The sequence below is a fragment of the Cupressus sempervirens genome, chromosome 7 (genome assembly GCF_028749045.1).
Source record: "Cupressus sempervirens isolate cs-2001-9-10 chromosome 7, ASM2874904v1, whole genome shotgun sequence".
Taxonomy (NCBI): Eukaryota; Viridiplantae; Streptophyta; class Pinopsida; order Cupressales; family Cupressaceae; genus Cupressus; species Cupressus sempervirens.
The window spans coordinates 735,715,548-735,859,726 of NC_143124.1; the positions used below are offsets into that span (position 1 = coordinate 735,715,548).

General features: G+C 35.3%; 2 protein-coding genes and 1 pseudogene across 3 annotated transcripts; all 3 read right to left on the minus strand.

Moving 5' to 3' along the window:
- Nucleotides 1-21,215: 21,215 nt before the first annotated feature.
- Nucleotides 21,216-114,001, minus strand: LOC149549327 (succinate dehydrogenase subunit 5, mitochondrial-like; annotated as a pseudogene). The gene is made up of 3 exons (XR_016354077.1): nucleotides 113,740-114,001; nucleotides 22,508-22,821; nucleotides 21,216-22,209 (listed from the first exon to the last, which is right to left on the minus strand). The product of XR_016354077.1 is annotated as a succinate dehydrogenase subunit 5, mitochondrial-like (transcript).
- Nucleotides 28,990-30,900, minus strand: LOC149549328 (enoyl-CoA delta isomerase 2, peroxisomal-like). The gene has a single exon (XM_089794896.1). The coding sequence runs from the start codon at nucleotides 30,236-30,238 to the stop codon at nucleotides 29,567-29,569; it is 672 nt and encodes a 223-aa protein (XP_089651022.1). The 5' UTR covers nucleotides 30,239-30,900; the 3' UTR covers nucleotides 28,990-29,566.
- On the minus strand, nucleotides 34,209-37,662 carry LOC149549329 (uncharacterized). The gene is made up of 6 exons (XM_089792780.1): nucleotides 36,847-37,662; nucleotides 36,475-36,707; nucleotides 36,207-36,359; nucleotides 35,658-36,058; nucleotides 35,115-35,520; nucleotides 34,209-34,980 (listed from the first exon to the last, which is right to left on the minus strand). The coding sequence occupies exons 1-6, from the start codon at nucleotides 37,518-37,520 to the stop codon at nucleotides 34,400-34,402; spliced, it is 2,448 nt and encodes an 815-aa protein (XP_089648906.1). The 5' UTR covers nucleotides 37,521-37,662; the 3' UTR covers nucleotides 34,209-34,399.
- Nucleotides 114,002-144,179: the final 30,178 nt, after the last annotated feature.

The following is a 144,179-nucleotide window of genomic DNA, read 5'->3' on the forward strand; positions in this document are numbered from 1 at the left end:
TGCTCCTCCCTTACTGTTGTTAGTGGGTCTTAGGTGGTTCTTTATTCTTTTTTCAAAGTTATTCATTTTGAAGACCTCTTATTGACTACTCCTTTACTTGTTTGGGTGCTATTGAATCTTTTAGATTAGGATTGTGGGTGTCAAGTCTTTGAATGATAATGCTAAATAGGTAGCCTTGTAAGCTCTAACTCCCCCAAATAATGTATTTTGAAGAGGAATTTTAGATAATGAGAAGTTTATATTGCAAAAAGGATTGATTTATATAATTGATAAGATATAACATCAACTTCCAACTCTTAATCAGTGGATTTTAGGTTTGTATAATTCCCTAATTATTGGGAAAACTAAAATGTACTCTTGTGTGAGGGGTTTATTTGTGGTTAATTTTCTATTATTTTTTATACTAGGATGTTATGGTGGTGATGCCTTCCTTTTTTTGGTAGAATTGTCCCCTCTTACTAAATCCTTTGAAGCCTTCCTGTGATTCATTCACCTCTAGGATTGGTTGGATACATTCAAAAAAATCCCTCAACTTGTGGTATTATTCATGCTATGAGGTTATCAATGATTTTATGATTAATTTTATTAAAGCAAATGTAGACATAATCACTTCTCATTTATCTCATATATTACCTTTGTCCATGTTTCAATGGACTTGGATCTATCCAAATCCTTCTTTTTGATATTGATCTTTAGGAGGAAGATCAATCTTAGAACTAGACTCTAGACTATAACTTGGTATCTTCTTTTGATACTTTGAGTATTTCACTATAAGATATTTTGCATCAAAAATTTCATGCCACAAGGTCTTAGGATCTTGACTTGGTGAAAAAATACTCGACCTAAACGCCTTGCTATGGATATTATACTTGAATTTTTTGCTTCATATTCTGGTCTATATTTGGACCATATTGGGGTGAGGCCCCTTGAGCTTAATTTTGTATCTTACCTTCCAATAAAATATTGATTTATTTCCCTTCCTATCCTACCACTTCTTATGGGTGATGTTGATGATATTGTTCTTGTTCTTGTGGTAACTGTTAGGATTAACCACAAACAGAAATAACAATTACATGAAAACATAACCAATATTAGAAAATAATAAATCACACAAAAGAGAACACAAGACACAAAGATTTAGCATGGTTCACCTAATCCCTAGGCTACATCCACCAACAACAAGTCCAATACTATTATTATCCAGTGATTACAATCTACAATCCCTTATAGCTCAATATCATTGCAAGAAGCTACAATCTCATCATACATTATGAAGTTCCTGACCCTAAGTCATTTTATACAAGCTTTTGTCACTTATAAAATTAGGGCTAGAATAAGTCGTCCAATAGAAAAATAGCAATTGACACCTTTTACAATAGTAGAATCATTTTTGGCATTGTCCCTTGACCCCATCTTGGGGGCATTTCCCCCAAACCCCCATAGAATTAATCTAGGGGGAAACCACACTGAATAAACCTCTGAGTCTGATTAGGCTCCACATTAAAACAATCTCCCACTTGGAGGCTAATCAAACTCCACGACAATAACCTCCCACTTGGAGACTAATCATAGCACCACTAAAACTATAGTTCCTACTGGAATATCAAACCACCCTAGACTTTGCTATTCCTTTATTCTATTCAATCTAGAAGACCAACCAAAGTTGAAGAGGAGTTCATCTTCTCCCTTGTTATGGCCTTGGTAAACATATCTATTAGATTATCATTTGCATGTATCTTCTCTATCTTTAATTGTCCATCATCCAAAATTGACCAAATGAAATGGTACCACAACTGTATGTGTTTTGTCTTTGAATGTCGAGTAGAATTATTTGCAAGAAGAATGACACTCTCGCTATTTGTGAAAAATAATTATCCCTCTATGGGTGTTACAATTCTTCCATGAAGAATTTAAGCCATATTATCTCCTTGGTTGCCTCTGTAGAAGCAACATACTCTTCCACTATAGTGGATAAAGTATTCACCTTCTCTAACTGAGAAACCCAACTCATTGTTGCCTCACCAACAGTAAATACATAACTTGTACTACTTCACCTGGTATCAATATCCCCTATCAAATCTAAGTCAACATAACCCTATAAATAATTAGTAGAGCCTGGTTCCTCTCAAATATATGAGAATCCATTTGACTACATTTCAATGCTAAATTCTAGGATGACTCATAGACCTGCTAACAACTCCCACTACATGCGCAATATTTGGTCTAGTACATACCATGGCATACATCAAACTTCCTACACCTGAAGCATAGGGTACCTTCGACATTTTTTCCTCCTCTTCCTATGTCTTAGGACAAATCTCCCTAGTCAATTTTAAATGACCAGGTAAAGGTGTGCTGGTAGATTTAGCATTCTCCATAGATAAATGTTGCAACACCTTCGCAATATAATCAGCTTGAGATAAATTTCAATTTTCTATTTTTCCTATCTACAAATCTTCATACCAAGGATTTGTTAGGCTGCCCACAAAACCTTCATAGAACATGAATGTGCTAAGTGTCATTTCAACCCCTTAATGCGATCCATGTTAGACCCAGCTACAAGCATATCATCAACATATAAACATAAAATAATGTAGTTGTCACCATCTAACCTCTTAAAATAAACATAATGGTCAGAGTAACACTGACTGTAACCATGCTCATGCATAAAACTGTCAAATTTAAGATACCATTATCAGGGTGCTTGCTTCAGGCCATATAAACATTTCTTCAATCTACACACTAAGTTCTCCTTACCTTTGACCTCAAATCCTGGTGGTTGTGCCATATATATCTCTTCATCCAAATCACCATGAAGAAAGGTTGTTTTAACATCAAGCTGCTCAAAATGCAAATCTTCGGTAGCCACAATACTTAAAACACCACGAGTAGAAGTCATTTTAATAACAGGAGAAAATATCTCATCAAAATCAATGCCCCTTTTCTGTGCAAATCCTTTTATAACTAACTTGGCTTGAAACATTTTCTTACCTTCATCCTCTTCTTTCAACATGTAAACCCATTTATTTTGTAAAGCCTTAGCCCTTTTATCTGTAGGCAACTTGCATTAATCCCAAGTCTAATTTTTCAGCAAGGATTCCATTTCTTCTGTCATCACTGACTCCCACTGAATCTTAGTATCCACCTACACAACTTCATCATAACATTTAGGTTCACCAACATTAGTTAGTAAAATAGAGTACAAAGAGGGAGAAAATCTTTCTGGAAGTCTACTTAGCCTTGTTGATTGTTTAACATTCATAGGGGTGTGTGGTATTTATTGTTGTAGTTGTTGTAGAGCACAAGCTCTAATTTTTCTTTTTTTTTCCTTCCCACTCTTCATAAAACTCACTCTCTTTTATTTTCCATACACACAACTTTCACAGAAGTCCATATTGACACATTTCAAACATAGTAAAACTTAATTTGAATGAATTATTTTCATACCTTTCTCACTCATGTACCCAAGTCTGTTGTGTCATAACAATGTATCAAAATCTACAACAATTATTTGTCCTTCCTGCTCAACTGTAGCAATTATTCCTGAATATTCATTTTTCTCTAAAATAATTAAAGTATAAGGAACAGTATGACCTATACAAATATATAAGGTGCCTACTTTCACGCCTTTTTCTATTACAAGGGAACCTTTTGAAACCTTCTAAATTTTTTCATTAAAAGTAACTACGCAGCCCTCATCACCCAATTGCCCTACTAAAATTAAATTCCTAATCAGCCTTGGAACATGTCTTACCTCTTGCAATAGCCAATGATTCCCATCCTACAACTTAATCTTAATTTTTCCCTTTCCAACAATCTGACGGAGTTCATTATCCCCCAAATAAACAAGCCCAAAATCCCCTTGGACTCAATCTAGGAAATAACCTCTATGGGGAGTAGCATGAAATGAAGCCCCCGAATCTAAAACCCATGAATCGTCAACACTTTCTAAAGAAAGAAGCAAATCATCCTCTTCAAAAAATTTACTTACCGCATTTGCCTCCTTGTTCCCTTCTGGTTTATCTCCTTCATTGTTCTTTCGAGTCCAATAATCTTTCTTCTTATGCCCTAGTTTCCCACATTACCAGCAATCTCTTGGTCCTCTGGATTGAGACCTCTTCCCCTTTGATTTTCATCTTGATTTCCACGATTTCCAAAATTATTTCCTCTCTCTGTCATTTCATCTCTACTTTGTGTGTTCAAAGAACTTCCTAATGTAGATCCAAGTGAGGTTTTCCTATGAGTTTCCTCACTCGAAATAACACTAATCACATTATCAAATTTTAGGGTATTAGATTCAAAAATAGAATTACTTGTAGCCATGACCAAGCTATTCCAACTTTTCGACAAAGAACACAAAACCAATAGAGGCCTAATTTCTTCATCAAAATTAACATTCATAGATGATAACTAACTAATAATAGTATTAATCTCATTTAAATGAGCTACAATAGATCCACCTTTTGCCTTCTTCATATTAAATAAATGCTTCATGAGAAATACCTTGTTTGAATCAGAGAGCTTTTCATACAGTTTTGCTAGGATTTGCATCAACTCTTTCGTTGTCTTCACTTTTGTAATGTTAATTGTCACCGATTATCCCATGCATAATTGAATACTTCCAAGTTCCTTATCAAAAATTTCTCATTCCTCATATGTCAAAGTTTCTTATTTCTTGGCTTTTCCTTCTAGTGGCCGCCATAAATCCTTCTGATAAAGATAGTCCTCCATTTGCATTTTCCATAACTAAAAGTTCCGCCCATTAAACATCTCAACCTTCAGCTTACCCTCATCTATCATTGCACCCACTCAATTGTGAGACTCTCACTCAACCATGAGACCTTCCTATAGAGTATAGCTAAAAACAAATTATGATAGTTTATCTTTGATACCACTTGTTAGGATTAACCACAGACAGAAATAACAATTACATACAAATATAACCAATATCAAAAAAAAAAATGCACAGAAGAGAACACAAGACACAAAGATTCAACATGGTTCACCCAATCCTTGGGCTACGTCCACCAAGTCCAATATTATTATTATCCAGTGATTACAATTTGCAATCCTTTTCAGCTCAATACTATCGCAAGAAGCTATAATCTCATCATAAATTATGAAATCCCTAACCCTAATCTATTTTATACAAGCTTTTTTCTTTTACAAAATTAGGGATAGAATAAGTTGTCCAATAGAAAAATAGTAGTCGATGCCTTTTACAATAGTAGAGTCATTTTTGGCTTCGGGGGCACTGCTTGTGAAAATCCTTGCGAGGGTGTTCCCCCTCGACCCCACCCTGTATTGCAATAGGGACCACACCCGGGGAACTACCCCTTGTCCCTACTTGGGGGCACTACCCCCAAACCCCCATAGAGATAATCTAGGGGGGAATTGTACCTAATAAACCTCTGAGTTTGATTAGACTCCACATCACAACATTAACCCCATTTAGAAGTCATTTTTTAATCCAAACATGCTAACATGATTCGTTTAATTAAGGTTATAGAGGTGAATTCCCCTAGCCTCTCTTCTCAATTTATAAATCTTGATAATGATGCATTTTGAATCTTATCTAACAAAAGAAGAAGATTCCTCCTAGATCAATTTCTTTCAAGCACTTACATTAGTAAAGCATTCATTATTTTTTAGAACTATGTTTCACATTGCCTCGAGGAGTTTATCCTATCATGGAGCACATTTATATTAAAATTCTTTAAGAACTATTTTTTTTGAGTTATAATAATCATCTTGGTTGTAGCTATATTAGTTATGTTCCTCTTTTTTTTCTATTTATGTTTTCTATCCTACTATGGTTGTGTTATTTATTCGTTGGCATCTACTTGTATTAGATTTCTCTCTCTATTGTCTGGAGGTGTGGATTCAAAGTATAGCTTCAAGCACATATCCAATGACTATTTTTGAAGCACTTTCTAGATCTATATTTTATTTTGAGTTTTGACATTTCAGGGTTGAAGATGAGGTCATCCCTGACCATGTAGTTTTAGTGACAGATCAGTTGCAGATTTGACAATCTACAATATGGATATGGGGATTTCAGCACTAGTTTTTTGTCTAGGTCTAGGGCAAGTTCATTCCTACTCTGGGTCAAGGTTGAGGTCATCCCTAACCTCTCAGGTCATCTCTATCCAATACAGAAACATATTCCAACCCTTTTCTGATTTCATAGTTTTGGGGGGATCAATATCTAGAAATCGAGTCATTATAGGCTTCTAATTAGCAGAAAATTAATCATTTGAATTATTCCCCCTTTGATCAATATGTGTGTTCCTATCTCTACTTCTTTCTTTTCTTTTCTTAGATTAGATTCACACATTTCATCATACTTATCTTCATACTTGGGGCAACGCCAAGGAATTCACCAAACTTGCAAGGTTGATGTCATGTGCTTTAGCCCTTTTTCCTTAGTCTCTCTTTTCAGATCTACTTTATGGGCTTTGTTTCTTCCTTTTGATTCCCAATTATAATGGTGGATTTCCTACTATTTCTCCATTACATTTTGGTGAGCAAGTCACTCTTACATTATATACCTTTTGATTGAGTAGTTATATACTCCTTGTGTGATTTTCCATCTTTTATGCATTCTTGCACATCATTTCTACATATTCTTGATTTGGTAGAAAGATTTCATTTTGATGTTAGATCTCCTTTGCAATGTTTGCACCTAGATCTATGATTTTTTATTTTGATTTGGTGTCTATATGTCATTAATGCCATCACTTCTTTTTTATATACTTGTATTGTCAAAAAATGGAAAAAAAAAGTGCATACATCTACTTCATTCTTCGATTGCATTGCATTTTCTTTAAAATAATAGAAAAATACAAGAATATTCCCTTCATAGTCATTGAATTTCATTTTCAATGGGGTTGTTATCTTTATTTTCAAATTTTCTTCAAGATATCCAAAATGTTCCATTTCATGCATATGATGAAAGTTTAGTTTTTCGGTTCATTGATTCCCATGAAAAAAAAATAGAAGGGTAAAATCATAAACAATGGTCAAGCTTTAGTAAATCATGGTGGTCCTAACCTTGATAATTCGCCTAGTTGGAATAAGCCCTTAGATAGGGATATTGATCACTCTCTCACTCATGAAAATTTTTAGTCACAATTATTCCTCTCCTAATGTGTGTCATCTCTCATTCTTGGATGGCTCTCCTATTTGGGGTGAACTCTTGGATAAGGACATAGATTACTCTCTTTCTCATGAAGCCATCTTTATACTATTGGATGATAACACAATTATTGCTCCTAATGATCAACCACTTCTTATGCATTTCATTGATATTTATTCTATAGATGAGGCCTTGATGAGTTATGGTTGTCATACTCCTTAGAGTACATTAAGAATGGAGGGTGACACCCTTGATGTTTTTTCTTGTTCCTTTCAAGGTAAATCTCAAATCAAATTAGCGCCCATTAAAAGAGATGATAATGATAATTTTATTTTCACAAATGCAACCTTAGAGGATAAGGCTCCTTATCAAATTTGACTCTATTCCATTTCATATGGTTGGCCTATCAACTCTTCAAGATGATTGGAGAGCCTTACTTTTCACACAAGTATTCTATAGCAAGACCAAGATCCTTAAAAGTAAAACACATTTATTGATGAGTGTATGCATATTGAATGGTTCTCTTTACATTTCAATCTAATTTTACCTAAAAGATCTTCTTTTCTTCCTAGACAAAAAATTCTTCCATTTGTATGTTTCATCAAATTCATAGCCATAAGACTAGTACATTATTACTAAGCCTTACAAAGACTTCATTGTTTATGGTATGTTTCAAATGAACTGCAACTATGAATGCTATACTTTTCATGATCATTGTACTTAATACATCTACATTCCTATTATCTTTCTCCTTATCGTGTGACATTGGTAGCCTATTCCTTGTGGGCTCATTGTCCTACTTTGGGAGCAACATAATAATAATTTCCCTTGTCTCCTCACTTGGGGGGGGAAGGGCCCTATTTCATTCTCCTACATATATTGTGGGATCCATTTTCTCCCTTTGTCAACATGTTTTCTTTTAATGTGATAAAATCCTTTCTTGCATATATATATTGTGTTACATAAGGATTAACATCCCAAGAGGCAGCTAAGGTGGAGGATGGTTGGACTGTGGTAAAAAGAAAGAACACTAGACCATCTGCTCCTCCTTTAGAAATGAACCTTTGATCATGCAAGGGTCTCTCTAAATCAAAGGGAAAATCATGATATATCTGGCTCTGCCCCCTTGTTGGATCTTTACTTTTGGTTGGTGATAGGCTTTTTGTCACCTTGGTTACCTTATGTTTGAGGGGTGACTAGTTCTATTTTTGCTTGCAGTATCTTTGTATCTGAACTTATTGAATATCTTTAGACTTGTACAGGGTTTCAGGATCCCTTCAAAGTCTGTTTATCTTATCAAAAACATCCCAAGTGCAATATTATATTTTCTTGAACTCACATATCTAGTATAAATTGAAACCACTTAGGGCGGCATAATGTTTCCTTCTCCTCTTCTTCTCTTATTTAATCCAATATCCCCTATGAATTTCCATTCTTTTATAGTTTTAAGTTCTTTCTTGCATGCATTTTTTGTTTAACACAAATATATTTATATCCCATGTTGAAAGCTTATGTTTTCTTGAAAATGTATCTTTTTTATAAAAGACCTCTCATTTAGAACATATATTGGATAATTCTTTTCACTTTCTCTAGAGGATCAGTTATCTCTTTGTTTCTCTTTTATACTATGATATCCTTATTTGGAAGTGCATATCTTGCATACTTGAGATGATTCCTGAGTAGGTATAACATGGTATCATTTTATCTTCAATTTTATCTCTCTATGGATTTACATTATTTTAAGATACATTCTTATTTGTTGCATGCAAGACAAGAAAGTCTATTATTAAAAAATTATTTCATGTCTTTGATTTGTATGTTTTTCATTTACTAATCATCTATAGTATCTTTATTTTTATATCATTTACCTCGTATGTGATATATTTTATAGCATATATACTAAACCTTATGTTCTTGGGAATCATATATCCTATGAGGTATCTTTCCTTCATGCTTGGGGGGAGGGATGGGGTTGTTCAATGTAATTTGTGCATTATTTCTCTATTTATTTGAGGATAAAATTTCCTTGGTACAATGGAATTTGTTTATCATGTGACATTATTTTCCTACAAGGAATTGTTGTTCTAATCAAGATTATATCTTACATGGAAGAAGTGTATGTCCTTGATCATCACCTACTTTTTATTTACAAAACTATGTTCATTATAAATATTTTCCCTTGCCATGTGATTTAAAGTTTGTCATACTTTGTCAAGAATTCATGTTTCACCTGGAAAGAAGGGGCTAAATGGGCATGTTCTTGTTCCCCTCTACCTATTTACTCTTGAAGTTGTTATCTTTGTTTAGACACTCCTCTTGAGGGTAGATATATTTATTGGAAAAATAGAACAGTAGTAGAAAAGAAGAGAAGAAAGAACTTCAACATGTTTTATTGAATAATAGATGCCAATTTATACAATAGCTTGACTCAACAACATTCCTAAATGAATGGTAATTAGATTGACAATAAACTACTTCTACTTTGTGATTGACAACACACACATAAACTTGAGCAGCTTAAACATCACACACTAAGCTTAATTCCTAGACCAAAAGTGTTAAATAGTCAAAGTTGACTTATTTTTCCCAAGCTTAATCCTTCCCTTAGTGTGTGATTTTTAAGGGTGGCCACATAAACTTGACACTAATTGAAACTTATGGACACCTAACTCAACACATCTACAATAAAAACTTGATTCAAACTAAAACTCTTTGACTCAATCCTAAACTAAACTCATGTTGCTAGCAACTCAACAAGGCTTGCCACATGTGCAATAATTATTATTGACTACCGTTCGAACATTAACTCCAACAAACCCACTTAATGTGACAACTAAAGGAAACATTATCTAGAAATTATACTTTGAAAATATGTCATAGAGGAGTAAGACTTTCTCATAGTTATGTAGCTATCATCCAGCTTCGAAACACCTTTGGACATGCCATCTCCACATGAAATGTCTCATAAATGATGCCAAGCTTCCAGACTTGCAAATCTCCCCAAACTATTGGACACACCATCTCCACATGGAATGACTCATAACCTTCATAAAGGTATAGAATCTTTGATCCTATTGCACCTCAAACTATTCAAGCATACATCTAGCCTCTACTATATTCTTTCCTATTTTCAGAGCATAGACTCCTTCAAAATAAATAAATTCTTCAATATAAACATAATCATCTGATGATTCTTCTCTTGGCCTCATCATCGTAACAACTTCTTCTCTAACAGACAAATCCTAATACGAAGATAGCTCTAATACCATATTGGAAAAATAGAACAACAGTAAAAAAGAAGAGAAGCAAGAACTTTCAGCATGTTTTATTGAATAATAGATGCCAATTTATACAATAGCTTGACTCAACAACATTCCTAAATGACTACTAATTAGATTAACAACAAACTACTTCTACTTCATGATTGAAAACACACACATAAACTTGACACTAACTGAAACTTATGGACACCTAACTCTGGGGAGTACCTATCCTTCTTTTCACTTGCCAAAGGTATGGAAGGGGAGCTACTAGAGAAGTAGCACCAATGGTAGACTATAATTTATAATTGTTGGTTTAGTAGTTTACCCACCAATAGGAGGATAAGTAGTTGATTATGCCCTACTATCTATAAGATCCAGACAAATACGTATATAGAGAGTGATGCCCCTACTATTCTAAGGGTTGGATGCTGGTGGTTCAGATTATGAGTTTCTTGCCTATCATTTTAGGGATCCAGTTCATGCCTACTATCTATAGGTAGAGGTTTGTGATTGGGTTAGAGATCAAGATGCCTTAGAATAGTAGGGTCTGCCTTATAATAGTAGGGCCTATAATTTTATGGACCTTTTAATAGTAGGGAACCATAAAACCATAAAATTATAGGGGAGGCCCACCCAACCTGGACATGTTGAGGTTGCGGGATGGGTGAGAATCAGCCGGGTTGTCCCTCCAACCTTAGGCCCCATAAAATAGTAGGGCCACCCTACCATGGCAATAAGCTACCATAGCCCTACTATTCGCTTCGCGAGGGGCAGGGCCACTCCCACCCACTAGCAGGCATATATTAATGGCAGCCCCCCTACTATTTTATGGTTCTATGGCCCAACACATCTACAATAAGAACTTGATTCAAACTAAAACTCTTTGACTCAATCCTAAACTAAACTTGTGTTGCCAGCAACTCAACAAGGCTTGCCACATGTGCAACAATTATTATTGACTACCATTGGAACATTAACTCCAACAATATTTTCAAAAAGATCCCTTACTTTCAAGGTTTTATTCTTATAAGAGAAATATCCTTTCACAATTATTTATTTTCTTAGCTTATAAGAGTGAATTCTCTTCGCTAATTTTGTTGCAGACATTATTGTTTAAGGATATATCTTATTGCTAGAAGTAGGTATCCTTGATTTTCTTTCTTATGATGTATATGGATACATAGCCATCATAAGGAGTGGGGCACATATATGGTGACCCTTGTGTTATACTTATGCATTTTTACTTTTATTTTTGTCACAACCAATTCCTAACAAGTATAAAGGCTCACATCCATCCCTGGGATTTTCATTTGCATACACATACACATCTCTCTACAAATAATGAACCCTTGTCCATTCACAAAGAGAACAAACATTTCTTCATGGATAACGGAACCCAAATCATTCATGAAGAGAACACATATGCATGTATGCGAAGAATCCAGAAGGTGCAAAGTTTTGAAGGATTGACTACTAGAAACACAAACCTACTAGACCATTTGATCCTACCCTTTTATAGGATTGACAATGGGGAACACAAACCTACTAGACCATTCAATTTTACCTTTTATTCGTGTGGGACTGAATATCAGGCACACAAACATGTGAGACTATTCAATCTGTTGGTAGTGGATCAATGTCCTTCGTGGAATTTGTGACATGGCTTAACTGCCTCTTATGGATTCTATAAGTCTAGTGCTTGTATTAGGGATTGATAGGTGAATCTTTTGGTGCAATGAAAACCCTAGGTAGTGACAAGTGGTATCATAAATTGGTCACAAGTTCAAATCCATGCAGGTCATAGTGATTAACATTAAGAGGGGGATTGTTGGCACTAGGCCAACATCCCTTGTAGGGTTTGCAACATGGCGTAAATGCCTCGTGTGGATTCTATATTTCTAATGGTTGTATCAGGAATTGACAGGTTAGTCTTTTGGTACAATGAAAGCCCTATGTAGTAACAATCCTATCCACCACCCCCATAGGATTGTCTACTAAGCACACAAGCTTGTAGACTATTAAATTCTATCCCCTCGTCAATTCACACTAAGACACACAAATCTTACTAGGTAAGGTAATAATCTCTCTCTCTCTCTCTCTCTCTCTCTCTCTCTCTCTCTCTCTCTCTCTCTCTCTCTCTCTCTCTCTCTCTCTCTCTCTCTCTCTCTCATGAAGTAGATTTGGATCATGTGGTTTATATCATCTATGGTGATACTCGTATTTTTTCTATGTGACCATTTATGCTTTTGCAATAGCTTTCCAGATATAATATTAGTGGGTGAGGCTTTTTCAATCAAGATCTCTAATCTCGCTACTTGATTTAGAGTTTGTTTTAGTTTAAATCCCTTTGTATGTGTCTTTTGTTTTAGTGTTCCTTTTATCTTTTTTTGTGCCCTTATGCATGGATATGGAGTTAGGATCCATAGTTTAAGGGCTTATGTCCTTAGACTTGGTGATGTCTTATCTCTTTGCAATTTGTTTCCTCATTTTTCATCTCTCTTTTCTTCTCTCTCTTCCATAACTATGAGTATATATTTCCTCATACACCTACTAAAGTGGGGGCTCAATGTAGTATCTTAAAATGGCAACATTTAATTTTAAGAACATTTATCCCTCATTAGTGTGGTTTAGTGCATTGGGCCTCAGTTTGCATTTAGTTATACCTAAACCAAGGTCCTTTCTTCTTCCAACCTTTCTCAAACTCTATTTTGGTACCGATTTCTCTGCTTGGCTTCCTACCTATCACCCCAACCACATAAATCTTACTTTAAATTCATTTCTAGCCATTTTCCTAGCATATGTCACTAGTTTTCCTCAATTCTACAATATTTCTTAGATCAAGAGCCCATTTTTGGGTCCTTTCACCTCCAGGTAAGGATGACTTTGTCCCTCACCTAGGGTAAGGGATGAGTTCCTCCCTTACCTAGGTGGTAAGTGACAATTTCATCCCTTACCTGGGTAATTTTTCCAAAGAAATTATTGGCCTGATGTCATATATTCCTTTTTCCCGCATTTCTATGGACCCTTATTGGTGTTTGTTCTAAAATCCCTATAAAATATCTTCTATCCTTATTTGGAGATTCATTGGCATCCATTATCACGTATTGGCACCCATACTATAGGAAAGCTCTCCATATTCAAGTGATCAAGCAAGTCCGTTCAATGAATTTTCAAGAAAGCAAGGAAATCTTCATTCAAGCATTCAAGATCTTCATCCTTCATTATGTGTCATCTCTTCTAGATCTATGGAGTTTAGCCATCAAAGAGGATATAAACTTCCTAATAAGCATTCATCGTTGAGGCATATTACAAGCACATTGATACATGAGGTTTTGTCTTACATGATTTCCTTTTGGTTTTTGTATTCAACCAAGGTTAATGCATTAGCATACTTGATCACATCCTAAACATAATTTCATCAACATTTCTATCATAGTATTCATTGTTATATTTTCTTCTACTACATGTTAGCATTCCTTTATTTATCTCTATTTCAATTTATGATTGATTCCTCAACCAAGGTTTGATTGAGGCAAGCCCCTCCCCACCAACCAAAGATTATCTCTCTATTGTGTGCAGGTGCAGATTGAAGTACAATTTCAAGCACAAATACAAGGACTATTTATGAAGCACTTTCTTGATCTATATTTGATTCTGAGTTCAAACATTTTGGGGTTGGAGATAAGGTCATCCTTGACCTTGTAGTTTCAATCATAGTTCAGTTATAGATCTAGCCATCCAGGGTGCATATCTAAGGGTTTTGGCATCATTTTTTCATCCAAGTCAAGTTCAAGCTCATCCTTGACCTTAGGTAAAGGTTGAGCTCAGCCATGTCCAGTGTAGAAATAGATTCCAAATCAATTTAGATTTCGCAATTTGGGGGACTCAGAATAGAAATTGGTAGTCTTTCAAGCATGTGATTTCTTCCCCCTTTAATCCCTATGGTTTATATATTCATATCTCTACTTCTTACTTTTTTATTCCTAGAGTAGATTCACACACATCTCATCATAATTATCTTCATACTTGGAGTCAATGCCAAGAAAGTCACCGAACCTACAAGGTTGAGGTCCTATGTTGTAGCCTTTTTTCCTTAGTGAATCTTGCCCAATCTACTTTGTAGGTTTGGTTTCTTCCTTTTGATTCCCAATTGTAATGGTGGAGTGACTACTAGTTTCTTCATCACAGATGCTAATGGTTTCTCCATAAAAACTAGAATGATGTTTAGGGTATTTTGTAACTTTTGACTAAATTTCTTTGACACATTTTACACAAAAAAGAACTTTCACCACAACCACTTGGATTTTGAGTATATTTAGAAGAGCCTCACATAAGCTTGTATCCCTAAATAGGTTGTTTGAATGTGTCATAGATTCTGAGAAGTTCTCTGGAAAAGTTTGACAGATTTTGCACTTGGGGCATTTCAAAGAACATGTCAACACAATGTGACCTAGATTGTTCAAGTGACTTGGGAAGGAAAATAAGAGCAAAACTTGCCTACCAAGATGTGTTGATGTTGATGGTACGATTACATGATGAAAAGAATGTATATTAGTGTATATTGAAATTTTAAATGAATATATCTAAAGTGCTTTGGTCCATGGAAAAACTCTCACTATGAGAAAATATAAAAAGAATCGTATCACATTTTCATATGTGTTTAAAAAGGGCCAAAAGGGTATCTCAAATGGGTTTTAGATCTTATTAACAAGGACATCAAGTAATGAAGCAAAATATGGTAATTCATGTACAAAGAATGCATCAACACAATGTGGCCTACAACATTCAGGCAAGTTAGGGAGAAAAACAAGAACATACCTAGCATAAATGTGTATGTCCAAACTGTTGTTGTTACAAGCTAGGGTTGTCATTGTACCAAAAGATCGAGTTGTCAATGCTCGATGCAACCACTAGACTTATAGAACATAGGAGGTGGTTAATCCATGTCACAAATCTCAAAGGAGAACATTGACAACTAGTACAACGACCCCCCCCCCCCCCCCCCCCCCCAAAAAAATGTTACTTGAGGAGTTTCAAACATGTGACCAAGCTCTAATACTGCTTGTTACAAGTTACGTTCATCATTGCTCCAATAGATCAACTTGTCAATGTCAGATACAACACTAGACTTATAGAATATAGGAGGCGATTAAGCCATGTCACAAATCCTAAAAGGGAATGTTGGTGGTTAGTCCACCAATTGGTGCTAATGATTTGTATCCATGGAAAATAGAATGAAATTTAGGATACATTGCAATTTCTAATTGAATTGATCTAATGTTTTATGGGGAAAACTCTCGCCAAGAGAAATGATTTGAGTCTTCAAATTTTGAGATTTTTTTGTAAAGGGGCCTCATATGATCTTGTAGCCTTAAATGCAATGTCAGGGTGAGTTGGGGAGCAAAATGGGAGCATGCCTAGCATAAACCCACCTATTGCACTAATGATTAATGTGCATGATGAGTTTTAGCAACTTTTTACAATTTTGGAATCATGATGCTTATAGGCAGGCAAAAAAGTGTGCTGATTTGTATACCTTTATTTATGTGCAAATCCTTTTCCTATCAAACCCTTGGTCTACAATGTCTTACAAGGCAGTATAACTATATTTTATAATTTTGAATCCCTGAATGAGCTATTTATGTTAGAGAAGTTTTTATACATGTAGATATTCCTATGCATGCCTTCCTTATCAATTATTGGGCATGATCAATCCATTTGGTGATGATATTCTAAGGCTATCCTAAAAACAAATCTAATTTGACTATAAACAACAATTGTTCATCTATCATGTACAAAACAACCCTATCATATTTTCACATGCATTTGATAAGGGCACCAATGGTATCTCAAATGGCTCTCACATATCTATTATCATGTGTAAATGGTTATCATGGAACATAATTAGATAAATCACATCACATGACATACATTATCAATAATTAACACATGCAACCTCTTGAGCACCAAATCATACATGAGATTATTTGTGTAATTCGAGAACTTGATGCATTTTAGATCCTATCACAAAAATCACACCTCAATTGTAGCACTAAGTATCTCAATCATTGAAAAACAACAATATTTCAACAAAGTATCCCATCAAACATATATTTGTTGATAAGGAACAATATTTCATCTGTATAAATATACACGATATTTGTGCTTATATACAAAAAAATGTTGACGGTAAAAAAATAATATTTAAATGCAATGCAATGAATCATCTAGATTCACTCCAATCTTTATGGTCTCAAGTGTTTCCTCACGATCAAACTCGCAAACCTTTCAGACATTCCTATTAATGGTCTACCCTCATATTTGATCAAATGGGCATTTGATTCCAGAACAAGGTTCAAATAATGAAGAATCTTTTTGTGTGTCTCAAAATACTCGAACAACCACAAGTCAAACTTCTTCATTGGATACCTTCTAAGCCATATATGAGTAGCAACCATAAATCCTATAGAGTATTAAATATTTTGTCCATCTATAAAGAAACCATTTACTTGAACTTCTTAATTGGATACCTTCTAAGCAATACACTAGTAACAACCATTAATCCTGTACAATATTCAATGTTTTGTCCATCTATAAAACAACCATTCAAATTATTTTTTGCCTCAACACAATGACACGGTAATTTGTTCCTTCTTCATTATTTTTAGTTGCAATAACAACATAAACATGTCATTCAGTGGTATGTGCATTCAATAAGATGAATTTTGTGAATAATTAAGATAAGATATTAAAAAAAATTAATATATCTATAGATATTTACTTGTTTGGACTAGATTAGGCATGTGGTGAAAGACAATCGATGATTCCATCTATGTGAATTCTAATGTCGTCGAGTGTATATGCATCTCAAGTGAGCTTAGAGATATTATACACCATTTGTTAATCCAATCCTTTGGCTCACACTCATTCCAAGCTCCATCTATTCATGATGAACAAAAGAACACCATATGTATACTCCATGAAATTGTAGTAGAGATTCTAATAGTGTGTAGCTCACTTGATAATATCAATATACAATAATACTCATATTTTGCAAATTTAGTATCATCTACCAATTGAAAAAATTTACAAACTATAGACTTACCTTCCTAACTTGGACCTACTCTAGCATTACACCACTCGACCATAAATTTTGCATTTGTCAACTTTACAACATCTTTGTACTTTAACTCTTCTCATGCTAAGGCTCTTTTGATACATGCTCGCGTACCATTATGCTCCCTCTTTCCGTGTCCATCCTCTAAGAAATTGCATATACATTGAACACCATTGATCTTATGCATACTACTCAACCAATACCAATCCAAGAGTTCTTCAATTGTGATGCACAATATCTTACCATATGATATGCCCTCAATAGCCAAATCACAATAGAATTATTCAAAGCAACCTTGCACAAACTATGTGGAATGTGTGTCATCCTCAGTGATATAAAAATTATATTCCCATAATATCTTCTTGTTGTTCCCTATATCTTCATGTGTTTGGGTAAAGGTAATATACACAAATGTGTAGTTATACTCTGATGACTACTTGGGTAGGTTAGTATGTTTAGTTATAACTAAGTTATCAATTAATAAGTGGTTTAAACTTCCTTCAACTTGTTCACCTGATGGAGGTATTTATTTAAGAAGATTGAAAGAGTGATAAAGTGGGTGAGAGTGAACCTGTCTATAAAGAGAATGTTGAAATCTAGACCGAAGATATCTCAATTAACATTGGATGTTTTGTGAAATTTATTTTGAATAAATGCAGTAGAATAACTCTACAAATGAGAAAAGTCTACGAGTGAAATTTTGTGAAAGGGAGTTGTAACATCCAAGTGTGTGGAAGATGTGATGTTGTGAAGATTGTAGAATTAGTAAAAGAGATACATCATGAATGTTTTCATAGAAAGAAAACATAAATTAGTGTTAGTTTGCAAAAGAGGATTACTATAGCTTCTTGATGGTTGTTGCTTCTAAGATGTTGAATTGGTGTTTAAATTAAGAAATTGGTGTTTCTTTTAGGAGTTGGTGCTCTCAAGAAAGAGTTTGGTGACTCCTTAGAGTCGATGCCCTTTAACTTGGTAAAAATAAAAATTCATGAGGTTGGATTACGATAATCGATTCTAACAACAATTATCACCATAGTTTTTACCCATTTTGGGTTTTCCACGTACTTGATTTGTTGTATCTTTTATGTGTGATTACTCTTATCACTTCTATTTTTATGCTCATCAATTTATTATAATTATTTTGAATGATTAAGGATCTAAAACTTAGATCTATTGATTCACCCCCATCAGAGTTATTTTAATTCATTAAGGAGTTGAAATTTGGATACTCTACCAATTCAACCCTTCCCCCATCCATGGTAGAATAATTGTGTTCTACATGGGTGACATATAAAGCCTATTTCTTGTTTATTCTTAGTGTTGCTACAACACCCATTTTGCAATTTGATAGATATCAATTTTTTTGTTGTGTCGCTATAAAACCCATTTGTGTAATTGTCTTTTGAATTGTGTAGCAAACAAGGTAATTTATTTAGTAAGTCACGTGTTTGGTGCACATTGCAACACCCAATTTGCAATCAAGATTTTAGATTGCCTAGCAAACAAAGGATTTTATTTGGTAATATTTACGTTGGTGTATGCTACAACACCCATTTTGCAATCAAGATCTAGCGTCCACTAGGACTGCATACTTTGCTAGACCTATTTGACTTTTTTACACGAATCATATAGTATAACACATCTTGTTGTCTAGCATAATCTATACTTCACTCTTTTCCATGGATCACCTAGCGTAACACAACTTGCTAGCCACTAAAATTCATGCTTCTAACATGAATCCCCTATCATAACACACGTTGTTGGCCAATAGAATGCATGATTCTCCATGAACCTATAGTGTACATAGCTTGCTATTTGTTGGATTATGGCTCTTGCCTCCTAAATTAAGGTACAATCTTGCTCTTTTTATAGAACCATTTGTACTCTTGAAATAATGGTTTGAGAATGATATTCGTTAAGATAATTTGACTGTTGAGGTCTCTTCAACTAGTTGACTAGATAATTTGACTATTGAGGTCTCTTCAACTAGTTGACTAAGAGTTCTTGTTTTGAGCACTAACCCACTTTTGTGTCTTCTTATTCACATTTTCTTTACAAGCATAAGTGCATACTTCTCTATCTCTTGTGAGTATGAACTTGAGCTCATACTTCCACTAAAATGTGCAAATGTAGTGTCAAAAATTATAAACTCTTACAATTACCACCATTTTTTAGCTCACCTTACCGTCTCCTTATAATTTTTTCCAAGCCATTTTTTAGCCCCTTCATTGCAAAACTAGTCATATGGTCACAAGATTATCAAATTTTGTGTTTCAACTTGTGTATACCATGTCTACCACCCTAGTCCTAGTGGGATTCGGACACTAGGAACCTTAATCCTAAAGGACTACGGTACTAGGCACCCTAATCCCCCAAATTGGGTCTAAAATTGCATCTTTCAACACGTTGGTTCTCATCCATTGTTATTCGATCACTAATATTTAAATATAACCATAGGTTGGCCTAATCAATTAGCTTCCATGATAGATCTTGTTTTGTGGTGTTGTGGTCGCATCAATGCTTGTAGGTCCTATCCGAAGAGCACTATTACATCAGCATCGTCAAGTTTGACATTTAATTTAACCAATTCAATATTTTACATTTGATTTAGCCTTTGTCTTGCAAGGGTAAGCTCACTATCTAAACAGCATCGTTGTAGTGAAAGTTAATTTTTACCTTGGTTTGGCTGAGAGAAGAACCTATGCAATCCAACAACATTTTCACTCTTCTTGTGTCCAAGAATTCAGATCTAAACGATTGTAGATTCAAAAGGCACAAATTGGACAAAAAGATTCAAACTTTGAAAGATCACAAAACCTTGGACATTTTGGCTATAGTGAAAAAATTTAAGGAGAATTAATAGAAAATGTCTATCCAAAATGTGTTTTTGAAATCCTGCATCAAACACCTTAATGAACTAGATCGCCTAGCCACATAGTCCCAAATTTTCAGGCCTAGATTTTGATGACAAGTTCCTTTTTTGTTCCCTTTTTTTAAAATATATACTCGAAGGTTCAAATATATGTTCTGCAGCTCACTGCTTATTCTGATTATTGTCAAATTTTAATCATTTAACCTTGTTCTTGTATCTTCAATCTAAATCGTATTCAATTTAATCAAATCACAACCAAAGAATAACCTAATCATACCCATTTTTTTCCAATAGGCCTCAAATTGGACCTATTGATTATTATTCAATGTATGTTAAAATGAATGGGCTTGATTCCTAGTTTATACTAGTGAACTCCATTCCACCACTCTACAATATCCAATCAAGCATCAAGATCAATTCAATTCATAGAAGAAAGTCAAGAATGCATCATGCAAACATAAGTATACTAGCATTTAAAAACTCTCCTATAGGACTTCATTATCCTCCATAACTAAAAGAGGTCCAATCTGAATGGTAAGTAAGCTTTAGCTCAAAATTCATTTTCCCCATTCCATTGATGCATCTAATTAAGAAAACTAGTAAGGCAGTAACAGAAAAAAAATCTGCATGCCAAAGCCATAGCAACTAGTAAAATGAAAATGAACAAAAATAGACATTTTTTTATACCAAATACAATAATGTGTAATCCAATATCATACACAGGCATATGATAAACCCCATTCCATTCATGCATCTAATTAAGAAAACTAGTAAGGCAGTAACAGAAAAAAAATCTGCATATCAAACCCATAGCAACTAGTAAAATGAACATGAACAAAAATAGAGACATTTTTTTATACCAAATACAATAATGTGTAATCCAATATCATACACATGCATATGATAATTGGCAGGATAGCGTGTGGAGAAATGCACTGAAATGGCTGCCTAAATTAAATGGCTGAACCATCCCACTGCCCAAAGAGCCAGCTTAAATGGATATTTAAACTCTTTAAAACTTGTCCATAATCCAAACACTGAACCATACCCTGCAGAAGATTTTCCTTATTGCAGAAAAATACTTGTCTAAAGCAAATTATTTTCTTCACTTTGTAGTCTGAATTACAAGTCACAAAATCTCGAAATCTCTATCAATACAGCCTTTCGACAAACCAATAGCAACGAAATATATCATCTCCAAATGGCTTTTCTTGTCACTTCCTTTCGAACACATCTTGGAAACCTTTCAATGAGAAATGCATTCTCCATTCTTTTAGGAATACCTTTAAGCTAACTACGTTGTTCAATGAAAATTGCGATCTCCAGTCTTTAAGGATTTTCTTAGGCTAACTCTGTTGTTCAATGTATGAGCCAGAAATTCCAGAGGTTCCAAGAAGTATAACCTGACAGCCAAAAGTTGGCAACCTCGGTTCATAAGTGGCATAAACTAGAACGAATAATCAATGAAATACAAAAATAACAGCAATCAGGTGAGCTTTGACAACTTAGCGCATCATCAACATGAAATTTTGCATCTCATATTAATTCCGACTCTGATTAATGGTACCCCTGAAGAAAAATGCCAGAATCCTCCTCAAAATAAGCTATTGGCAAAATCATCTTTATGTGAATCATTCTTGTGCCTAGCTCATTTCCAACTTTCTTTCTCAAGTAAGTTTCTTCAAGGCCAAATGCATCCAACTAATTGCTGTATTGTTTAGATGCAGCCTGTAAAGCAACTTGAAGTTCATCTGGTAAGGTCTCACATTCTGCACAAGAAGCTCTCTTCTGATAAGGAATATGATAACGTATTTTCACGCTGCACAGGAAAGTTGAAAAAAATTCCAGACAAGGATACAAGCTTATCAGATTGTAAGCCATGGTAAATGTACAGCATATTCTTTAAATGTTCACATATCTAATCTGCCAAACCCGATGATGATAATGCTCAATTTAAAAATTGTGGACATATTTTCTGAGCATGTATATGCATTATATCCTAGTTTTGATTTTATAACACCTGTATGTTTATAGTACCATGAGCAAATATTTCAAATTTTAATCTCAAAGATGAGATCTACTTAACAAGTATATAAAAAAATTAAGACAATACAAACCTCGCTTGTAGACCCACTTATATCATCTATTTCTATTCTCAACGATTCTAAAACTCCAGAGAAGTGCTCTACTGCCTCTGCAGAACGCCATGCATTGGCCAAAGCTTCTTTCCCAGATTTATCATCTGTTTCTTTCAACAAAGCATCCATAACAATAGACTTAAGAGATCCTTCAAGCTCACCCCAATCTGAAGCCAATACATCCTTGAGTGCTCTCTTAACAACAGGGTCTGTTACTTGAGGAAACACGTGAATGTCAGAACTAAATGCCCGTACAGAAGTCCCAACTGAAATTGAACACCTGCATTTCATATCTGCAAAGGATTATTAGTTCATTCAAAATAGTTTACAGAGATAGTCTGCTACTTACCATTTCCAATAACACATTATGCACTTCCAGATTGTAAACAAAAGTCTGGATCAATTGGGCTTCTAGCTTTAGTGTGACATAATCAATAACCATTTATTATTTAATGAATAATAAGTATGTATTCTAATCAATGTTCTGTAAGCAAAACTATGGAAGGCTTTCCTCTTAACTTCTGCCAATTTGATAGGAAGGATGTCTCAACATTGCACTGGATGTTAAGAATACAAAAAGAGTAATTGCCAAGCTATAGATGTTAATTTTTAGGCAAAATAAATATTCCAAATTGTTTGATACCATTGCTAGGGATGCTTGATAAATACATATTTTTTAGCTTTACAATTTAAAAAGTCAGGGCCCAAACAGCCTCTTAGAATAAAAGATATGGCATCTGGAAGTTGGGATACCACATAAAGTACATTCGTTACACATAAAAGAGCAGTAAAAGGTAGATACATTAGCTGACCAGCTTATAATGTGTTATGGCATCATCATCAGGCGTCTTTGAACGGAGAGAGTGAAGCCAAAATTGAATGCCCAGGGTGATGAATGAATTGTTGGTAGTCTATGGCAAAGGGAAGGAATATTTTATTTTTAGTTGGATTTCTAACTAGGGATTTGAGTGTTACCTTTTGGGTGGTTTCAGGTCATGGTTCATGGTCTTGACAAATAACTCTAGGACTCTAGTTGGTGATACTCCAATATAGAAATAGACTCTACAAGTGTATTGTAACATTGGATTACTAGATAATTCATTTTCTTTTGAGAGGGGTCTTTCTTCAAAAAGGATTTTCTCCATGTAAGTTGTGGGGGTATGGTATATTGTTTTTAACCTTCTATGTTTATTTCCTTGTAAGATTCGATACAAGAAAATCTAAAGTGTTTGCCATTTTAAAGAGTTTATGGCTCTTGTGGAGAATCAGGCTAGTGGAAAGATTAAGATTTTGAGGATTGATGATAACAAATTTCAAAAGATGTTATAACGATCACAATATATCAGATTGTAAGACAACTCCATATACCCCTCAACAAAACAGAGTTGCAGAAAGAATGAACAAAACATTGATGGAGAAGGCTAGGAGCATGCTTAGTGGATCCAACATAGAACAAAAGCAATTGCCACAACTTTATATCTAGTTAATCAGTGTACTACATCAGATCTTGTTGCAAATACACTTATGGAGTTGTATTTAAGCAAAACAGCTTCATTCATACATCCTCAAGTTTTTGGTTGTGATGCATATGCACGTGTCTTGGAAAAAGCAGCCTAAGTTGGAGATAATAGCTATAAAATGAATCTACATTGGTTATAGGGTTGGTGTGTAAGCATACAAGCTTTGATATCCTCTGGCCAAATATATATATATATATATAATTATTGTCTTTAAGAGAATTTAAACATTCTTCCACAACACTGCAGGCAAAAAGGGATGTGGTTCAACTATCCCCAAACACTAAGAAGGTTGCACTAAGAGCCCATGTAGAGCCTAAAGAAATGGAAAGCTCAAATAGTTCAAAGAACTCTAAAGAAAAGATTAATCCTCTGACTCAATCATTGAGGATGTATATTTTCCATAGGGAGTATGCTCCATCTCTTATGAGATATCATAAACCAGACTGGCATGTATGTTTTTTGCTTTGATTCCATGAGCTATTTTCTGAAGATTAACAATAAGAAGCTATAGCCATTCGGCCGCCAACCTCCATTGTTGGTTTATGGTTATGTAATCTTCCCCAAATCGGTATCAGACCCTCGGAATTTTCCTTGGTATTATACTTGTTATTGATATTCTTGCTCTCTTTAAGTCATATTGTCATAGACAAGAGTTTATATGTATTCTGAGTTTGAAAATTCATTCTGGGGATTGAAGCTCAATTTGGCTAGTAGATCATGAGTAGTTGTGAACCCACAGTAAGGCCATAAATCCTGTGTTGAAACCGAAGGAAAGGTGTGTGAAGCGTGAGCAGTAGGTCGGAAAATGTAGCAGCAAAAGGAGAAAAAACCAAGTAAAGATCTCTTTACAATGGCTAGTCAATACTCGCTATTAATATTCTTGTTCTCTTTAAGTCATATTGTCATAGACAAAGAAGTTTATTTGTATTCTGAGTTTGAAGATCATTCTGGAGATTGAAGCTCAATTTGGCTACTAGATCATCAGTAGCTGTGAACCCACGGTAAGGCCGTAAATCCCATGTTGAGGCTGAAGGAAAGGTCTCTGTAGGGTGAGCAGTAGGTTGGAAAACGTACCAGTAAAAGGAGCAAAAACCAAGTAAAGATCTCTAGACAATGGCTGGTCAAAGACCAATGGATGCAAGCAATTCTCTATCTTATGTGATTCATAATTGTTTCAAGGACAAGGATGAATAAGTAGACAAAAAGGGCAATATTAAGTTTCCTGAAGTTAAGATTTCAGATCCCTATCCTGAGAAGGGTATTAAGGCAAAATCTTTTCATTCTGTTAGACAGTCCAAAATCAATATGTTAGAATCTGGAATGAGTATTTGTCCAGTCCATCTCCCATTCCTTCTACCTGAAGATATTAAGCGTTGGTGTGAAGAAAGGATTCTTCCATGTCCATTTTTTCTTATGTTGACATCATTCTCCATCCCCATTTCAATTGTGATATCAGTGCCGAATAATTTGGAAGCTTAATAGATAGTTGATGCCGAGTATGGGACCAAGCTGTCATAGCCCAGTTTAGAGTTGTCCTAATTAAAGCTAACTAATGAACACGAAACAGATCCCAAGACAAGAAAGGGAGAAGATGCTCGTATTGCTTCTAGGACAAACTTTACCATTTCTTTGGAAGATGTTGAGTCTGCATTTTGTTTATTATTATAGGTTAAAGTTGTCATTCTCCAACCAGAGTCAGAATATGCCACCATATGAGGACGTTGCCTATATAGATTATTGAATACAATCTTTCCAACATCAAGTTTTCCAACAAGAGTAAGCTAACCAAAAGGTAACAAGAATGTTTTAGACTATGACAGACACATTGATCATACAAGATTCGACATAGGTTTTCCTGTCATAGAAAAATTGATTAACCAAACTCAGCCTCCAATTCCAAGAGTTATCAATCCCTAGCCAAAGATGGTTTTATAATAGACTCAAGACCCAAAATAGGAGATTATCCGACATGGACTTCAAATCTCTGCCTGATGAGACTTTATTTGAGCAACCAGATGCCTCCACCAATGCTAGACCAAGTATGTCCTCTAGATCATATTCATTATCTAGGAATTTTCCAAGCACCTCAAACAAGCCATATAGGGATTATAATTCTGAAGAATCGTTGAGATCCTCTAGTCGATTCCCTATATATAAACAACCTTCAATAAATACTTATCCTTCAAAAGCTTCCTCAACTACACTGTCTGATCTAAGCAGTAAACCTAACTAATTGATAGATTGGTCACACATCTCAGTCAAAAATTAGCCATGACTCCTAAGGAAGAGGAGAAGAAACCAAAAGGTAAAGGCAAAGGAATAAAAATCACTAAAATGGGAGAAAAAATATGGTATGACAAAAGAAAGACTCCCAAAGGCTAATAACAAAAAGAAAAGCATTTTTAAGCTTGAAATGAAAGGGAAAGAATAAGAAGTTATAGGTTATGAACCAGGTAGATGGCTGACACCTAAAACCTTCCCAATAGCAAATCCTGATAAAAAGTTGAGGTAAACATGAGGTCAAACTTCATGTTGACTTGGGTGAAAAATAGAAAAATTCAAAAGCGCAGATGAACTAGATGGCACAATGGATGATCTTTGCCCAATACAATTTAGATGATATTGCCATTGATAGAAGGAATGTCGGAAGCACATGTATAGATAACCAGGCTAGATTGAATGGAGTTTCTTCAATTCAAAGTACCATAAGTTCTTCAATTCCAAAAATAGACAAACAAACTACTTCCCCGATGAATGGCATAGCTAGTGTGAGCTATCAGGTCAAACAAGAGCACCAACATCAGATGGTTATTTGAAACATATCAGACAAACGTTAAGTCTTAGAGAAAGCAAGATGGAGAAGAACAAAAGACTCTCATGAATACAGTAGCTAACAAACTAGAAAAAATCCAACTAGTCACAAAGACAATTAGAAAATAACAAACTAGCCGAGATAGCTCATCAAAGGACGAGAAAAAAAAAAAGGTAATGCCCTTGAAATAAAACCTAAAAATGTAGTAATGCTAACAAGTTCAAAAACAATGACAATCAAGAAAGAAGTTGCTGAATCTTCTTCTCAAAAGGACCAAACCTTCTTTTTTTTTCCCATTTATTTCAATCTTATATATTAGATTCTTTTGGTTATTGGCCCTTTGGAGTCTTTCTTTTATCATATCATATTTTTCTCCCATTTTAGTGACTTTTAGTCCTTAACCTTTACCCTTGGGCTTCTTCTCCTCTTCTTTAGGAATCGAGGCTAATTTTTTATTGACTTGTTTGCCTAATCCATCCATTCGTTCAGGATTACTGCTCAGATCAGACAATGTAGCTAAGAAATTTTTTGAAGGATAAGGATTGATTGAAGGTTTTCTATTTATAGGGAACCAAGTGGATGATTCTAACTCTTCCTCAAGATTATAATCTATATATGGCTTGTTTAAGGTGTTGGGAAAATTCCTAGATAATAACTAATCCATCCATTCGTTCAGGATTACTGCTCAGATCAGAAAATGTAGCTAAGAAATTTTTTGAAGGATAAGGATTGATTGAAGGTTTTCTATTTATAGGAAACCAAGTGGATGATTCTAACTCTTCCTAAAGATTATAATCTATATATGGCTTGTTTAAGGTGTTGGGAAAATTGCTAGATAATAAATATGATATAGAGGGCATACTTGGCCTTCCACTGGTAGAGGCCTCTAGTTGCTATAATAAAGTCTCATTAGGCAAAGATTTGAGGTCTACGCTAGATAATCTCCTATTTTGGGTCTTGAGCCTATAAGGGAACCATTTTGAGCTAGGGGTTGGTAACTCTTGAATCAAGGTTGAAACTGATTAATTAATTTTTATATGATAGGGAAGCCTATATCAAACCATGTATGATCAATGTGTCTGCCATAGTATTGAACATTCTTGCTACCTTTTGGGTAGCTTACTCCTGGAAAATTTGAAGGTGGAAAGACTATATTCAGTAATCTATATATGCAACGTCCTCCCATGGTGGCAAATACTGATTTTGGTTGGAGAATCTGTTGAAACTTGATCTCAGAAAACTATGAAAATAATCAGCAATGAGAGATAAAACTGAAATAAAGAACACTAGAAATATCCTGGGAAAACCCTTCGAGAATGAAGGAAAAACCCAACCACACAACACAAAATATCTTTATTGATAATGAAATGTTCAAAAATGTACAATGGTTATCGCATGATGCGAATATATAACAATAGAAGAGACTCTTCATATTCTAACCGAAGATCTCTTGAGTTTCTCGTAACTCCTATTCTTAAATATGACTCTTTGAATATTCATGCCTCGATGCATGAGAATGACACATGTCATTTACATTTATAATATTACAAATTAAACTTTAAGTGTCCTTTTCAGCTGAAGATGACAATAACGATAATAACGTTCATATTTCCAGAGATCAAGATCTCTATCGCAGCTACTATTTTCAACACTCCCTCTTAGCCAGAGAGAGATCTTTAGCACACAAAACTGCAACTAAAATGTTAATGATATATTCTATAAGATTCATGAAAACCTGTAACAATCAATCATATTCATGGAATAACTCAACATGAAACCCTGTAATAATTAATCACATTCATGGAATCAATCAAAAGATTTGCAAGACTAACAGCTAAGCCTTTGTTCGCGGACTCTTTCAACATGAACTGTCATGGATCTCTCAACATGACATCTAACTCCCATCACGGAATATCTCAACGTGATGACATCATGGACTCTCTCAACATGATGTTCACTATCGCATAGTGAAAGAGTTATCATAGCTGATCTTACAATCTCATTTTATTGATTTCACATAAATAATAACTCATAAAATCACAATTGAAACTCTTTTCCAACACGAGTCTCAAAAACACAAACATTAGAAACATGTATAAAACAAGACTTAGTTCCATTTAAGTCTCAAATTTAATAAATACCACAAGCATATATGATAATGAAGAGGTTTCTATAAGCACTACCTCTTAATTATGAAGCCTCCCTCTGAAGCTAAGATCTCCCAAAGAAACCTATTACCTTTATTGTTGCATCCTGCAACGAAGAGAGATTAAATGGATTTATCATAAAGATTAAGGACTATTTTGATCATTTAGAAAACAACAAAATAAATCTCCCCCTCAAGCTGAAATATTTCCCTCCAAATGCAAATCAATACTCTCATCTTAATACATCTTGTTGCATCCTGCAGCCAAGAGAGGAGAAGCAACATACTATTTCAAAAAAATTATGATCTATATGAGAAATATAATCATAAAATTTTAAATTTTTTTAAAACTGGTGAGAAACCATTATTCTCTTTCTGCAGCTTCATAATTATAAAATAACATACACTAATCAAATCAATATTTAATGAAGAAAAGCTTAGCTCTTTGATTTTCTTCAATGTCGTCAACTTTTACAGGTCTTCCTCTTCAACTTTATTCAATGTATAAAAAAAAATAACCACATGCAACTCCTCTCTCTCTCATATATAATAATGAGACGTCAGTTACAAGATGCCACCATGCAAGAACAATCTAACAAGATTTTCCAGGAGAAGAATACGCATTGAAAGTAATTTACCTGTCGCATATTAAAAAAACTAATAATATGGGGAAAGATAGAGACACCTGTAGCTGCAGTACATGGTAAGGGCCAAAAAATCAGTGAAACGTTGCCTGGGAGATGAGAGAATTCACCCCACTCATAATTCAAATCGTTATCCTCTGGCAGAAGAATTTGAACGAGCTGCAAAATGAGAAGCCCTGACAGAAGCATGACATTTATATCGACAACACTATTGTACAAAAAGCCGCAATCAGACCTCATGTATCTGTAGTCGTGCGCCATGGCAAATAGAAACTCTCTACCCACCGCATGTCCACAAATGGCTGAAATGGTGGGCACATTCAATTTCATCATATGATATATGTCTCTCTCAAATTTTATGAGAAGAAACGGGAATCTTGTAGCGGCGTCTTCTTTCATCCAATCCAAGTCTAATCCGTTTGAGTAAAACTTGCCATCATTGAGAGCTCTGGCATCCGACTGATTGACTGTTCTCAGGGCTGAAAGAATGTCGTTGCAGAGGTCAGGAGTGAACCTATGTTCATTATCCTCCACAAATTTCAGGAGGAAGATCTTTCTGTGATGCTCAAGGCTGCACATTTTCGTCATGTAGGTCTTCTCCCATGACACGCCCTGCCTTTGCTGGTATGTCCTTGCAAAATTTCAAACACAATGGAGGTCGCCTTCTACATGATCCGCCAAGCTTGCACATCCTCTAATAGAGCAAAGAGGGGAAATAAAGCGATGACACTAAATGGAAGCAAATGACACAACCCAAAAAAAAATGCTAGCACACGATATCATATGGCTTGGAAAGAAATAATAAATCCAAATGATACTCTACAATGAAAACAAGAGAGCACTCAAAACAAATACTACGCACATGCATGCGACTTAATAATTCACATATCACACAAGAAGCTACCGAAATAATTCACACAAAATGAGATCCCAGGTCCTCCTTTTTCATGCACAGGTCTCTTGAGAAACGGTAGACTTTAAAAAAATGGTGACAGTTATAAATAAGAAACTCCAAATATAAATGAAAACACGACAAATTTGACAATAGAAGAACGCCATTGAATGACTAGACGTTATCCAGTCATCCTTCGCCACAACATCTGCAATTGAACGTCATGATTGGCCTTATCATTTCCTTTTTGAGTCACCCAATTTTAGACGGTAACTGAAGATCAAAGAAATTGTGAGCAAAGCATTGCAACTTGCCAAGACCAAGGATTGTGGTTATGAATCCCGACTCTCTACATGGCTCACAAGCTTGCATAGAGATAACCAATTTGGGAATAGATAGACAAACAGCTAATATGCACAGACTTTCACCGAGGAACATAAACTAGCTCTAATACCATGTTGAAACTTGAGCTCAGAAAACTATGAAAATAATCAGCAATGAGAGAGATAAAACTGAAATAAAGAACACCAAAAATATCTTGGGAAAACCCTTCGAGAATGAAGGGAAAAACCCAACCACACAACACAAAATATCTTTATTGATAATGAAATGTTCAAAAATGTACAATGGTTATCGCATGATGCGAATATATAACAATAGAAGATACTCTTCATATTCTAACCGAAGATCTCTTGAGTTTCTCATAACTCCTATTCTTAAATATGACTCTTTGAATATTCATGCCTCAATGCATGAGAATGACACATGTCATTTACATTTATAATATTACAAATTAAACTTTAAGTGTCCTTTTCAGCTGAAGATGACAATAACGATAATAACGTTCATATTTCCAGAGATCAAGATCTCTATCGCAGCTACTATTTTCAACAGAATGAAACCTTTAACTTGTAATAATAAACAAAATACGAACTAGACATATTTATCTTTTAAAGAAATGGTAAAGTTTGGCCTAATAGCAACACAAGCATCTCCTTTGTTTCTTGTCTTGGTAGTTGTTTCATGTTCATTAGAAGCTTTAATTAGGATGCCTCTAAACTTCATTATGATAGCTTGGTCCCATACTCTACGATGGGTATCTATTAAGCTACCAAAGTATTCAGCACTAATATCATAATTGAAATGGGGATGAAGAATGATGTCAACATAAGAAAAATGAACATGGAAGAATCCTTTTTCACGACAACGCTTAATATCTTTGAGTAGAAGGAATGGGAGACAGACTGGACAAATTTCCACTCTAAAACCTAACAAATCAATTTCAGATTGTCTAACAGAATGTAAAGTTTTTGCCTTTATACCCTTTCAGGATAGAGATCTGAAATCTTAACCTTAGGAAACTTAAAATTGCCCTTTTCATCTACATATTCCTCCTTTTCCTCAAAATAATTATGAACCACAAAAGACAAAGAATCATTTGCATTCATTGATCTCTGACTAGCCATTGCAGAGAGATATTTACTTGGTTTTTGCTCCTTTTGCAGCTACATTTTCCAACTTATTGCTCACCCTTCACACGCCATTCCTTTGGTTTCAACACAAGATTTATGGCCTAACTAAGCATCCATAACTACTCACAATCTACTAGACAAATTCAGCTTCAATCTCAAGAATGGATCTCCAAACTCAAAATACAAATAAAATCGTCCATGGAGATATGACTTAAAGAGAACAAGAAGAATGATAGCAAGTTATGATACCAAACAAGTGTATTCCTCATGATTGAAGATATATTTTTGCATTGATTACTATTGACATTTTATGTCACCCTTATATTGCCCACTAGTTGTTATCAGCCAGAGAGATCAAAATGGACTAATCATGCTAAAAATACACCTCTAGTTGTTGTATTGCTTCCTGTTTTTATGCTTTAGTTAGTTGTCCAAATTGAAAAACCCTAAAATTGGGTGAGTGTTGAAAGATGTCTATGTTTTGGAATTTTGGTGTATCTATCTTGGCATGCCTTTCCTAAAGCCTTGTAAAATTGCCTAAATGTTGAAACTGTTGGCCTTTTGATTTGCCAAGGGTTTTGTTTCGTTCATACCATTTCCTTAACCTTCTTAAGTCTGAAAATTATTTTTGCCCAAACCTTTTACTTGTTGATACTTCAAACTATCATGGTTTCCTTCACACTCGTACTTTTCATCCACCGTCCTTGAACCTTAAAGTCTGGAACCTAATGGTGGTTAAGTATCAAGTTTGTCAACATCTCGAAATTCCAAACCTTCTCTTACTAGCGTACCATTCATTAAGTATCCCTAATCCTTGAATTTTGACCGCTAATTGTGGCTTTACCAGAGATTCAATGATAGGCATCCTCTTATACCACTTTCTTAGTCTTTTTCACCTTTTAAGTTTAAAATTTAGTTTTTTCAAAGTGTTTTTTTTATCAACCTTTCGGGTTGTCACAATTTTATATGCTTTCTTACCATTATTTAGCATTTTTGAGTGTTTTAGCTCGAAAGTCTGCTAAAAGGCCTAAGCCTTTTGCATTTTGTTGGAGTTCCAAACTTCCTCATTCATCCATCCCTTGGTACCTATTCCCCAAACTCCACGATCCTTCGACACTCCAATCCTCAACTTGTTTGGCTTCTTCATCCCTTCATCCCTATCAGACTTGTCATCTTGAGCATGCTTCCCCTAGAAGTCTAACTCCTTGGCATTCCCTTAATCTACTTCAAAAAAATTGTATTCTGGACATTCAGCCATTCTCCTTTCCTGTCATCCTTTCCCATCCATCCTTGAAAGTCAAAAAGTTCATCTTTCTTTTGTTGAGATCATAACACCATGCTAATTTCTGTTGAAGTCAGTACTTGCAAAATATATTCATACCTCTGATGATATGTCATGAGCCTCTCTGTAAATATCTGTTTCGATGGACTTCATTTTGTCTTCCTGTTCATTACTTCACCTGGTTTGTAATCACTTACATATGCAGGGATGTTATTATCTTCTTCTTGTGTTTCCTTCTATGTCTCTGCTGCAGACAAGTCGTAGCAATTCATGGTTCACCGTGTTTATTATATTCACTTTGTGCATTGCTCTTTATGCATTGCTCTATCTATTATTCTATTGTGTTCATGTTTTATCATGGTTGTGTCAAACCTGGTGCCATGTGTTCGCTCACTTGGCATCTTTGTGCATGTATGGTTACCAAGACAGCATTGAAGGCACTCACATCATTTATGGATGTCATCGGTTCTTCTGAGATCGATAATCCTCTTTATGAAGATGTAGGTTCATATATTAAATGTTGCCATGTGTATATTGTAGCTGTTGTCGCTTGATGTGGATGAGTGACCTTTCAGCTTTGGCAGTATCATCTCTTTCCTGTACTATCAGGATCAAAGAAACGTGAATCGGAATCGGATCGGAATCGGCAAGGGCGAATCGAATCGTGAATCGGCAATGAATCGGCAATTAATCGGCGATGAATCGGCAAATTTGAAAAAACCCTTTAAATTTAAAGATTTTAACAATTTAAAACTTATTTCATGCACCCTTTATTGAATATAACTTAAGCACACTATAACATCATCAAATAGAAGTTAAAACTTAACATACATAAACATGAAACATAAAATCCATCACATACGTAACTATGTTATCTAAGATTCTAAAATGTAAATTGTAGGCTAGATGAAGTAAATAGAAATCAAATGATCATAATGATTTAAATCATAGAATGTATGTAAGATGATCCATAAGACATCAAATCATAAATTTATGTAAGAATCTAAGATGAAGATCCATGAAAGTTTGAAACTTTGAAACATATGTCTATCAATGATTCAGTATCAATATCTGTAAACAAAATATAAAAACAAGGCTCCAGCTCAAGCCTCAGGCTCATAGTCATCATCATCCTCAACATCATCCTCAAGCTCGGCTACAGCCTCAGCCTCAGCCTCTGAGTATCCAGTCTGCCTAGTAGCAAGGCGTCTAATGTAGGTCCTAGAGGACTGTCGAGCCATATCTCCCGCATATAAGATGGGCTCACGAATGTCGCTAGGGCCTGTGTCTATGCGTGCACGTGTGCGTCTACCAATGCCTGAAGAACGTGCTCTAGCTACCTCAGCCTCTATGTTCACCTGGTCAATCCACGCACGGTCTTCCTCAGTGAAGACTGGATCTACAACCTCTGTGAGCCACTCTGATTCTGGATCAATCTCCTCCAGAATGATCGGAGAGGAGTCAGTGCCCAAAATCTGTCTGATCCTAAGACGGAGGTTGTAATGAACGAAGACAAGATCATTCAACCTCTGCACTGTCAACCTGTTTCTCCTCTTCGAGTGGATGTGCTCGAACATGGACCAACTGCGCTCACATCCAGAAGCGCTGCTTGGCTGACTCAGAATACGAATGGCAATTTTTTGAAGTTTTGGGGTTGTGGCCCCAAACATTTGCCACCATCTATCTGAAATAAGGGAAAATAAAAATAATTAGTCTCATTTACAAATTACAAATTACAAGTTAACTCTAAAATTACATAATCAACTTTAAGTTTAGAATCTAGATTCATGAACATTGAATATATTATTTAATTTTTACCTGGCTGTATTGTTTCCCGAGCATCTATGGCTACCCTGCTAGAGAAAAGTGGCCCTTCTTTATTATTGAACTTATCAAGCTCAATAATTGCAGCACTGCTATCCTCATCAGTACTCAACCTCTGGATCACTGTATATAATCCGGTGAGAACCTCCTCATCCGCCTTGAAGTCAGGACGGAAACGAAATGCTGAATTCAAAAAGTAAGCTGCTGCATGGATGGGTCTGTGGAGCTGATTCTGCCATCTCCTATCAATGATGTCCCAAATAGGGGCATACTTCTCCTGCACTCCTGCATACTGAGCTCTAATGGCCTCCTTGGCCCTATCCATGCCCTCATATATGTAGCCCATAGAGGGCTTCTCCCCATCAGCAGTTCGTAGGAGAGATACAAGAGGCTCAGTGGCCTACATATAAAGTAAAACAAAAATTTGAGTCAAAACTTAAACATAGAATAATTCAATAATATAAGGTAAAACTAAATCATTAAACAATTAGCATAGTAAACTGTAAAATATTAAATGTTAAATTGCAATAAAATTACCTTAAGTATTTCTCTAGCAGGTTTCCAAAAACCATCATCATCAAATATGCAATCCACCACATCTATCCCTGCAGTGGTCGTAGCATAGGAAGATGAAATCCACTCCCGCCCAACAAACATGCTCCTCAAATCATCCCTTGATGTCAACAAGAACTGCAAGGTGATGAAATTCGAGGCAAACCTCGTGATCCCTGGACGAGCTAACTCTTTGTCTCCTGTGTACTTCCTCATTGTGCTAAGGACAAATGAATGATTATAAATAAACTTACATATGTTTTTTGCCCTTTCCACACATGACTTGACCCACTCAAGTTTGCCAATTTCCTCCATCATGAGGTCAAGGCAGTGTGCTGCACAAGGGGACCAAAATATGGTGGGGTGCCTCTCCATCAAAAGTTTGCCTACAACAATTTTAAGATAATTAGAAATTCAAATTTCAAACATGTTAGAACTTAGAACTTAGGAAACTTAGAAATTCTAAGTTAGAATTAGAAAAAGTTCAAAATTCAAATAAATTTATTTTCAAAACTTAAAAAGTTAAAAGTTTACCTGCAGCAACATAACTTGCTGCATTATCCGTCACCACTTGCACCACATGTTGTTCCCCCACCTCTGCTATAACTTCCTCAATAACCTCACATAAGTATGTGGCGTTTTTTACATGAGCAGAAGCATCAATGGATTTGAGGAACATGGTATATCCTACAAGTAACAAAACAACGAATTATAATTACTATTAGCAATCAACAAATCAAAATTTGAAATAGTCAATCACGATTCAAAATTATGTATGTAGGAAAGTAGAATGATCAATCACCTCCACAGGATACAAGAAAATTGAGGAGTGTTCTTCCCCTCCTATCTGTCCAACCATCAGTCATGATGGTGCAACCCTTTTCAATCCACTCCTTTCGGTTGTCCTCAAGCTCATGCCTCATATCCTCAACCATTTCCTCCAGGAGGTATCCACTCAACTCAGCCTCAGTTGGGGCTTTAAACCCCGGACCACAAATGGCAACTGCATCTATCATGTTCTGCCAATAAGGAGTCCTGTCACAAATAGATAATGATATTGATTAGAAATTTAGATGTCAAAAACTAAAATCATAAAACAAGTAGATATAATTAAAGTTTTACTTTTACTTTTAACTTTAACTTTGAAGATAACAAAGAAAAAAGAATCAATTACCTGGCTGCAATAAATGGAATGTTGCAAAAGTACCAGAATTTGCAAATCTCTTTTCTGGCAGCATCATGAATCTCCTTGTTCAAACCCATGCCCTCAAGCGTGGGTTGGGAGCCAGGAGTAGTGCGGGGCACAAAGTAACTATCCATTCTGCTTTTCCGCACTCTAGGCCGCAATAGGTTGGTGTTGGACTCTGTCTCAGTATGAGACTGACTACCACTAACACTCACATGAGCACTAGCACTAGGATGAAAAGGAGGCCTAGAAGAACCCTCCCCAACACAACCTACGGATGCGGAAGCTGATGCAGATGCACTTGCAGATGTAGATGCGGTTGCGGATGTGGGAGCACGGGAGCCAATACCTCTTAACCCTTCAAGTTGCATTTTCTTAGTCAACTTGTCTTGTTCAATTTTTTCTAATGCCACTAAACAAGAGCGTTTTACCTCAGCGGTTTGTTGAGTGCAAACTGTGACATCATGGCCAGGTATGCCAGCAATGTGGTATTTCAATCTATAGATACCTCCCGAATTTATTTTTTCTTTGCAAAATATACATTTTGTTTGATATTTGGTTCTCCCAGGAAACTCTTCATTATATTTCCAGCATTCATCTTTTTTACCCATTGTGGAAATTGGAAAATGAAAGCAAAGGGCTGCTGCAATAAAAAAATTCATGTAAAAAATCAAAGTTTGCAACTAATAAACAAAAACTACAAAACAACAAACCCTAGTTTGCAATTTAGTAAAACTAAAAATAAAAAACATTCAAGATTTGCAAATGAACACTAAAAAAATTTAACAAAAAATGCATACTACACTAACATGCAAAAAAAAAACCAACACTTACCTCTTGCAAATGAGTTGAGGAGTGTTGATATTGACTCCTTAATGCTCCCAATGCAATTTATGGCCTCCCCAAATGGACTTCTGATCTCTTTGGTGCTCTTCCTTCTTGCCGATTGGAAACCTATGGATTCTCTTTTCTCTTCTTCTCTCTCACTCTTTCTCTCTTCTACTCATACTAAGCAAATAGAAGGCTCTTTAGGGTTATAACAAAGAGGAAAGTCAACTTAGAAAGCAAATAAAACATGTGTTTTTTTTAAAAAATTGAACTTTCTATCCTTGCTGCCGCCGCCGATTTCTGGAGATTCACGATGGCAATTTTGGCGATTTTTGCCATGAATCGCCGATTTTGGCGATTCAGGCGATTCACACGAAAAAATCGCCACCAGTGATTTCCGATTCCAAAAAAATCGGGAGCCATGAATCTTATCGCGATTTCGGCGATTTCGGCGATTTCATGGCGATTTTTGGAACTATGATCAGGATCAAACTCTTGTATAATGTATTTTATGTTTACAGAGGTTGTGATGTTACTCTCTTGGAGTGTTCATATTCATTCGGCTCTGAGAGTTTATCAGCAGCATTATATTTTCAGTTATTGTAATCACAGAATTTTGTGGGTCCTGATTATCATCGCACTGTGTAGAAGTCCATGAGTTATATATGTTTTGTATTGCAATTTTGGAATTGTTCTGAGCAAGGTTGTTGCGCTGATTCTAAGAATCATAGCACTTGTAATCAGTTGGTCTTATTAGAGACTGTGACATAATTTGTTAAAGACAAGCTTATCGATTGATTGCTTTGAAGACTTCAATCATAAGTAAGGTTCAGTGTATTTGTTTTGAGAACTTAATAAAGGCATCATCATTTTTGTGGGCTGGGTTGTTTCCCTCAAGAGGAGGGTTTTTCCCAGGATAAGTAATGTGTGTTTTTTGTTAGTTTGCGTTTTTTCTTTCCATTTGCTGCCATATCTATATTCTGGTTATTGTCAGACATTGTTGTCCCTTATGAGTCTCAAAATATCCCATGCCGCTTTTCATGGCAAGAAGTTGGACAATCACTCAATTGCCTGATGTCCAATGGATCAGTGCTTCATCGACATATCAGAGATGGACGTGCCCATACGTTCAGTCTGGCAGTTATGCAAATCAAAGGAATCCTGTCAGCCTAATGGTCCAACAAATGTAGGATTAAGATTTTTGTCCTCTAGAAATTTTTATGTTCCTTCCCTAGGTCCCATGGTCAAACAAGTAAGCAATGGCTAGATACTTGCCAAGAGCAATGAGGCTGCTCCAGAAGACGTTTTTTCTTCCACCTACCATTTTACAATGATGTTAACTTTCTTGCATTACTTGCAACTACAAGATTTTGATTTGCAAGACCTCAAGAAACTTCAAATGCATTTTGGCACATAGTAATGTAGGTCACATTTTGTAGTAGTTTTTGTGACTTTTCTTTTCTTTTCACGCTCAAACCTTCAAATCATTAATGCTCAGGAATCTTTGGGGTTGGAGATAGTTCTTTCACGCCTCCTAGTCACACAAATCAGATTTAGGACACATTCTTGCAAAGCATTAAGAAAAAGTTGTGGTCAGAGTTTCCTTCCACACCATGCCCTTTTGACAACTTGTACGCCTTCCTTTGAGGGGATATCAATTAGATTCATTTTTATTTATTAAAAAGATTCCTTCACAACTTCTCTTCAGAGACTTGCACCATCTGCAACTTTGCTGCTATAAACAGGCTAATACCTCTGAATCAATACAATTTACCTTGTTTTTACCTCCTCTCACTATTTGTATGTTGTGTAACCTCTTTTTACCTTCATATTTGAATGGATTTACAACGTTTCTGGATATGCATGCTATGCAATAGTGATTTGTAGAAACTTTGTGGATATACTCTTTCCTTTTAGTGACGGCTGAAGCCCATGTCCGTCTGTAAGGGCTGCTATAAGCGATCTATATGAATTTAGGTGGTTTTCTTTTTCTTATTTGTTATGGGTGATAAGGAAACTCATTTAAATCCAAGCACATCACCTCTTTTCCTTTTCTGTCTTCCTTCTATCCCCTTTTCCTAGCATATCGGTAGAATAGGATTAGCTTTCAGCTTTAATCTATGTTGAGTCGGAGCAACAAATTGCATCTAGCTTTACAAAGGAGCCAACCCTATCTAGAGGTCTGATGCAACTGCAAGGGACCAATATTAAGATCATTCCCATTATGTCATCGGATTATCAAACAAGTTCAACAAAGGTGCAAATCCAAATGACAACAATTACCAACAATGATTAACCTAAGACTGTGAAGAGGAGACTCTAGGTATGGATGATGCAATTCTGAAGAGTGGTCATCAATAAGAATATGGTTGCATTCAAGAAATGGCACATGGGATGTAGTATATTATTTGATGGACAGAAACCCACTGGATACAAATGGGTGTTCAAAACAAAGATATATTCAATGACAATGTTAAGCTATGGAAGGCGAGATTAGTAACGAAGGGATATTCCAAGGTTGACAGATTTTTTTAATGGTAATATTTTTCTCTAGTTGCTAAGTTCACAACCATTTAGTTATTATTATCTCTTGCAACAACTTCTGATCTTCAACTTAAACAGATGGATGTAAAGACAAATTCCCTTCATGATGATTTGGAAGAAGAAATTTACATGACATAGATAGAGCCCTACATTGAAAGAGGTAAATGAAAGTTGGTTTGTAAAGTCTTAAACAATCACCAAAGATATGGTACCAAAAGCTTGAAACTTTTGGGATCGGGGTTCCTTAGACACAGATCGGATCATTGTATCTATTGTAAGATTAACATTGGTATTTTACTTGTTATGCCAATTGCTTGTTGATGATATATTGTTCTCCAATAATGTAAGAACATGATTTGCGAATTGAAGTCTCACCTTTCAATACAATTCAAGATGGATTATAATGTCCCAAATTAGGATTAACCCAAGTACTTGTAGATTTCTTAATCGGCTGTATGGCCTGAATATTTCTTACTTAGATCATATCTCCTAGATCAATTTATTCTTGTTTTGTTCAATGCCTTTCCTTGATGTTTAAAGGAAACATGCCAATTCATATTTGCTGTTCTATTCTGCTCTACGTCTTCCTTTGACCAGACTTCATTTGTAATCTCCTCTTCAATGCTTCGAATGAATTCTCCTATATACCTTACTGGTGGAAGGGTCACCACCTTTCATAAGAATTGAGCCCCACTTTTCACTGTTGCCTTTGAGAATTACATATTATTTCCCAAATTGATCTCCCCTTTTTTATCCCCTCCTCAAATGAAACCATCTTCCCTTTGTATCCAATAATGTGAGCGGGAGTCAAACCTCTTCATAATGGTCACAACCTTTCACAATTACCACCCTTCAAAAGGGTCAAAATCTTCCATTAATGCTTCCTTAATTCCTTTTCTCCATTCTTTCTTCCTTCCTCCATCTATCCAATCTCCCCAAATGAAGCTCTTTTCTCTCCCTTTTATATCTCATGTTTGTGGGAGACAACTTAAAAATTCAAGCCTTTTGACCATTCGTTTAACTTAACTAAATTTTTGGTTTTTTTTAATTTTTTTCTTTTATATTTAGTTATTATTGTTTACTATTAAATCTTATTTCAAGAAGGGAACATGAGAGTCCACCTTGCCCAAGATTGCTTGTCCTTGAGAAATCATAAACTAGAATGCTTCCTCAAAGATACACATCAGCTATGAACGAAACATGGAGCATCCATATAAAAATACATAGTATACATATGAATATACAAAGTTACGTATGAATATATATTATATACAGACACAAAGCATACACAAAATGAGTAAGTATACATATATTTGCAGACACAAAGCATCTAAATAAGCACATATTGTTAAATGCCTTCTTTTTTCAAGCCAGAAAGTAGGCCTAACCCCAATCTCACTTCTCATAATCTAACTTGAGCCAAAAGAGTGGACCTAACCCTGATCTTGTTGCTCATAATCTATTTTGAGCTAGAAAATGGGCCTAACCCCATCTTTCTGCTCATAATCCATTCCAAGCCAAAAAGTAGGCCCAACCTAATCGTGTTGCTCATAATCCAATTCAAGCTAGAATATGGACCTAGCCCCATGTTTTTGCTCAAGTGGGCCAAACCCCAATCTTGTTACCCATACTCAGTCGAGCCAAAAAGTGGACCTAACCCCATCTTTCTACTCAATATCCATTTCAAGCCAGAAAGAGGGCCTAACCCCATCTTTCTGCTCAAAATCCATTTTGAGCTAGAAAGTAGGCCTAACCCCATCTTTTTGTTAAAAATCCATTTTTGGGCAAGAAAATGGGACTAACCACATCTTGCTCATGAGCCATTCAGAGCCAAAAAGTTGGCCTAACCCAATCTTGCTACTTATGAGTCATGTCTAGCCAGAAAGTGGACCAAACCCCATCGTGATAATCATATGCCATTCAGAGCCCAAAAGTGGTCCTAATCCCACCTTTTTACTTCCATTTGCTCATAAATGTGTCATAAATTTGCTTCGATATACTTCAAACATTTGCTCAATATGTTCCATAGATCTGTTTTGATATGCTTCAAAGCAAATTTTGAATGCTCTTCATATCTCTCTATTCTAGGATTGCTCTAGATCTGCTCTATGCTTCAACGGTCTACTTATGTAGGCCCTTTTCATTTCCCCATAAACCTCTTTTACATCCTACTTTTATGCCTGCTCTTAACTCTAGGATTTGTATCCTCTTCTTATAACCAGTGTTACCGAGAAACCCGTCTCCCCCCTCTAGACGCGTCACAGAGACGAAGATGCATCTTAGAGTCATTTCGCATCTTCAATGTCTTAAAAATGGCTGGAGACTTCATGACAAAGTCTTCCGAAGAATCTAAGTCCTTGATTCCAAAAAATGAAGTTTCCCACACGTCTCTTGATTAAAAACCAAATTTAAAATATAACATTAAGTCATTTTATGGTTTTGACCCTCATTTTAATGTTTTTTTAGCAGGGATATTTTAAATGACTTGAGTCATTTTATTTTACAAGGCACAGACATTGGAAACTTAATATAAACATTTTTAAATTTTGTTCCTTCCTCAAGGAAGCTACGATAAACATTTCTATTCATTCCTAAATGTAGCTACGACAAACAATGAACATTTTTGTTCATTCCTAAACGCAGCGACGAAGATTTTATTTCCTAAAAGAAAAGACAGAGTTGCAGCTGCCCTATTTCCAGCAAATTGGAGATTCTTTTTCCTGTGATTTGGAGATTTTGTTGCTTGTGATGGACATTTTGTTGCCTACGATTTGGTCATTCTATTGCTTGTGACTTGGATGCTTTTTGGATTTGGATGCCATTTCCAGATCAGTTTAAACACCCTGCACGCCATTTCCAAGCATGTTTGAATGCTTATATCACTATGTTTTTCATTATTTAAGAATCTAGGACATTATTTTTACTGTGTTTATATTTTGACAGGGTTTTTTTTGACATTTTGTGTTGATTGTTGTCCATAGTAGAGGATTCATGGCCTCCACGCCTTGCACACTATGAAGGTCATGACTCCTCTACCTAGACTGTTAAAATTTAACAGTTATGTTATTGATAAGTAGACGATATTTTTCCACAGCAAGTCAAGTTGTGATATTGCAATCAAGATTCAAATATGTAGTTTTTGAGTCAAACTCATTAACCCATATTTCATGAGTAGTGGTTCACACGAACTCATCTCTCATGAGAATGAATGGAACACTTAGCACTCATTGGATCTAAGTGATGCTGCTCACAAAGATGTAGCACTAAGACTTTGCAAGAGGTCACCCATCCCAGTACTACTCCAACTTGAGCACGCTTAACCCCGAAGTTTCCTCCATGGTTAAACCCACTCTGCCTGCAACTCCATTTGCAAAACCTTCACCAATTGTTGCATCGTATGAACCATTCATTAGAAAGCCCCTTAAGCTCATCAATTGATGAGTAAGAGATATTTTTCCACAGCAAGTCAAATTGTGATATTGCAAATGGGATTCAACTATGTAGTTTTTGATTCAAACTCATTGACCCATATTTCATGAGTAATGGTTCACACGAACCCATCTCTCATGAGAATGAATGGAACACTTAGCACTCATTGGACCTAGGTGATGCTTGCAAAGGTGTAGCATCGGTGCTCACAAAGATGAAGCACTAGTGAAACACTCAAATTTTTGACATTCACTATCTTCAAAAGCTTTTAAGATGTATAAAATTGTAGTTTTCAATTGAAAGCCATCATTTCTGAGTTCTATCAAAACGTGAAAAAGATTAAATTTTGAAAATTATAAGGCATCAAGGGAAACTGTCATATACATGTCTTTAGTATTATTTTGAGCTATGTGGTTAATCTCACAAAAAACCCACTTCATCATTTAATACTTCCATTTTATTAGAATATATTTAAAAATATCAAATTTTCATTCTTGATGCTCTAGCATGAATAAATATTTATGGGTTGTGGTCACCTCCCCTTTGATGTCTGGTCAAATTTTCAAGTTCAAATCCCTCCCAATCAGAAGTGGTGATAAAATCTCTGCAACGGGGAAAAAATAAGTGAAAAATAAAATCAAAATCAATATATTCACTTCTAAGAACTACAAGTCATAAATAATTTATGATTTTCTAAGTTTACTTATGACTTCCAAAAAAGGGGAAATTCATAATGCAAAACAAAAAATGTACGTAGGTGAATGAGAAAAATCAATCTGACAACTCACAACAGGAGGTTATGAGTTGTGAGCTGTAAAAATTGAATGTTAGGAGTTGTGAGTTGTGAAAATTGAATGTCAAGAGGGTTGTGAGTTGTGAACATAAGGAGGTTGTGAAGTGTGAAGAACGGATGCAAATTGGTGAATGGTGTATAGTAAATTCGGGTTAAAAAAAGAAAATGGCAATATTAGTTATGAAATACAAAATATGATTTCACATCTCACAATTAAGGTTGTGACTTTTGGAATTCAAAAACATAACTCAAAACCTAGTTCTTTAAAAAGACGACAATTATTCCAAAAGGCCATTTCTAACCTCTACCCACCTGTTGTATGTTCCTGGATCAAGACCAGCATTATAGGACTTGGCGAGTCCCGAGGCGAGTTGGGGAAAACGAGGCAAATTGCCTCAAGACTAGTACTTGGTTGAGGCCTAACCGAGGCCTAGCTGACTCGCTGAGTCTCATCAAGTTGCCTCAGCTGGCAGGCAGCATCCAAAAGTGCAATAAAATATTTTTATAATGTTTCTTTTTTTTGGCTTTTTTTGGTTTTTAAAGCATGAATAAGACCTAAAAAAGTCATTCGATCACTTGCTAACACAAAGAAAAGAGAAAGAAGAGTTGAGGGAAGACAATTGGGGTTTTGGGAGATAGATTAGCAAATCGGTTGACTCTCATCTATCGGTTATTGATTGTTTGTGCCACTTTGTAGATTACATTTAAGCATTGAGAGGAGTTAAAAGAAGCATTTGGAAGAGGCTTCTTAAAACTTGGGTTACATTTCCATTTCTAGAGCAAATTTGAAGATGTAAGATACATTTTTTGTTGTTGTTTTGCAAATTTCTTTTACATTCATGAATCTTTTTTTATTTGCATTTGTTTGGACTCTTTAGATTTGTTCCATTTTATGCTGATGAAAAACATGAAAAGTAAGCAGCCCTAATATTTGTAAATTAGATTTTCTACATTCTAGATGCTTATTTATTTTTTTCTAGTATATTGCAGCAGTAACATCATGTCTCAACTTGAGGGTAGTGGAACTAGGCCTAAAACTAACCTTGATGCTGACCCTACTACAGTAGCAAGGGATAGGGCTTGGAAACATGTCATTTGTGGCCATAGAAAAGGAGTTGTGACATGTTGGCATCATATGGTACCATTAATGGGGGAGGCACTAATAGATTGAAATATCACCTTGCACATATACCAAGGCGTGATATCAAAGCATGCAAGGCAGTCCCCCAAGATGTTATGCATGAATGCAAGGTCTCTTAGAGAATCTCTAGAGAACAAAGAATTTTAAAAAAAGTAACAAGAGATGACATAATTAGCTAGAATTAGCAGTGTAGAGGGCTCTTCAAGCTATCATGGACATGGTCACCCTCCAATTCCACCTTCTAGTACTACTGCATCTCAAAGTGTGAGCATTGGGCCTCAGGTGCGTAAGCAAAGATCCTCACTTGATTCCATCTTTGTTCCATGCACAACTCCAAATGCACAACCATCACTTGAGAGCATCGCTTGGAATAAGGAGAAGCATGCAAGAAAAATTGGCATTTGGAGATTTCTTCTTCTACAACAACCTTCCATTTAATGCAACAAGGTACTTATTATTTTAATTTTTTATTTGTATGTCTTCTCTTGCTTTCAAAACTCAAGAATTTGTATGTCTTACTTCTCTTTTTGGAAATTTAGTAAATATACTTATAAAATAATTGGTTCATTTAATTTGTTTTAAGTCTCCTTATTGGAAAATTGCCATAGATGTTGGCTATTGTTTGTGGTCCGGGGTTCAAAGCCCCTAATGATGAGGAGCTAAAACGTCATATTTTGGCTCATCGAAATGCTGATGTAAAAGTTGAAATTGAGGAGCAACGTAAAGTATGGGCCGCAAAGGGTTGCGCCATCATGACCGATGGTTGGACAGATAGAAGAAATAGAACGCTGCTGAATTTTCTTGTCTCCTCATCACATAATTCAATATTGTACTTAGAAAGTTAGAAGTTAGTAAGTTAGTAGTAAATTGATTGATCATTGTTATTGAACTAAATTTCTTTATTTTTTCTTAGGTTACACAGTGTTTTTGAAATCAATTGATGCCTCGAGGATGTTACATCCCAAATTTTGGCTCAATTTTATAACGCTCCTTTGTAGCTATTAAGGCTTCATGAGAAGTTCAAGGATTTGTTAAGTTAGTTATTGGTTATGGTTTCATGTGAAAATGAAGTGTTGGTTATTCGTTGTGATTTCATGGGAAAATGAAATATTGTTCAATCATTATGACGCTATATGAATTGGAAATGGAGATAGCTAATATGATCATATGCTATAATAATTTCGACTTCATTAAATGATGAGCAATATGTTGCTACTATGCTAAAAAAATTACTTGCAAAAACATGACAAAGGGGGGAAGCATTGCCAAATAAGGAATTGGGCACAGGGGCACCACCTATAATTGGGCAAATAGTTATAAGTCTTAAACCACCATAGCTAAGGATGAACGTTAGGCAAGCAAGAGTATACTTGGAAGACCATTAGCTAACCAGGTCAATATGTGTATATCATTAAAATAATAAAAGAAAAATCACTAAGCGTTTATTTAACTAAGAACTAATGTGCTACCTTTATAAATTGGATTGATCTCCGAGCTCCCTGTGATATCTACCATGTCTTAATATAACGGTACCATAATATCCACACTCGCTTGCATATGTATATGCACATATATGTATGTATGCGTAAATTCAAATAAGCCATATATATACACCCACCTAATATATGACGTATACATTAGATACGTTGTTGAAATAACACACACACACATATATATACATTTGTATGTACATGCACAGGTATACGTAGGTATAGTATGATATTTTTATATTGAACAGTTAGCATTCATTATTACCTTGGCAATAGTTTAACAATTACTTGAGCGGCCATATCTTTATAATTTCTTCATCGAGCCTTATAACCTTTGACAGCCTTTTTCATTTTAAAAAGATGTTGCCAAGTATTGCTGATGACTCTATTTTTTGTATAACCCTTGTGCCACTTTCCATCTTGTTCTTGCTCGTAACCAAGCATGCAAGGGAGCGCATCATATACACGATGATCTTGTTTCATCTGGGGCAAACTATTATACATTTTTGCAAAGTCACCTGTTACTCTGAAATCACATTTCTCCATACAATTGCTTAGCTCTGCATTTCGCACCCTCAAAAGATCTTTGTTCACAAACGCAATTGCATACATCCAGTTTACTGCATAGTTTATATTTTTGCAAGGAATCGCTATCTACAACAACGTATATCTTGTGAGTGAAATCTATACATTGTTTCGTGAGCCAAGTTGGGACTCCACAAGTATATGATCCTTGTCTGTCTTACTCTCTGCAAGTGCTAAAAGCCAGACATCGCAGCATTCCTCTACCATGAGGAGACAATACTTATTCAAGTCATGCATTTTTCTTTCTAATACTTTGTTTCTCTCAATTCGATACATGAGCTTCTAAATTCTCAGTTGGTAAAGGAGAATAATATTAACACAAAAAGAAAGTCAAACTCTGAAATGAATCCATTTGCTTACTCATGACTGGATGAGTTCAAACATAAGAATTAAGGAATATTATTTCTTTGTGATCTTTATCAAAATTTGTTTAAAAATAATTCCTTTCCATGCAAGCTTATACAATGGCATCTCTCATATGCCTTTGAGATAAGCGACAACACTCTCAAGAAGAGCCAGCAAGTAATTTTTACAAAGTAATATGCATCTTTTACTATGCCATAGGCCCAAGTTGGGCAGAATGTAATGGCAGTTATTATATAATGCTCATGCAATCACCCTGGAAATTCATCCAAGAAGACCAACATGGTCAAGATGAAGGGTGCGAATTGAATAACATTGAACCATGGGTTATCCTTGCATGATAAGAGAAAGAAAATCAGTAACAAATAAGCAAGTAATAAAGTATTTTAAAACTGAGTCATGTCATGGTAGCCCGTTGTATAAGTCTTGTTGTCTAGTCGAGCGGTGGGTTGATACTCTAACACCAAGGTGCTCAATGGTTGAACAGTGGTGTCCCAAACCTAATTCTGGGTAGGGAGGGCCTTTCTCAATAGAGATTGTATGGGGATACTTAAGGGTCCGCAGTTGGGAGGTTAAGCCCCTGAGGATGCTTCTCCTCTTCACCAGATGCGAAGGCTTGCACAAGACAGAGACATGATCTGCAATCAGGTTATCTTCTTTTAACGAGTATTTTCCTTTTATGTATGTTTAGATGGTTAATATCATTTAAACAGTTACTCTCTTTTCAATTGACTAGGATTCAATTAATCTATTGTAACTGTTGATCCCTTTCATTTGATTATGTAAAGTAGTTGTTATAACTGTTTTTCAAGTGAGCAAGATATGTGATTTGATTATATTTAATCATTTTAAGAGGAATGGAAAATAGCTTGTTATAGAAGGGGGGGTCAAGATCTACATTCTTCAGTCATTCACGAATAACGGTATTTTACTTTCATGTTATTCATGTTTAGTTAAATATGAAATTATCATGTGACAGTTACAAATTTTTTCTTCAGTATTGATCAGTTGAACTTAGTAGAAAATCTCTCATTCCATTTAGTAAGGGTTAGTTACGATGGAAATTATACATGTCATATTTGTTGGTTGAATGCTCCTTCAATTTTTAGTCAAGATATTTCAATTAAATTGATTATAACCATTTATCTCTTTCATATGAACATGTAAATAGCTACTATAAGTGCCTTCTCATGGTCATAAATATGAAAAAGTAACTGTACTCAATCATATGAGAGTTGTTAGTTAAGGCTGGGAAAATGGGATGTTACATATGGTATCAAAACGAGATGTTACATATGGTATCAAAGCTCTGGGTTCGACACTGAACCTTGGGCCTAGCACTATTTCAAGAAAGTTGAGAATGTAATGTTGAATGAGACGGGATGAGTATTTATCTTACACAACTAAATGTTTTATAATGTAAACTAGAAATCACACCAAAGATTATCCAAGATAGCCAAGAAGGGCTCAGATGAGTGGTGCAGTCCATATGAACTCGACAGATGAATAAACCTGCAAAAAATTAAAAAGATGAATCAGAACTATGAAAAATAACATAATTAGGAATATACTCTATCTGTCAAGTCGAGCAGTGGGTAATGAGGCAGGTAATTTCCATTGGAAATTCTTGGCCAAGGTAGGTGTAGTGGCATGATTGCTGCTGTGATCACTAGAGATCAGGGTTGCTAGCATTTGGTAGATAGGTTGATGGAAGGTATCCATAGCCTAGCTGACTACCTAGCCGACACTCTAACACCAGGATGCTCAGGTGGCAGGACCAAATGGTGTACATGTGCCTTATCCCGGGTAGGGAGCATCATTCTCAGTAGAAAATGAGTGAGGATTACACTAGGTCCAGATGCCTAGACTTGCACAATACATACCAGGTCCTACTTCCCTTCATTCGATGTGATCTAAACCTTGTTAGTAACTAGTTATTTCTTTCAGTTGAATGTTTATCTCTGTTTTCAGCATCATACTTTATGCAATTACATTCAAGTTCATATGTTAAGATTTTGTTATTCATTATTGGACTTGAATTCAAAATTGTGAACCATGATTTTAAGATTTCTTTGATCTTGAAGTGGCTAGGGGTGCCTATATGTAAACTAATGTTCTCTTCTGATGATGATCAATTGGCAAGAAGGCCATTCCTCACATTTTGTGCTCCTATATGGAGCAAGCACACTTGCATAGATGAAACAATCAATGCTTGTTTATGATAGGATACAACTTTGCTTGTCTTAAATTTTTCTTTGAAACATTGTGGTGACGAGATGGGCATGAGAGCCTAGGTCAAATAAAGGGGAAAAGTTGGTTCCCTAATATTTATAGGTGATTGGCGAGCATGCCTAGATGATCTACCTACCCGATGAGAACCCTATGTTAGATGGCACATGTGCTTAACCTATTTCAAATGCTTATGATTTATCAGCTTTACAGGTGATGTTTTTCAAATTGGAACTTGATTGAATGTTAAGCGAATGGATTACGAAGAACTTACAAATATTTTTATTGCAACTAAATATTTGAATATGTCCCAAATTCCAAAAAAAAAATCAAGCTAAATTCATATGCACATCAGTGCGTAGATTGGAAATGCAATATATGAAATAAACAAGATATATGATATGAGTTGATGGACCTTCATGGGAAGGTGAAATTTGTGTAAATTCAACTCTATGAACCTTTTTATATTACTAGCACACTAGTGATTATATATGAGATATTGCATGAAACCTGTTCTAATCAAAGCATTATTATTGTCAATTTGACTGTGGATAAGCAAGTGGAGCTAACCACCCTATGGTTGGGATTTCTATTGGTGGAATCCCAAGGAAATATAAAGTTTTGTAGAAAGATCAGACCTAGGGTCTGAGCCACAATTGGAATGTTTTGCGGATACAACACACAAGCGTCTGGGCCACACTCCCATCTCAGGATTTGCATGAGCACATGCAATCCAATGCCTTAGGAGACTGGGATGTAGATAGTGTGGCAACATGTTTATTACGACCTCAATGGTCTTGATTGGGTATATTATGATCTTTCATAGTATAATATGGTTATATTTTTGGATGCATTGATATAGATTGCATAATACACATGCTGCATCAATATCATATGAATTATCATGATGTATTGGGATACTTATGTTTACATTGAGCACACTTGTAATACACTAATGAAATGTGAATGCTAAATCATATCAAGATCAAAGACTTGTAAGATATATATTGTCTTATAGATGAAATATATTTCTATCATGAACTGATTTTAAAAATTTCTATTGAAATATTATTGTGATAAGATGGGCATGAAGGCCAAGGTCACATATATGGAAACATGGATCCACTAACCCTTTCAGGTGATTTGTGAGCCTACAAGGATGATTGTAGTCATTTAATGAGTACCATATATTAGATGGTATGAATGAGTGATTTATTTACTTACGATCAAGTTCTGATCTAGAGCATGCTAGTTAAGGAATTGCAAGTTTTTTAATGATTATCTTTGCTCTTGAATATTGAACATTGAAAAATAAAAAAGATTCTCTTACACAAACTATTGGTATGAGAATTGAACTAAAATTATTGTAAGTGTCTCCATGAGTGTAACATGAATATGAAATAGAATGTCCTAAAATATGATCAATTCAAAGTGATGCTGAAGTGAGCATAGGTATGGTAAAGTAAACATAGGTATATTTGTATTTCACTTTTGATTTTAAGGTATGATGTAAGCATTTTTCTGAAAGTATCGACATAAGGGAGTGATAGACCTTGATTTTGATCATGGGTTAGATTTTGATTCAGCTCATTCCAATTTGAAACACATGGGGAAGGGTATGTTATATCCCAATTTTTGACTCAATTTTAAATGTTCTGTTGTAGTCGTCGAGGCTTCATGTGAAGTTGAAATATTGGTTTGATTAGTTATTCCTTATGGTTTCATGTGAAAATGAAGTGTTGGTTATTCATTATGATTTCATGGGAAAATAAAATATTGGTCAATCGTTATGACGATATATGAATTGGAAATGGATGGCTAATATGATCATATGCTATGATAATTGACTTCGTAAAATGATGAACAATATGTTGTTACCATGATAAATTTTCACTTGTAGAAACACGGAGAAGGGGGGAAGCATTGGCAGAGAAGGAATTGGGCATGTGGGCACTACCTATCATTGGGCAGATAAGTATGAGTCCTAAACCACAATGCCTAAGGATAAACGGCTAAGCAAGCAAGAGTATACTTGGATGACCATGAGCTAACTAGGTCAATATGTGTATATCGTTAAAATAATAAAATGAAAATCACCGAGCATTAATTAAACTAAGAGCTAATGTGTTACCTTTATAAATTGGATCGATCTTTGAGATTCTGGTGATATTTGTCATGCCTTAATATAACGGTACCATAATATCTACATATGCTTGCATATGTATATGCACATATAAGTATGTATGTGTAAATTCGAATGAGACGTACGTATACATCCACTTAATATATGACGTAAACATTAGAAACGTTGTTGAAATATCACGCATATATATATACGTGTGTGTATATACATAAAAAAGTATATGTAGGTATAGTATGATATTTTTATATTGAAAAATTAGTATGAGTTATTATTACCCCTGGCAATAGCTTAACATTTATTTGAGCGGCCATATCTTTCTAATTTCTTCATCTGGCCTTATAACCTTCGATGGCCCTTTTCATTTTAAAAAGATGTTGCCAAGTATTGTCGTTGACTTTTTGTTTTCTTTATAACCCTCGTGCCATGTTGAGATTAGAGGATCGCTGCAAATGTAATTGTGCTGCCTAATTGGTATGTGATCTGATTATTATACTGCAGTCCTGATCTGAAGAGCTGTATTCATTTATTGATTTCGATGATTATATCTCTTGATTAGATCCCTATTTATATTTGCTCCAAGGGATATCACATAAAGGGTCAAGTCTATTCACAACAAGTCTCTTCGTGAAGGGACACGATCATATATATTAAGAGTTTTATTAAAGGATGTGATCCTAATCAGGTATGATTAGATTAAACCAATCATTAACAACCTTCAATCTAGATTAAGTAATGGTCATAAACTCGGTCCATATACTTGATTGATTATCAATAAGTACATTATACTCAATCCAAGAGAATATATAATCTGAATGCTTCAGATTTCAGACTTAGTTTCATATGGATAATTTGGTCAATTGCAAGGATTGTCTTGATGATAATGGCAAGGTTAATATTTTTGTCTATGTAGATGTGTGTGTATGCATGTATATCAGTTCACATGGTGAACTGGTATACATACATGCACACACATATGCATACAGATGCCAAGTTTGTCCTTGAATACTGACCAATGCTATCATATCTTTAACACTCCTTAGCTAGGGAAGATAACTAAGTATGAACTAGTTTAGATATCACCTAACTCGTGATATCAAGGAGTATAGAAAACATCAAGTCACATGACATTTGTATATCCTAGTGATGATATGTGCACAGACATCACGTCGCATGATATCTACCATAACATATCATGGCATGTCCATGGATATTACGTCACATAATATCCACCATGATTACCTCATTAACAACATATTGATACAAAACTGATATCAAGTCAGCATGATATCTATCAATAAGACCAAGAGATATTAATTATCAAGACATTTCCATGAATATCAAGTCAGCATGATATTGTCATGATAGTGAACATCATAAAGTTGTCACCTTACAATGTTAAATACAAGTGTATATTACCAGAAAGATCATTACATTTTAGTAATGTACACAAGGGCAGGCCCAAACACATATGAAATCAAAAGTTTACATTAAGTCACCACGACTACTGTCATGTGGTTGTGATGACATCCACCATGAACCATGTCATAAAATAAGGTTTTCACCTCAAACTTATCTCTCCTAGACAAGAATTTCTTACAAGGGATTGACTTCTTCATCACGAAGAAACACTAATCTTTTGACCTCCTTGTCAAGGTTTAATAAAGTGTCAAAACTCCCTCTAAGTATGATATCAACTTTTCTGACCTCTTAGTACAAGGTTGTCTCGGATGAAGTGTAGGGACTCCCTCTGAATCATCCTCTAACCTCTTGGCAATAAGTCGTGTCATGCTTCCCTAGTTCAACAAGTATCCTGATAGAATAAGGCCTTCCAGCCTACGTACATGAAACTTTATCCCATGAATCATAGTTCTTTAACTACTATAGTTTCTGATCACTGGAGAATCCATCACAACATGGTCTACTCCATCTGAATCAATACAACCAAGATCATCCAATGTTCAACTGAAGCATATCTTCTATCTGCTCCCTTTCTTTGTCCAAGGTTGCCTCTAATGAACTGACAAACTACTTCAGAATTGATAACAATTTTCTAACCTCCTCATCTAAGGTTGTATGTGATGAATTTGTTAATCTCCCTCTGAAAGTTAATTCTTCCTCTTTGAAGAACTGATGTGACACCAACTCAGCGTCAGGGCAATATGATGTGTCTTTATGGAATTTCACCATATGAATTATAGTCTTCTGCCTATTATAGTTTTCTAGTTACTTTTTCATATAGCCACAATCAAAGATGTATGGCCTCACAACCACCAACCATAATTACAAGAGCAAGTATTTCTCTATCCCTCTGAAATCATAGCATCACTTGGAAAGTTATTCTTCCATTTTACCACATTTGACGACAATTCATCTCACACTCCTTGGATAGTGTTGCTCACTATTAGAACCTTAATATGTTTATGGATCCCTTCCTATAGATAATATGAGTTCAAATTTCTATTCTTTCGTACATGAGTTAACTCAGCATCAGAGTCACAAAAAATGATGACCCTTCCATTACCTGCATCATAATCTGACTATAGCAGTGATAGAAAGGCAAATACAATCAATTGGTATATCTACTCTCCTTGGAATAACTGTACGAACATCTATGTGCCCTTGGTCCTTATTGATAACAAAATTCTTGGCACAAACAAGAATGCTACTAGGACCATCCACACCTCCAGGTATAGTGATAAGCATCTATGCACCATTGTAATGGACTCTAACCATTTGCGAGCAATGTGGTTGAGACCAAGATTAGGCTCATAAGATCAAATGCTTATGTGTCTCTTTAAAGAGTTCAAAACTTTGCATCTTTTAGTGTAGCATCAAATTATAAACTTTTATGAGGTTCAATTTTCTTTTGAAAGCGTCAACACCTTTGACAAATCTTCCATTAAGTGAAGAACTTTATTATATAATCAGTTTTGATGAGTTATTGGCAATATATAGAACAATAATCTTGTAATAAATACCTTAGTCTAGCGGTTACTTTAGATGGCATCGTATAGTCATTGGCTTCAATTACTGATTATGAAGTTGGTAATATGTCTTGATTGATTCTTAAAAATCTCTTGTATTTCTTAAACAGATCACTTCATCTCATGATTGTTCATCATCCTAATATGACTGATGTTCAATCCCTTTTTCTTAATCGTAGTTATCCAAAGGTTGACTTATCATAGATTCAAGGAGAACTATATATCAGTATTAATGTTTACAACTATTAGCCTGTACATTGTACTTCGATCAAGATATTTGTGTGTTAATTATGGACTGTTATTAATTATTGATGCTCATATCCTTTTCTCAACTACTTAATGTCAATTGTTGATATTTAACTAGCATCAATACTGGGTGATGAACTCCATAAGAATTCTCATGCTATCAAGGCTTTTCATGGATCTCTATTTTTTTTCAAGAGTTGATTCTCTTCTTTCATACTCTTGCCTCAGTTAATTGATATTTAGCAAGACAAATGAGAATGTGAGAACAAACAATGAAATTATTTGCACTTGACATGGTTCTCTTTAGATCACACGTCATTTAGCTCATGATGTATCCCTGCAATAGTTAATGATTTCCACCATAACTTTCAAACAAAAGTTCTAGATCCCATTTGCAATTTCCCCCATGGTGAAAACATTTTGAAGCCAATTGAGCTCCATCGACAACATAAAACAAGACTCCATACATACTTTCACTAAATTAAGTTTGTATCTGTTGCAGAGTGGATGCTAATAATCATGTACACAACCCGACGCACGGGACTTCTTTGTTTGGTTTGATTTGGAGGCACTAAACTCTTCCACACCTTCACCACTGTCCCAAGCCTGAAGATGCTTCTTCTCTCCACCAAATGCCAAGGCTTGCACAAGACAAAGACATGATATGCATTCAGGTTATCTTCTTTTAATGGGTATTTTCCTTTTATGTATGTTTAGATGGTTAATATCATTTAAATTGTTACTCTCTTTTCAATTGACTAGGATTCAATTAATTTGTTGTAACCATTGATCCCTTTCATTTGATTATGTAAACTAGTTGTTAAAATTGTTTTTCAAGTGAGCAGGAAATGTAATTTGATTATATTTAATCATTTTAAGAGGAATGGAAAATAGCTTGTTAGAGAAGGCAAGGTCAAATCTACATTCTTAAGTCATTCACGAATAACAGTATTTTACTTTAATGTTATTCATATTTAGTTAAATATGAAATTATCATGTGACGGTTACTAGTTTTTTCTTCAGTATTGATCAATTGAACTTAGTAGAAAATCTCTCTTTCCATTTAGTAACAATTAGTTACGAGGGCAATTATATGTCATATTTGTTGGTTGAATGCTCCTTCAATTGTTAGTTAAGATATTTCAATTAAACTGATTAAAACCATTAATCTCTTTAATATGAACATGTAAAATAGCTGTTATAACTACCTTCTCATGTTCATGAATATGAAAAAGTAACTGTACTCAATGATATGAGAGTTGTTTGTTAAGGTTGTGATACCGAGATGTTACAGGGGAAGACCAAAAATGTTGAATGTTTCTCAAGGTAACGGAGAAAGTTTTGAAGGAGGTGGGTGAGGAGAACGTGGTACAAATTTTGACACATAATGCAGCAAATTATTTTGTTGTTGGTAAACTTCTAATATATAGGGACCGCCACTTGTTTTGGACCCCTTGTGCTGCCCATTGCATTGACCTAATGAGGATCTAGGTAAAATTCTGTGGATAAAAAGATGTGTAGAGCAAGCAAAGAATATTTGTAAATTCATATATAATCATTCTTGGGTCCTCAACCTTATGAGGCAACACACAAAGAAAAAAGAGTTGTCTCGTCCAGTGGTCATTAGATTTGCAACAAATTTTCTCACATTGCAATATTTTCTTAAGGCAAAAGTTGGTTTGAAAGACATGTTTGTATGTGAGGACTAAACATGTTCATCATATGCAAAGCTCAATGCAACGGCTGAGGTGGTTGATCAAGTTTTTGATGAGAGTGGCTTTTGGAAACCTGCCAAGGAGATTGTGGCCATTATTTTCCTTTTTGTGCCCATTTCCGTTTCATTTCATTATTTTTGTTAAAGTTTTAAACAATTGTTTATGTTAATTTTTAAAAGGAAAACTTAAAGCTTAATTTTTTGTTTTTCACACTGATAGCAGTTCGTAGAGCCTCTTATTGTTATCCTACGGATTGCTAACGGAGAGAAGCTCTCAATGGGTTACATTTATGGGGGCATGGTTAGGGCAAAATAGGCCATTTGAGCTTTTTTATGTAGGGAATTGGGATAAATATGGTCTCATATGAGATGTCATTGATAGGTGATGGCACAATCTACTTCATAGGCCTACACATGCAGTTGCCCACGTTTTTAATCCAACATACCAATTCAGCCCAGATTTTAAGCTTGATGAAAGTGTTGAGTGGCCTCTACGATGTTATAGAGAGGATGTCACCCGATGAAACTGTTGGAACAGTTATAGTCTAAGATAGAGATGTACAAGAAAGCACTAGGAGACCTATTTGCACGAGACTTGTTCAAGACAAACCGGAGAGAACTGATGCCTAGTAAAAATCTATGATTCTAAATTCTAATTTCTAATTTTATTACTAGTTATCACTTTAGAACCTAGAATCTAGATTGATAAAGTCAAAGTTATAGAACTAATTTAAAATTTTCTTGTTTCAAATGTATGGTGGGAGATGTTTGGCTCTAATATGCCAAATCTACAGAGGATTGCAATTTGCATCTTGAGCCAATCATCTAATGCTTCAAGATGCGAACACAATTGGATTATTTTTGACATATACACTCGAAAAGGCAAAACAAGTTGGCAGAAAAAAGTTGAATGATCTTGTGTTTGTTCACTACATCTTTCGCTTTTGTTACAAACAAATTTTGGCAACCGATACATCTCCTATTGTATTAGAGAAGGTTAATATACAAGCAAAGTGGAACACAAAGGTTGATGATCCTGTCTTTACTAATGAAGACTTAGAGTGGGTTGATCAGGTGGATCGAGAGGCAGAGGCAATGGCGATGGCAGTGGAGGAGGCTAGAGTATGAGGAGACCCAGTGCAGGACCTTGAGGCCGAGAGTGATAGATCCAACTCTGATGATGAGGATGAGGAGGATGATCATGATGATTGTCACTGAGGTTCAACCTTAGACACAGGGAGAGAGGATGGCTCTAGAGTCTTCCATGACCTATCTTAGGCATACTCGCAGGAAGATTGGGTCATAGGCTACTATGAGCCTTTCTTTTGATATATATTTTATACTTTGGATTCCATAGATTGCATATTCCATGGATATTGTCGACATTTGATAGTTACACTATATTTCAGATTTCTATTATGTTATTCAGTTTAACTTCAAGTAATTTCTTTCAAAAATTTGCATTTATACTTATGCGATCTATGAAAAGTTGTGTAAGTGTGCAAAGTAGCTTCTATTTATCTCAATTATTGTGTATTTCATATTAATTGGTTAAATGATGCATGAAAAAAACTTAAAATCCTTAAAAATCTTTAAATTTCATGGATTTTCTAATTTGTCGAATCCTTGCCGAGTCTGGCCTCTGAATCCAAGTCTGAGCCTGATTTGGGCTGGCCGAGTCCGAAGCTGGTAAAACTGATCAAGTCAAAGAGATGTCACCTGAAGGAATGCAGTCATGCACAAGATGAATTTTTTGAAAATATTTCAGTGAAGTGATTGCAGTCATGCACAAGATGAATTTTTTGAAAATATTTCAGTGACTTTCAACCAACTGCAATCTGCAGGTATAAAGCCACGTTCTACAGAATTTGTTATTATCTTCACTGTCATGCCAAAATGGAAACTTAGAACAAGGTATGTGCAGCCATCAAAGAATAAATAATAGCGGTGTAAGCAGATATTATAGTTGGAAACATTTTGTCCGACATCATGTGAAATACAGAATCACAGCCAATGCACAGGAACTGTTTGGCATAATGATTCAATTTGCAGATGCAAAGCCAAATTTCAAAACCTTTGCCTGCTCCTTCCTGTGCAAACTACAGTTGGAGCTTTAAAATATTGTATAGGGCAGCCATCAAAGTATACAGGACTGAAATTGTTGTCAGATGATATAATTGGAAACACTCTGGTAAACATATGTGCAAAATGTGGAATCATGGACAAAAATACCCACAGCCTATTTGAGAGAATGCCACGGAGGAAGTGAAGTCTCATAGCACAAAACTCCATTGTTGGAAAAGCTTCCAAGAAAATGCAATTGGGAGGTGCAAAAGCCAAATTCTACAACCTGCGTAACATACAAGCTATTGGGCAGCACGTGTACATATATCCAAGTATAAAGGAAATGAGAATTTTGTCACTGTTTAGTCAAAATGGATGCAAAATATGGAAACAGATGTTTGATGGAATCCCTCAAAGAAATGATCACTTCTTCTGATGCGATAATTGCAACAAATGCACAAAAGAAATTTACTGAAAAGGCTTCAGAAATTATCAAGCAAATTCATTGGGCAAGTGCAAAGCCGATTCCACAACCTTTATCAGCATCCTCCCTGTAGTGCTGAACTTGGAGCTTCGTAAAAGGTTATGGAAGTCCATAAAGCATAATGGAAAATAAATTTATCAGTTATTCTGGTTAGAAATGATCTCATAGACATGCATCGAAAATGAGGAACCATAGACATGCTGCTGAATTGTTTGACAGAGTGCCTCAACGAGATTTCATCTCAGGAATGAAATGAAATGATTGCAGAATGTGGCAAAATGGATTTCACTTGAGGACCTCAAAATAATTGAATTAATGTATAACTCTAAAACACATCCTTTCATTTTTTAGTGTGGATTCAATGGATTAGAAGCCGTTATTCTGGATATGTTCCCTATCATAAAGTACAGCCATAAGATGTTTGCTTCCATTATAATATGTCACTTTCACAGTATGCCTTGGAGAATATGAAGAGAAAGATAAATTGCATGTGTTGCCCACTTGTGACCATGCATTTCATATTAATGGTATTAATGTACGGTTATGGCAACAGTTGAAACATCCTGTGTGCCAATTATCTCTTCGTGCTTCTTTTGATGAAGGAAACATATTGTCTCCCCATACTTAACCTTAGAAACCCACTCAAGGTATAGTATTAAAGCAATTTGAGGAAGTCTATCACAAACTTCCTGTTCTGAGTGGTCTACTAGTAACCAAAATCAGTTTGGGGCTAGAGTCCATGATAATATGTACCCTTTAATTTCCTTTTCTTCAGAGCAAAACCAATGTGGAAGTGGCTTGCACGAGATGAATGAGATTTGATAATGAAAGACAAAACAGTTTGTATTATGTCACCAGAAGCAATCAGGAAGTAGAATGTTTATCACTTTTACATCTAAATGATACTGTAACCGGTCATAATTAATTTAAAACTACAGATCTTGCTCAAATCATAATTGATGAGGATCCTAGCAGGCATAACCCTTGTGAGGTTTTCAAGAACAAGAATGTGGTAGTTGGCATTCTGATTGTTGTTCAAAATGGGCAAGAAAATTCTGTTTCTGTTCAAATTGGTTTTAATGAAGTCACAGGGTTTACCCATTCACCTGTGATCAACAGAATAAGATTACTGGGAGTTATCTACAGGCTGTTGAAATGTCTCACAGACTATGTAAATTTCACACGGGTTCAACAGCTTTAGGTGCTGCTGAAACTGACATGTTACTACCCCTGAGTGTGAGACAGGCTGCCGATTACATTGTATCTACAGATAATTTTAGCACATGTGAATGCTAAAAAAGTACAATTTTTTTTTAATATTGAAAAGGGGAGCTTATTGGTTGTTTGTGATGCCAGCAATGGTGACTCGGTGTTCCCATCTTGAAATGCTAGTTCTAATACAATCTGAAGGCTCAATTATTAGTATTTTTCATACATAGCTTAAATGGCAGTGTTTATTTGAGAATTGTGTGAGAATGGAATTCAAGAGAAGGTTAAGCAAGCCAAAGCTTAAACATAGTATCTTGAACTAGCAAATGGAAGTTCAACAGTTTGAGACATGGCTGCTAAACTATGATCCATGCTACAATACAAAAACAAAAGCATAGTGCAACTGCAGGTGATTCATCAGTCGTGAGAAGATAAGGTGCATTCCTCAATAAAATCCAATGATTCAAAATTTGTAAGCTACTAGTAACCTTTTTTTAATGAAAGTGATTTATGTCACTCCTTGTAAGTTAAAAAATGGACTTTCTTCCTGGAAAAGCAATTTAAGTCATAACTTAGTCAAGCTATTGTATTTCAAAAGTGGACAGGAGAAATAGATACTAAGTAGTTACAAAGCAGTTATTCTGTGAGGTCGATAAATACAATGCTCTTTTATTGTAAAGGGAAATTTTCGCAGAGGGAAAACACTAGATCAATTTTCAGAGAAACTTATGATAACTTTTGGCTTCAAACTATGTACAGAAGAGTTTTTGAAATTGTAACATTTCAAGAAGATGATGAGGAGCACATTTTTGTTCATGTGTTATAAATGCATTCATCTGTTACTATTACTGATTTCTCGTATGTCAAAGCAGTAATCTTTCTATGTATTCATGCAAACCATTGATAATATATGTAATTGATGTTATAATACACAAGCAGGCTTTGGTATCTCAGTTTGAAATGTGTTGAAAATTGAAATAGCCTATCTTGTCATATATTGAGATTCATCATCCTTCATTCATTATGTAGTGCCTCTCTCATTGCTTATTCCTTGTGCTTGGTATCAAATGACTGTCAATGGGAAGGATGTCTGGACTGCATTACAAGGATAAGTGGGTTACATTGATCATGATGTGATTTCATGTTGATTCATTGAGAATTATATGCTTGTACTGAGTTGATGTGATTCCATGATAATTCACTGATGTTTGTACAGGTGGTTACTGAGATATGGGATGCACATGTTTTGCTATTGGTTCAAAGATTTGATTTATGATCATTATTGCTGTTAAAATAATAACTGCTGATATTTAATGTAAATCAATGATTAACTGATGTAAATAGTTAGATGAGGATATTGATACAATGTTAATATGATGATTATATGTGGAAACTGGTGGTGACATAACATTCAAATACATAAGAATGATTACATTCGTAGTTGCTGGATTCGTACCATTGAGGCTGGATCTGGGTCCGGGTCTGGATTCGTGCCCAGATTCGTCCCAATCTGGGCAGGGTCCATGTTTTTACCCTGTGGATCTGAACGGATCCACAGGCATTCGTTCCCAGATTCGTCCAGATCCAGGCAGGGTTCGTGTTTTTACCCTTGTGTCCAGACCGCGGATCCACAGAGTAAAAACACGGACCCTACCTGGATCAGGAGGAATCCCGAGAGGATCCGTGCAAATCCTCAAGGATCCAGCACAGATCCGCAAGGATCCACAGGCCAAAGGGTGTTTTAAGTGGGTCCAACTTCATTAAAAATGATTTTTTTAATTTTTCAATGTGAATGTGTTGATTTTCTTTATAGTCATGAAAATAGATCAATGATAAAGTATACTAGATTCATACTAGATTGCTAGGAAGCTGTAATTGATTGGCAAGTTGTTATGATAAGGAAATTGCATCATTGTGCCAAACACAGGTTCCATTGTAATTAATTCTAGTTTATACCACAGTCATTTGTCATGATAGCAATCAGATTTGCATTGAATAAAGATGGTTATTAGTCTATGTGATTGTGTTCAATCCAGCATTGGCATTCACTTGAAGATTGTGCTTACAAAGTTGTGATACCAATAATGATTTCAGTATTCAATATATATGTTCTAAATGCAAATGTAATTAACTCAAACTTCACGAGAGATTTGTCATTACAGTTATATTGAGTTAGCCTGCCAAGTGTTTTACAAAATGTCAAACTATTGAAATGTGAAAGAAATTGATGCTTGATTTAGCTATAACCAGACAGGGTTATTACAGTGGTATCAGCGCTTGATTGCAAAGTGTTTGACGAAATGTCAAACAACTGAATTATAAAAGAATTTGGTGTTTGTCGAAGTTATAACCAGTTGGGGTTATTACACTAATTGTCATTCCTATCCTTGGATAACAACTGCCATGCTTTTTATACCTACCTACCCACTTACCACGTGGGAACATCTACCTACCCACTTACCACGTGGGAACGTCTACCTACCCTTGCATAATTTGTGAGACTAGTGATGTGTTGTGCATAGTTGTGTTGTCCGTAGTTGTCACGGTTGAGTGGGTTAAATAAAATGCTGATTTAAATATCTTATATGTTAATTTAATGTTTACTAACAAACATGTTGTATATGTAGTTAAATTAATTGGAGTTAAATATATTATGAGTTGAAAGTTTTGAAATGTTTATATGGGCTTTTGGAAGATTATTGTGCCTTTGGAATTTTAGGTTGTTTTCTTTCAAAATTGGACTTTTAATTAGAGTAGAATTCATTTTTGGGCGGTCTATTTTTTTCCTCTTTGAAACACTACTTGTGGAGATTTGGATTGAAAAGTCTGGTAGATTTGTTAAGAAAGATTTTATGGGCATTAGCTTGGAAGATTTGTTAGAATGGATTCTACCGGCTGTTCGGATTTCGCTTCACTTTTGGTGTGTGGAATTATTTTCATAATTGAAGATTTTCGACAAGTTTGAGGAAATAATCTTGAATTCTCTCATGTTTCTCATTTGAATTGGTTTTTATGGACTGCACCTCACCTTGTAGAATTCCATTTTAAGCTTTTATTGAATTTGTATATTGGAATTTTGAAAATGAGGGTTTGTAAGGGGATATGCTGACCAGATTTTTAAAAATGTCAAAATGTAGATTGTTGTTCAGCAGGGGACCAACGGGTTCTTTCAGATTTTTTGAATTTCAAAGTTTAAGCCTTTTGGTGGTATTCCATGGTGGTGCCTTTAGACTGGTTTTATGCCCAGTTTGTGATTAGTTCAAAATGTGCATTTAAGTGGTTTTGATGAGCTTGGATACTGTGGAATGATAAACTTTATATATGAAATTTCTATTTGAGATCCATTGGGATCCGAACTCTTGATATAGAGGCTGATCAAGTGTGTTTGAGCTTAGTTAATTCTCATTTTGAGGTTGAATTCTTTGTCGTGACATGTTAATATGTATTATGAACTATTATATGATATGTAATGTATCATGTATTGGGACTACACACAGACCCCTTTTTTTGGCTTGATGTCATTTGGGTGTGTTGGTGTAATATATTAAAATGCAGTTATGGCATAACTAATTTGCAACGTAACTATTGGTAACTAGTAACCATATTGAACCACATTGTGTAAATATCCTTTATATTATCTAATACGAAATCAAGCATTCTCTGCTCTCATTTTGGTATCCAAATGTCAAAATGTTTGGGTACTGTGGTGAGAATGATAAGAAAGTGTTGAAGAACCAGATATTTTAATTCATCATTTCAGCAGAGCAATATGGAGGAGACTGGCATGTAGATGTGGTTGTTGTCTACTTGCTGGGCATGTGAAAGGTGAGAGTAGAGACCAAACGATGTTTTGTGAGGACTCAAAGTTACAACTTTCTGAGGGTCACAAGACAACTTGATGGTGTTGGCATCAGTTCTTAAGTATGTCATTCATGTCAAACTATAACAAGAAAACAATGAACTTCTATGTCAAAACACAACAAGAAATGATGAATCTCTATGAAAAGTTTCTGCAAATTCTGTAAAAATCAGACTGAGTTTCTTCTTGTAGTAATGCTGAAGATGAATCTTAATATATCGATCTATATAGGAAGTATAATAATAAGTATTACTTATTATATTCTGAATTTATGTATGTCCAAGCAAATCGCATAAGGCAGTGTTATAGAGAAGCAGACTTATCAATTTTTGTATGTTCTCTATCCTTACACTTGTCTTATATTTATAAGGTAACCAAAGGGCATGTCACTTCAAGGGCCATGACCCTATCTAGGTTGGCCCTTGATTGTCTTCCAAAATTGGCGCCTAGTATAGGAAAAGATTTAGTTTGTGATTAACTAACTAAACTTGTTCAAGATCAAACTTTAAAAAAATTTCCTAAGTAAGTCGTCGATCTTGACTGAAGACTAAGCACAATCAAATATGAATGATCTATATCATCAAACCAGGATGATTTCGAAGTTATAGAATTAACACTCCCTCTTAACTTGATAATCATACTGAGAGATAACATATCTAGCATCATCAATGAAAGATGAATAAGCATAGATTGATACTCTATATCTATCTGAATCTTTCAAGTATGTGGTATCATTAGAACACATGATACTATGTCATATTACTATACCTGTGATATGATTTATCACTGATACTAGTGATAACAGTATTGCAAAGAATACAATATACAAGATAAAATCCGGAGAATACTTAATTTTTCTTAGCTGTGTTTTCTGGGTAGATTGTGTTACGATTTTTTTGCATCAACGTTTCGGATCACACTCTGTGATCCATCATCAGGATGAGAGAGCTTGCATTCCTACATCACAACATGATCCTAAGTTAAGATCTACCAATTACAAGATAAACTCCGGAAAATAATAAAATTCTTCTTTTATCCAAGTTGTGACTCATAGGCATAGAAATGTCTACATCACAAATGATCTTGAACTCATCTAGATCTGACAGTAGTTCTCTACTGTTCAGCACATTATCTAAGAGATCGTCATCTCTCATAATGTCTTTTATACAAGTGTTCATTTTCTAAAAGATCGTCACCTCTTAAAAAATGAATACAAATGGTGAAGCCCATAATAGTCAATAGCCTAACAATAAAAATTGTTAATAAGAATTTAAAGAATACAAAATGTTTCATAATTCAACCATACCAAGTCTTTTCCTGAAGTGATCTATCCTCACTCGAGAGAGAGGTTTGGTAAGAATATTTGTTATCTGATCTGCAGTACAAATGTATTCTAATTTCACATTATTCCTGTCTACCATATCTCTAACATAATGATAAGGAATTTCAATATGCTTGGACCAGTTATGAAAAACTGGATTCACAAAATGCTTGATGGACTCTAATTATCACAATGAATAATCGTAGGACTCGTGGCTTGACCAAATAATCCCACAAGTAACTTTCTAAGCCAAACTACTTGCCAAGAGGCCATTGTTGCTGCAATGTATTCAGCTTCTGTGGAACTTTGTGCTACTGATGACTGCTTTTTGCATATCCATGATATCATCGATGATCCTCAGTTGAAACAACATCCTGAAGTACTTTTTATATCCTTAACACTTCCACCCCAATCTGAGTCTGTGAATCCATGTAAATCCAAGTCAACTTTCTCATATTTGAGCCCAAGGTTGAAAGTGCCTTGTATCTCATAATGTGTTTGACTGCAACTAGGTGAATTTCCTTTGGCTCACACAAACCTGACTTAAGGCGTTAGCAGCATAGCAAGTATCAGGTCTTGTATTTACCAAGTACATAAGGGACCCAATCATCTGTCTGTAGAGAGTAGAATCTATAGAAGGTGATTCTGCTGCTACTTCCTTAAGTTTATGTAGATTAGTCTCCATTGGAGAAGACATAGACCTGCAGTTCCACATTCCAAATCTCTTCAAGATAGCTAATGTATACTTTCCTTGATTAAGTATGATGTTGTCAGAATTATGCCATACTTCTAGTCCTAGGAAGTAATGAAGGAGTCCTAAATCTTTCATTTTGAATTCTTTGATTAGATCTTTCTTGCATTTTTTTTTATGATGATCATCACCCGTTATTAGTAAATCATCAACATACAATATTAAAACTACCATATCATCTTTATCACGTTTATAATATAGATTTGGATCGGCTTCATTCTTGGAGAATCCTAAGCTAGTGAGATACTTATCAATTCTTTCATACCAAGCCCTTGGAGCTTGTTTAAGCCTGTATAGAGCTTTCTTAAGCCTGCAAACAAAAACTTTGGGGTTATGTGTTTCAAAGCCTTCGGGTTGCTCCAAATATACCTCTTTTGTAATCTTTTCATTCAAAAATGTTGTTTTTACATCCATCTGATGTATTGTCCATCCCTTTGATACTGCAATAGCTAGGGCTGCTCTTATAGAGGTGTATTTGGCAACAGAAGCAAAGGTTTCTTCATAATCAATTCCCTCTTTCTAAGAGAATCCCCTTGCGACAAATCTAGCTTTATATTTTCCAATGCTACTGTCAGCAGCATGCCTGATTTTAAATATCCACTTAGAAGAAACAACGGATTTTCCTTCAGGTCTAGGGACAATTTCCCAAACATCATTTCTAATGATGGATTTGTATTCTTCCGTCATAGCATCCTTCAAAGCTGTATGTTTAATAGCATCTGAAACATTGGTTGGTTCTGATTTAGATAAATCACTCATGTTTGTTGCATAACTAGAAAATCTTTTGGGTCTTTTGCTTTCTCTGAAGGTATCAGATGGTTCAGCGAAGTCTTGTGCTTCCTCTACTATCTTAATAGCCCAAAGTGGTCTTTTCTTTGGATTTTGAGTTTCCTCAAGCTTAAGATCTTGAATTACATTTTCAATTTCTTCAATGTTCTCCCTCTGAAACTTAGATTCAGTATTTTCTTCAAAACTAGTTAAGGGAGAGGGATCTTCTGAATTTAGGGCTCTTTTGAATGCTAAATCTTCTTCAAATATTACATCCCTACTAAGTTCAATGTTTTTCTGACCAGGTATGAAAATCCTATATGCTTTAGATGTTTCACTATACTCGACAAAAATACCTTTCCTTCCAGAGGGTTCTAACTTGGTTCTTTTTTCTTTAGGAACATGTATATATACCATAGTTCCAAAAATCGCCATGAAATCGCGATAAGATTCATGGCTCACGATTTTTTTGGAATCGGAAATCGCTGGTGGCGATTTTTTCCTATGAATCGCCTGAATCGCCAAAATCGGCGATTCATGGCAAAAATCGCCAAAATCACCATCGTGAATCTCCAGAAATCGGCCGCGGCAGCAAGGATAGAAAGTTCAATTTTAAAAAAAAAACACATGTTTTATTTTCTTTCTAAGTTGACTTTCCTCTTTGTTATAAGCCTAAAAAGCCTTCTATTTGCTTAGTATGAGTAGAAGAGAGAAAGAGTGAGAGAGAAGAAGAGAAAAGAGAATCCATAGATTTCCAACCGGTAAGAAGGAAGAGCACCAAAGAGATCAGAAGTCCATCTGGGGAGGCCATAAATTGCATTGGGAGCATTAAGGAGTCAATATCAACACTCCTCAACTCATTTGCAAGAGGTAAGTGTTGGTTTTTTTTTTGCATGTTAGTGTAGTATGCATTTTTTGTTAAATTTTTTTAGTGTTCATTTGCAAATCTTGAATGTTTGTTATTTTTACTAAATTGCAAACTAGGGTTTGTTGTTTTGTAGTTTTTGTTTATTAGTTGCAAACTTTGATTTTTTACATGAATTTTTTTATTGCAGCAGCCCTTTGCTTTCATTTTCCAATTTCCACAATGGGTTAAAAAGATGAATGCTGGAAATATAATGAAGAGTTTCCTGGGAGAACCAAATATCAAACAAAATGTATATTTTGCAAAGAAAAAATAAATTCGGGAGGTACCTATAGATTGAAATACCACATTGCTGGCATACCTGGCCATGATGTCACAGTTTGCACTCATCAAACCGCTGAGGCAAAACGCTCTTGTTTAGTGGCATTAGAAAAAATTGAACAAGACAAGCTGACTAAGAAAATGCAACTTGAAGGGTTAAGAGGTATTGGCTCCCGTGCTCCCACATCCGCAACCGCATCTACATCTGCATCAGCTTCCGCATCCGTAGGTTGTGTTGGAGAGGGTTCTTCTAAGCCTCCTTTTCATCCTAGTGCTAGTGCTCATGTGAGTGTTAGTGGTAGTCGGTCTCATACTGAGACAGAGTCCAACACCAACCTATTGCGGCCTAGAGTGCGGAAAAACAGAATGGATAGTTACTTTGTGCCCCGCACTACTCCTGGCTCCCAACCCACGCTTGAGGGCATGGGTTTGAACAAAGAGATTCATGATGCTGCCAGAAAAGAGATTTGCAAATTCTGGTACTTTTGCAACATTCCATTTATTGCAGCCAGGTAATTGATTCTTTTTTCTTTGTTATCTTCAAAGTTAAAGTTAAAAGTAAAAGTAAAACTTTAATTATATCTACTTGTTTTATGATTTTAGTTTTTGACATCTAAATTTCTAATCAATATCATTATCTATTTGTGACAGGACTCCTTATTGGCAGAACATGATAGATGCAGTTACCATTTGTGGTCCGGGGTTTGAAGCCCGAACTGAGGCTGAGTTGAGTGGATACCTCCTGGAGGAAATGGTTGAGGATATGAGGCATGAGCTTGAGGACAACCGAAAGGAGTGGATCGAAAAGGATTGCACCATCATGACTGATGGTTGGACAGATAGGAGGGGAAGAACACTCCTCAATTTTCTTGTATCCTGTGGAGGTGATTGATCATTCTACTTTCTTACATACATTTTGAATCGTGATTGACTATTTCAAATTTTGATTTGTTGATTGCTAATAGTAATTATAATTTGTTGTTTTGTTACTTGTAGGATATACCATGTTCCTCAAATCCATTGATGCTTCTGCTCATGTAAAAAACGCCACATACTTATGTGAGGTTATTGAGGAAGTTATAACAGAGGTGGGGGAACAACATGTGGTGCAAGTGGTGACAGATAATGCAGCAAGTTATGTTGTTGCAGGTAAATTTTTAACTTTTTAAGTTTTGAAAATAAATTTATTTGAATTTTGAACTTTTTCTAATTCTAACTTAGAATTTCTAAGTTTCCTAAGTTCTAACATGTTTGAAATTTGAATTTCTAATTATCTTAAAATTGTTGTAGGCAAACTTTTGATGGAGAGGCAACCCACCATATTTTGGTCCCCTTGTGCAGCACACTGCCTTGACCTCATGTTGGAGGAAATTGGCAAACTTGAGTGGGTCAAGTCATGTGTGGAAAGGGCAAAAAACATATGCAAGTTTATTTATAATCATTCATTTGTCCTTAGCACAATGAGGAAGTACACAGGAGACAAAGAGTTAGCTCATCCAGGGATCACGAGGTTTGCCTCGAATTTCATCACCTTGCAGTCCTTGTTGACATCAAGGGATGATTTGAGGAGCATGTTTGTTGGGCGGGAGTGGATTTCATCTTCCTATGCTACGACCACTGCAAGGATAGATGTGCTGGATTGCATATTTGATGATGATGGTTTTTGGAAACCTGCTAGAGAAATCCTTAAGGTAATTTTATTGCAATTTAACATTTAATATTTTACAGTTTACTATGCTAATTGTTTAATGATTTAGTTTTACCTTAAGTTATATTATTGAATTATTCTATGTTTAAGTTTTGACTCAAATTTTTGTTTTACTTTATATGTAGGCCACTGAGCCCCTTGTATCTCTCCTACGAACTGCTGATGGGGAGAAGCCCTCTATGGGCTACATATATGAGGGCATGGATAGGGCCAAGGAGGCCATTAGAGCTCAGTATGCAGGAGTGCAGGAGAAGTATGCCCCTATTTGGGACATCATTGATAGGAGATGGCAAAATCAGCTCCACAGACCCATCCATGTAGCAGCTTACTTTTTGAATTCGGCATTTCGTTTCCGTCCTGACTTCAAGGCAGATGAGGAGGTTCTCACCGGATTATATACAGTGATCCAGAGGTTGAGTACTGATGAGGATAGCAGTGCTGCAATTATTGAGCTCGATAAGTTCAATAATAAAGAAGGGCCACTTTTCTCTAGCAGGGTAGCCATAGATGCTTGGGAAACAATACAGCCAGGTAAAAATTAAATAATATATTCAAAATTTCAATGTTCATGAATCTAGATTCTAAACTTAAAGTTGATTATGTAATTTTAGAGTTAACTTGTAATTTGTAATTTGTAAATGAGACTAATTATTTTTATTTTCCCTTATTTCAGATAGATGGTGGCAAATGTTTGGGGCCACAACCCCAAAACTTCAAAAAATTGCCATTCGTATTCTAAGTCAACCAAGCAGTGCTTCTGGATGTGAGCGCAGTTGGTCCATGTTTGAGCACATCCACTCGAAGAGGAGAAACAGGTTGACAGTGCAGAGGTTGAATGATCTTGTCTTCGTTCATTACAACCTCCGTCTTAGGATCAGACAGATTTTGGGCACTGACTCCTCTCCGATCATTCTGGAGGAGATTGATCCAGAATCAGAGTGGCTCACAGAGGTTGTAGATCCAGTCTTCACTAAGGAAGACCGTGCGTGGATTGACCAGGTGGATATAGAGGCTGAGGCAGCTAGAGCACGTTCTTCAGGCATTGGTAGACGCACACGTGCACGCACAGACACAGGCCCTAGCGACATTCGTGAGCCCATCTTATATGCGGGAGATATGGCTTGACAGTCCTCTAGGACCTACATTAGACGCCTTGCTACTAGGCAGACTGGATACTCTGAGGCTGAGGCTGAGGCTGTAGCCGAGCTTGAGGATGATGTTGAGGATGATGATGACTATGAGCCTGAGGCTTGAGCTGGAGCCTTGTTTTTATATTTTGTTTACAGATATTGATACTGAATCATTGATAGACATATGTTTCAAACTTTCATGGATCTTCATCTTAGATTCTTACATAAATTTATGATTTGATGTCTTATGGATCATCTTACATACATTCTATGATTTAAATCATTATGATCATTTGATTTCTATTTACTTTAGCTAGCCTACAATTTACATTTTAGATAACATAGTTACGTATGTGATGGATTTTATGTTCCATGTTTATGTATGTTAAGTTTTAACTTCTATTTGATGATGTTATAGTGTGCTTAAGTTATATTCAATAAAGGGTGCATGAAATAAGTTTTAAATTGTTAAAATCTTTAAATTTAAAGGGTTTTTTCAAATTTGCCGATTCATCGCCGATTCATTGCCGATTCACGATTCGATTCGGCCTTGCCGATTCCGATCCGATTCCGATTCACGTTTCTTTGATATATACAAGGCACCCAAGAATCCTAAGATGACTTATATTGAGTTTAACCTTAGTAAAAACTTCTTTAGGAGTTTTGTCTTTAAGGTAGGAGTGAGGACTCCTGTTTTGAATATAGACAGCAGCACAAGAGGCTTCCGCCCAAAGATAATATTCTAAATTTTGATTAAATATCATAGCTCTTGTTGCTTCTATAATTGTTCTATGTTTCCTTTCTGCTACCCCGTTTTGTTGAGGGTTATAAGGAACGGTATACTCCCTCTTAATTCTTGTTTCTTTACAAAACTCTTTAAACAAATCTTAAGTATATTCCCCTCCATTATCAGTCCTAAGAATTTTAATGTTATGTCCTGATAAGTTTTCAATTAAGGTTTTGAACTCTTTAAATGTCTTAAGAATTTATTTTGATTCTTTACACTTTAAGAAGTAAATCCAAGTTTTCCTAGAGAAGTCATCTATAAAGAGTATATAGTACCAGAATCCTCCAACAAAAAGAACAAACATAGGTCCACATAAATCTAAGTGGATTAATTCCAAGACATTGTTGGTTTTTCTAGTGCTATCATAAAATGGACTTTTGGTGTTCCTAGCCAGAGTGCATCCTTTGCATATGCTTAAATGATCTTTATTTAACTTAGGTAAACCAGTAACCATCTTCTCCATAGTCGATAAGGTTTTGAAATTTAGATGTCCTAACCTTTTGTGTCATATTTCGTTTATATCAGCAGCTTCATGACTTGAATAGGTCGACTGAATTCTGTATTCAATTCATACAAATATCCCTTTCTTTGACCAATCAACTTTAATTTCTTAAATGAAGAGTTCTTAGACTAGGTCAGTGCTTTACTGTCCATGAATACAACATTATGTCCATCATCTTCAAGTGTTGTGACTGAGATTAGATTCCTTTTTATTCCTGGTATATAGAGTACTCCTTTGAGATGTAGAGAACTACCCGACTTCAGTTTCAAGGTGCAGTTCCCAATTCCTTTGACTGAATGAGCGGAATTATCACCGATGGTAACTTTGCCATCAACTTCTTCAGATATAGAGTCTAGTGCTTCTTTGTATCCTGTAATATGTCGGGATGATACACTATCAATCACCCATGCCTTGCTTGATACTTCATTTGATAGTGCCAAATACAATACACAATTCTCAGGATCATAGTTATCTTCTTTCTTAGTAATGTTTGTACAGTTTACTTGTTGTTTAGAATTCTCAAGGCAATTAGATCTATAGTGTCCAAACTTTTCGCATTTGAAGCATTTGACTTTGGATAGATCTTTCTTAGGTTTGTCATTCTTTTGATTACCCTTCTTCTTGAAATGCTTATTCTTACCTTTATAGGAATTTGTGTTGAGAACATGAAGTTCTTCATCTTCAGTTTTCAACTTTCCCCCTTTCTTAAGTTTTTTGGATTCTTCCTGAAGACAATCTCCCTTAAGTCTATTGAAGTCAGGAAGATTGTCTCTAGCACTTACTCTTTGTGTGAATGTTTCTCATGAATCTGGTAATCCATCTATAGCCATTAGTGTTAGTTCTGTGTCATCAATTATGGTTCCTATACTTGCAAATTCATCTCTTAGACTAGCAACCCTTAGGAAGTAAGAATTCATCGATTCTCCCTTCTTTATTTGTATATGACTTAGTTGCCTTTTTAGTGCGAGGACTCTAGTTACATTGTTGACCTCATATGCATTTAATAATGCATTCATCATATTAAATGTTGTTTGATGTTTCATTAGCATGGGTACTATTTCATTTTTCACTCCATCTAATATGATTTGCATAGCTTTCTTGTTTCCTTTACTCCAGTTAGTTTTATTAGGTTCAACAACAGGTTGTTTGGATGCTGAATCAACAAACTGTTTTACATCATTTTCTTCAAGAATCGTCATGATTCTGAATTTCCAAGCATCGAAGTGTTCTTTCCCATCAAACCTGTCCTCAAGTTTGATTGTGTATGCCATTGAAGATAGAAGAATGATGCTAGATATATTAAGTCTGATTGTTTAATTTGCAAAGCCTAGGTTCGACTACTAGAGCTCTAATACCATGAAAAGTTTCTGCAAATTCTGTAAAAATTAGACTGAGTTACTTCTTGTAGTAATGCTGAAGCTGAATCTTAATATATCAATTTATATAGGAAGTAAAATAATAAGTATTATTATATTCTAAATTTCTATATGTCCAAGCAACTGGCATAAGGCAGTGTTATAGAGAAGCGGACTTATCAATTTTTGTATGTTCTCTATCCTCACACATATCTTATATTTATAAGGTAACCAAAGGGCATGTCCCTTCAAGGAACATGACCCTATCTAGGTCGGCCCTTGATTGTCTTCCAAAATCGGTGCCTAGTATAGCAAAAGATTTAGTTAGTGATTTGTTGATCTTTCAAACTTTAAACAAATTTCCTAAGTGAGTCGTTGATCTTGACTAAAGACTAAGCACAGTCATATCTGAATGATTTGTATCAGCAGACCAGGATGATTTCGAAGTTATAGAATTAACACACTATTTATATATTTTGAATAATATCTTACAGTTGTTTGTTTGGAAGTCTGCAATTATTGATAATGATTGTTTAATCAAGTGTCTTTTTTAGGAGTGGTTATACACGACAATGATACCGACAAGACAATAAAATATATATGCTATGACTTAGTAAATTGTTCATCTTGGCTGTGGGATGTGATTCTTTCAAAGACTGTAAATGACATTGCACGGATTGGGAAGTTTATTATCTGGCAAAAACTCTCAATATAATGTTGTTATGGTTCATTCCTAGAGCTGAAGAAGAAATTGATACAAGATCAATACACGGACAAGCTCAATTGACAACATAGAGGGATCAAAGTGTTGGTGCTCCAAAATGGGTAAGGCAAAGGATATAGAGTAGTCGAGAGAAGGAAGTTGACTTTGCAATTGAATGGCAGGAAAGTTTGGACTGAATCAACTAATTAGAGGAAAAGGAAAAGCTAAGAAGTTTACAAAGGTCATAAGGGGAGAATTTGGATCCCGAATTTTATAGTTTGCAACACCAACAATTGACAAGACAAAGGATTAGATCACTCTAGAGGAATACAATGAGACCAAAATTGACCTAGGATCACTCTAGTGCACAAGCCAAAGGAGAATTTGATGATTCCACACAAGTTATGAAAGACAAGATGAAGAAGCTTGAAGAGAAATATCAGAGGGTGAAAAGCAAGATCAAAGCCTTGTGTGAATTCATAAACAACCTACTTCATCTAGTAAGGGAAGAAGGTGCATCCTTCATTCCCCCTTCAATTATTCCATCTAAATTGCTAGAAGGCATTGACAAGATTAGAAGGGTTGCTCAAAGTGCAAAAGTTTGGATTGAAGGCATATAAGCATGCCGAGGACTTGGTACAAGTTCATGACAAGGCATTGACCATCCTTTCCAAGATGCATTGAATGGAGTCAAGGGAGGATGAACATATTTATTGGGACGAGATGATCTCTGACTTACAGGATTTGACGGAGACACCTAGGCAGAAGTTGATCGATGAAGGTGTCACTTAGAAAGGCAAGGCATATGATTTTGCTTGATGGTATGGTGCAATGCTCATGGCAAAGGAAAAGTTTGAACATTTCAATGGAGAGTCCATTTGATTAAAAGAGATGACTGAGAATATCTAACAGGAAGTATCTAACACGGTCACATCACTACTATCACAAAGGTTGCCTGAAGATGAAATTAAGGTGAGCACCCTAAATAGAAAATCAAAGAGTCCTTCTGATTGAACTTCTTCACTTTAAAAACTTCTCCACTTTCTCAAATTACATGCATACAACTCACGACTTGTTGCCAAAATGGGAGGATAGCTTAAGGAAATCTAAGCAAGCAATAACAGCCTTAGAATTAAAACAAGAATCAACACCAAGTGCCAACGAGGATGAATTAGAGACAATTCCTGGGCAGATTCTAAATGTTCAAGCAAAGAAGTCAAAGATGGCTATTTTGGGCAAGCATGAATTTATTCATATCATTGAACACAGTTACTTTTCCATATTCATGAGCATGGGAAGGCAGTTATAACAACTAGTTTGCATGTTCATATGAAAGATATCGACGGTTATAATAGAATGACTGGAAAATCTTAGCTAACTGTAACAAGCTATTTTCCCATCGCTAATTATGACAATTAAATGTAATAAAAGATACGTTCATATTCATATTCACATGAATGAAGGAGAGTTATAACAACTACTTTACATTTTCACTTGAAGGAGTTTAACGAATTTAACAGGATCATGCTAGATATACATATCCCAAAATTATTGATTTAACTGGAGGAAAATAACATTTCTTTCCGAGACACATGGAAGACAGTTATAACTACCATCAAATAAGTCTATCTCATGCATACAGTTGCATTTCATCTTCAATTGGAAAATCAACTGATTTAACTGATTTCCTAATACATTGAAAAGGAAAACTGATTTCTAAGCATTGAAGGGAATAACTGATTTAACTACATTGCCCATCTAACATGCATCAAATTGGAAATGTAGAAACATAAAGTAAAGTATCAATATGTATGCAGATTTTTGTCCTTGTGTTGTACAAGCCTTGGCACCTGGATGAGAAGAGAACCATTGTCATGGGCTTAACCTCCCAAACCCTGACCCTTAAGTATCCCCATACAATCTCAACTGAGAAAGGCCCTCCCTACTTCGGGATTAGGCTTGGGACACCACTGTCCTGCCATTGAGCATCTTGGAGTTAAAGTGATTATCCACCGCTCGACTTCACAAACAAGATCTAAACCTTGGACTACCATGAGCTGACATGGATTTTGAACATCTCATACTACTTACTTAAATTACTAATGGTTCTTTTCTTTTATCATGCATGAATAAACCATCATTCAATGATTTCCATTTCACACCCTTCATCTCGACCAAGTTGGTCTTCCTGGATGAATCACCAAGTGGATGTATAATCATTTGTAATCACAACCAATGTATCCGCCAGCCTGGCCTTTGTATTATAAAAGATAATATGGATGTTTAAGCATTTATATTCATTGCCATTACATCTACCAATTTAGCCTTAGCTTTATCAAAGATAATTTGAATGTCTAAACATTTATATTCATAGGCAATACATCTATCGTTTTGGCCTTGGCACTATAAAAGGAAACTTGAATTCAAAAAAAAAAGAACTATTCTTGATTCGCAAGGTGCAGTTTTCTTATCTCAAGGAATATATTTCAAATATCCCTATATAAGTCGCACTCCAGTTATTCATGATTCTGAAAAGAGAATTTCTTAAATGAGAAATGCCATAGTTTTGGAGCATTCTTACAATGTATGCATAAAGAGAGAACATTGGTTCATCCCTTGATCGATTCTAAACAACATTACTTAATCTTTCCAAGAAGGCTTCGGCTATGCCTCACTATATCATTTTAAAAATATAGCATAAGCTAAATAGTGGTGATATCATGACCTGACTAGAGGTCGTCCTTGCACGGGCTTGAATAATGCTCTGAATGCCCAATCACCGAAGGCTATGGAAGCAAGGAAGCAACAATCGGCAATTGTCGTTCTAATCAAGCACCGAAATATTGATTATTATCAACTCAATGCCTGTAGAAGGTGTGTATAGAGCTCACAGAGATAATTGTGAAGCAAGAACGAGAGCAAGAAAAAGAAGTAATTCTGATCGCGATGGTATGTTTTCCACCAAAGATAAGAATGTTGTATTTTAATTGAGCTTTCGCATCATAAACTTTGCCTTCTTGGTTGCATGCTCAGTTACGAGCAAGATAGTGAAGGCTACAAGGGGTTACAAGATACAAGGCCATCGGTTCAATGTGGCAATAATATTAAAATGGCCACTGAATGTTATAAGGCCCAATGCAACAATTAGCGAATTGACCGCTCATGAAATAATATTAAGACCATAGCCACAATTGGAAAATATTAGAACAAATAATAGTACGAAAACATAAGATATAGGGGCCGGTGACATAAGATAATATTAAAACATAAAATAATATTACTTAAGGTAACTATTGTTCTTAATTTGATTTATGCTTGAGTAAATATTTAATTATATGAATTGGATCAATTAGCTCATGGTTTGGCCCTTAGTATACCCTTGCTTGCCTAAATATTTTCTGCCTTGGTATACCCTTCAATGCTTAGAAATCAGTTTTCCTTTTCAATGTATACTAAGGGCCAAACCATGAGCTCAATGGTAGGTAGTGCTCCCGTGCCTAATTCCTTTTCTAGCAATGCTTCCCCCCTTCGTTGCGTTCCTACAAGTGGAAATTTATCATGGTAATAACATATTTCCCATCATTTTATGAAATCAAAATTATAATAGCATATGATCATATTAGTCATCCATCCCAATTCATATATTGTCATAACAATTGACCAATATCCCATTTTCCGTGAAATCATAACGAATAACCAACACTTCATTTTCACATTAAACTATAACGTGTAATCTAATTCAACCAATCATTCAATTTCATATGAGCATGCAAGGTGAGCATTTATTACCCACTAAGACGGTGGCATCTTCATGATTGGATTGTGTCGACAACCTTTCATTAATGTAAATTCATATCCTTGCCCTAACCCTAATTAGGGTTTAGGAGGCAAAATCTAGAACATTAGTTATTGTTTTGATTTGGGCCACTCATTGTAACTAGGGAACTATATAAAGGCCTCACTTCTCATTTGTAAGGCAGTGGAACTGTTAGATTGTTGCTAAGAGGTATTGAGACAATAGAATTTCATTTAAGTTTGATGATTATTTGATGTGTCTTGGTGCTTGCTTGGTTTCATAAAGATAAGTTTGTTTAGATAAAGAGTTGTGATTGCAATGGAAAATATGATGGTGTTTTGATAAATACCTTTAGTTCATATGTTTGACGGTTAACTAATTGTAAATCATTGTGCAAAGTTAGACTGAACCCCACATCTTTGTATGCTTAACTTTTGTCATTCACAAGCATTGTTTATTCTGATTGTGTTCGTGGTAGTATGAAAATCATGTGCACAAACCCTTGAAGATTGCACCAATTCACATGCAGTTGTAGTTTAACTTGGCAAAGTGGAGCTTGGTTATTCAGAATTTCCCCCATCAAAGTATTATTTGTCCTTGTCATTAACCTTAGGATTAGAGTAGAATCTCTAAGGGCACATTTGGTTGCGGGAATTGAAATGGAATTGGCATTATTCAATTACAAATTTGACATCTTCTACGTTTGGGTTCAAAATATGAAAAGCAAATAGGGGTTTGTGAATTCCCATTTACCCCCATATCCTGGATTTGAATCTTCCACCTCAATAGGTGGAATTGGAAAATCAATTCCAATTCCACTAAAATGAGAATTATCTTGGGGCACAGTACTATGTTGATTGGTCACAATGTGGGCAGTTGAATGTGATCTAGAAACCCCTCCAATGGTATACTTAATAGTATGTTAGTTATTTGTGCCTCCTTTACTTTGTGGCGGCCTCACTTTAAAGTGTCGCCCCATTCCTTTTCAAAATGGACATCCATATGGGAGCACCCCCTCTGCAAATCACATTAAAACATGTGCATCCATTGACAGCAACCCCTGCATTTTGTAATTAACATTGTCGATTTTGTGTTGAAAAAAATGAACCTTCAATCTTTCTCCTATGCGTAACTCATCACACAGTGGCCATGATTCTGTCTACCAAATCGAGCCTACTCAACGTTAATTTTGTCATGCTCTATATAAGAAATTGCTTGCCAAATTGTAATGGAGCACCACCTTGCCTTGCTATCCCCAATGCCATCATGGCTCCCACCAATCTGGATCAAAAAATCATTTTTTGATGCCCTAAACCCTATGGATCATTGCTCTGCAACTGCAAATCAAAGCCCAAAATGAAATTGATTGCAAAAGCCCCCTTGCGATCTATCGGATCAGCTTGTGTTTGCTCAATTTAGGGCATATTTTCCTCTTCCCAAATAACGTCAACACAATCCATTGAAACCTTCAAATCTGCCATGAAAAGCAGAAACACCAGCATTGCACCCATGCGCAGACTAGAACCCACAACCATCTTAAAACAAAAAAATTTAAAATATGCTTATTCAGGTGGTATTCCAATTCTAGAAATATGAAACCAAACACAAAAAATGTATCTTCTCATTATAAATTCTAGGTTTTGTTCCAAACGGTCCCAACTATGTTCCTAAAACTGTTTTCGGATTTGAATCTTCCAAAATTGTCCAAATTTTGAATTTGGACAATTCCAGCATTACTTAACTCCAGCAACCAAATAGGCCCTAAATCCTTTCCCTTTTCTATCTGCAAAATTCGTAAAAATCCCGAAAAGTACTTGACTTCAAAATCTTTCGATAGCTCCCATATACAGCATAATTTGAAATCACTTTAAGTAAAGAAAACGTAAGGGCCCTTGTGATATTCAGCAAATCACATCAACTATTGAGCTTATCCACTATCAAGAACAAACGCAAAAGGAACCTTGGAATCTGTTGTGTTATCTTCCACAATCTTAGCACGCAAACAATTTTGATCAAGAGCGGATAAGATACTTTGGTATTTTGTTCTACTATTTGGTGAAAAATGGAATATGCATCAAAAGTATGCTACCAGAATTACTCTACATCTCTTGTAGTGATTCACTATGAAAGCCAAAAGTTTAGACTTTGTAAGTGTGTTGTAATCTTTGATTACTAAATAATGCATTGAGTTCCTTTGGAGTGTGGGTTGTTTCTCTCAAAGAAATGTTTTCCCAAGTTACAACAACCATGTCGTGGAATTTTTTTTGGTTTGCTTCCTTGTAACTACGAGGTTAGTTTAATTTTAACCATTGAAACATAAATCCTTATTGACTTTTGCAAAAAAATGCATATCTAATCATATTTAAGCAAATTTTTAAGTTTTCACCGAGTTCTTTTTTTGGGCTTTAGCGAGTTTTTGCTTTAGGTGAGTTTTTCAACTATGGAATGCATGAAAGGGTGTGTGAAACATTCATGACAACTAAGCCCAAGGGCAAGATATAACACCCCATGGCCCACAAGTAGTAGGAATTTTTTGTCCATCCAACATTGGCATGACCTACTTAGCGGGGGATCCCATATTTGCTCTCACAATCATGTCTCCTTACTAACCCATTCAAGATTGCGTGTACGAGAATAAATAAATTGAATCAATAATTGAAATCTAGATAGTTTAGAAACTCTCCTTGCTAACTATATCAAAATCAAAGTTGCATTGATACAAATATGTATACAACCATTTTTTAAGACCCCCAATATGGATATGGCAAGGATACAACATTCAAAAAACTAATACACATATTTGACGCAGTTTTCTAGTTATCGAGAGAGGTTTTCATTACTTTAAAAGCAATATGGACACATTTGCTACATGGGCAACTACAAATTTAATTAACAATTTACAATATGTTGGTTCCCAAAACCGTAGATTGGAATCCTACGAGCCTTGCCTGCTCGATGCTAGGATATCCAACCGATTAAGGCCAACTTGACGGGATCGATCAGTGTGATCCAAATCCCTTGCACTTTCGGCTCTGCAAAACCGAGGTGGGTGTACCTGATCCTGGACGAAACACTTAAAGGCCAAGATGCTTAAAGCAGATTGATTAGAACATAAATACAATAAAAGTTTTCTAAATGGCAAGAAATATAGGAAAACTTTAAACTTGTAATTTATGAACTGAGAAGAAAAGTAAATGATTGAAGTAATGTTTAATTAAAGAATAAAATATATTAATACAACATATGAATATATTAATTCCTCTAATGGAAAGAAATGAAACAATTGCCAGCATATGGATTATGAATCAGGAGTAAAAGACCAGTGCCTAATTAAATGGGCAATCAGAGTCGACATTATAAGCTGAGACGTACAACTTTATAAAGTTCAATATATTAAACTATAAACAATTTTAATAATTCAAATGCGATGGATCAATTATATAAACGCAATTTTAAATAACTCTAAAATGCATTTTAACTCCTGTGGAAACAAATTAGACATAAATACGGAAACAATAAAATATTTCACAATATTTACGTTTATCAAATTCAAAATGCAATAATGATCCAATCCACTTATCCGAATATTAAAATATTTATAGAAAATAAATAAAAAACATTTACAAAGGACACAACTTAATAATAATTTAAAACTCCGAAATATAAAATGAATAATAATGTCGAAAATAAAATCACAATAGAGACATTCCTTACAGAAGATTCATCTATTGCGAACATATCCAGATCGCACAAAATCCACTCACTAACTCAAATCCACAGGCTTAGTTAAAAAATCCATTTCTCCGCCAATTGGAAAAATATAATATATCATATAGGCAAGGAAAAAAGTTAAAAGTATGAATACGAATATTCTCTCTTAAGTCTCTCCTCTTGGTTTGGCTTTTACATCTTATATTTCTAATGGATGAAGGGGCATTATTAACCATCGCACCCCTTTGCAACAAATAACCGATCATGTAATTTTAACATAGTTATGACTTAATAATGATCGATTTTTTCATGCTTTCCCTTTACTATATGATAGCCAATTCAAATTTAATAATTGTTAAAGAAACTAAATGGCTGAAGCTTCATATCCGCGTAGGCTTTACTACACGTTGCAGCTTTCCTCTGGATGATGACAGGTATACCTCTGGGCATTTGAGTGCGGGAATACACAGACGGGGTGATTTGCACCGAACTCTTCTTTGTCACTCGAGGCTTCTTGCCCTGCACCAAAAAACCACAAGTTTAATCAGATATAAAACAATCATAACTACATCCCTTCTCCTCACGCCAGGTCATTCAATCTATGCAAATAGCGATGGTGGATTAGCAGGTCTTCATTCTTCAATATTCACGGGTGTGCCCTGCCTTCGCGATGGCTCCCATATCCGAATGTACTCACAATGCATACATCTGCTGCAGATGTAAAATCTCCTTGTGCTCAACTTCCCTCATATATTTTCCTGGCTTCTTTTCTACACCATTTTTGGCTCTCATATCTTTCATCTTTTTACTTTTTCTATGTCATATCTTCACTGTTCAGAGTGCACTGGCATTGATGCTATGAAAGAGTGAAGTGTATTTTAAGTTCCGTGACTCTATTAAGAAAGAAGATGAGGTCTCCATGCTTCTCCTTGAAATCTGTTGGGAAAAGTTTCTTAGCTTATGGTGGGCTCATGGCTTTGGAAAGAAACTCAGTTTCTACATCTGGAACACCTTGATTGAATCCTTCAATAACAGCCAATGACCTCTTTTCTTTATGCACAGCAAGATAATGCTCCAATGTGCCTTCACCGCAAAGAATTCTAGCCTCAGTTCCCTGTGATTCTAGAGTGTGTTTACAGCCTCACTGTCAACCACAACGGCATCTACTTTTTCTGGTCCTGCCTTTGCATCTGGAATCTCAAACATTTTAATTGCATTTCTACCTGCAGGCTTACTCTCATTGCCTGGAAGAGGTAAATCCAGACCATTTTTGACTAATTCTGCTGATGGCATAGCAGCATGCTTCATTCATATCGCTGCTTGCTTTGGGAGAAGCTTGTACTCTAATGAACCAAAACCTCCTTCAGAATCCAGAGTATTTATGAGTCCTTCCAACCCACCCATAATTGATTCTATAAGCAACTCCACATATGAAACTGCATCTCTACCTATTTATTACCTCTTCAGGCAGGCTGACAGTAGTATTGTCTGAAAAACTACTAACAATGCCAAGCCATGCACAGCAGTGTTGTGGCTGCCCCTCTGGTTCAAACAAGGTGCTTCGGAAAACAACAGTAAGATGCTGGTGATATTAGCAGAGCTATTTAAGACAAAGTATTTAGACAACTGATCTTCAATTTCATCAACACTCCTGGATCAAACATATGCTACATTTCCTTCAGACACCAAACTTTCCTTTCCAGTAGATATTGTGGCTTTCACCAAGTATCTAGTATTTATTGGTGCTCTAGATGAGGTGACAACCATCAATACAGCCAATCTTCCGGAAATCTGATTTTATTGAAAAATGAATCACGATTTCAAATTCCTCATGCATTTTTAATCATTTCCAAGCCATTTTATTTAATGAGTGATCAGGTAAAGCACTGTGCACAGAAATACTTATTTGCAAAATTTCGAAGTTCCATCACAATATACAAAAATAGTAGAATTATATTGGAAGAAAACCAAAAAAGTGGGTCACAAAAATTTTTAAAACACTTCATTTGTCTTCTAATTTGGTGTTGATTTTGTTTATACCAAAACCGGAAACATATGAAAAGATAAATATTTGATAATATCCATTTATCCGATGCAGCGATATATTCAAAAGGCAACCGATAGTTGAGCACAATTGAACAACTATTATACAACTACTATAGCAATAATTGCATGATCAAAGACATTATGCCAACATTCCCTGCCTTAATATATTGCCCTACAAACATCAAATCCACCTTGCCCGAGGGACTCCTCATTAAGATTCACATAACAAAACATATTATATACATAAAACATCAAATCCACCTTGCCCGAGGGACTCCTCATTAAGATTCACATAACCAAACATGTTATATACATAACATATTAATTGAGAGGGCATCCAACAAGCTAATCCAATCACCTTTTGAGATTTTAGTGAATTTGAACAAGTATGAATAAACAGACTTCAATAACTGATTTGTACCTTGCAAAGAATAATGCACTTGCCAAATTTTGAATGCCTTATTCTCACCTTAATCCTCAATCCCTTGTAGATGTATGCCAATACAGTTGTAACTGCAGTGATTGTAGGAAGTGCACAAAAAAGATTTGATGAAATGGCTTTATAAATCATCAAGCAAATGCATTTGGCAGCATAAACCAATTTTTCCTTTTTTCTGCACTAATCTATAGATAGAGATATTATGGCTGGATGTGGATCATGCAACTAGCCTTGGAAGAGAATTGTGAACCTCAAAAAGCTTCTAGGAAAGCAATGATCAAAACAATTACTGAAATAGAAATTATGAATAGAATGGTTTCCTTATGCCCTATCTTTAGTAACCTCCACAAGGGCACCAAACCATGTCAACTAATCTCTGCCATCTTCACAGCCTCATGTCATAGAAAATTTTCCTTATTTGGTAGTAATTCCCACTTCACGTTCCTTGAATCTGTATTAATCATACTTGGCATAATTATTGAATACTCAGCGATTTGCCACTAATCGCCAAGTTTTTCACTGCCACGAGTTTTTGACAGTTTTACTCGCAGGGAAAAAATTGTCAAAATTTTCAAAAAACTCGTCATTCAATCACTAAGTATTTGGAAAAACTCGGCAAGTATTGGAAAACGAATCAGCCGCGTTGGAGACAGCAAGTTAAAGGCACAAAAACGTTATATTTTTGTTTACCAGTTCATTTTCAGCGTTCGAAGGCTCGAACCTAAAACCTAGGAGAGAAAAAGGGTTCCAAGCTATTGAGAGGTAATTGCAAGCTATTGAAAGCGGATTTGAGTGGATTTCAACAAGTTTTGGAAGAAAAATATTTTTCCAAGGTAGGTTTGTTGAGTTTGTTTTTGTACTTTTAAAAAATGTTCTATTGTTTTTTCATTGCATGTAAATGAATTCAAACTCATTTCTAAATAGTTAGATTTTGAATCATTTGAAAGCATTTCAACTCTATGTTTGAAAAAAAAATCGAATCTATCACTGATTTTTTGAAGAATATGTAGTTTTTTTTAAAACAAACCCTAGCATGCCCAAAAAACAATCAAACTAATTTACCTAGTTTCTATTTCTAAGTTCTAACTTTGTTTCATCATTTTTCTATAAATTTTAATTTGTGTTTTAAATTTATGTGTAGGGCAGCGGTTGAGCATTAAAAAAGCATGGCAAATTCACAGGAAGAGTGGCCACAAACACCATGCCCATCAAGATATATAGGCACTCGACCTAGAAATGCAAGAGATAAGGCATGGCGGTTTGCCTGTGAAGCTCCAAATGACGTTGGGAAAGTTATATGCATTCCATGTAAAAAATCAAGTACCACCTTGCAAGCATAAAGAAACATGATTCAACTCCTTGTCACAAGGTAACTAAAGAAGAAAAAAGATTCATCAATGCCCTACTTGCAATTGTTGAAGAGAAAAAATTGAATAGGGAGAGGGCGAAATTAGCTATGAGGGCAGCCATAGCTGAATCCCAAGGAACTCCTATTGATATTCAAGAAGAAGAATAAGCACTTGAGAACATAGTGGGATCTCTTTGTGGCCCACGGATCCGCAAACAAAGCGCCTCTTTTCCCTGTTCCACTCCTTCTATATTACCTAGTTCTTCATCACCATCCACATTAGTGATAAGGAATTATTTTGTGTCCAGGAACACAGTGGGATCACAACCATCATTAGAGGGCACTAGATGGAACAAGGAGGTGCACGAGCAAACTGATATTGCAACAGCTGATTTTTGGTTTTTCAACAATCTCTCAATGTATGTGGTTGATAGTCCCTATTGGTTGAATTTGGTGAACACAATTTCAATATCGGGCAAAGGGTACAAGCCCACTTCTCGCAAGGATTTCAGTGGAAGGTTAGTATTTTACTCTTTAGTAACTGTAAATAAATGAAATCCACTTGAGTTCATTGTTATATTTTAAATCTTAATTGTTATTTCCTATTTTTTACCAACACTTTATTACACCTAAAAAATTTAGGTTGCTTGACAATGCGGTTGATAGGGAAAGAGTGTTGATAGAAGACCAAAAGAATGGAAGAAATATGGCTGCACCATTTTATCTGATGGGTGCACAGATGGAAAAAGTAGAGCCATTATTAATTTCTTGGTTGCTTGCAAAGATGATGTGGTGTTGTGGAAATCTGTTCATGCCTCCAATAAAGTGAAAAATGTACCCACATTGGCTCTAATGTTGGATAATGTTGTTATGGAGGTGGGAGTAGAAAATGTGGTGCAAATCATCACAAATAATGCAACAGCATATGTGGCAACAAGTAAATTTAATTTTTTATATTTTATATTGTTGATGTCAATTTTATACCACTAAATAACATATAGTAATTGAATACTTGATACAGAATATCAAACACTCAACCCTCTCTTGAAAAGCAAATACTCGTGAAGACATGAAAAAAACTCCAAGGTTCCTTACACCTGTGGATACTAACTCAGTTATATTAATGTGATTTGTTAGTTAATCATGTAGGCGACCTTACGTTGTTCATTCAAGGATTTTGGACTCTCTTTGTGATACCTTGTAATTCCTTGTTCAACTCACCCACTTGATTATCTTCCTCTTTAAGGATATTTGAAACTCGATAGAAAGAAGTTTGGAGATTGATAAATGTAGTCCATATCATTTAGAACGAAGGGGTAGAAATAAGTGTTTAGGATGGTAGATGTCAGTGCAAGTAAGAACCCAAAGGGAATGAATACCAAAAAAGACAAAGAAGACATGATGCCTAGGACCACCTTCTTCTTGAAAGTGAAGCGAATAAGTGATACCAATATCGCCACTATAAACATGCTATAGTTGAAGGATAGATTGAAAGAAGGACAATCCCCCATGGCGAAGAAAATCTGCAAAAGCGAAATTGTACACGCGGCGGCTTTCCCTCCTACCTTGCCTTGTCCGGAATTGGTAATGGAATGTGCATCCTGGTTTGATATTGTGACCAAGTCCATCATTTTTGATGAAGGGAAGAGAGTTTTGGCTAACATCAGAGAACAAGTGATTGAAGAAATATTCAATATTCCCCAGCATAGAGGCATGATGGCGATAACGATGGATCAAAAAACCAAGTTCTTTCAGGGTAACCAGGAGGCCTACCTCATTCATCTAAAGCAGAATTGGTTAAACAAAGGCAAAAAGGGAGTCACCAAGTCAGCAAAGCTCACCGAGTTAGATTTCAAACCAGAGTACGGCGATCTAATTGTGCTTCTCAGCCGAATCATGGGCTTGGCTCAAGGTATGCAATTCAAGAACTGGATGCACTACTTTATTGATGAAATTGAAAATGGAAAGAGAAAATTTGATTGGGCTAGAATTATTAGTGAAAAATTAGAATTGCAACTTAGGACAATGCAAAATCAAAAGCAATTCTATATGGGATCCTATCTTTTCTATCTGATTGCGAGATTATATGAAAATCCTGGACTTAAAGCCTTTCGAGTGATTGGCAATGGGCCAAGGAAATGTTTGATGCATGAGTGCTATCCACATCTTCATTTGCACAACACCAAAGATTATAAGATGTTTTATGACGCCTTCGCCATGAAGACAGTAAGAATATTACACGGGACACATGTTAGAAGGCTCTCAATGGAAGTGAAAGTAAAAGTTAAGAAGTATGGGAGTTGGTTCATCCAATTTCCGCAATTTACATACATTAGAGTGGCAAGAAGTACAGTTTGTCCCAAGAGACTTCCAAAGTACCCACCCAACAAGATAGTTTTGACCGAGTTCACTAGGCAACTTGAGCATTATGACAAGATGATGAAACTTAAAGGTGAGACAAGGATTACATTCTCATTTGGAATAGGCAAAGATACTTGCCCCAATCCTGTCGCCTTTGCAGCTGCGGAAAAAGAGTTAGTATCATCTGGGATGGTATAGAGAAAAACAAGGATTCGATCCTAATGGTCTTATCAAAGCATCTCACAAAAACACATTCAAACATATTACTACTATAAAAGATTTTTGGGCCAATGCACAGGATGACTTTCATGTGAGGAAGCTAACTTTCTCAAGATTGTCAGTGAGCATGATGAGGACAATCAGATGGAGAGGCCTTGGTATTCCCGATCAACTAGAAGATGATGAAAATGTGCTAAGAGAGGATTATGATACAATGGATGGAACAGAATTGAGTCCAGTGGATTGGGATGATCATCAGGATCCTTCCTTATAGGCAGTTACAAGGATAGTTGATCTACGCACTAAGTCATGGTACAATGGCAAGTTAAGGCAATTACAAAGTCAGAAGGTACGCCTTACTTATGAGAAGATGAAACCGGAGAAAGAAGGTCCAACGGAGTCAGTCGGACAGAAAGGTGAAGGCAATAGTCAGCAACCAAGAGCAGATAAGAGCAAGAAGAGAAATTTGGAGGTTGAGAAAAGTAAAGAATATCAGGAACCTCCAGCAAAGAGACAAAATGCAGCACCATCAAGGGAGAGCATAATTGAGGCCAAGAGCCAAGAGATTAATACAAGTAGACAAAGGGTCTCGGTAGAGGTGAGTTCTGATTCGGAATCAAGTGGTTATAGTGATAGTACCGAATACTCTCCTCTCTCAGAGAACTAACATGGAGATGATATCACAATCACTAGTCAAGAGGAGGATAGGCCAATTGATATTGAGGAAATAAGCCAGGCGCCTGAGGCCGTTGGTGATGCTTTGCTAGTCGAATCGAATCCAGATTTGGGGAAATGCACTGCACCACTATGGTTAAGGCAAATGCTTATGCCAAGAGGCGAGGTGGTGACTGTCTGAACAGTTGAAGATGTTCAAAGGTTAGTGGGAAAGGAAGATAGTGAGAAACAGAGACAAATTGCAAAAATGGTGGCAAAGGTAATCAAGAGTGATGATGAGGGTCACCAAAAAGTTCAAATTGCTATACCAAAGGTTAACAAGGCAGTGGATGAGATTGTAGCCCAGGAGTATGAGATAGTAGAGCATATCTTGGAAAGAATCACAGATGACATGGAGTGTGAGGAGATCCAGGAAGGCATGGTTTCAATTAAAGAAAAGTTGAGGAAGGCAAATGAGAGGATTGTAAAGTTGGAAGCCGAAAACAAGTATTGGAGAGATTGCCAGCCTATCCAACAGGTGCATCAGGCAACCCCTCCGCAAGACAGCACAAGCAACATAAAAGAGATATCAGCTCAACTGCGCAAAGTCAAAGATTGGACCACTGATATAATTCAAGATGGGCGAAATTTCTTGCCTTCCTTTATCTCAACATTTAGGTCATTGGTGGCTATTAGAGACAAATTCAGAACATTTGAAGGGGAGTAGAAGGATTTCCTTCCAGTCAAGGACTTGGCCATTCCCAGGCTACAGGCATTTATTGAGCTACTAGAGAGATATTTGGAGAGAACCAAGTTGGTGGATGAAGGAGGAGTAAGCACGATGGAGTCTTGGTTTGTTGCCTTGATCATCAGATTGAGGATACTTGAAGAGATACGAAATGAGATTGTATAGCACAACCCAGGCGTTGACACTTCCATTTCAACCATGATAAGCAATGTTGGAGTTGCACTTGATTTTGAAGATATCAAAGAGGAGAACGTCAATGAGACAAAATTTGGATCAAGATTGGATGAGTTGGGGAAGGTTGCCATCAAGAAGAAGCATTTGGGCACCCTTGCCTCCCTCAATGCCTTTATTGGATATGCGAAAGAATATGAGAAGGATCATGAGAAGACACTGCAAGCAGCAAGCCACATGATGAATTCAGCTGAGTTCAAGATGAAGCACACGCCTTGCCCTCCCATGAAGGAAGTCAATGACAGGCTAGCCAAGTTCGTTGCTTTGGCTAAAAAGATAAAAGAAAAGGGTAAAATTAAATTAGAAGATCATTTGATGTAAGCCCAAGTGGCAAATTCTCCTTCTTCTTGGGTAGGATAGGTGTTTGATTCTGATTGGCTACCATTTTGGTACCTTCTCATTAGTTGCCACTTTTCTTTTTTTCATTGGTCCATTGATGAGGTGGCACCTTCTCATTGGGTAATGGGTTGGCAACCCTAATAGGGTTTTTGGGATCTAATATGGATCGTTGATTTTGCCTCTTAATCTCTACCATTGGTTGTAATTTTGGCCTCTATATAAGGCCATTTGCTCTCATTTGTAAAAGGTTCAAGAAAATTGTTGCTTAGATAATACCAAAATTGCTTCTTTATCATTGTTGTGTCTTGCATGGTGATTAAAAACACTTGGTGTTATTGCATGGTTTCTACTTCCAATAGTTAAAATTAAAGGGTTGAAGAAAATTGTTGCTTAAGATAATACCAAAATTGCTTCTCTTATCATTGTTGTGACTTGCATGGTGATTAAGAACACTTGGTGTTATTGCATGGTTTCTACTTCCAATAGTTAGACTTAGATTTCATTGAAGTTGTTAAAGTAGATTTTATTTCAAGAAAGTTGTTAAGAGTAAGAGTAGATGGATAGTTGCATGGTGATATTAGTGGATGTTTGATAGGGATCTATAAACTAGGCCACTAGCATCCTAGCGGCTTGTTAGGAAGCCTTGTGTGGTAATCTAGTCTTTTTCCCTTGAAATTAGTGGATGTTTGATAGGGATCTATAAACTAGGCCACTAGCATCCTAGCGGCTTGTTAGGAAGCCTTGTGTGGTAATCTAGTCTTTTTCCCTTGAATCATTGCATCTATGGAGGTAGCACCGCTAGTAAGCTTTCATCAAATTTGATCCCCGTCCATTTGCTAATCTTTCCATTCATAGGAGTAGAGGTAAAGCAGCAAGTAATTTTGTAGTTGGAGTTCATTCAAGAAGAAAGTTAAAAAGGAGAAACATCATTAACAAACATTCCCTCCATCATCACCATCAACATCATTTGGCGCTAATATATATTGCAAAGCTAGATTCATCACCATTACAGTGAAAGTCCAACATCTTCGAATGAATAATGTAAGCCCGCCTGTGTGATTAACCTGCAAATCACATTAATATAACTGAGTTAGTATCCACAAGTGTAAGGAACATTGGAGTTTTTCTCATGTCTTCATGAGTATTTACTTTTCAAGAAAGGGATTGAGTGTTTGATATTCCATATCAAGTATTCAATTGCTATATGTTATGTAGTGGTACAAAATTGACATCAACAAATATGAATCATGAATGTAATGCTATGGTATTATTCAATTTAGATTTGATGTAAATATGGAAAGTTTGTAACTAATTTATTATTTTTTACTAGTCTTTTAGGTAGAATCCTCCAAGAGAGGCATCCCACACTTTTTTGGTCACCTTGTGCAGCACATGTCCTTGACCTTCTTTTGGAGGACATACGAAAAATTGATTGGGTGAGTCTAGTTGTGGAAGATGCAAGGCAAGTCACCAAATATATTTATAATCACCCATGGGTTCTCAATTTGATGAGAAGAATCACTAAAGATAAAGATTTGGTGAGACTCGCTATGACAAGGTTTGCAATGATGTTCTTGACATTGCAAAGTATTATCGACACAATATTGTATTTGAAACAAATGTTTGTGTGTGCTAATTTGGTTTCTTCACCTTACTCAAAGAAGACTGAAGGAGAGGCTGTGGCATGGATAGTCTTTGATGATAGTTTTTTTGAAAAGGCTACTGAGATTGCAGAGGTAACTTCAAGAATTAAAACATTATTTTTTTAGTTGATTCAAGTTTTATTATTAATTTGTAACTTACTATGTTAGTAACTAATTTGTATTTTTAAAATTTCAAATGTAGATGTCTATGCTCCTGGTTAGAGTCCTGCACATATGTGATGGGCAACAATCCCCAATGGGATGTCTTTATGAGGCCATGGATAAGGCCAAAGTGGCTGTTAGAAATTACTACAATGCGGATAGACTTAAATTTGACCCCATTTGGAAAACAATTGATAGGAGGTGGAACAATATGCTCCACCAACCCATTCATGCAGCAGGCTACTTCCTCAATCCCAAATTCAGGTACTATGATTCTCCTTGAAATTTTACTAAGACTTCATTATACTTTATTTTTTAAGGTTGTGTACGAAGACTTGATTTCATTTTCTGTTTGTTTTAGGGCTGATGATTCCTATTCATATCCTAATGGAGAGGTCATGGAGGGTCTCTCTAGATGCATTGAGAGGATGATATTTGGTGAAGCAGAAAGAGACCCTACTGTGACCGAACAACAAGCCTATGTGGAATCAAGGGGTAATTTGTTCTCTCCTACACTGTCAAAGAGAGCAAGAGGCGCTCAAGCCCAAGGTAAATAGTAAAAAATTTAACTTAAAAACTTTTGCAAATTGATAAGTTGTGTTTTCTGATTTTTTTTTTCATTGCTTTATAACTTATTATATTTTGTGTTGCAGATGATTGGTGGTTGACTCGGGGTGGAAATACCCCCAATTTATAGAATTTAGCTCTAAGAGTCTTGTGCCAACCTTGTAGCGCATCTCATTGTGAGCCCAATTGGAGCTTATTTGAGTCCATCCACACAAAGAAAAGAAACAAATCGACTCAAAAAAGGCTCAATGACCTTGTTTATGTGCACTATAATCTTAAGTTGTGCATAAAAAGGGCACAGAGTTCAGCAGTACATAGTCCACTTGATCTAGATGAGATAGATCCTTATTCTAATTGGACGGCACAAGAACCAAGTCCATTGTTTTCAGCAGAGGAGGTTGTTGATTCGAGGAGGCAGGTCATGGAGGGGGGTGTTGGAACAGATTTTCATTTCAGAATGGATGACATTGAGGACGAGAACGATGAGGATTCAGACTCGAAGGAGGCATCACCAGTGCCACATATAGGTGGAGATACATCCACTTCAAGGACACAAAGCTAGTCAATAGGGGTGTCGAACGAGGAGGCATAGCCACGGACTTCACAGTCAAGCAACTCACACCCAGTCCCAATGCAGGGCACCTCTTCGAGCATTAGACCCCCTCTCTTTTCTGCTAGTAGAGCTAGAAAGAGGAACATGTGATTGTATTGATGTATTTACTATTTAGTATTTGCTTCTAGACTTCTAGTTTGACAAAAACTAGTTACTATTTTGCTTCTCGCCATCAGCATTTTGCATGAGAATGCGATTTTGTACCCACTATGCATATATATATATATATATATATATATATATATATATAAACTCAGCTTGTTTCTTTTGTGTTCTCTTTAATTAACTCATCAAATGCATCTTCTCATTGAAATTTGCAAAAAAATGTATTTTTAATTAAATTTTGGCAGTTTTCTAGGTTCTTGGGTTTTTTTTTTAAATTGGCTGATTTTTTCCCAAACAAACTTTTAGGGGCTTCGCGAGTTGTGGACGAGTGAGAGTTTTCCAACTATGGCATTAATCACCTTGAATTTCCACTTGTTGGTTTCACTTTCCTTATTTGAGTTGAATCTACACTTTATTTTGGATAGTTTGCCTTATTTGGTGTTTGTTTCCACCTTGGTTTTGTAAGGTTCACCTTATTTGGTGTGAGTTTCCACCTTTATTTTGTAAGGTTTGCCTTATTTGGTCTTAATTTCCACGTTGCACTTGGACATTTCCTTATTTACCTTGCATCTCCACTCAACATGATTTTCCACTTACCTTATTTAAGTCTAGTTTCCATTATTTTAGGCGGTTTGCCTTATTTGATGGCAGTTTCGACCTTGCACATGGCAGTTTCGCCTTATTTGATGGTGGTTTCCACCTTATGCTCGCATCTGCCATATTTGGTTGTGATTTATACTCTATGTTCTGAGTGTTTGCCTTATTTAATGGAGGTTTCCACTCCAAGTTAGATCAAGTGCCTTATTTAATAGGGATTTCTTCTCTGTGTTTTAATTGATGCATGGAATGAGCCTTATTTGGCTCAAATCTCCACCATCTTTGCCTTGGCTCAGGCCTTATTTAGCTCTAAATCCCCTTACACATCTCAGGGAAGCCCTTTATTGAGGCTCAATTTCCACCATGGGTTATGCCAAACTCCTTGCCTTGAGGATGAAATAATTGTCAAAACACACAACTTAATGAGGTAGTCTGAATTCAATAAAAGAGGGATAAAATTAAATACCAATAGGTTTGATTTTAATGGAGAAGGGTTAGACTTAAATGCTAAACAGTTTGATTTGAAGGGGCACGAATTCCATGTAGAGCGAGGCTAGATTAAACTATGCGGTTTGATCTTATTGAGAGGGACATAATTAAATGATTAGGGCTTTGAGTTTAATGCCTTGGCAAATAGTTAAATGATGGGGCTTGATCTTAATATGAAAGGGCCAGAATTAAATAAATTGCCAACTAATTACTGAATAGATGTCAGCCAGTTCAGCTGGGACATGGAATGAAGAGACTTGCTTTATTTAAGATTTTTATGTCTTCACGGCCAGGTTAGCCCTTGTGAAGATGGCAACTATTCACCATTGAGGCTTATATATTAGGTGTTGAATTTACTTCAATACCCAATCAAAAAAAATTGATCAAAAGCAATTTAAAGTTTAAACACACATCAATGCAGATCGGAACATATAGGGAAGAGGTTAACTTGGTACAATCATCACATCTAGTGAATCGAATCAATGCAATTTGAATCATGCCGAACATAGGCATTGAAGTGCAAATTTTGCATGGTGAAAATAGAAAGTCATATGGAGTCGTGGCCCAACACAAAAAAAAGTCAATTTCAAGTGTGATCAGAGGGAGATCTTTCTGCTTGTTTCGGGATTGCTTCTCTCTTTGTGATTTTTTCAGCTACTATGATCAGCACTGTCTCGCACTTTATCTTCGAGAGATCACTATGCTCCGTGATAGCACGATTTAGTCACTGCTTCCGCATCGGCACTCGTCTACTCAACTCATTACTACCTTTTTCACACCATTATCTCCTTTGCGTGGGGTGAAAAGGCCTTCTAGCTCTACTAGATCTACCAGGCATTCCAGATGTGTCAGATCCCGAACCGGCTATTTGCATTAGCAACACTCCTCTACTAGTGGCCACATACAGGGCAGAGCCTTTACTCATCAACATACATATCAGTCAGTGACTGACTTCTTTTTGCCTAGAAAGGACTCCTAGTCTCTTTCTTGGCCTCATCTCTGGTTCTTTGATGCTTTATCTTGTTGTTTTTTTTTTCTCGGACACCTTTGTGTGCTCCCGCTGTTGTCAACCTCATCATTGTAATTATTCAGTCCCATAAACCCTTTGTTGGTCTTTTGTTGGACATTAATATCATTATCTTATCTTATCTTATCTGGGCTTAGCAAACAACAAAGACTAAGACAATCAAGTAAACTTGCCCAGCCTTTGACAATATCATATCTATCCAACAATTTTCATCTACAAGTCTAAGTATTTTCAAGTCAAATTTTATTACCGGCAAGGTATAAATTTTGTTGCAAGATGAAGTGAGGTGTAACTGCTAAATTTTGGTGGCAATCTGAAATGAAGGTGTGTGATTTGAGTTTCAGCTTTAAATTCATGCGATAATGATCATACATTCCACATGCTTGGTTCGTTCATGGAAGAGTGGATTCCGAGATAACTTGATAACGCCTTCGTTATCACCAAACAGAGTAGTTGGTCCGGCTGGCGACATCTACGTATCCCCAAGCATTCGATGAAGCCAAACAACTTCACATCCTGTCTTAACGGTCCCTCTGTAGAGGAGAGAGAAACTCCTTGTTGCTTCTTACTGCTCCATGTGACTGGACCGGATCCCAAATTGAACACATATCCAGAAGTTGACTTTTTATCGTCAACAGAGCCTGCCCAATCTGAATTTGTGAACCCACTGAGTCTAGGATTAGAACTTCGAGAGTACAAAAGTCCATAATCTAAAGTGGCCTTCACATAATGAAGCACATACTTTGCGGCCATCCAATGACAAGCCTTGGAAGTTGTCATAAAGCGTGAGATGTAGCTGACTATAGCTGATGTAGATGAGGCTGTCTACTAGTTGCCTGTATGTAGTATCATCAACGGGAGGACAATCAGACTTGGCTAATAAAATGAGACCTTTCTCCATAGGTGTAGATGCAGGCTTGCATTCCTGCATACGGAATTTCTCTAACAATGCCCTAGCATTTTTGAACTGGGAGATGAATATACTAGAAGACTGTTGCCAAACTTCAACACCTAGGCAATAATGTTGGGTAACATGGATCGTTTTTTGCAAATGTACTAACATTGCCAATGTGATTGATATTTTCCAAATGCAGACTTGAAGACTCATAAATATGAGAGGAGGAGACATGTCTCATGAAGAGACATGTCTCTATGGTTAATCATCATTAGTTAATATATTAATTATATAAATAACTATATATGTAACTCATCTTAAGCATATATGTAATATTAATATGTTAACCATAATATATTGTTATATTATTATATAATAATATATAATGTATAATATATATTATATAATAATATATAATGTATAATATATATTATATATATTATATTACATATATAATATATATTATATATATAAGATATTTATCTTAAAGATGATTTACCATCAACAAGGTATCTCATGATAAAATCAATCCGACAGAAGCTACAACCTTAACACTCCCTTTTAGCTAGGGAGGATTTATGAAACACATTATGCTCTCAAGAATATGAAGAGATATCATCTCAATATGATATTCAATTCACTATGAGGCTAAATTTCTCACCTTTCATAACACACAATTGAAACAATTTCCATAACTTTAAAACACCACCTTAAGTGTGGTCTATACTAGTAACTATGGTGTCCAGCAAGATCCAACCCAAAGAACCATAAAAAATTGGTTATTGTGGTGTCCAGCAAAATCCGGCCCAAAGAACCATGATAACAAGTCTACCATTTTTAAGATTGCCACCTTACAAAGCTTGTCTATTGTTTGTTCGTTATCATGATTTCCAGCACTCTAGGACAACAATTTAATGAAGTTTGTCATGATAACAGGTCCACCATTTATAAGATCGTCATCTTATAATGGTTACCTTCTATTTATATGTCAATGAAAGATCATCACCTTTCATTACATATCATATGTGAAATAGTAACCACCATGAACCCAATCAGAGGCTGGTACAAAGGTTTTTACCTCAATTCTATCTCATAGAGAAGAATACATTGCAATAAATTTCACTTATAACTTCTCCTAATAGAGAAGATATCATTCACAAAGGATTGCACCTCAAAATTCTCCCTCTGAAGAATGATCTTGGGAAGTCAGGTACTGTAGTTACTCCATTAGAAGCTCTCTTCACCCTAGGATGCCTATCAAACTCCCTCTAAATCTGATATCAATCTTTCGACTTTCTGGTGACAAGTTGTTACTTCCTCATGATGTACACATGGACAGGCCCATTTAAAATCATGCACTCATACCATGCATTTTTAGACTCGCACTAAGTATCAATCTTCTAAGCTCCTCCGTTGCCTTCAAAGAACTGTTATACTCTCTCTTAATTTAGACAGATACTCATAATATCAATCATCAAAGAAATTTGCTTCAAGAGCCTCACTTTATCTAGCCTAATCACAACTTCTTTTAAGCTACTGTTATAAGCTACCTAAAGTGTCATTCTTCTTTTCCTACAAGATCAACTTCAAATACAAAGAAAAAGATCAAGGCAGATAACTCTTAAAGTATGTGTAGAATTACAAATAGGAGGGAGAGTACAATAAGCAAGTAAATATAATACTCAAGGGTAATAAATACTTATCTGCACATTAATGTTCTTGATACAAGTTGCTCTAAACTCTTTTAGTCTATTCTTCTAATATTACTCCATTAGATCATAGATCACTTCTCCCTATTATTGTTATTATATTCAAGTGTGGATAAGTCTTCTTCATTCTCCCGTCTTTCCAATAAGTGTGACCACCTTCTCATATTTTGTACTTAGACTCATATGTCACTAGCCATAAGACATGCCTTATGCCGATTCATAAATACTTCCTTTACAAATTATGTCACTTCATTATCAATACTAATTTGTGCCTTCATAAACCTTATGTTAGTCCCTTCATTTGTTAATAACTATCTTCTTAAGTTAATAGTTTATTGTTATAATTGTTAATGGTTTAGACATAACCATTATTTATTATCGTTTAGATATTCTCGATCCCTCTTTTCATAACCCATGTGCAGTCACAGATGCAAACTCACACATCCTTTTACCACCCAAAGTTAATAATTTCCTCCTTATAGTTTTCCACGATGGAAATATGAGATGCCACCATGTCACTTGACACTAATGGGTAGAAAACACGAGGGTTTTTAACCTTTCTTGTATTCTTTGTCTTATGTGCAACATTCAGTTTGTTTTCTCTACTTAATACCACCCCCCACCCCCACAAAGAGCCTTTTAATGTATGATGCGTGTAGATAGCTAATAGCTGGTGATAAGAGAGAGGAGAGTTATAGTTTTTCTTATACTAGTTGACATTTCCAAGCAATAGTGCCCTTTCACGTCCAGTGCTCATTTCAGTTTGACCATATACTAGTGTTTTTCTAGGTATATGTGCTCATAGGGGAAGTAGAATGACATATTTTCAATTTTGAACTTCATTGCAAAGGTCTTCAAGTTATCTATCTCTATTATAATGGTCGAACTAGTGAAGGGTGCACCCTCTTCCTTTATATGTTCATACATTTATGTTTCATAACTTTACCATCTATTCTTTTCACAAATTGAAATCTTCAACACTTATGGGTTTTCTAGACGCATCACCTCGACCATGGAGCTGGACTCAAAGCTCAACTAGTAACTTGATCATCGTCCTTACTACTTTATGACAACAAATGATTTTAATCGTAATCATTGTCATATCAATTATTATTCTTTATGTAGTATTCCAACTGAAAATACCCAAATATTCAATCCATAACATTCAGATTATCAACTTCTCTCTGGGTTTAGGCGCTTCTTTTTCTTCGTAGTGCATTGTGCATGAGAGAGCGATGAATCCAAATAAAATGATCATCATATATTACTTAGACAACAGTTATATCAGGGTTCTCTACACCGGCGTAGAGATTTGTAGGGGCAAGCTCCTTGTATTTTATTATGTCCACCTGGCCATATTTTTCCATGGCTAAATCTATGGTTACATCATTCTCCTTTCTTACATGATAACGAATAAATGTTGTCTTTGCGTGAATGGATTTTGAAACTTCTATTCTACCATCTTCTGCAATATCTACAATATTCATCCCTTTCTACATTTGCAATTTTGGCTCTAATACCATGTTGAGTAACATAGATCATTTTCTGCAAATGTACTAACATTGCCAATGTGATTGATATTTTCCAAATGTAGATTTGAAGACTCATAAATATGAGAGGAGGAGACATGTCTCATGAAGAGACATGTCTTTATAGTTAATCATCATTAGTTAGTTTTTTAATTATATAAATAACCATATATGTAACTCAGCTTAAGCATATATGTAATATTAATATGTTTGTAACATCCAGATTTTCTAGGTCTAAATTAACATCTAACATAAGCATAGAATACAGTTATAACTTCAATTTCATAAGAAGCAGTTACATCATTCATGTTCATGTGAAGAAGATTTACCGTTAAAGTCAGTTAAACAAATATTTCTTAACTAAATACTTGTAATACCTTTTAATGAAATTACTTCAGAAATTGAAATCACATACCTCGGAAAATTGAGACTGAAAATCATCTAAATATGCTTCTGCAACCACCCAGGTTAGTCCACAAATACATTATAACAATTTCGCAAATCGACTGCTATCTCAAAAAATCATTTGATGAATACATCTAAATACCACTATAACTTAAATTAGGGCATCATATAACATCTTACCAATTAGGGCATCAACTATCATCGGTTTATTTAGGGCTTGTGGTACTGCTTTACCACTTAGGGCTTCTGCGACCACAGATTCAATTTAGGGCTTTTGCGACAACGGATTTTATCTAGGGTTTCTGCGACAACGGATTCAATTTAGGGCTTTCGCAACCACAGATTCAAGTAGGGTTTTCGATACCACGAATTCAGTTAGGGCTTCCAATACCACCATATCAATCAAGGTTCCAGCTATCACGCAATCAATAAGGGCTTTGGATTCCTTTTCCTTCCGATTGCTTATCTATGACAATTTCTCAAGATTAGATAATTACTTATATTCAATATTCATTTATATGAAGTAAAATGATGATAACAATGAAATACCTCAATTTAATCTTACCTTCTCATAAACAAAAATGATAATACCTGTTTCAGATAACAATTGATTTCATGGCTTATCTCTGTTTGACGCATATCTGACATCTTGAGAGAGGTGAAACATTGCCAGGGGCTTTACCACCCAACCTCGGACCACAATATATATATCCCCACATGATCTCTAACGAGAAAGGCCCTCCCTACCTAGAATTTGACAGGGAACATCTTACCATTCACTAGGCATCATGAAATATAACACGCCATACGACTTGGCAGCAGGAGATCATCATAACAGGAATATGCATGAGCTATTATTAAATCATATATATTAAAATGTCATAATTGATATTACTAGTTCTTATTGTTGATGAATCTTTCCTCACGCCCACTCAACCTCATCAGGCCTCCAAGCCCGTGATTTCCAGGTGCTTGTTTAATATTAATAAATTCACTCTTGCAGGGTATGAATGTTTGTAATACATTCTGAACTGAATTAGTAAATCACAATTTTTCATTGCATATCCATATCTTTTATACATGTTTAATACTTATCTTATGAATAAAGAAACATTTATGCTTTGAGGCAGTTTTCCAAGAACTAAAATTCTTTTACTAACCACCCCGATTCAGTCTGTAATTATATTAATGAAAAAGAGACACATTGAACATTCTTGATTCAACAGTTGCATTAGAAAGAAAAACACGATTGGCCATTCTAAATTCGGCAACATTCTTACTTGTCTCCTACGCTTATATCTTCAACCAATTTTCAATATCTATATCCTTGAAAAACAAATTCTCAATACACACAGACACAACAGATGAACTCATATTATGTCCAACTTGCAAACTTGAAAAGAACAACTCATTGCACTCACTAACCATCAACAGATCTTTAGATCGGTGTCTCTTGGGTGCCTGAACCGTTACATCTTATACCTATTCATAAAATTAAGACTCTACATTCTCAGAATTTTCCCTGGTATTCATAGTTGATCATTATTACTGTTTGTCTGTTTGAGAACATAGCTTTTCATGACAAAATCTACAAAGTTAAGACATAAGTGGTTTGATAAAGGTATAGTCTGTATTCAAAAGTATTTTTGAATTAAGTGATGGCAATCAGTATTATCAGACAATGAATAAGATGAGAACATAAAGTTTTTTTTTTATTACTTCCATAGTCGGCATAAACATCAACTACTTCTTTAGCAACCCTTTAAACAAGTTCTGTTGGCATTCTTAAATAATTTGGGCGTATAGTAACAGCAAGACTCAATATTGTGCACGCAACCCTTATGTTTGAATCAATCCGACTCAGAAAGGACAAAACGCGAGTAAAAGTTGGAAGATAAAAACAATTTATCACATACTTACTTGGCTTTGGCTTCACAAACGGTTTACTGGATCTGCTGGGCAGCCTCCTCTGATATCCGCTGGAACCAATGATCAGAATGTGCAAAACGATTTCGTGGAAGCTTAGAGATTATAATGTCGCGGCAAGGCAAGATGATATTGCAAGTGATGGATGTAATTGTAGGTAGGTCGACTGATTTTTCAGGGTGATAAACGTGAGTGTAGAAAGAGCTTGAGACGGATATCTCAGGATACAAGGCAAATGGACTTTCTCTGATGACAAGCTCGAGTTGCAGAATGGTAAGTTTCTGAGACTATGGCGGAACCAAGAACAGATGGGTATCTTGTTGATGATGTCTGAAAATGACAAGGCAACTGTATAAAAAGATAATGAATGGCTTTTCAGCTTCTGCCATTACAAGACTCAAATGCGCTTTGAATTCCATCAAATGGAAAAATGAATCGTTGAAACAAAGGTGAAAAAGTTTTATTAATATTATTTAATGTTTAAATCGATGACAAACTCGAGTTGCAGAATGGTAAGTTTCTGAGACTATGGCGGAACCAAGAACAGATGGGTATCTTGTTGATGATGTCTGAAAATGACAAGGCAACTGTATAAAAAGATAATGAATGGCTTTTCAACTTCTGCCATTACAAGACTCAAATGTGCTTTGAATTCCATCAAATGGAAAAATGAATCGTTGAAACAAAGGTGAAAAAGTTTTATTAATATTATTTAATGTTTAAATCGATGACTAAGTGCTAACATTAAAGAATATTAAATTAGAAATAATAGAGCTGGAAAGTGAAAATAACACAAATATTATTATAATTCAAAAATTTATTAAAATCTTATAAGAATACGTTTATATTTAAACTTAATTAATTATTAACAACTCATGCAGTTCCAGAGATGAGTCCTATTACAAATCGCTTGGTCCTCTACCTGTCTGTCCAATGATGGTGATGCCTTGCCTAATTCTTTTCTGACAATGCTTCCACCCATTCAACAAGCTCCCTCTGTAATTAAATTATAAATTATAAATAATCATATTAGTTAACCTTTCATCTTAATTCCATGAATTCGCGATTAACGAATAACTAGCATGTCATCTTCACTTGAAATCATAACGACTATCTTACCATTTCGCCAGATTATATCAAATTAAACTACCAACTGACTTCATATGAACTTCAACATCTATATTTCAAGCTAGGTCAAAAATTGGGATGTAACAATGTTAACCATAATATATTATCATATTATTATATAATAATATATAATGTATAGTATATATAATATATATTATATTACATATATAATATATATTATATATATAAGATATTTATCTTAAAGATGATTTACCACCAACAAGGTATCTCATGATAAAATCAATCCGACAAAAGCTACAACCTTAACAAATAATGCATGAGCCCAAGTTCGGTCATATCAAAAGACTGGCATAAATTATGTTTGATTCCTTGAATCAAAGATGCCGAACTGCTAGTGATGATCAAATAATCCACATAAATGACCAAAAGGATGATGTCACTGCCAATAGTCTTGATTTACAAATTTGAGTCTGAAGAACTTCTCTGGAAGCCTTGATCACTGAGGTACTTATCAATTTTTCTGTACCATGCCTGAGGGGCCTGCTTCAAGCCATAGAGAATTTTTATCAATCGGAGAACCTGATGGTCTTTACCAGCAACCTTTAAACTAAGACGCTGCATCATGTAGATTTCTTCATGGATATCATCATTCATGAAAGCACTCTTGACATCCATCTGATGGACCTTCTAGCCAAACTCTGCTTCCATGGCTAGCACTAATCTAATGGTGCTAATCTTTGCAGTAGGAGCAAAGGTCTCCTCATATCAATGCCCTAACGTTGAGAAAAGCCCTTCACAACTAAACGAGCTTTGTACTTATCCAAAGTACCATCAGATTTGTATTTGATTTTGTAAACCCATTTTACAACCAATGGGTTTCTTCCTTGGTCGAAGATCAAAAAGGACCCAGGTGTTATTCTTCAGCAGGCTCTGGTGTTCAAATGTCATGGCTTGTTCCCACTATAGAATTCCTTTAGCCTCGGAATGTGTTTGAGGTTCAAACACACTGTGAATGTTAGCCATCAAAGCAAAGTTAATAGACTCTATAGGTTTGCTCTTTTTGCGAGTAGTTCTCCCATCTATGAGCTCATCATCACGAAGATCAGCAAGTGTCTTAGCCCACCACTTAGGCCAAAGAGGAGAACAACCATCATTAGTATTAAGAGATGCGTGCTGATTAGGTTCCTCATTAGAAGAGTCTGGATCAAACTTAGGTGAAGCATCTACAAATCGAGGTGATCCTGCAGGAGAAGCTAAAGGTGTCTGTACAGGTATCACTAGTATAACTGGAGCTACAAGAGCTACTGGAGCCCTCCCATCAGGTGGACCTAATGGAAGCCTAACTCCCAAATCATTCGCCTTCATAGGATGGTCTACTAGATCAAGAACAGGAGAAACAGGCATTAAAGGCCCTCGCTACTCATCAAAGACTACATCATGACTATAGATGAGGCGAGATGTCTCAACATCGATTAGGCAGTAGGCTTTGTGAAGACTATTGTATCCAGCAAGCATGAGTTTCTGACTCTTGGCTTAGAACTTGGTGCGTGACGCATCAAGATCCAAACAAAAGCAAGGGAGCCAAAAACCTTTAAGTGACTATTGGGCTTGTGACCTAACCAAGCCTCTTCCAAAATTTTACCTTTGAACGCCACTGTGGGTAACCAGTTCAAAAGATAAACTGCAGTGTTGATTGCTTCTGCCCAAAACTTCTTCGAAACACGTCTATGTTCGAGCATGGATCAAGCCATTTCGATGATTGTTTTGTTCTGTCATTCAACTACACTATTCAATTGTGGTGTGTGGGGTGTGGTTAACTGGCGTTTGATGCCATGAGTATCCAAGTAGCTAAAGAAAACACTAGAACAAAATTCCCCCCATTGTCTGATCTAAGAGTAATAATAGATTTCCCAAACTCTTTTTCAACTAAAGGTTTAAACTTCTGAAATACAAGAAATGTATCTGATTTCTTTTAAGGAAATGCACCCACATTTTTCTACTGAAATCGTCAACAAACAACAGAAATACTAGGACCCAAGAATAGGAGTGGTCATAGGGCTGCAGATATCGGCGTGAACAAGCTGAAGTACCTAAGAAGCTCTCCATGAATCGCCACTTGGGAAAGGTGTAGGATATTGCTTCCTAGCCTGGCATGCATCACAAACTCCAAGTTGTTGAGTTTGAATCTTTGGCAATCCAAAAACAAGCTCATCCCGAGCAAGCTGTGAGAGATAATGCACATTTAAGTGCCCATATCGTCGATGCCAAAGTGTGCTAACAAAAGACCGCCAAGCAGCCATAGCAAAGTCCCGAGAATCACTAGAATCGGTAAATCGGAAAAGACCATATTCCTTAAGACCCACTGCAACAATAGACTAAGTCGCCCTATCAATGATTGTACACTAATGTGAACTAAAGGTGACATCCAACTGTGGAGAATGTCGCAACAACTGACTAACTAAGAGTAGATTTAGTTCCATCCCTGGAACGTAGTACACATCGAGGAAAATGAGATTCCTCCGAGCAAACTGTATCTGAATGTTGCCTTTGCCAATAATAGTGTACTCTTCTCCACCACCAAAAATAACAGTCTAAATAAGGCTAGTAGTCAATGAACCAGTCTTTGCGGTGAGTGAAGTGGCAAGAGGCACCTGAAGCAATGTACTAGACAAACAACTTCACATGATCTGCAAGTCTCTTAGCCATTAAGGCGTAAAAGGCAGATTTCGTCTGCTCAGTGTGCTCTGCATTATTCGCCTTGGGTTGTGAACCTGATTGCTTAGATTGTGCAACTAAGTGTTTCCGACATTCAACCTTCATGTGCCCAAATTTGTGGCAATAGTTGCATTGAATGTGCTTCTTCCGGGAGCCATTTGATGCTGGAGCAGAAGACTTCTGCTGAGACGGCTGCTAAAATTTGCCTTTATCCTTCTAAAAGGATTTAGCAACAAAGGCTTGCTCTGTGGAGGTGGAGATAGAACTACTACTGAACTCTTGTTTCCACCGATCTTGTTGAAGCAGAAATGTACAAAGATCAGTGAACTTCAGATCAACACCAGAAGACGTGATGTTGAGAGTCTCGATAAAATGCTCATAGGACTTTGGTAAACTCCGGAGAGTGATAACCACAATGTCCTCTTCCTCCATCTTGCGACTAATGGCAAGCAACTGATCTCAACCTTCCTGAATCCTATTCAAGTGTGCCAAGAGCGAGGTTCGCTCATCCATGACAATAGAAAACAAAGTGTTCTTCAAAAAGAAAGCTTTGTTTTTGTCAGAAGTCTCATGAAGACCTTTGAGATGTGTCTAGATCTCGGCAATTGTCTTGCCGAATGGAATCTGAGAGAGTTGTTCATTAGCCATAGATAACTTTAGAAGCATCACCGCCCCTCGATTATTCAGATCCCATGTATCCTGATTAGGACCAGGAGCAGTCGAACGCTTCGTCACACCCAAAACAAGTTGATCGGTGTTCCGATATTCAAAAATTGCGATTATCCACTACTTCAAAGTGTCATAATTTCGACCATTGAATTTTGAGTTGTGCTCGAGCAAAATGTTTGTCAGAGATGTCGTGGCACAAGTTTCAATGAAAAATGTGGTCTGTGAAGGCACATTCTTTGAGGCAAAAAAAATGGAAGACCCAAAAAAATTGGAGAGTGACCCAAAAGAGAGCTTGAAAAACCCAGAAAGAATATGTTGTCGTTTTCTGGATCCGTGGGCTCGAAAATTGAGGCACCCAAAAAAACAAACAACCCATTTGAGCTCTCGAAAAACCCACCAAGAATTTGTAATCAAAAATAAATAAATTATGAGCTCAAGAATTAGGGTTTCGAAGAAAACCCTAGCCAACAATCATGAAAGGTCAAAGTTGCAGAAAAATGGAGTTTTCTTGAAGAAAATGGTCGATTTTTGCCATGAAGATGGACGTCCTTGAAGAAACATTGCTGGAGACGTCAGTTTAGACACCAAAAAAGGTGTTTAGAGGCTCATTTTTTAAGAATAGAATGCAGAAAAACGTCTGCAAAAAAAACAGCGGTTGAATCAGCAAGAATAGCTCAAAGAACAACAGCTACAGACGCAATTTTTAGCAATTGTGGGCAGGAGAAAACGACCTCCTTTTTTGTGACGCTGTCATTTGCAGACATTTCCAACTCACGACTTTGCTCGTGCTTGGAGAAAAACGTGATTTTCAAACAAAAGCCCTAAGACAAAACCCTTGTTCAAAAATTAGAGGATTTTAATATAATGAAGCAAGGATCACAGAAAAATAATTTCAAAATGATTTTGATAATTTCAAAGAAGAAATTATGATTATCGAAAAAAATCAAGAAATAGGCTTTGATACGATATTACGAAGTAATTGGAAAAATACTTTCTTATTATTAACAGAGACCAAGAGGTCATTATATACAAAAGAATGGAACGATGTTTCGTTAGGAAACAATTGTAAAGAATAGAAACATTTTATTCTAGCTGAAAGAAAGCTAAAAAAAACTACAGCTAACTAAAGCTAACTAAATATATACAATAGATTACCATTAACTAATAATAGACGATTATCTACTATTGTATTATAAAATAGCAACAAAATTGAATCCAAAAACATCATTCTAAGATTATCTATGGATTGTGCGGGTGTAGCAAATCCATCCAATAAGGAACAGTTAGAGCGAGGACTACTATTCTAAAGGCAATCAGCCCATAGCCCGGGGAAATTTGCTTTCTCTTAGTTAATAACAACTATGTCATGACTTTGAAATGAAAATATAAAATATGAAAATCTAATGTATGATAGGTTAGACATGTCGACAGTTAAGGATGGAGAATGAAGAAGAAAGAATGGACAATTCCACAAGTAAAGGACAATTATAATCAACTTGAGTTCCCTTCTCCAAGTTCAATTGCATCGAGAGCAATAATCTAAGTGCATGAGTGACCTCTTCACGTCAAGAAGATCAAGGTCAAGAGATCAAGAATTCAAGGACAAGCAAATTCCAATTATGTCAATGCGAAGGTTTCAAGGTGGATAACTCAAAAGGATAAAGAAAACTTCATAAAGATGAAGCAATTTGGGAATATAAGCCATCACAATTAGAGGCTTGATAATGTTGAGTATCACAATATATTTTCTCCTCACTAAGGGGTATATCAAGTCTATAAGATAAATATATTGAGGTGGCGCCTACTCACCTTCAACTAGTTAGATTATGCTAAGTATCCCAATGGAAGAGTTCAACAATATTATGTGTAGATTCATTGAATTTGTCAAAAATGTAATAGGCAAAGAAAATTATCTTTGAAAGGAAGATTTATAATAAGCCTAGCATCTTATTATTGGCCCACAAATTGGTACCTTTTATAAGCTTCTACCTAACATAATTTCTCATTGGTCTATCAAAGCATTGTAATTTTCTTATTGGTCCACAAGGTGGTGCTCTTTTGTAATTGGGTGGGCATTTAATAATTGTTAGTGGTAGTCATGGAAACTCTAATTAAGGCTATGTTGGATTAATCTTGGCTTTCAATTTCAAATCATTCAAAGCCACGCATTGTAATAGGAACTACTATAAAAGGAAAACCCTTGTCATTTATAAGAGGAGAGACTTGGAGAAATTGTTGTCATAATGCGATCAAAGTAATTGCTAATTCATTATTGGTCTTTGTGGTGTATTACTTGTGTTGCTTTAGAGCATTGCATGGTTTCTACATTCCCTCACTTAGAGGAGGATTTTATTTTATGTTGATTAGAAATAGTGTTTAGTTGAGAGGAAAAATATTTAAAATGCACCTTTGCTCAAATTGCTTAGACCAAACCATTAGTTGCTTGCTAATTGTAAGTTTGCCTTGTAAAGCTGAAAACAATATTTATGAGATTTACTTCAACTACTGCTAGCACATTGATATGCATTGATGCATAGTGTTAATGGAGTCATGATAGTTTAAACATCTTACATCTATCTTAGGAGATTGTACTAGCTTGGTTGATGTTGATGGCTAAAGTAAGCTAGTAGAGTCACAAATACATTCATCATCTCTTACATTCTAGGAGTATAATAGCTTTCTAAACCCTTTCCCTTTGTAGTTTGTTTGGTTGGAATAAGTTGAGTAGTTGATATCGTGCAAGTCCTTTTGGGATAATTATTGTTTAGTGTGGAGCCTAATTATTCTGCAAGTGGGAGATTGTTAGCTTGTGGTGATTGATCAAGCAAGTATTGTACACTTGTCATGTATCCTCATCGGGGTTCAAGGTCGGGCTAGGCCGAGCCGGGCCCCGAGCGAAGGTTTGACGGCAGAGCCCTCAAGGAAAAAACATTTGAGCTATTTTTTGAGGGGCCAACATGTTGTAGCCAACTCTAGCCCTAATTCTGTAAGCGACAAAATGCTTGTATAAAATGGCTTAGGGTTAGGGATTTATGTAACAATGATCTAGTAGCTTATTGCATCGGTATTGAGTTGCAAGGGATAGCAGATTGCAATCAAGTTGAAATCACTAGATAATAATATTGGACTTGCTATTTGGTGGACGTAGCCTAGGGATTGGGTGAACCACGTTAATTCTTTGTCTTGTGTTCTCTTCTGTGTGCTTTATTCATTTCTGATATTGGTTATATTTGCATGTAATTGTTATTTTTGTATCTCTATTCCTAACAATAATGAACATATCGCATCATTATAACCGAGTGCAAGTCCACAATAAGAAGGAACTTTGGAGTTGTCTCATTTGATCACACAATCCATATGCATTATTTAGCATATGAGCATCCTTGTTCAAGAGGGGATTTGATATTTGGTGTTTCATCTTGGAATGCTAAGTGTTTCATTCTGCATGTAGTAGTGGCATAAACTCACACCATCAATTCCCTTCTTCAAAATTTCGATTGCAACAAATAAGATTTTACATTCCAAATTCATGCCTTTCTCCTTTTCCTCGCTTGCCTTCTTTTATACCCTCCATAAACCCCTTCGTGAAGGGTGCAAACTCCTTCTAAAAGGGAAATCCTTTCTAAAGGAGATGTTCCTTTTTAAATAAACTTTTAAACAAAATAGTTGTATTTTAATCATAAGCACTGCCTTTAAAATGCATATCAAAACCTTTAATCGTTGTTTTTATAATCATTGTTTACCATATAGAATCACTGCATATTGATTAAAGATAAATCTTTCCATTGATAATCGCTGATATATGCAAGGATCATTGCCTTTAAACTAATGTATTCTTTATATTCCATCTCTGCTCCATTTTTATAACTAGCTACTTATACACAAATCGTGCAGATTAATCACCGTCCATGTATTAATCCTTATCCTTTTGCCTGGGCTATTTATGATTCCTTTTATATATTATCTTTGTCTTGGCACCAAACATAGGGGTCCACCAACATATGAATCAGCCAGCGTTATGAGGATCAGCCATCATGAATTTAATCCAAATTCAGTGCTGCCATACCTTGAATAAAGTCTTCCCTAATTAGAAACATAAGATAAAATTGTCTTCATCCTAAAATCTCAGTCTTGTATCATTAGCTTCATCAATTTAAATGCGTAAAGTGACTTTGCTTAGTCGAACTTGTCCATAGATTAGTGGCCTTTGTTCTTAAGGATTTACCTCATACTTCTTTTGTAACAGGGGTCATGGCAAAAGTTCATCATGAAGACCGCAATGCATCTGTTCCCAAAGCCTGTCCCTCAGTTCAAATGTAAAGGATATATAAAACTTATTAATAAGATGGTTATTAATGCGATCAAATTTCCACAATCCATGACAGTTATGTACTAAGTTTCTGGATTAGATTGTGTAAAGATTTTTTCATCAACGTTTCGAATCACACTATGTGATCCATCATCAGGATGAGAGAGCAAGAGGTGTAAAACAATGTAAGTTGCAGATTTAGCACAGGCTCACCAAATAAAGGAGACCAGGAGGAGAGGGATTCCACACATCCCAAAGCAAGAAAATTAATAAAATTAAGACTAAAAAAGGGGGGGGAGACTAAACCAATGATATCAACATTCATACAAAATAAAAGCACAAATGGAAGATAACAAAGTTAATGATCTCAAAGCACAAATGGAAGATGACAAAGTTAATGGAAGATGGTTATTACTGTTGGAGATTCTATATGTACAAATTAATCTTCTGTCACACAGTAAACAACTCTGTAGCAGATCTCATTAAACCAATATATCTCACCTAAAAACGTTTCGCCAAAATAGGTGTTCCTACACAACCAAAATCCAATTTCTAAACTAAAGGTTGTACAAAGTCAGAATCCCACCAATCACATGGCTTAGTTGGCAGAATCAAATAATACTTCCAATAATCATTTTTCTAGATCCAATGGTTTGTTCATTGAAAAACATCAAATTTCCTTAGCTACTTTTCAGAATGTTTCACATGTGAAACAACGGTTTTCTACAACAATGTTTTTTCAACTGTTGAAAAACAATGTTGAGCATTCCTAAGTCCGTTAAACTATAATTTAGAAGTAAGATGTTGCATTTATAGAAATATAGTCACAGTTTCAAGAGTCAGAAGGCATTCCTTAAAAAGTAATCTTTGGCATTCCTGTTGCTTTTTGTATGCAGTTAGAAAAAATTATTAAAAGCATGAGCATGTCAGTGGAAAAAAAAAAACCTTTACGTGTTTTGGTTATTTTTTACCAGACTGTTAACGGCAATTGATAGACTGGAGAAATAAAATCATTTATTCCTACCCTTGGGACTTAAGTAATCTACGAGCCCATAAGACAGCTTACTTTGATAGAATTTTAAGAATCCAAAGATAAACATTCAAAAACAGTAAGACGACTTTCAGAAAAGTTGCTTTGTTCTGAAGCGTACTCCCTTTATTGACTCTGGTCAGAAATTCCCTTGTGTTCTGTTTTCTAAACCACATCTCCTCAAAGAGGGCAGATAAGGAATCACCCTTAAATGTGTGTGCATATTTGAAATAGCCGTTCTCATTAAAATCTCTATTTTGAACGATATGAAAGTTCAGGATCTGACACACGCAGCGCTCTCAAGCTGTCTGTACAGCTCATGTTTTGACCGGACAAACTCCCCATCAAAACAAAATAACAATTCTACCCACAAATGATAAAGATAATTTATACATCACCAAAAAATTTCACAATAATCCCTATGATTTGAATTAACATGGCTAACTAAAAAGAGAAAAAGACAATAGTGAATACTAAACGACTAAAATTGAATGTACGAAAGATTGAATAATCCGTGAAGTGAATCAACATGGCTGACTAAGGAAAAGCAAAAAATTAATACGAAATACTAAATAGAAATATCAAAAATCCCAACCCTGAATCAGCATGGCCGTCGGATAAAAGGCAATAACCAATAACCCAAACTAAACAAAATGCTACGGAAAGTTAAATGGCACCAGCTCGCGTAGTTAAAACATTAATAGATTCGAAAAGGAAAATTGAGGGGATATCATGAAGTATTAAAATTGAGTAAAAAGTTATCCCAATTTTTGGCCCAACTCGAATGAGCTCAAGTGGCAAAGACAATTGGGATTCCACAGAAGAGACTTGGATTGATGCGCGTGAAACATTATAAATTCTGTGTGAAGCCCAAGGTGCAAATCCCACAGAGAAAACCTAACGAAGTATTGAAATTCAAAAATAAATTATTACAGATTTGACATACGCCGAACAAGTAAAGGCCAAGAAAAATCCATTGCTTCTCGGAAACATTTAACTATTAATAAACCGAAAAAAAAAAAGTCGACTGTGTCATCTGTGCCAAATGTTAACTTGAAAGAGAAATATCAAATCAAAGAATATGAAGTGATTTTAGACTACGTCTAAATTATTGATGCCTATTACGCCGAAAGTAACCCAAACATGGAGAGTACGAGATCAACAATAATGAAAAAGGAAATGGAATCTACAAACCATGGAAATAAGAGCGAGATTTTCAGGAGGCATCAAATCCCTGAGTGGTTATTTACGCCTTTAAGGTTGTATCGAAATTTCCCACCAGGCCCCCTGATGAATTTGACGATGTTGCCGTAAAGCGCCCGTGCGTGAGTAACCTCCGCCCCGCCCTTCGTAGCATCCTTGTGGCCTACCGATCGAAACACGTTTTTTTGCTGAGACGCTATTCTCATTTTAAAAAGTTTGCGAGTCCCCACGCTCGTGAATATAGTAGCTCTATAACTCCACTAGCGTCCACTTCAGATCCATTTTCTTTTACTAGGAATAGATAGCACTTTCCCAACTAGTGGTTCATAACATTCAATGACCAAAATCATATCTTAAAAACAAATTTTAAAAAAAGTTACTAAAATATATTGTATTAATTGTATTTAGGTGATATTTATATAGTCAAAATTATGATTGGAATAAAAATCTTGTTGATTTTATAAAAAAAATGGTGAATTCTTACAAAGTAACAAAAAAAGTAGGGTAGTCATATTTTCAAAAAAATAGAAGGAAAAATTCTAGGCGGATGCATTTGAATGGCAATTTTCTTCAAAATGATTCAACTGAACAGGGCAGAACATGGTTTGCTTTGGTCGTCCAAGATCCGCATGGATCTAAATTTGCAATAGAAACAGCAAACAGCTTCTCCATTCTGGAGAAATTTGAGGGAAAGCATCATAGCCAATAGAGGAATCAGGGGACACGATCGCAACAAAAGACATTAAGAGGCCAAAGATCCACGTCTGATATTCCTCCCTTTCTCACAAATCTATCAAGTAGCTGCAAACCTCATTCATTCTTTACTATCGATAATCTAGATAATTAATTTAGGATTTTTAATTTAAGTACGCCCATCCTCATTTTCGTGAGCTATCTCAAAAACCAGTTGGTTTAAAATTTCATTCATCTTTTGCATCACCTCATCTAGATAGGTCTAGGGGTCAACCATCATCTGATTCGATTACCCCGAATTCATACATCCCCCCGTACTGTCATCATGCAACAGTAAATGCCCTTTCTCCATCAAACCCTAAGGTCTATCTTGGTTCACAATCCTCGGCTAAACCTGTAGACAACCCCTTATTTATTTCTAATAGAGAAGTCGAAGATACTTGGCTTGAGTGCCAAAAGGGAGGAATTTTTGCAATTTGGAATGGCCCTCTGAGAGATTTTCCCCTTCTTTTTTATTGGCTTGAAGAAAATTGCGAGGAATAGGTAAGTATTTTTCATTTCTCAGATACGATTCTTTATTTGCAATGTGTGGATGAATCTGTAAAGAAAAAATTCATATCAGTCTCTGAGTGCTTCTTTAATGGTCATATTGTTAAATTTGTAGAATAGTCTCCTAATTTTTGTATAGAAAGGTTAGACGTTATGATTCCAACTTGGTTTAATATGCCATCTCTACCCCCGGACCTTCTCCAAATAAACATTCTTAGGTCTACAGGATCTACTCTGGGAGAAATTATTGGTATTAATTCCTCATTTCAATGTTGCAACAATGTTAAAATGCTCATCAAAACCAAGTTCAACCAACCAACAAAGATGCAAAAAAGAGTACTAACTAACAAAGCTACATATGATCTAAAATTGCAAATCTATGAAGGCAAAATATCAGAGATTATAAGATTAGATGACAACAACAAAATCAAATTCAAAACTCTAGCTCTCACTTCAGATTTCAGCAATAAATTCCTGTGGATGAGAATAATGAGGAAAAGAAGGAATCAAAGGTATCTAGATCAGAACATTCTACAATTTCTTAGGAGAAATTTGAATTCCAGACAGAGCCATTTTGTACAGAAGGAACAGTTAGTAGATGGACAAAGGATCCTCCAGTAGACAAAGGAAAGCTTAAATCAGTCATAGTGGCTGACCACAAGGAGAAACCAAAATTGACAAATGATGTATATTCCATCAAGAAACGGAGATCTAAAGGAAAAAGAAAAACATCAAAAAGCAGCAAGGGTCCGAGTAAAAATGGAGATAGAGAATCTCAGCATTCACAAGATCAGCAGATATATAAAGAAAAAGAACAGTAGAGCATAAGGAGGCAGAGGTTACACCTAATGATAAGTCCTCAAAATTTAAGTTAAGTCATACAAGTGAAGGTGTCAAGCATGAAGGGATTTCAAAATTAAAGCAAGTAGAGGCTACATTAGATAATAAAGAGAGCAATATAGAGGACATTGAGAGCTTTTTGTTATTTAATTCAAATGGGAAAAATGAAGAGGAATTTAAAATACAGAAGGAAATGAGTCAATTGGAGCATTATCAGTCTTAGGAGCCTAATGACAAAATAGTAACTCTGGTTACCAATCATCTATACAAGTTTTGGCAAACTCTAGCTGCCACAATAAACTCACCATTTTCTCCAATTAGTAATCAACAGAATAGGGATATGAATACAAAGATAGCAAATAAGGTACTGATAAAGGAATTTCATGATTTCTTGAACAAGGAAAGTAATTTGGATCTAGCAGTGGAGGAATTGAGCATATCAAAATCAAAAGAAGATAGTCTGAATCATCTAACTGATGAATTAGTTTAGGTTATTTGTTTTGAAAATATTGACAAAAGCACTGATGATCAGAAGGAGGATTTAATTCAGAGAATCCTCAAATTAGGTGGGAACAATTACACTTGTGAAGACCTAAGAATTTTTTTATTAAACATTGAGAATGAGGACAATAACCTGAGCCAATCTTAGATGAAAGAGCAAGATATAGTTGCAGAGCAAAAGGACAAAGATATCAACAATGACAGCAAAGTGGGATCAGATTCAGACTTAGGGAAACATTCTTGCATCTTAAATTTGATATTAAAAGAACTTGAAAATGAAGAAATGAAAAAGAGCTCTAATGAGAAGATTTATGTTGTTTAGAAGGCAGAATCAAATTTAGAACAACTCAGTATTCACATGAATCAAGAAAGACTTAAATCTCCTATTTGTGGCAAAATGAAAGGTAACAGAGGAAGAAGGTCATTAAAGGAACTCAGGGAAGCAGATGGACACAGTAGAGAACAACAAAAGATAGACCAGATTTTTAGCATTGGGAAGGGGAAGTGCCTTCCCGAGGAGGCATGAAGATCACTACATGGAATGCTAGGGGTCTTAATGTCCCTAGCAGAAAGAGGTTATTAAAACATAACCTCAAATCCTTTGATTCTGATATTGTTCTAATTCAGGAAACTAAATTAAATAAGTTAGAAGAATTTAAATTAGATAAGATGTTAGGCCTCTAGAGTTCTGTATTTCAAGAATTAATAGGGGCTTCAAGGGGTTTAGGTATCCTTTGGAATCCCAGGAAGGTCTACATAGATATTTTAAACATTAGTAATAACTGGATTAGTGGTAGTGTCCAAAGCTTAAAATCAAATCTTAAGTTCATTCTCATCAATGTCTATGGTTCAATCACCAATCTCAGTAAAAAATCAGTTTGGGAAGACATTGGTTCATTTATGAATAATCTTAAGGGCAATCTACTTTTATTAGGGGGAGACTTTAACACAATTTTAGATAGTAATGAAAAAGTAGGTGGTAATCAACAATTATCACAAGCATCTAAAGATTTCAAAGTTTGGTGTTATTCTCGTAATTTGATTGATATACCAATTAATAATGGGATTTACACATGGAATAATAGGAGAAAGGATTTCACATACATTGCTGAAAAACTTGATAGGTTCTTGATAATAGGTAACTTGGATGCTAATAATCTGAATTTTCAATCCTTTATGTTGCCAATTGCTGGGTCTAATAATTTTCTGGTCAGATTTGAATTTTTAGAGCCACATAAACCTGCTAGGAATTTGTTTAAATGTGAGAAAATGTGGTTTTTAGACCCAAATTTCATCAATAACATTAAAGAATGGTGGGCACAAGACAACTTTGAAGATTCAAAGATGTTCGTTTTTGTCACCAAAATGAAGATGCTCAAGGAACAAATTCTCGAATGGAATAAAGAACACTTTATAACATTTTTAAAGAAAAATTAGATATAGAAAAGCAATTAAAGGATTTAAACTCAGAAGTAATCAAGAAAGGGATGAACAATGACAGCTATCTATTAGAAAAATATTTATTAGCAAGGCAAGAGGATATTCTATCCAAAGAGGAATTTTTTTGGAGACAAAAATCAAGAGAGAGATGGTTAGATGAAGGGGATCGAAATACGAAATTCTTCCATAATTCCACTTTATATAACAGATCCAAGAGCAGAATAACTTGTATCAAAAATCACTTGGGCATTTTAACTGATAAACCAAGTGAAATTGTGGACACCTTCATAGAATACTTTCAAAATATTTTAAACAATCACGAAGGTTCGTATAGAACAATGCAAGCTAATCTTCTTAAAGTGATCCCAAAAATCGTCACAACCAAAGATAATAAGGTTTTAAATAAACCTATAACATTAGAAGAAGTCAAGAAGGTGATCTTTGATATGAATCCAGATAAATCCTCGGGCCCAAATGGCTTTCAGGCCTTCTTTTTTCAAAAATGTTGGGATATTATAGGTACAGATCTTTGGAAAGCAATTGAAGCTTCAAGAAATGGGGGTGCTCTTTATCAGAAATCAATCATTCTTTTCTCACTTTGATTCCCAAAAAGTTAGAACCTGAGACCCCGGGAAATTTTAGACTGATTGCACTTTGCAACACTATATACAAAGTTTTTTCCAAGATCCTAGCCAATAGGCTAAAAGGTATCCTTCCTAAAATAGTATCAAAGGAACAAATTGGCTTTGTGCCAGGTAGATCTATTCTAGATGGCATAATTACCATTCAAGAGACAATTCATTCTACTTGTACGAACAAAGAGGCATGCATGTTCATGAAATTGGACATTCAAAAAGCATACGCCATGGTTGATTAGAGGTTCCTATGTAAGGTTTTGGAAGTATTCGGGCTCTCCCATCAATGGATCAACCTCGTTTTCAAATTCATATCCACTCCCAAGATCTCAATTCTCATTAACGGAATGTCGGAAGGTTATTTTGATATATCAAGAGGCATTAGACAGGGAGATCCATTATCTCCCTCTCTTTACATCATTATGGCAGAGGCATTTAGGAGAGCAGTGGCTGGTATGCATAAAAAGGAAAAGATTTTAGGTATTACTGTCACTAGAAACATGCCTAACATTACTCACCAACAATATGCAGACGATGTTGTTGGTTTTAGGACTTCTTTCCTAGTGGTTTTATTACTTTATCTTTTCTCTAGTTGTTAAAGGGTTTCAAGGGCCCTTCAAAACCTACTTTTACCTTAATATAAAATAATATGCAGATGATACCATCTTGCCTAGCAAAAGTACAATTGAAGAGGCTCTTGATCTAAAATCCATCATTAAAGCATATATGGAAGCCTCCGGACAAAAAGTTAATGAGCTTAAATTTGAATTTTATTTTATAAATATGAGACAAGATATAGAACAACAAATATGCAAGATCATGAGATACAAAAAAGGTCTATTCCCCTATAAGTATCTGGGAATTGCCTTAGAGAAAGGGTCAAAATCTAGCAAGGTATGATGAAACACCTTGGAAAAAATGGATGCTAAGCTCAGTTGTTGGAAGGATAAATGGCTAACAAAGGCTGGAAAAAGTACCAAGCTTAGATCAGTATTATCAGCCATCCCTACCTTCCCTTTATCTTGTCTTCCTTTATCCAAGAAGAACCTCCTCAAATTCAAATCCAAAATGCAAAATTTTCTTTGAAAGGATTGTGAAGAGGACAAAAAATTAGCGCTCATCAAATGGGAGAACATTTGTAAACCTAAGGATTTGGGTGGGCTAGGTATCAAGAATTTAAAATGGCAAAGTGAAGCCCTAGGGGCGAAACTTATTTGGCGTCTCTATAAGGAAAAAGAGCACAAATGGGCTAAGATTCTATACAATAAATATCTTAATGTTCATGACCCTCTATCAATTTTTAGAACAAAAAACCCTCCTAGAGGGTCGAAGAGTTGGAACTTTATGTTAAAATGTCACTATTTGATCTGTAAGTATTTGACTTGGGATGTAGGCAAGGGAAATGAGATCTTTTTTTGGGAAGATTCTTGGGATGGACAACCCCCATTACATCTTAGCTGCATCCCAAAGGATCTCAAAGATAAATTAATTAATCAACGAGGAAACAAAGTCTGTGACTACAAGGCTATGGTTTATGAAGATGGTGTATCTAAATGGGTGTGGAAATCTCTGGAGGGTATGGGTGTGGATGCTGAGACAATTAAAGATTATGAAAAATTATTAGAAGGTAGAAGGATTAGGCAATCTAAGAAGAAAGATGAACTTATTTGGGCAGCGTCAAATGATGGTAAGTATAGTGTGAAAAATGGATATAGGGCTTTATTAGACTCTCATAAATGGGACAAAGTGGATATTCCGCTAAAGCTCTCTTGGGATTCCTCATGCCTCCCAAAAGTAGGATTTTTTAATGGTTGGCCTTCCAAAATAGAATTTTGACTATGGATAGATTACGTAAACTTCGTTTCCAAGGTCCATCTAGATGTGTTTTATGTAAACAAAATAGCGAAGATTCTAATCACATACTTTTTAATTGTCCTTTTTCCCAAAAATGTTGGGAATGGCTTAGGCACATGTTGGGGTGGTTGACACCTTTCCCGAAATCTCTGTTGGATCTCCTTAAGGGATGACCCACTAACCTAGTCAAGGGTGTCTACAAAAAACTATGGAGCATTTGTCCTTCCATTCTGGTATGGGAAATTTGGAAGGAATTGAATCGACATATTTTCCATAACTTAGAATTGGAACCTGAAGAGCTAATTATAAAAATGGAAGCGGGTATTGTTGAAACTACTAATTCGCATCTTAGAAATGCTTGAAAAGAAGAAGGTTCCTTCTCCATATGGGATGAGCAAATGAAGAAGAACTAGTCAAACTTGATTAATGCTCCCATTTTCTATCTAAAGAATAGTAAGGAGGCAAGATAAAAATGTAGATGGGTTCCTCCCCCGAATGGACGGGCTAAATTGAACTTTGACAGTGCTACTTGAGGCAATCCAAGTACAATCGGTATTGGATGCATCATTAACGATGACTCTGGTCACTAGATAGCCAAAAAAGCTTTTACTCTATCCAACCAACTTCTAACAATCTAGATGAATTAGAGGCTTTGAACTGAGGTCTACAATTGTGTCACGAGTTAAGGTTATCTAAAGTTATCATAGAAGGAGATTCATAGATTATCTTAAATGTGATTAGAAAATGATCAACCCCTAATTGGGTACTCAACTCTAAGTTAGAAGAAGTCCTTGCTCTTCTAGATAAGTTTGTAGATAGCAGGATCTACCATATTTTCAGGGAAGGTAATCAGAAAGCAGATTATTTAGCAAATTTGGGAGCAGACGGGGTCAACTCCTTGATCATTAAAGATGGTTCAACTTCTTCGAGATAATTATGGTCACTTAACATATTTTTTTATCTAGAGTCATCTTCATATTTTATCATTCATATATATATATATATATATATATATATATATATATATATATATATATATATATATATATATATATATATATATATATATATATATATATATATATATATGTATATATACATATATGTGTATATATACATACATATATGTGTATATATACATATATATGTATATATATGTACATATATACATATATATACATATGTACATATATATGTATATATATATGTATATACATATACATGTATATACATATATATATATATATACATATATATACATATATATATACATATATATGTATATATGTATATACATATACATATATACATATATATACATATATACATGTATATACATATATACACACATATATATATACATTGTATATATATGTATATATATATATATATATATGTGTGTGTGTGTATATGTATATACATATATACATATACATATACATATGTATATGTATATGTATATACATATACATATACATATACATATATATACATATATATGTATATGTATATGTATATACATATACATATATATATATATATATATATTCACCTATTAGTTTTAATATTTAATCCCTTTTCTGTATGGGTCTTCTAATTTTATTCGTTGGATTGTTTCAGTTGTTTCCTACTTTTATAAGCTATCCTATCTTTAGCAATGTTTTTTAATCAACTCTTAGTTTGATTGTTTCCCATCATGAAGTGGGATGGGTTTTTTACTCGTCCTGGTATTCTTTATTGGCTTTGGCCTCTATCCCATGACGTTATCATCATAAAGTTGCTAAGGCCAGCTCATGCTGAGATTTAGCGTATGACATCATGACACTGTGGTTCTAGGAGCTTCTTTTGCCTTTACCTAGGTGTCATCTACTATCACTATCATTTGTCGATTTCCTTCCTTGAATATGGAATCGAATATCAGTGTTTATCATGTATCTGAAAATCGAACAATGGCATTTTGTGGAAATGTCAAACTAGAAAGATGGAACAAAATTCTCATCCCAGTGGATGACATGATTCGGATCACCATAAGTAGAGTTATCAAGGAAGGGGTTTTTGACTATCAATTTTCATGGAGGACTAACAACGACATTATCGGCTCCTTCGTCAGATGCATGGCAAGAGCAAAGGTTGAGGCAAAGGGTGTTTTGATTCATTTATTAATATTGCTTCAAATATACTTATCATGATGATTGATTCTTTGAGTTCTGGACAAATGATATCAATAAGGGTTCATTTCTTTTAGGATTGGCTATTGAAGGATTTGTCGAGTTGTTACAGTTTGATAGTATAGATTATCAGCTCTCTAAATTCCTTTGGTTGGGCTAATTCAAAGTATGGTATAGGGGCTATATTTGGATGCCCTATTATCAGCATTGAGAATGGATGTTAGTAGGTTGTTTGGACTGTCTGGTTCTACTTTGAAATAGAACAGATTCTGATAATATGTTGATTGGTGATTTTGGTTTGTTTTGTCTCTTTCTGTCAGTTGGCTCTTAATTCGGATATGGAGTCATTGGTAATTTATTTACAATTTGAATCTAGATTTGAATGGTCAATGGAGGCTCTCAAAGGAAATTCTTTTATGGTTCAACATACTATTTAGGATAGGTTTAGTTGTTTAATATATCTTGATAGGTCTAGGAGAGTATTTTAGTATACTCTTGGCATAATGTTGTGTTATGGTATTTTAGATGGAATTTTAATATAGAGCATTTTGTCTTCTATAATTTTGGTAGATATTTATTATCTAACAGTGGAATTTAGTATCTCTCAAAGACCTTGTAAGGCTGCCATTATCTATTTTTCGTTTAAAACATTTTCTAACCATGTTGATTGATAAGGCTTAGAAGGAGGGATGAATGGTCTGATCAGGAGGTATGTGAGCACATAGGCGGTACTCAATTCCAGTTTATGTGGATCCTGAAAAATATATTGATAAAATGTAACCAAATCAGATGTTAATTGTCAGGGGTATGCCCCTCTTTATGTTGTAATTAATGATGATGTATTTATATAGGACATGATCCCACTGGGGTATGCCCCTTTTAAGATGTAACAATAAAGGACGTTTGTCCCGGGCTAGACTAGAGGTTTTCTTCTTTGTTCTTTCCTACCAGTGCTCGTTTGAATGGAGTAAAGCTTTTGTAATTTATTTATTTGAATTAATAAAATTAATCAAGGCCTTGGCAGTTTACCGATCAAAAAAAAAATTATGATTGGAATTAGAATTACTAGTAAGATTATTAGATAGAAGTGGTTCAACTAAAAGAAAATATGTTTGATTTAATTATCTATTTTGCAGTAGAAAATTTGTTCACATTAACTAACGATACTCAACAATACATATTTTTTATTTTATTTGAAAAAACTCTTCTTATCTATTTTTTAATAAGTAAAATAATCATTACTAATTATATTTTTTATTAATCAATTTAACATTAAATAAATAATAACATTGTATAAAACAATAGTAGAATGGATAAAATTAATTGTATGAAACCTAAAATTATGTTTTTTAGGTAAAAAAGTTATGTATGATTTTTTGATAATTTATTAATGCCAATAAACATTCTACAATGGCAAAATGGGATTGTTGTAAGTGTGTTAATGTTTACTTTTATTCTTCTAGGTTAAATTTAACAACCATCTGCATGTCAAAAGTTTAAATCTTATTATAAACAGAATATACTTTAAAAAATAATTTAATAAATACCACATAAAATATTTGTTTAAACTATAATATTTGGAGATATACATCATCCTTTTTTTTAGAAATTAAAATTGAAAGCTTAAGTTAGTAAAAACTAAATAAATGGAGATAAAAGAAATATAAATAATTTTAGATGTAGTAAATTAAATTATTATTATTTTGTAGTGGATATCTATTGGCATTTCTTTAGATAGATTTATATAAGATATCTATACTAGTAGTATAATAAATTTATTTATTTTTTAATATTATTGTTCTTTTAGCAATAAAAGTAAAAAGAAAAATATATTTTAATTAATTAGAATTACTACAAATTTTATTTTTATTAAACAAATTTTAATAATATCTTCAAAACTTTAAATAGTAAATTTAAATTACTTTTTATATTAAGAATTAAATAAATACTTTCTCTAAAATTTAATTCTCATAAAAATAATATCATCTATTTTATTAATTTAAACAAACTAAGTATAATAAAGTTAAGATTAATTTTAAGGCAAGAACCTACACCACAATGGTAATGTGTGAGCCTCTTATGTGGGAGGTCTTGACTTCGACTCTGCTCAAGCTTAACATATAATAATAATTAACTTCAACAAATAATAATAATAATAAATCTAGGCTTTAGCCCCATTACCTAACAAAAAAGAAGAAGTTAATTTTTTTTTTAATAAAAAATTAAATAAATATTTTTTCAATATTTTTACTATCTAAAAAATAAATATTGCCTCATTAATAAATAAGGTATGTTGTTGCTTTTAACTTTATCTTTTTTATTAATCATTTTTAAAATTAAAATAAATAATAATATTGTATAAAATAATAGATAAAAGTAATTGTATAAAATTTAAAACTTATATTTTTTGGGTATAAATAATATGTATTAATCAAATAAAGTATTAAAATTATAAAATATTATAATTGTAAACAAAATCATTCTAATTAAAATAATATCCTTGAATGAATAAAATATAAAAATAAAAATACAATGAGGCAAGAGCCTACAACACCATGATAACTTGTGAGCCTCTCATGTGGGAGGTCTTGGGTTCGAGTCTACTCAAGCTTAACATATAAAAATAATTAATTGCAACAAATAATAATGAATCTAGGCTTCGACTCATTATCGATAAAAAAAAAAATTACAATGATAATATCTTTACATTTAATATAACTCTAAGGAGATTTGACGCTACTTGGAATCTTTCTCTCTAAATCCAACACTAATTTAAAGCTCATTATTGATAAAAAAATATTAGGATTGCAATAAAATCTCTTCTATCACAGAAATAATTTAAAAGAATGCTTAGAAAGTTCTAATTAGATAAAAGGTAATCTTGTGGGCGTTGATAATAATTCATTTTGATCTTAAGATTTTGGTTTGGATCTGTCAAATGATTCAGGTCTAGTTTTGATCTTATATGTTGTTAACCAATTAATTCCAAGATATAAGGGATATTGTCTATGCTAAGGAATTATGGGCATCTTTCTTTTGAAACATAGTTAAGTAATTGGAAATTTGACAAATCTAAAGGATGTAATATAGTTAATGGGTTTAGGTAGGTTCTTTTTAAATTTAAGGGATGGATTTCCAAAAATTCAAACTCTCAAATTCCTTTAAGCCTTACATTTAGAATTTTAGAGGATCCATATATTTAGAACCTTCCTTTTTTTATCATGCTTTACTTTTCTTATGTTAGCTTCTAAATTATACATTTATTATTCTTTCAATTGTATATTTTGTTATCTTCAAATTTTGAATACAATTTAAATATGATTTCAAAGATAGATCAAAGGGGTACATATTCAAAAGAAAATTTCTACATATAGGGTTGTCTTTAAAAGATAAGAATGTTGATCTCAGATTGGTTTTGACAAGTGAGTGTTTATACACTTAAGTCATTTACTTAGCTCATGTCGAACAAGTAGTATATGCCGAGCACAACATGTATAAGTTAGAGCATGTCGAGTCAACAGTGAGTGTCGAGTCACTCATGTGCTAAGTCACTCAAGTGTCGAGAAAATAGTGTATACCAAGTGATTCAAGAGCCGAGCAAGTAGTGCATGCTAAGTCATTCAGATGTCGAGTCACAGTATTGACATCAGTATATGTCAAGTATCAGAGACTTCAGATGCTGAGTAACATAGTTTTTTCATAGTTGTTTGTATTGGCACAAACTGTTATGTAAACCATTTTTGAGTTGACTTATAGATTAAATTATGATATTTTGGTGATAAGGATGAATCTTAAGTTGGAATCCCTATGCACTACATGCATCCAATCAGGTAAAGGGAAGGTTTAAGCACAAAAATGGATGAATCATAGTCGTTGATTCATACCTAACCCTAAGTCACCTAGGTCTTCTTAAGGAGGACAAACTCTAAATTTAAAGAGAGAGTGAAAGGGAAGGTTTAAGCAAAAAAATGGATGAATCACAGCCGTTGATTCATACCTAACCCTAAGTCACCTAAGTCTTCTTAAGGAGGACAAACTCTAAATTTCAAGAGTGAGTGCAAGGGAATGAATGAATGATCAATGAGAGTTTTGCATGTGCAAACTAGGACATTCATGGTGACCAAGTTGTTATGATCTAAAATTGCATTGCAGAATTAGTTAAAAGAGAACAGAGGAAGGAAATAGTGAACACCAGAGAGACATCTGATCAAGAAGGATCAAGTGTACATCAGTTTAGAGGTGATCTATCATCAAGCAACAAAGTGCTAACCGCAGGATCAATGCTGAGACATTCTAATAAGTGAATTAGTTAAATCTCTTAACAGAGTGGTCCTAACAGGTTGTATTGAAATCATCTAACAAGGTGCTTACTTAATTGTGGGTTGAAGTCCTTTAACAAGGCACACTTCTAACAGGGTGTTGAAATCCGTTAACAAGGTAAAACCTAACAATCTTTGTAAGCCTTTAATAGGGCAGACCTTTCACAGGGTAGATCATGTTTCATGATCAAACATTGTAACCTTCATTGGATACACTTTATTACTACAATAGTGAAGATTTGTGGGTCTCATCCCCACCCCAGTTTTACCTTCTCATTGGAGGGTTTCTGGGTAATCATATCTTGTGTCATATGTGTGAATGCTTACTTATTTACATGCTTTACATGGTATTTCAATTTACTTATTGAATGTATGAGATGGATGTGTGGTGAATATTTTATGGGTCAAAGCTTTGAGGAAAGATCTTGGAAATGAAAGTCTACAAGTTGGAAAAGATCATTGAGAATCAGGGAATTGAAATACAACTCATTCTACATCAGCTAAATGAAGTAGGAGATGATCTAAAGAAATCATTGAAGAGAAGGAAGGAAATCATCATTAAGGAGAATGACACACAATATAGAGACATGGACACTACTAAGCTATTTGCAAATGGAGACTCAAATGAATTTAATGTAGCAATTGTAGATCTAATGGAGAAGAACAAAGCCCAAGCAGAAGAAATCAGAAATCTCAAGCTAGAGCAAGAATCACAAGCCATATTTCTATGTAAGGTAACTGAATAGAAAAAGAAAGTAATGGAAGAAAAAGCCATGATTGAAGATGACAAAAGATTTTTGACCAACGGATTGGAAGAGAAATCATTAGAGGTAACTAGGATTGCTAACATGTAATTGGATACTTTGGGTCAAATGATGAATGCCAACTATGAATTGAATGTCAAGGATATTGAGATAACAACATTGAAGTTACAAAATGAACAGTTGAATAATGACCTAAAAAGGGAAAAAGAGTTTGTTGAAAGTTTCAATAAACCTAGTGAAGCCATCAAGTACTTTGAACAATTGATGAGATCACCTAGATCTAACAATGATAAATTTGGACTGGGATACACAAGTACTAGGGAAGGAGAAGCATCCAAAAGTGTTGAAGAAAGGAGCAACAAAGGCAAGAATTCCAAAGGGCATACTACCAATGTGTGCAAGAGCAAGACTGTAAATTAGAATGATAAGTAGAAAAGCATGGTTCACTGCAATAAGTGCAACAAACAAGGTCATCAGGCACATGAATGCAAAACCAAGACCATGCACACTCAAAGATTTGAAAGATATTGTTACAACTATCAAAACTATGGACATAAAGCTTTTGAGTGCAAATCCAACCTAATATGGTCATCAAACAAGCATACAAAGGTAAAGAACACTGGCAATTTTTACAATTGGGACTATAAGATAAGGTATAATTGTCACTACTATCAAGAGCATGGACATATTCTTGAAAACTATATTAGAACACACTTCAGAGGTGACTACAAAAGGTGGTTGAGTCAAACCACATGTTTTAGCTATTTGAAGACTGGTCACATGAGCCGATATTACCCAACAAGGTCAAAGGCACCAAGTTGTGAATTCAATAAAGGCAAAGGCAAGGAAGATATTGAAAATGTCAAAAATGAAATGAATAAGACATGGAAGAGAAAGGAGGATTGCAACACATTAAGTGGAGAAGGGATCACTTCACCCAATGGGTTAAGTGATCACCCTCATCAAACTAAGCAATCAAGAGGTATGTGGGACTAGTATTTAAAAGTTGTATAATACATTAGTTCCAAAAGATTTAGTTATGAAAAGATTACATAAGCATGATTAAAGATGCAAAATGTTATCAGGAATCAAGGAAAAATCTTTGAGTTTTGTCAAATTTCCAAGTTACTACCTTACATGAAAAGTTTCCCATGGTTACCAAGTAAAATTCTAGTGAATGTCGAGCTAACAGACTAACTAGTTGTTACCGAGCTCATAATAGTTGTCGAATGAATGAAAGGAATAAGTGGATGCTGAGTGAGCCAGAAATTAGTTGATGGTGAGTTTATAGTTGTGTAAGCACTTAGCATTAATTACAACATTCTAAAGGGGTATTTGATCAATTTCTGCTCATTCAACATCATTCAAAATTGAGAGAAATCAAGAAGAGCTAAAGATGATCTAGAAAATTCATCTGAGGCATTTGCAGGAGATTTGAACAGCTATTCAACATCATTTCATTAGATTTTGCAAGGTATTTATCATGTGCTGAGCTACATTGTTTAAAATTTTGTGAACCCTAGATTTGTGAAATGGCATCTAGTTCAAAAGGTGTAGAGGAAAAAGAAGTCTTAAATGTTCAGTTGGTTAGCAACGAGGTAAAACAACCTATCTTCAAGGCCATTCTAGACATAACATACAAACAAGATCCCTCTAATGCAGTATCTATGATACCATCGAAAGTTCTAATGATTCAAGATGTTAAAAAGTGTTATAATTGTAAGGTTGGTAGTATTGGTGACATGGAAATCAAAGAAGCATATGGAAAACTATGTGAAAATGGTGTGTTAAGGGAAGAATTCAAGATTGTAGAAAAGAAAGGGTCAACTCGTGCCCTAGATTTCCTTAATGTTTTCAAAATTAAATGGATTGAGATTGTTTTGAGTAGAATTCATGATAGTTTAGTATGGTTAGAGAATGGGCCAATCAAAATCACAAAGAGAATAATCCATAGGGTAATAGGGTATCCAACCCGAGATCGGCCAAAGACCATGAGAAGTGAGTCCAAAGAAGTCATTGAAAAGAACACGGGAGCTGTGTGGAATAAGAGAGGAATGACCATAGACACCATCATAGATCCTCTAGTGGATTTTGCAGTAAGGATAATTGCTCATAAATTTTATCAATCAAGTAGATTGAATAGTGTACCCTACATTGTAGTAGATATGGGCTACAAGATTGTGAAGAAGGATTATACATATGATCTTGTCGAGTTGCAGCTACAACAATTAATTGAAAACCTAGGAGCAATAAGGAATACAAAGAGTGCTCACTGTAAATTCAAATCTATTTTGATATGTATCTTCTTTTATGTTTAGAACACATTTCCTACATTTGGTATTGTTGCATGGAAGACAAATAGGTCTGTTGCAATTCAAATAGGAGATTTCATTGAACAGTTAGGTGAAAATTTGGATTCAATTATGACTAGTTATTTTGAGGATTTCAAACAATCCATGAAGAAGAGATTGAGGATTATAGTATCATTATTTGAAAGATATTATGATGATGTTTATTTCCTAGTTGATGTTGATCACACATTTTTTCAAGCATCGATTCCTAGATTACGATGGCTAAGGTCATTGGGTTATGAAATTAATGTTGATGAGGCCTTTGCAGCAATAACAACATCACTTGTAAAAGAAGTAGACAAAGATGCCAAAGCTTTTGGTAACTATGATATGGCCAAATCTAAGATTATTATGGAGTTGAAGATTGCCTCTATCATCAAAAAGAAGGAGAAACTAGAAAAGATAGTAAAAGCTAAATTTGGTTAAGATGTCGAGCAAGAAGATAAAGAAGAAGATAATGAAGAGGAAGAAGACACTTAGATTCAAGCACCACTTGCATTGACAAAAGATTAGGGTGAGGATCAACAAGAGTAAGAAATAGAGATTGTAGAAGGTGTCAAGGAAGAAGAAGCCAAGGAAGCACCTATTCCTACTAATCAAAAGAAAAAAAAAAGGCTAAGGCACAAGCAGTGATAAGACTTAAGAAGGTTGCTAAACTAAGTCGACCAAAACCTATGACACCTACCACAAGGGCCAATTCATGTGTCATTGCACAAAAGGCTAAAGAGAGAGCCAAGCCTACAAAGCAATAAGGAGGAGCACAGGAAAGACCAAGAAGAAAATATATTCCTTAGGCTGAAACTGATGAGGAAAGAACTACAGTCTGATGACAATAGCTAATTTGAAGTGGTGAGTCATAATCCATCCTCGGATCTAGACAACTTATGTGAGATTATTAGAAATAATGTAGAATTATCAGGTTTTTCTCACATTGATTTTGAAAATCTTGGAAAATTTGAAGAGAATCAAGTAGAGGAGGCAATATATGCCATGATAGCGAATTTTAAGAAAGCCCCTCTAGAGATTGCCAAATCCATGCCCAAAAGTTTATATGAAAGAGTTGAGCAAAAATGGCATTATTATTTGAACTTAGAAAGGCAAATTAGGGAGACATCCCTTGCTCAAGTTATACCTAAACTTAGTAAGGAACGAATAGCTAAAGAAATAAAGAAATATGTTGTTAGATTTGTTCCTAAATATAGGGCATTTAGCATACTCCATAACAACATTGAAGATGTTGTAAAGAAGACCACACATATGTGGAAAATTACATATGGGCTAGCTATAGTCAAAGTAGGAGAGCAAGAGCCTATTGAGGTCAAAGATGATTAAGATGATGATAATAATGAAGGCACAATTGAGGGAGCTACTGAAATGAATGTAACTGATCAAACAACAGCTAAGAAAGAGCATCAATAGGAATAGAGCGTACAAGATACACAAATTTTGAATGTCATCCCTCCACAAATAACAAGTGTAAGTACTGAAACTATCACAGTAAAGGATGTTTCTAATCTCACTGTTCAGAACATCAATCCCCTAACAGAGGAAGACTTGAAAATGATACTTGACCAATCTACACTACAGGCTAAATTGTGTGACAACCCTGTATTGGTAAGTATAGATGAACTTCAAAAATCAGTGACTAAAACTACAAGGGAGGAGGTGATAACACAAGAATTTCCTACCATCACTCCTAAAGTCACTAGTGTTAGTACACACACATGTGCCACTCCAATCTTAGAAACTGTAACCAAGGAGGCAACAAATAAGGTTGAAAAAATTGGAGAAGATAAGGCGGAAACACAAAGTCAAATAGGTCAGATAGATTCATCTACACCTACAACACAAGTTCAAGGTGTAATTCAAAGTAATGAGGCAAAAATGGACAAGCCTAAAGAGATTGAGTTGATACCCAAGCTGAAGGAGCAAGCAACAATTCAACCATTGGTAACACTACCAGTATTTGGAACTTCCAGTCACACTCTTCAAAGGCCAAGTGCAGGTGCAACACCTTTGCAATTCTCAGTACTGAGTCCAAGTTCATCAAAGGTAGAAGAGGTAACAATATATGGAGATGCAAGCCTAGATGAAGAAATTGTTTTTCCAAAATATTATTATGCAACAATAACAATTGAGTAGATGGGTATACTTCAAGAAGCCCTAGATAGAAAGAGATATAAAGAACTGCTCACAAAGGAGCATAGGTAGAAGCATGCTTTGCTTGATATCAAAGACATCTTCTTAGATGCATTCATTCTGCCTACTCCAGACAAAACCAAGCCAATTCTTGAACAATTGACCAACATAGTGGAAAAGGTAAGTGATGCAGACCTTGATACTAATGCAAAGTTATTTGAATGGTCTAAAAAGAAGTTTCAACATTAAGTGAATGAGAAGATATCTAGTGAGATAACACTTACATAATTTGCGTTGGCAACTAAGATAGACAGTGTGAAGAAGGTACTGGAGAACATTTTCTCTCTATACACCACACAGTGTAATCCCACACTCTTCACGCAAGAAATAAGAAATCACATCCTAAGCTTGGAGAGTCAAATGCAATAATCCTGAGCAAAATTGCGCATGACTCTAGCTCAAAGTGAGAAACAATTCGAGACCCTATTTCATGTTAAATTTTGTGGATCTCTGATAGATAAAACAATTATAAAATTAATAATTGTAGAGAATTTCTTACTTGAATAGTGCTAAAAGTATTTCCTCCTTTATAACTTTACCAACAATCACAGTTAGCCTTCCTTTGACTGTATACTTAAATGAATGGAGATGATCTATATTTGATATTATTATATCTACAAAATGAAATGTTAACCAGGTATCTTTTTCTCTAATCATAGGTACTAGAATGTCGTAGATTGATTACTTTTCACTACGATCAAAGGGCATATATATAAGAAGGCAAAGCCCATGTCTCGAAAGAGTCATGTCTCTTTGTGGCCCAAAGGCCACGTAGAGGCATGCCTCTTCGTAGGCATGTTTCATAACAATAATAACTGCCTTGATTAGTTATAAGTCTAACAAACAAAATGAGGCACGATAATATATCTGCCGATAATAGTGATGAGCCCAATTACAATAGATAAAAGGTTGTTGATAACAAATGAAACCTAATCACAATTAAATGGCTGTCGATAATCAACTTCATGATAGTATACGTACATAAGCGCACACACACCTACACACACACATGCTTACATACATGTAGTTGATATAATCAACAATAATTTAATTTATTCATAAGCTTAGATTAGTATATCAAATAATTCATGTTTTTCTTCTTTTGATACTAAAGCATTAACACTCCCTCTCTAGCAAGGGAGAAGTAAAACATCAATGGATTAGAATCAAAATCATCATGTAATCAACACAATACGTATTAAAATCTCTGAACAATATAAAATATATCCTATGATCTCTACTTGCACTTATGCAATGTCTAGAGATGTCCATAGTGATTAAATTTTCATGACCTCTACTTTCACTTAAGCAATGTCTAGAGATGTCCATGACACATTCATGATCTCTACTTGCACTTAAGTAATGTCTAAAGACATCCATGATACACATATAATCTCTATTTGCACTTAAGCAATATCTAGAGATGTCCATAATATTCTCATGATCTCTATTTGAACTTAAACAATGTCTAGAGATGCCCATATAATCTCTACTTGCACTTAAGCAATGTCTAGAGATGCTCATAATACACACAAGTATGTTATTTACAAGATCGTCACCTTGTAAATAATTTCCTTCTAATGAATATGTCCATGAAAGATCGTCACCTTTCATTACATATCAACTACTACTAAGTAACCAATATAAGCATAAACTCAAATGAGATAAACATTTTATTTAAAATTTTATCATTACAGTTAATCATACCAAGTTTTTCTCTAAAGTATTTTAACTTCACTTTAGCAAGAGGCTTGGTAAGAATATCAACAGTTTGCTCATTTGTACATATATATTCTAGTTGAATAACTCCTCGATTCACCATGACTCTGATGTAATAAAATGAAATTTCAATATGTTTGGAGTGATTGTGAAATATTGGATTAGATGAAAGTTTAATGCAACTTTGATTATCACAATAAATCATAGTGGGCTTCAAATGCCTTTTGAAGAGATCTGATAACAACTTTCATAACCATATTGCTTCTCTAGCACCTAGGGAAGATGCAATGTATTCAGCTTCGGTGGAACTCAATGCTACTAAAGTTTGTTTTCAACTAGACCAAGAAATCATACTAGATCCAAGACTGAAATAATATCCTAAAGTAGTCTTCTACTCAACGGAGCTTCCAACCCAATCAAAATCTAAATATCCAAGAAGTTCAATGTTGACTTTGTCATATTTGATTCCCATTCCAATAGTGCCCTTTAGATATCTCAATATGTACTTAGTTGCATGTCGATGTATCTTCTTAGGTGCACACATAAACTGACTCAAGGCATGAGTAGCATAACATATGTCAAGACAAGTATTTACCAAATACATTAGGGATCCAATAATCTGTCTGTAGTAAGTAGGATCTACAGATTCAGATTTGTTCATATCATCTTTCAATTTGTGTAGATTTATTTCCATAGGAGTAATAGCTCATTTTCATTCCATCATCCCAAATTTGGTTAAAATATCAATTGTATACTTTCCCTGATTTAGTATAATACAATTGTCTTGTTGTAAGACTTCTAATTCCAAAAAGTAGTGAAGTAACCCTAAGTCTTTCATTTCAAATTCTACTATGAGTTCTTGCTTACATTTCTTTATTAGATGTTCCTCATCTATTATTAGAAAATCATCAACATATAATACAAGGATAATCATATCATCACCATCAGTTTTGAAATACAAATTTGGGTCAGCTTCATTTTTGGAATATACTAAATTTAATAGGTGGTTATCTATTCTTTCATACCAGGCTCTGGGAGCTTGTTTGAGTCCATAAAGTGCTTTCTTTAATTTACAAACATGAGTTTTGTTGTCATAAGTATTGAACCCTTCTAGTTGTTCAACATAGACTTCTTCAATCTTGCCATTGAGAAATTTTGTTTTAACATCCATCTGATGTACCTTCCATCCTTTGGATGCTGCAATTGCTAGGATTGTTCTAACTGAAGTGCACCTGGAAACAGGGGCAAATGTTTCTTCATAGTCAATGCCTTCTTTCTGAGAGAATCCTCAGGCTACAAATCTTGCTTTTTATTTTTCAATACTGTCATCTGATGCATGTTTAATCTTGAATAACCATTTGGAAGAGACAACTAATTTGTTCTTAGGTCTGGGTACAACATCCCATATGTCATTCTTTAATATAAAGTTATATTCCTGAATCATTGCTTCCTTCCATGATTGATGTGAGAGAGCTTCTTCAACATTAGCAGGTTTAGATTTTATGAGTTCAAATAGCAATGCAACATAATATGATTGATTTTTGGTCCTTTTGCTTTCCTAAATTACTTCATCTGGTTCAACTTGATTTTCTTCTAACATTTTCTTAGCCCAAAGAGGTCTCTTTATATTATTGCCAATTTTTTCAGACTCTCTATGATTAGACATGGGAGAGAGATCAGAATCATCCTTCCTCTCAATTTTTTGTAGGTTGATCTTCTTGAGAAATGGATTCATCACTATTACTAGAAATTTTAAAAGCTGTGTCTTCTTCAAATATTACATCTTTGCTAATTTCAATTATTCTTTGCCCAAGAATGTAGATCCTATATCCTTTTGTAGTTTTACTATATCCAATGAATATTCCCTTATTCCTGGAAGACTCTAATTTCATTCTTTTCTCTTTTGGTATGTGAATATAAACTGGACATCCAAATATTTTTAGGTGACTTATATCTGGTTTAATGCCTGTGAATACTTCCTCTGGGGTGGTATTCTCTAATATGGAGTGAGGGCATCAATTTTGAATGTAGATAATTGTATTAGATGCTTCAGTCCAAAATGAATAATGAAGATTTTGATCATGTAACATAGCCCTAGTTGATTCAACTATAGATCTATTTTTCCTTTTAGCTATTCCATTCTGTTGAAGATTATAAGGTATAGAAAACTCCCTCTTAATCCCAATAAAAATGCAGAAGTTTTTAAAGATATCAGATATGTATTCACCCCCATTGTCTGACCTTAGGGTTTTGATCTTTTGACTTGATTGGTTTTCAACTAAGGCTTTGAATTCTTTAAATTTGGATAAGACTTCAGATGGCTCCTTTTTCTTTAGAAAATAGTTATAGGCTCTCCTAGAGTAATCATCAATAAAGATTATATAGAAAAGACACCCATTAAGAGAGGGGACTGACATAGGGCCATAGAGATCTATGTGAATAAGTTCAAGAATGGATTTGGATTTATGATCACTTTTAAGGGAAGGAGTGTTTAGTATTTTACCTAATGCACATCCCTTACAAATACTTAAATGATTAACTTTCAGATTAGGTGGACCTTTCACAATTTTCCCTATAGATGATAAAGCTTGATAATTAAGATGACCTAGTCTCTTATGCCAGATTTCAGAGGAATTTGAGTGACCTTTACTAATGGTTAAGTTTAGATTAGGGTTTTGATTATTACAAAGCTTATAAAGACTCCCATCTCTGACTCCAACGGAGATGACTTTCTTAATAATTGAGTTCTTGGGCCAAGATAGAACTCTATCTTCTTGAAATGCAATTATGTATCCTTGATCAACAAGTCTGGAGATGGAGACAAGGTTTCTCTTGATTCTTGGTACATATAAAACATTCTTGAGTTGAAGTGTAATTCCATAATTTAATTGTATAGAATAGGAACCAATTCCTTTAACAGGATAAGATGAGTTGTCTCCAATGGTTACTTCTTCTAATGCATGATTAGAGAAAGTTTCAAACTTATCCTTAAATCTAGTGATGTGACGAGAAGCTCCACTATCTATGATCGAAGTATTGAGGTTAGTGTTTAATTCACTTGAGAGAGCTAAATAGAATGCATAGTTTTCTTTTTCTACTTTCTCAATATTTTCATCCTTAACTTCTGCTAATGCTACTTGAATTGTTTTCTTCTCTAGACATAAATAATAGGAGTGACCAATCTTGTCACATTTAAAACATCTAACTTTGGACCAGTCACATTGTTTGTGAGATTTGTGATTTTTGTTGAATTCCTTCTTGTTATGTTTAAACTTTCTTTTCTTGTTTGATTTAGTATATAATGCTTGCTTGTCTCTCTCTTGATTTGTAATAAGTCCTCTTGAAGCTAGTCTGGATTCTTCTTGACTACATTCATTCTTTAATTGATCAAAATTCAGAAGTTTAGGTTGTGAACTTAAACCTCAAATGAAGGTTTCCCATGAAAGAGGAAGACCTCTACGAGAAATCATGCTTAGTTCCTTGTCATCAACTTGATTATTCATAGTTGCGAGTTGATCCTTTAATTCAATAATTCTTAAGAAATATGAACTTATAGATTCTCCATTTTTCATCTTTACATATAGTAGATCTTGTTTTAAGGTTAATAATCTACTAGTTTGTTGATTTCAAATGTGTTTTGAATAGAGGAGAACATTTCAAATGTAGTCTAAAGATTAGCTATAGATGGAAGAATATGATCTTTTACTGAATCTATAATGATCTTCATTGCTTTGTATTATGCCTTTTCCAAGTTACCTTTCCTGATTCATTTTTAGGCATGGGTAAATTTGATTCAACATATTTCTCTAATTCCATTTCTCTTAATACTATTAATAATCTAACTTTCCAGGATGAGAAATTTGATGCTCCATCTAGCCTATCTTCTATTCTTACATGATTCACCATTTTAATAATATGATTTAAAAACTTTCTCTTTTAACTTTTTAAATTTTAGATTGAATAGATACTTTGAAATAGTTTTCCTATCAGTATAGCTCTGATACCATGTTAAATTTTGTGGATCTCTGATAGCTAAAAACATTACAAAATTAATAATTGCAAAGGATTTCTTACTTGAATAGTGCTAAAAGTATTTCCTCCTTTATAACTTTACCAACGATCATAGTTAGCCTTCCTTTGACTGTATACTGAAATGACTGGAGATGATCTATATTTGATATTATTATATTTGCAAAATGAAATGTTAACCAAATATATTTTTCTCTTATCATAGGTACTGGAATGTTGTAGATTGATTGCTTTTCATTGTGATTAGAGGGCATTTATATAAGAAGGCAAAGCCCATGTCTTGGAAGAGTCATGTCTCTTCGTGGCCCAAAGGCCACATAGAGGCATGCCTCTTCATAGGCATGTTTCATAACAATAATAACTACCTTGATTAATTATAAGTCTGACAAACAAAATGAGGCATGATAATATATCTGTCAATAACAGTGAAGAGCCTGATCACAATATATAAAAGGCTGCTGATAACAAATGAAACTTGATCACAATTAAATGACTGCCAATAATCAACTTCATGATACTACACGTACATAAGCATATATATGTATGTATGTATTATGTATGTATGCTTACATACATGTAGTTGATATAATCAGCATTAATTTAATTTATTCATAAGCTTAGATCAGTATATCAAATAATTCATGTTTTGCTTCTTCTGATGCTAAAACATTAACATTGCAAACCCAAAGTCAGTTAGCAACACTATATGTAGATGAAGCCAACATAAGGGCCAAATTGATAAGCATCCAGACTCCTCACTGTTGAGATAATGGGTGTTGCACACATTGCATAATATTGTTATATTTTATTATTTTATTTTATTATGTAATGTTGTACCTAGATGGACGTGCAACATGTAAAGATTCTCATGGAATATTCTTGATGAGTTGTATTGTAACATTGTGAAAATATTTCATGTAATTATTTAATATTGGGTAAAAAAATTAAATGCCCAATATTAAATGTGGGGTCAGTGGGTTAGGTAGCACATGGTTTTAGCACATGGTTTATGTAATACCACTTGGTGGTTTTTGTGGGACTTGCTACTATATAAGCAGCCACAAGGGTAGTTGTTGTAGAAAGAAAAAGGAGTGACAAGGAGAAGACAAAAGGCAAGAGTCGAGCGGGACAAGGCTTGACAGGTTAGCCAAGGGAGCATTTGTGAAGGTTGAAAGCATGGCATGGGATGTGTGGATTCATGCTTGTTCACATAGTTTGCTCGGTTGTGGCTATGGCCATGAAGGCTTCCATGGTTGTATGACAATGGTATTTTTTGCTAAATAATACATGATGATGGATGCTTTTGGAGGCTGAGTTTTTTCCCTCAATGAGGGTTTCCCAAGGTATATCTTGTGTCACATTTTGTGGGTATGTTGTCTATTCTCTTGCATGTGAATTTTAATTCCGTGTTTATTTCAGATCTATTATGGGTTATGTGAAAACGGTTATATTCTTTATTGCCAAGTTTCCTTACAAGTGGTATCAGAGCTATGGTTTTATTATTGTAACCCTAGATTGAATCCATAGGAATGCATGAGAGGATAAAAGAAAAGGGCAAGATATATGAATGATTTATTGCAGATCTAAGGGTTTTGGATTTTCTGTTATGATGGGATGTTAAAAGATTTTGGGCATGTAAAATTGTTGGACAAAATTTTTTTTCGGATGTTTCATTTAAATGAGGATTTTGGGGGCTAGCTTGCAGAAATGACCTACTAGGTAAAAACAGACCTCACCATTGGATCCGGGTCAACATTTCCATAAATTTTGATATATAATATGCCCTAGTTTGGCCATGTTCAGAGGAAATGAAAGAGTTTTTTAGTTTCAGCCCATGATGGCCGTCAAATTTAATCCCGTTGGAATTTTCGTCACTGAAAAAATTAAAAATGAAAAATCGTACTGAAAATGGTAAAAAGACTGTCTTAGTAAAACGGCCATAACTTTCTCTCAGAATATCGGATTTCAGAGTTCTTACAGGCGTTGGAAAGCTAATTCAGAGCACTACAAGATGGTGTAGGTTTGGTTCTATGATTTTAAAATTTTGTCAGGTTTTAAAAGCCCTAAAGTCAGATGTTATTTATTTTGAGCACGGATTAGGGCATAACTTGGGCATACAAAGTCGAATTTTGGACTTCCAGTAGTCAACGGAAAGCTCTTGGAGAATTCTACACATTGGTTCAGATTTGGTGCAGGTTTGGCATGATTTATTTGTTGATATATTGATCTGAACAGTTTATAGATATATTTTGACTATGGTAACATTGTGAGTTTATGACATTGGAGATTTAAGTTTTGATGTCATTGTATACTCAGTTCATATTTCAGATTGGTCTCATGATGATATGGTTATCAGTGTTTGATTTGGATATGCATGATGACTTGTTGGGTCTACAAGTTGTGCAATGTTGTAAGCGGTCTATACTTACAGGTTGCATTTATAGCTTGGTTATGGGTTGTCTTTGCCCATTGATCTTTCATTATTGATGCATATTCAGATTGGTGGCTTGGATTTGGGTTGTCTATGCCCTAAGTCACATGATCTACTATTTTCTTCATGTAGAAGAGATGAGATGTTGTTACTAGGTACAGTCATGGTGGACGATTGTGGTTGACTATGCTGACAGGTTGGACATATTGAGAGCCAGATGCTCGGTTCATGGATGTGATCATGGTGCCATGGATTTTGGCATGACATGATTGGATATACAGGTACATCCTTGATGTTTATTAGCTTGGATTTCTAATTTGGTTATGGTGGTATATCTTCTTGGTAGAGGATCATGGTTATTTGGTTTCTTTTGAGGAGCTCATGATGTGCACTTTGAGTTCTTTGATGGTTTGATGCCTTGGTTGATTCTCATGGTTAGATGATGGTATTTTTCATCATTATGTCATGGATAGCTTGGATACATGGTTTAGTGAGAGCTTGTGACAGTGATGGGGTGACAGTGCAGGATTAGTTCCTGGCTTGGTTTATATCTTCTTGGTTTTGAGAGGATGGATTTTATGATGCCATAGGTGACTTGGTACCATGGTTGAGTGGGAGTTGTTGGCATTGATATATTTATTGAGTGTTTGTAGATGTTGGAGGTTTGTCTTAGATCCTGTTGCTGCAGAAGCGTCTTTGACATTTGCATGGTGCACTTATTATCTTCATGGTGTTTGAAGATGGTTAGATCTTGAGGACTCATGGAGTTCTTAGTTATCTTCATGGTATGTGGAGATGGTTCTTCCTAGTATGTGGAGATGGTTTTCTTCATGGTGTGTGGAGATGGTTGCATCTTGAGGACTCACAAGGTTCTTGGCAAAGGTGTGGTTTATATTTTTATTTGGCATGTTATCTTTGGTATGAGGATGGTTTCATTATTATGTCATGGTATACTCTTGATACGCGTTTAGAGTTGTGACATGTTATGGTGTGTTCATATGGAGCATGTTATCTCTTTAGTTGAGATGGTAAGATCATGTTGTCATGTTTATGTTCCTGAGGCCATGGTTGGAACTTTGACATTGATCTTGGTTTAGTTTCTTGGTATTGAGTACACTGATCATAAGCTGGATACTTCATGATATTGCTATGTTGCATTTGGAGATGGCATGAATTGATTGGTTACAGGTGCTCATGGATACTTAGAGACAATGGTGACGCTAATTTCTCTTCGATTAGAGAAGTATTTGTTGGGATGATTGATGGTTTCAGTAGGAATTTCGAGGGGCAGTCACCTGATATGGACTTGAGAGGAGATTGTTCTTATATGAGTCTTGGTTGGAGACTTGGGTATCTTGATGAGCATTCTCATTCCCCACTCTTGGTCTACTCGGCGGTTTGCTACTTGAGAGGTATAGCCCATTATTTTCTCTCAGTTGCATTATATTTATGCTTGTCTTTCATGGATATGAATCTTGAGCTATGGTACATGAGTTAGTTCTGGAGGGTTCATTTGAGAGATGGTTAAGCATTGGTTATCTGAAATGTCCCTTTTCTAATTTTACATGATATTTCCAACCTTTAATCAGATCTTTAAGATCAAACAACTAATATCACAAAGATCCTCCAAATTTCTCAAGAAACCCCAAATCGGGTATGCCAGAAATTGTGCCAAAAGCTTCACAGCTTCACCAATTATTAATAAATCTGAAAGTGGACATTTTTACAGAAATTTCAGAAGCATAACAGCCTACAAAATGACATTTTTAGATCCGTATAATCTTTACACAACAGTTCTCAAATGTAGGACAAAAACTATGCTCATCGGGCTCCCGAAATTAACACAAAAATGCCCGAAAACACCACACAACACTAATAAACTATCTCAGAAGTTTAATCACGTCCCAATACATATATTCAGCTCTATTTTAACAGCTTAAAGTTTGAAATACAGCAGCAACCAAAACTGATATGAAATGCTCAACTGAAAACACCAAACTCATCCTAAAAACACACCTAAAAACTCACAAATCTACACTGTTCAGCACAAAGGCAAACTCTGTATGAGCATGCACATGGAATGGCTTCAAACTCCCATCCTTAGCCTTCTTGGAAACCTGCAAACTCCCGTTCTTGGGTCTCCTTCTCCACAGGTTTGGCAGCCTCTGAAGAATAACAAAGAATGAGCAAAAATCAAGTTCTCCCCATCAGCCCAAAATGCCTCCAAACCCCTTAAAAGAGGGCATAACTGTAACTCACATCCAAGAGAGGTTAATGAAACATATTTTAATAATAATTTTCATTTATTAGTCCAACGGTTTCCAAAGATTAACCCCCTTTTTCCGAAACTTCACTTTCTTGGGCCTGCCTGCCTTAGCAAAGATTATTATTTTTTAATTATTTGAAAAGGGGACATGACAAGTCCTCCCCTCCCAAACATTGCTTGTCCTCAAGCAATGGTTGAACAATAAACCAATCAATCCACCTGGATCCCAAATGTAGTCATGAACTATACTACTACCAATTAACACAGGCTCTTGCAATATCCTCTGCAATATGACCAAGAGGAATCCATAATCAAACTGACAATTATAGCTCAACCAAACTCCGAAATCACCACTACCACAATCAAAAACCCATGAGGCACAAACTCTTAGAACATCAGAACCCAAGCAAAGTGGACAAATCAAACTACCAACACAGTAAATACCATCAACGCATCCCACTGGCCTATACGGAATGCACAATCCAACTCTGCAACAATGGTGAATGCTCTCGAATGAAACTGTACCAAGTATGGAGAATCCACACACTGTACAACTCCTGTAGTCAACACAACTTTGCAAATCACTGGCCGCTATCTCATAACCATAACTACCATGCACCCCTGATGGTGAAAAGCCATCACAAGATAAATAGCAAGAATTGGAACCCAAACCAAATCTTCCTGCCATCAACTCCTCAACACAAGGATCAAATGCTAACTAATGTACATACCTTGCAATATAATGTTGATAAAAAAAACCAACCTTAGTCAACAACTCACCATGAAGAAGTGATACAACCCACTGTGACTGATCACCAGCTAAGTCAGGAGATGTCATAGCCAAAGGAGTAGAATCAATAACAACACCCGCTGAAGCATCACTCTGAAACTCCTGCTCTAAGTCATGTATTATCAAGCTGTCAACTGTAGAACCTATCGCCATGTCATGCCCATCACAAATCTCATCTTGAGGCATCAAATTGTCCCATAACTGATGATAAGCACTAGGAACCAAAGTACATCTCTGTATCATTATCTCATCAACATGGTCATCAAAGGTAAATTGATGAGCATACCTCACAGTGTAATGCCGATAGAATGCACCAATCTCAGTTAGTGGCTCAGACTGTAATCCAGATGAAACTAACTACAATTGATCATTAACCATGTTGGAACTAACTACTACCTCCGAAGATATCACCAAGGGAGTAGTGTTACTAGTAGGAACCATGCCAACTGCCGACTCACCAACATCACACATGATCTTTGATAAATCTCTAGTCTCTATGCCATCAATACTAGAGGTCACCACCATGTTAGGCATACAACAATCTGCTACAACACCCAACTCAACTGAACCTAACTCTAGTGGGAATGAACCTGATATTCCAATGTTAGTATCAAGAATGGATGCATCCCCATCTCCACTGTCTCTGACAATCTCGGCCATGGACATCCTCGGATCACCAAACACCACTGCTTGTGACTGTATAGAATCAGGTGAAGACTGTAGTCGCTCTAACTCCATGGTCACCTTAGCCAAATGAAACTGTGACTCCTTGAAAGCCAACTGTGTACTCTCAAGAATCTCAGAAGTCACCACAAGCTGCTCAGTAAGCTCACTCACCTCATCTTCCTTGGCCAACAATGCATCATATGCTGTACTGCCCCAC

Bases quoted from the DNA above. Each gene is read 5' to 3' on its own strand.
- LOC149549329 (XM_089792780.1), bottom strand. From the start codon at position 37,520: ATGAATTTTTTTATTGCAGCAGCCCTTTGCTTTCATTTTCCAATTTCC. The intron at 36,059-36,206 runs GTAAACTTTTAA...AAATTGTTGTAG, and splicing joins AGCAAGTTATGTTGCTGCAG to GCAAACTTTTGATGGAGAGG. The intron at 35,521-35,657 runs GTAATTTTATTG...CTTTATATGTAG, and splicing joins CTGCTAGAGAAATACTTAAG to GCCACTGAGCCTCTTGTATC.
- LOC149549328 (XM_089794896.1), bottom strand. From the start codon at position 30,238: ATGACGAAAATGTGCAGCCTTGAGCATCACAGAAAGATCTTCCTCCTG.